Source organism: Varanus komodoensis, unplaced genomic scaffold (genome assembly GCF_004798865.1).
Source record: "Varanus komodoensis strain SLA01 unplaced genomic scaffold, ASM479886v1 scaffold83, whole genome shotgun sequence".
Classification (NCBI taxonomy): Eukaryota; Metazoa; Chordata; class Lepidosauria; order Squamata; family Varanidae; genus Varanus; species Varanus komodoensis.
Genome location: NW_025336520.1, coordinates 788,309 through 931,412, shown reverse-complemented (window position 1 = coordinate 931,412; position 143,104 = coordinate 788,309). Strand labels below are relative to the sequence as shown.

General features: G+C 51.5%; 1 protein-coding gene across 1 annotated transcript; it reads right to left on the bottom strand.

Moving 5' to 3' along the window:
* Window positions 1-28,399: 28,399 nt before the first annotated feature.
* On the bottom strand, window positions 28,400-131,645 carry CADM1 (cell adhesion molecule 1). Its single transcript, XM_044456321.1, has 13 exons — window positions 131,582-131,645; window positions 130,979-131,189; window positions 87,092-87,414; window positions 85,269-85,421; window positions 81,135-81,272; window positions 79,060-79,215; window positions 69,001-69,100; window positions 67,256-67,428; window positions 62,416-62,493; window positions 50,660-50,692; window positions 41,066-41,119; window positions 32,512-32,643; window positions 28,400-31,519 (listed from the first exon to the last, which is right to left on the bottom strand). Exons 1-13 carry the CDS (start codon window positions 131,643-131,645, stop codon window positions 31,401-31,403), a joined length of 1,734 nt encoding a protein of 577 aa, XP_044312256.1. The 3' UTR covers window positions 28,400-31,400.
* Window positions 131,646-143,104: the final 11,459 nt, after the last annotated feature.

Here is a 143,104-nt window from a genome sequence, read left to right as displayed (position 1 = left end):
CAGAGGGGCTGGACCAGGGCTCCCAGCATCCACAGCTCCCAGAATGGGTGTCATGGCCCAACACACTGGGACAGCATCCACTGGGGAAGTCACTTGGCTGCACAGTGGCACTGCCCAACACCCAAATGTGAGCTGAAGGGCACACAAGCCTGAAGAACAAATTTGGGCACACGCGTGCTTGGCCCGCCTGTTCTTTCCCTTCTCCAATCTCTGAAGGCTTCTGCAGTCACCGAGCACTGGAAACCCTGTGGAATTTGGTTTGAAGGGCCATCGGCATGCGCAGTGGGCTCCACGGCCAGCTGGATGTGGGTCCTGTTAGAAATCTGCTGGGGCACTGAAGCTCTGATGAGAGAACCAGCTGCTGCATGAGGGGCCACTGCAGCCAACTCGATTTCAGTAGCCTCCCACCGCAAATTGGAAGCAAATGTCCAAGGAAAGCGTCTCGCTCTTTTTGCCAGATGCATGCCCAATCTTTCCCATATTTTGCACTCCGTTCACCATTTCATTTCATTGGTACCCCAACCTCTACAAGAAAATGGCACTCCATGTGGTTTGCAACCATGGGAGTTACAGCATTTCAAAGCTGCAATTTGATTGCAAAGTGATAAATGTGCTAAAAACACAGTCGGTCAGGCATCCCATTGTCATTTCCCTAAGCACTTTTTCAAAATGTGTTGGAAAGCGCTAAGTCAGAACCTGGGGGGAGCAGATTTAAGGACAGATGGGCAGCAGTGCAAGCCTTGTGGGGGAACAATGGGCCAGACCCCCTACTCTTTCTGCTGGGCTCCCCCTTTGCAAAGGATGATGGGGCATCTTCCACCGCAAACCAGGCCGGAGGAGCTCGCTGCAAACGGAGATGAGCCATAACAGTGACCAACACAGCCTGGGCAGGGGTAGGGGGCCAAACCCAAGTAAAACAGCTACAGCAGATGTCCATACAGGTGAATGGCATTAGCTCTGCCCCAGATTCAAGGGACGGGAGACGCACTGCAGACTCCGTGAGTCCACCGACGTGGGGTACTATTCCAAAAATACAGGCAGAAATCTATAACGCTCTGGTGAAATTCACCAGTGGGCAGCAAGGAGTGTTCCTTTGTACTAACGTTTCTGGGCCAGAGCACTGGAGTATTCCACGTCCCCATGATATTTTGAACCAGCCAGTTTCATCCAGATCTCATTGCCCAAAACGGAGCAGTTGAAATGGCAAATGTTTGCTGCCTAGCCATTCATTTTTCATTTGTTCCGAGGCACAGAAACACAAGTGCGGTGCGTGTGCATGAACTTGGCTGTACTTTTACATTCTCGTGGCGACGGCAGCCCTGATGCAATGTGACAACGTGGGGAAATGCATAGCAGGAAAGGTTGTGGGGCACCCGATGAAACTGTCAGAGGAAACTCTGACCTACCGAAGCTCTGATCAAATCTGGCAAAGGTGGGTTCCTCCAGTGCCCTTTCAGAGCGAAGCCATTGTGCGGGGTTGGGAAAAGAGAAATGGAGTCCATATTGCTCCGTGGCGGATTGCCCGTCCCCAGCGTTACTTGCAATTTCTCTGGAATGGAAGGTTAACACGAACCCCCCTCGGACTAGTCATGTAGAAGTTCTCTGACAGTCCTGAAAGCAAAGGAAGCTCTCTGGGGAGAGAAGTCTCTGTCTTACTGTAACTCTTCTGTCTTCCTTTCTCCTCCACCGCTCGAGTTGATGGCCCTGACAGCTTCCCCCTTCCCTGCAAAACTCAGCTGCTGGTACCAATGATGAACAAGTAATTGCAATGATGACTTCCCATGCAAACCTGCGGGGGTGCCTGGACAAAGCCCAGGCTAATTCAACACATCCTGAAAGGCGATGGTTGGACAGGTCCTGGCAGCTTTCAGCATTCAGCTACTTTGGGTTTTTTTATTTTCAAATCAGACTGATGACAATGGAGAAGTGCTTGTCAAACCAGCGAAAACGTCAGTGTATTAAGGACATTTGCCTGAGATGGGTGGCAACCGAACATGCGATGCTATGTACTGGAGATAAGTTTAGACTTGCACCCCTGGGGTTTTACCTGCACCAGACCCAGCGACAGGTAGAACTGAGTGTACGGGGAGCCAGGTGCTCCAGGGGACTGGCTCATGCCATGCAGCCCAGCCGTCGCTCTGGGGGGCGGTGGCAGTCAGCCCCAACAGTACTAGCCTCGGCCCCCCAGCTAAGATGCAACGGATCCCAAAGGAAAGAGGGAGGCTAAGCAGCTGGACAGGAATAGGTTTGCTGTGAACCGGCTCACTCTCCCCGTGCTGAACACCAGCACACCGGCCCCAGAAAACCAGAGCCTCAGGAGCCCCGCTCAGCAACCACTTGTGTGTGGGTCCCTCAGCCCAAGGGTCACAGCCGAGCGCACCAAGCCGGAAGTGAGCCTGTGCACAGGGAAGATGCCTCTGGGAAGCATGCCACCACCGACGCGGCCCCAGGGCACGCAGCAGCCCCGGGAGTCCGGCAACGGCCCAGTAGGACGCCCAACCGAGCAGCTCTCGGCCGCTCGCTCTTGGCTTTCCGAAGGCCCCACCGCGCCGGGACGGCAGCTCCTGCTGTGAGCTGTCCAGGGTCCTGAAGGCGCTGTGCCCCTGGGTCCGGCCCGGCTGTTTCCGAGACCAGCCCTCGGCACTGGGCACCGCACCAGCTCCCTCCCTGGGATCCGGCTTTCCCGGGCACCTGCTTTCATCCTTGGGACCTTCAGGGAGGATTGGAAAAGCCCCCTGCCTCCATGCAGCCCGGGAAGACCCCTCCCAGCCCACGGCAGCCCCCGAGCGTCCACTGTTGCGTTGCCACCGGCCGCGCTATTCACTCATGCCTCTCCCCCGTTTTGCTTTAAGGCACCACACAAAGTGGTGAATTTTGCATTAAAAATGCCCTTCACACATTGTGCATTTCTGAGTCAGCTACAATCCACTGAACTTTACTGGGCTTTGTTAGGCAAGGCCCACAGGAATATAACCAGAGGGAAACCAAGATATCTCCAGTCAAGTTCACGTATCCTGAACCAAGCCGATTCAGCTCAAGCGCAACCAGATACATGGCCTTCTTCCAGGCTCCAAACCAGGTTCTTGCTTTCAAAATAAAGCTGGCATCAAGACCAGGCCAGGAGATGGGACAACGGCACCTAAGGAAGCAGCAGCACACCCAAGATCAGACTGGAGGTTCATGATGGACAGGTCCCGTGATACCAATACCAGATTTTCCAGAGAGTAAGCCAGAGTAACTCTCACATACAAAGAATCTAACAGTCAAGACAAACTGGTACAAGCAGTTACCACCTATGAGTCTGGAAGTGTGCGTGTAGTAGCCACCTACAGAGGACCCAGAGATTGCTCAACTGCAGAAGTAGGAACAGTCCTGCTTTTTTTAATTACTGCGTCTGCCCCTTGCTCCAGCATGTCGTAATTCCAGAGCTGTTCACACTAAAAGAGTAATAGAATTAAAATAAGGCTTGAAATTTATCAAGTGTCTCTTACTGCAGTAATAACATGGGGCAGTTAGGTTCCATCTGTCCAGAAACCAAAGTGTTCTGATTGGGATGATTAAATTAAATTCATATTTTTAACAAAGCACATTTTCCATTTTAAAAGAGCAGCATCTGTTTGTGAAAATGCTCGGAACAGTTAGAGTCCTGGCTGGTGCAGAGACGGTGGGCCTGGAACTTGCTCATTGCAAGCTTTGCTCCTTGCACATTTAGAGGGGGCTGGATCTTTGCCAGGCTTCCGGTGGCCTCACGGTTTGGAAGTGCTGTGCTCGTGGTAAGAACGGGAGAAGAGCTGAGCTGGGCCAGAGCAGAAGCCAGGCTGGATAAGCCTTCTGTGCACACACTGGTCAGCCGCTGACCCACGAGCAGGACGAGCAACCTCCTGCGCATGTTCCCCAAGACTGGTGTGTGTGGCCACTCCACTCCCTGTTCGGGCAGTAGACCGTGGCCATCGGCTCTGGTAGTCGCCGGAAGCCTGTGCCTCTGTCCGAACCACCCAGCCCCCTTTCCAGCCCATCCCAAGGGTGGCCAAGCCCCGCTCCTCTGGTGCAGCGTTCCGCAGTTTCACAGCACACGGAAGAAGGAGCGCTTTCTTGAATCTGCCCTGAACCTCCCACTAGTACGAGAACTCCTTCGGGTTCCAGTATTATGAGAAGGAGGGGAGAGCCAGTGGGGCGTAGTGGTTAAGAGCGTGGGACTGGGACTCAGGCGACCTCGGTTTGAGTCCCAGCTCAGCCATGGAGCCCACTGGGTGACTTTGGCCCAGTCACAGACTCTCAGCCCAACCCCCTCACAGGGCTGTTGTTGTGGGGATAAGATGGAGGAGGAGAATGATGTAAGCTGCCTTGAGCCCTTTGTAGGAAAAAGGCAGGATATAAATTGAAAAATAAATACATTGAAAAAATAAATAAATGCCCCCCTTTCCACTTCCTCCATGCATCTAGGGGGGCTTGCCTGAGCCATGATGTGTGTCAGCACTCACCTAACCACCCAGCCACAGCCCATGGGCTCCTTCAGGGTGCGTCCCCCGACAGCAAGCTCTGGCGTCCAGGCTCACCCAGCACAACAGCTGTGCCTGGATGGGTACCTAGGCAAAGGGGGCCTAGAAATATAAGCCACGGGAAGCATGTGAATCAGGTCCATGTCGGCTGAATCATCCCATGTACGTGCTGCTAATATTATTATTACCTGGCATGATAGCCCATCCTCTTCCTCTTGCAAGGAACTCCAGGTGGCTTCCTCTCAGTTGTATTCTCACAACAGTCCTGTGAGGTAGGCTAGGCTTTGAGGCAGTGACCAGCCCCAAGTCACTCAGTAAGCGTCATGGCAGACTAGAACCCAACTCTTCTGAAATCCAGGTCAGTCCTCTTAACCGCTTCACCATACTGGCTCTCAGACAACTCTGAAAAGTTGGTGAGACAAGACTTACCTTTGTGGACTCTCCCACACTGGGGACATTCAGAAAGAAACCGGGCAGCCCTCTGAGTAGGAGGGTGTGACGTGGTGCCCTGCAACAGCAGGGGGCTGGACCCGAGAGCCTTCACGGCCCCTTCCTACTCTGCTATTCTATGTTTCTATGTTTTGCCTTTTTCAGCAGACCTTGTTCGCCTATATTCCTACTGATTTTATCTTTAATCATGCTGCAAATCAATATACACAGAACGGGCATTAAGTAAAACTGCCTTATCCTTTCCCAGATCTCTTGGGTTCCTTGCAAAAGGAAGAAAATGTAGATTATACATGCAATATAATAAGAAAAAGAAGAAAAATGCAAGGATGAATTTTGATGTGACTACAGCATTCCACATCAGGGTCACTTTCATAAAGGGGAGAGCAATGTGAGCTGTGAAGAACAGCAAACTACATGTGTGCAGTGGCAGGGCAGCTAATTTTAGAAATTCTCCAAGTTAAACAGAAAGGTGGATCAGAGCAAATGCACAGAATAAACCAACAAGGGAAATGCCACCTTGGGGCAGAGCCACATTTCAGAGTGGCCTGCCTGCTTTGCATACAGAAGGTTCCAGGCGGTCTGGATCCACCTGCTTTGCAATCCCCTCCAGGTGTGGGCAGGAGAGAACCCTGGAAAGGCCCAGGGGGAGGGTTGGTGCCACAGGTGACCTAGATGGACCAAGCACCTGCCTCTGCCAAATCAGCCCCCGCTTGAAATCTCAAAAAATCTTTTACCGTCCAGCAAGCGAGCCACTCCCTTTGCTTGGACCCATGAAGCTCACAGGGTTGCCAATCAGCAATGGCGTCTTCGTGGCTTGCAGACCGTGGTGAGCGAAGCCAAAGAAGATTTCGGATCCTACATAAAAAGGCATAATAAAACTTCCCTAAAGGTGTCATGAAGCAGCATGCTGGGTAAAGATCAGGCAAGCATAAGCGAATAAATTCTGCTCACCTGCTGTAGAAAAGCACGCGGGGGGCTTGGGGGGCCCCTGGAGGTGTTGCAGTACGTAAGAACAGGCTTGGCCATGCCAGGATCCCTTCGTGGTGACCGCTGCGCTGGCCAGGCTGAGCTGCAGGATGGACTCCAGGAACTCCATATGGACAGGCAGGGCGAGGGAGGCAGGTGGCCCTCTGCTCCTTCCCAGGTGATGACAGGTGTTACCTACAAATAAGTTGTGTGGGTAAACATTTGCAGTGGCAGCTCCTCTCCCAGAACTTCTCCTCCTGTACCTGAAGTTCTTTCTTAAATGGCTGCTACGGGTACTGGTTTGTCTCTCTGTTAAGGGATTTTGCATTTCAAGTGTATGAGGCATCTGTGCCCCAAGAGGCACCTTTCAAGAAGAAGAAAGCTGGGGTAGAAATAAGCAAAACCCATTCATGGCATGAGCTGTGGGCCTCGTAACTGTGTCAATTTCGGGGGATTTTGCAAGATATCCTCGCTGTGTTCTGACGGAAATTAGCACATACAGTAACTGAGGGAGGCCAGCAAAAGTGCTTGGAGAATAGTGGTGTTATGGGATTGGAGAGCCATTTGAACTCCATATAGTTAAAAGTATAGGGGCCCAGATGTTTCCCCTTGACACCCATAAAATTTATGATGAAGCAGGAAGACACTGAGCATATATGCTGTGGGAATGCAGAGGTAAATAAACGGTGCGCAGCTCCCTCAGCCTGGCTGGTCCTGCTATTTCCTGCACACCATTGATGGGCAGTCTCGTTTCCTTCAGGTTCGTTAGAAGGTAACATGATTGAAAGCCTCATGAAAACACACAGGCATTTCCTACAGTGCTTGTCCCCTGGGCTACCCTTCCTGGTCCAGAATCCTCAAGTGCTGTTTTTTTAAGAAGAAACACAGGAAAGACACACTTTCATGAAACTCCTGCCTCCATCGCCCACCGTGCCACAGAGTTTGCAACATAAAGCTCTGAAGGCATCTAAGTAAGTCAGAGGGAACAGGTTCCTGTTGTGTGTCGGAACCGTCCAGTTACGGCTGCGGAATGAGATGGCTGGAGACCAAGTCAGGGAGATAAATTCTTTGCCAACTGAAATGGAAGAGGACTAAGAAATTGGGAAAGAACCACAGATTTTATGCACAGATACCCACACTATAAAGCAAAACACTTGATAAACCAATGTGTTTTAGTCCTAAGAAAGCACAAGAAAAGATGCAAGGTTTTGCAGTGCTAATACTTGTGTAAAAATGGCTGGTGGCCAACCATTCCTTGGCTAGGCTAGTAAGTCACCTGGAATGGCCAGCGCATGAGAGATGATGGTTCAAGTGCCATTGGGGACGCTGAGGAAGGGAACACATGAACTACCCCCCTGGAAGCGCAGGATGTGGGGGCATGTGTTTCAGAGCGGGGAGAAGCACAAGTGCGGGTTGGAGTGGAGCGAGGCTGGGGCACACCACTGTGAGTTTGCTCCTTGCAGCAGCATCGCCAGGCGGGATGAAAACGCTCCTCGCCTGCCAATTCGCTCTCCCCCTCTTCAGCCGGCGTCCTGCTGTCACTGCGTGCCCAAACTAGTTTGCAAAACCCATTTAATATCAGAAAGGGACTGCCGGCTGCGGGGAGTGGGGAAAAATGAGGCACCCGCAGCAGTTTCGATCTGCCGAGTGCATTTTCACAGCTCAAATGATAGAAGCAGTTTCCACGAAGAGGAGGCCGTGATGCCAGCTAGGAAGAATCAATGTGGAAAGTGTGAGCTCTCCAGGGAGGGGGTGGGGCTCCCCGGCTTTTGCAGCAATGGGACATGTGCTTGCTCCGGGTGCAGCAAAAGCTGCTTTGCATGGGATTGGCATCAGCTGTGCCAGCAGAGGCAGGAAATATCACCAATTCAGACAGACACGTGCACCACCCCTCAGCCTAAACTGGCAGCAGCTGCTGTAACAGGGATGCTGATGCGGAGTCTGCTCGGGGCTTTGGCACCAGCTCTGTCCCTGCATCCACTCAGTTGGCGCCATTACAAGGCCGAGCAGCGGCCCCCACCAGGGCAGAGGTCCATCCCTGGCTGCTTCCCCACTGCATGCTCCCGTTGCCCGGTGGGTTCTGCACAAGGCAAGCGGGGCAGCCCCTGGGCAAAAACCGAGGTGTCGGAAACAGTAGTGGTTGCAGGAGGAGGCCTCTGGCAGGGCCCGAGGACAGGCAGTACCAAGCAAAGGGACATCAAGGCAGATTCGGAGAAAAGGGGGCAGAGTTGCAGTGGGTCGAGGTGTCTGCAGCCTCCCCTGCAGGATAGATCAGGATAAAGGGTTTTTGAAAAGGCCCTGCATCTTCAGCTGCAAGGGGAACCGGCTCTGCATGCAGCCAACATCGCCTGGGCCTCCAGGGACGGCACTGGATCCCTCATGAGCACCTCCAAATTGGTCACAGGACTTTGGAGCTGGGCTGAGGCGAGTGGGCCTCCACCCAGAACTTGCTAAACAGCCCCTCTCCACTCGGGTGGTCCACCTACAAGCAGAGGGACTTGGATTCAGCCCCAGTGAAGTATTGTGTTGCCCTCCCCCACATTAAAAAAGATCCATAAAAGCAAAAGCAATTTATGCTGTTTTCAAATGCTCCCCTTGCTTTAATAGATTTCATTTTTCCTCCAGTAATTTTGCTAACTCTGCGTCTCACTACCCAAACTTACACAAAAGGCAGAGGTTCTTGGTTTTGCCAAAAAAAGAAATACTTTTAAATGACCATACACTTACATTTAATTAAAAGTATCTGTATCGAAGTGAGATTAATTAATTCTCCATCCACCCTGGAGTCCTCTCTTTGTGTTCACTTAAATGAGGTTTTAAATGTTGTCTCCGTGTTGTATCTCCAGACAACACTCCAGCAGGTACTCCGCAAAGAGGATCCATTTAGCCACAAAATGCAGCTCCCTCCACTGGCTCCAGCCGTGGGTTTGTCTGTGCAGAGGAGAAGAAAGACAATGAAGGCTAAACCAATTCTTCACTTTAGCCTTCTTCACCGCAGAAGATTTTGGAGAGATCTGAACCCTTGCTTCTGTGGAGCTACTTGAAGACTATTATGACAAAATATTGTTTTTAAGAGATCATTGACAAATTAGACATTAAATAATCACTTAGGTCAGATAGCATACAACCCAGAACACAAATACCCCAAATCTGAAACAGTTGCTATGGGGAAAAAACATAGCTTGCCAATAACAGGGCTTGAAAGGTAGATAATGGAACCACATTTGAAAAAGGATCCAGATGGCAGCCAAGGGCTGGACTGTTAATCTAATATAGAAACAGAAACAGAGCGAGTCAGAAGGGGTCTCCCAGGCCATCTAGTCTGACCCGCAGCTCCAGCCGGCTCGGCTCACGACATGCCCACCATGTGGACGTCCAGCCTGTCCTTGAACACCCGCACAGATGGGGCCTCAACCCCCCCGCCCCCCCATGGTTGTACCACCTGTACCAGATCAATCAGCAGAAAGCATGATTGAAGCCAGCATGTCCAAGCTTGCAGAGGCACAAGTCTTGCTGAAGAAGGATGAGCACAGCTTCTGCAACATGGGTTCTGCCTCATCGGTCCTTCAAAACCATTGCAGCGTGCCAATAAGAATGTCAGTGGGAGGCAGATGCTAAGTTCCAGGACGTTCAAAGTCTGTTGACAAAAACCCACATCAGGTTTCCTCAGCCTGAGAAAACTTAACAGCCATTGAATAAGAGGACAGGCAGAAAGCAATGAAGAGGAAGAAACAGGCTGTTTTCACAAGCGAAAAGAAATAGTGTGGCTGTCAAGGAACTAAACTGGTGCAATTTAACACTCTGAAAATGGCTGATAATCAGAGGTGAGCAGTGAGGAGACGACCAACCTGTTCAGGATGCAGAAATCCAGAAATGGCTGTGAGGAGCGCCAAACACTCTCTCAGCAGAGGATTACTGCCTAAGCAAGAAAAAAGGGGGAATGAGAGTCACACACTTAAGTACAAAATGTTGCACACCCGCAGGATAAAGAGGAATCCAAACATTTTTTCTGATGGGGCAAAAAGTACATACACTTTTAAAAACGCACATTTTGGGGAAAGAGCATTTTCACGCTTGAGTCGACGGAGCAAGTATGCATTTGGCTGTACAGCATAAATAGATGCACTGCCAGAGTGTCCTTTTCCAGTTCAAGCAGCAATAAGGCTCACAATTGGCAATGGAAACGAGGCATATCAGACCTTTCGATAGAACCAGGACAAGCTCTTACTGTGCCGATTCTCCTAGGCCTGCTTTGCCCACCTGGACATCCTTCCCACAGTCCAAATGTTCTCCATGGCGTGCTTTGACACAACTCCTCCAGCAAAGCTACGCTTTTGGGGCATGTGGTTGCCAGGTTGTGGGTGCTTGTGGCAGGGCTGACACAAAATGCCACCAGGGCCTTCCTCCGTGTCCGAAAAGGTGCTGGCAGCTTTCTTCTTGCCTCTGCCTTCATTCTGCTCGCAGAACCACCAATTCCTCCATTGCTATGCAAGCATCCGCCTCCTGCAGCAAAAGATTAATTGATAGGGGATCAGGAGATTTCTCCCCCAGAACAATGAGCCTTTTAGCGAGTACTAATAGGATGCCAATTAGGCTATTTACATTTTGAGTCAGAATATAAGGCCTCAAGGAGATGCCCCCAAGGTGGATGATCGGGGCTAATCTTGCTTGCAGAGCTCGGAAGCCCCAGCTGAGCCTCCCGAGCAGCGCCTTCCACGGAGCATTGCCGTGAACGTAGCAAGGGAAGAGGAGAGCTAATGGTGACGCACCCAGCTCCGGGGTGCTGTGAAAGTGCCCAGGCCATGCTCTGAGCCCTGACCGCGGCGCCCGTGGGGGACACCAGCTTGGGGCTGGCTCCCTGGTGGGCTGGCCTCGCGTGTCGCTCACATCCTGGCGTCTCCAGCATGGAAGGCCGGCCAGGAGAAGGCAGATCTCAATGGGGAGCTTGACAGGGGATCCCGGCCAAACGCCGGGCATTTCCAGTTCTAATAAGCATGGCAGCAGGGCTGGGAAGGGCCTTGCAGAAGAGCCACTAGCTGGGCAAGATGAGCTGCTGAACCGACTCGGTGGAAGGCATTGTGCGCGGTCGGGACCTCAAGAAGTCCGGCAGGCATGTGGGCTTCAGGTCCGTGGCAGTGCACGGCCTGCTACCACTTGCGTGGCACAAGACTGCTGGGCCACGAGAAGCACGGGCGCCTGCGCTTCTGCTCTGCTCAGTTAACCTTGCCAAGCAGGGAATTGACTGAGAGGCATTTCAGGAAAGGAGGGAAATTTGGCTGCATTTAAGAAGCACGATAAAAATGCATCAGGCTTATAATAAATGTTGCCGTAAAGGTACAGGCTGGGGAGCTTATGTTTCATTTACTGTGACGCCAGAATGACTCTCCTGAACAAAATGGCTATTTGCTCCCATCTCTGCCTCCGTGGCATGCTAGAAAGGCCCCTTTTCCAGAACTGCTCAGGAGCCAAATGCCTGATAGCCATGGTTTGATTCAGAGTGGGACTGAGTTTTCCTGAGCTGCGAGTAGGCCAATGGTGCTGCCCTGGCCTGGCCGGCCCAAGACCTTAGCAGAGGCCCACAAACACTTCCACCCCTGCGGCTGGTTCCAGGACAGGCCAGCATCTCCTTCAGGCAGCTCGAGACTGGGCCATTCTGCATATGTCCCATTGGAGGGGGCTGTGGGATCGTGGCATGCGGCACTCCAGGCCAGAGATACCCCTCAAGACTCTTTCTCTCTTGGATGCAGTGGATGATCTGGGTCCATTTCACTCAGACCTCAAGCCTGGTTTTGGAAGGGAAACTGCCCCGGCCAGCCCGAGGGTGACCTGGCTGGGTGGGGAGCAGGAGGCGCTGCATTGCAGAAGTCCTGCTCCTGCCTGCCTGCTTCCAAAAGTCGGTGCTGGGGGCCGAATGCTCTGCCATGCCATGGAGTCCCACCGGGCTCTTTCTCGCCCCCTGTGCTGCTTAACATCTACAGGAAGCTGCTGGGGGGAGCTATCCAGCCTCAACACCTGAAGCTCACCCAGCAAAACTGGACCAGGCGATGCTCTGGGTGCTTCTGTCAATGGATGGTATTAGGCAGAAAAAAGGTATTCCATCACCCAAGCAGCCTTGGGGCCCAGCACAACTTTGAAGCTCACCAAACCGGCATTCCTCCCATTCTGCCAGCTTCCCGTTCTTTCCCCAGCCAAGCTGGTACTTTTCCATGCTCCCTGCCTTTGCCACTCTGTGCAAAATTAGCATGCTTCTCCGGACGGTGCCGTGCCGCTTCTCGGGATGACTCAGAAGCTGACCTTTCCCCTCCCTCAGCCCTCCCATCATGCAGCCAGAAGCCTGGAGCACGGCCAGCGCTTCTGCATCGCCTCTGCATCCCAGCTCCCAGTTCTCACCTGCAATTCTTATGACAAATCCTTATCAAAACCGCCCATGGCAAGTCCATGGTGACTTTGCTCAGTGTTATTGGGCTGCGCAGATTAGCTCTCGGCACTGCTTAGCCCGTTTATACAGATTTCTGATAAATGTTTTGACTGATTTTCCCGACTCTGGAAAGACACACAGAGAAACTCCGTTGCTCTTCCAAGGATGTGATTACGTTGAAAAGCATGAAATATTCATTCGCACTCTTGAGCTCTCTCTCTGTGCTGCTCTGCCTCCAAGAATGCACTGCATCCACACTCCTGCCACACAAGAGCTTGGGAAGTACGGGCTGGGAGGATTGCTTTTTTAAAATGATCGTTGTTTCACAAAAATGGCAGGGCGCTTTGCTAATTTTGTGAGTTGTTCCAGCGTGCCAACTCCCCGAAAGGTTTTTGATTGTGTTTGACAGAAAGATGAAAATACAGGTAACATAACACCACACACACACCCCTCTCTAACAACATAGCAAGCTCACTAATGGAAGGAGGAAAGAGAAAAGAAATTCACTGATTGCTTTTGTTAGCTTGCTGGGCGCTTCTGCTAGCACAGGCCAAGGGGACGCTTGCTAACAACTGGGAGAATTTAGAGGTGTAAATTATGCCAGCCCGCTCTGACTGGCAGCTGGTGCCCAAAGCACCACGAGGGCCGGGCAGGTCCTTGTCCAAGGGGGAACCAAAGGGACCCTGAGGAGGGGGAAATGAGGTGAGCAAGTTCTCTTCAGCTCCCAAGAATGCAAAGCAGGGGCCCTCGCGGACACAGACCACCTTCAAGGAAGTTCTCCTTTGGGTGCACCTGGTCCTGCTCCACCCAGAAAGGGCAAACCGGGGCAAGCAAATTAAATTTAAGACCATGAAAGCAAAAGAGAGTGACCTAGCAGACCACAAATGCAGTCTTCTGAGCCCACGTTTCTCTGCTGCCAGCCAGAACCCCATCACACTGAAAGCTCAAAGTGAGGCAGGTGAAGTTAAAGGTCAGGAGGGCAGGGCAAAGGTCTGGTCCAAGATACATGGACTGTGTGTGTTTGTGCCTTCAGAGATACATGAGCTACTTTCATACATGTTTCTGTTGTTTATCTGCTCAAATTTTGCTTTGCTATTAGATTTAGGTATCTTTTAAGCCCTTTGGAGCCAATCTGGATCTGTCCTGACATAGAGGGAATATCAATAAAGGAAGCGAGAAAGCAAGCAAGCAAAGTGTATGGAGAAAGGAATATTTGTTTGTGTGGCGAGAGGCACGGGCTCTCCCATGTTCGGGGTGCAGCTGGACACCCATCTGAGGGGAAGCTTTAACTTGGAGGTTGGGCCCAGGGGCCTTTGTGGCCCCTCCAGCTCTACTATTCTATTCACTTCCTCTGTGAAGAGCACCTTCAAGGGTGAGGATTCTGGTTCAGATGAGACTTGCAGGGCAGCTCACGGCTCTGTTTCCCACAGATGGGTCTTTGCATGCCCACGCCTGCTCCATGGTCCCAAAGCCTTGCTCTGCACTGCTGGGGCTGCTAGGTGCACGGATCCCCTGCTGTCTCGCCCACCGCGCCTCTCTCCAGCGGCAGCAATTCAAGCCTCCACTTTCCAAATTGTCTCCTCATCTCTCCACGACAGGCAAAATTATGCAAATGGAGAATCACTCTTCCTTGACCCCCGCAGCAGCGGATGGCAATCTTCTTGTCCTCTTCAGCTAGGAATGAAAATGGGCCGACATCCCACTCGCGCAGCCATTTAGGGGCTGCCAGATTTATCTCCCCGTATTAGCTTTCAGAGCACTGATTTGTTTAGCTGTCATTTGGACAAATGCTGATGGGCAGAAACAAGCAGAGTTGCCTCCCCTCCCTTGTTGGCGCCCGATCTAGATGCATGGAGAGGGAGGGGATGGGGATGGGGAAGGGGAGGCGGGCGGTGGCCCTCCCAAATTGACCCAATGCATCCTGCTTCTGGTGTGGGTTAAATGCCACAGGAATGCTGACAGATGGATGCAGAACTTGCAGAAGGAACGCCTCGGACAGGCAGAAAACCCCAGAAGTACAGCTGCACACAGAGCACGTGAACAGAGTGGCAGGTGCAGGAACTCTGGGGCAAGAAGCCAAAGTCACGTGTGGCTAGTTAATACCCTGGAAGACAGAGAGAAGATTCAAGGAGATCTTGATAGGTTGGAGTGCTGGGCTGAAAACAATGCACTAAAATTCAGTTGGGACAAGTGCCAAGTTCTACACATGGGGAAAAGAAACCACATGCGTCGTCACAAGATGGGGAATGCTTGGCTCAGCCACACCGCAAGTGAGCGGGATCTGAAACTGTTGTAGATCACAAGCCCAATAGGAGTCAAGAATGTGATGGGGCTGCAAGAAGGGCAAATGCTATTTTAAGCTGCATTAATAGAAGAATCACTTCCCAATCTTGCGAAGTACTAGCTCCCATTCACTGAGCGCTGGAGAGGCCTCATCAGGGGTACCGAGTCCTGTTCTGGGCACCGCAGTTTGAGAAAGATGCAGACCAGTGGGAAGGGGTTCAGAGGAGGGCAGCAAGGATGATCCGGGCACTGGAAACAAAGCCTTAGAGGGGAGGCTGAAAGGGCTGGGAACATTTAGCCTGGACAGGGGAGGCAGGATAGCACTCTTCCAGTTCTTGAATGGTTGTCTTAGATTGCAGGAATCCATAAAAGGGAAGGACAGGATCTCTTCTTGATCATCACAATGTGCAGGACACAGGCTCAAGTTACAGTCAGCCAGATTCCAGCTAGAGACTGGGGGGAAATCCCTGACGATTGCGCAGTATGGCAATGGAACCCAGGACCTAGGGTGGAGGTGGGCTCTCCCACACTGGAGGCTTCAAGACAACCATCAGAGGGGGGCTGTGTAACTGGGAGTCCTGCACTGGGCAGCCAGTGGGACGCAGTGGCCCTCCGGCACCTTCCAACCCTAATTTTCTAGGATTCCAGACTTCACAGTATAGGCCCCATCCTCCACATTCCACAAAAGCCACGACTGCAAACTCATGTACATTAGGAAGCACGTTGGTGGGAGGGTGGCAAGACAGACAGGGACTGCTCAGTCCCACCTGGGGCGCCCTGTTCCCATGGGCTGGGCATCCCCTGGTGCTGCAGGTGTGGGCAAGGGAGGAGGCGGCACCCACTGGCAGGCAAAACCAGCAGCCGCTGCAGCAGCTCCGGAGACAAAGCAAACCTGCTTGCAGCTCCTGACACTCCTAATTCCACAGCCTTGAGAACCAGCCAAACTGTGTTGGGAATGTAATGTATTTACTTCTGCACCACAATCTAAGACGAAGACCTTCAAGCTCATGGACTGCTGATTGACACAGTCTGAGCAAGTAACTTTCCAAGACATGGTGGCCCCGGGAGGGAGAGCAGCTGACCTGGGTAATCAAAACAGAAGATGGGTCTGTTGAATAAGTAAAGAATCGAGTGTCCGTGATTCCCCAGCAGGCGCTTCATTTCCCTCCCTATTATTGTGTAACTGTTTGCTAAGCCACCCCAGCGGCTCTGGCACCTGGAATCTGCACTTGCCAGACGAGTGCTAAGATTTAATTTTTATTTCCCCTACCTGAATATGTTTAGTTTAGGCCCCCTCCGCTCCCCTGCAAAATGTCCTGTCAACTGAAGGAGCCGCCAAGAATCCCCAGCACATACGCACACGCGTGGATCCCCCCGGGCAGATACGGCAAGCAACGCTCTCGTGATGCTGCTTGGAAAGGGGAGGGACCTGGGCTGAGCCCGGCTGGGGACCTCCCTGGACCTGATTGCCGGGCGCAGAATGAGCAAGGCATTTTTACGGGGAAGAGCTGAAAAGGTAGGGAGGGCAAAGGAAAGCTCACTGCTGTGTCTTCAGTCCTGGGAGGGGGCAGTGTGGCACGTGACCCTCTCCCCAGGAAATCGTAGAGTTCCAGAGCTGGAAGTGGCAGAATGAAATGCAGGATAACATATCCAATTTGGATCCCTGCTAACACACAATGGGCCCCAGCACAGCCAGCGAATGCAGGTCAAACTGCAGCCCAGCTCAACAGCTGCAAAGAGGCTTCCAGCCTGGATGAATCCCCAGGGAAGGGACCCCCATCCTGGTGGGGTGAGAGGGGCAGCAGTGGCCAGACATTTGCCTGTGGCTGCCTGGTCTTGACAGCATGGTACACATGATGGTGGAGGTGGCCTGCAGGGACAAAAGCCAAGGGATGCTGCTGAAAGGACTGGTGCTCACCTGGATGGCCACAGCGCCCACTTCAGACCCAGGAGCACGGTGGTCCCGATCCGTTACACAAGGGGGACGGTCAAAGAGTCTGGCGGCGGCTGCTCCGTCGTGAAGGGCAGCTTGGCACAAAGCTCTTGCCAAGGAAGCCAAGTCGAGAGAGACTTGCTAGAAGCCTGTGAAGACAGGAGCAAGGTGGGTGCCCAAGGGGGATGATGCGCACGATGGAGGGGGGGCAGGCGTGCCTGAGTGGCCGCCCCACCTCCCTGCCATTCCTGGCAGGGACACGCTGAGCAGCGCCTTCCGCACAGAGGCAGTTGCCGGATCACGAGGAGAGGGGCATGCCAGCCCTTGCATCTGGGAAGGCGGCATTCCCGGGGGGCTGGCAAGACGAGCATAGAGAGGAGGGTGCACTTGTGATCAAGTATTCCTTTTGCTGTCGGCAGCTTTCATGTCCTCCCTGCACTCGTTTCATGCCTCCCTGGGTCCAGCCTGTGCCAACGCAAGCCCTGGCAGCCGCAGCCGCAGGGCTCAGAGGCCCCGAAGCACGACAGCGAGGTCTGGCGGCAGAGAGAGGCAGGGAGTGGCACCAACGGGACTAGCACCCTGAAGAGGCCCATAGGGAATGCTGAGAGCTGGGGCTGGTGTTCCCGCAGGCACGTGTGCAGAACTGCATTCCAACACCCCGGCCTGGCGAGCCTTGTTTTGAGAACTGATGCTGAAACTCAGCCTGTTCCAGGAAGCCCTGGCTCCATGATCCAGATGTGGAGCATTGTCCTTGGGCAGGTGAGAACTACAGAGGTCCAAAGCATCTGTCTAACTTTGGACCTAACTATAGGGGTCCAGAGTACACAAACGCAAGAGTTCCAATTGAAGATGGTGTCAGTGGTAATATCACACCGTGCCCAGTTTCCTTACGCCAGCCACGGCCTTGAGTTGGCAAGAGCTGAGCAGGGCTGCCAAGGGCAGGGCTTCGTGGAAGGAGCTCATTCAGAGGGTTGCCATAAAATGGGGAGAACTTGCTTGGCATGTAGCCATACAGGTTTGTCCCACTGCTTCGGCAGCTTCGGAGACCCCTGTGCTATCAGGATGACTGACTGAAGCTGAGCAGATATATTGACCCACGATCTGTGTATGAGTACTTGCAATTGATGAATAAATAAGATGCCCAGGGTCTCAGGCAGGAATGGAAGAGGGAACTGGTGTGCTCCATTTCACCCAAGAAATAAATGGCTGCCTTGGCACTTGTGTTTCTCAGCAAAACTCTCCCTTCATACCCATCCAACGCAGCAATGTCTCTTCAACAGGGGTTTCTCCAAGTCAGCTGATTGATGGAGGTATCACACAGCAAATGCCTCTTTTAATCATAAGTTTCAGCAAAGACTCAAGGGGATCCCTTCTGGAGAGGAGGCTGTTATTGGGGGAAAATTTGCATGCGTACGGCTCTCTTTAATATCCACTGATGTACGTGTTGCTTTAAATTATCTCCCTGTTTCCTGGAAGCAAATGCATGGTTGGCACAAGTGGATTCTCCATGCCCTTTGGACAGCTAGAAGACTGATTCTGCAGTATCAGGATAAACTTCAGCTCCCGTAATGTAATGGATGGGGGACCTTGAGGTGCTTTCAACATTTGAACGGATGGATGCGGCCAATACTGCCAATGGACACCTCCTTAGTGGTTATGTCACCCATCTTCAGATGGATTCAGTTTGATACTGTAGGTGCTGGGAGAACCAGGAATCCAAGAACTCGCTGAAATTCTCTAAGTGTTTCTCCTTGTTTGCAATCTGCTTTTCAGTTTCAGAAGTTGTGCCTTCTCAAGGGCACATGCTGCAAACACAAAGCATTTGTCAGAATTTTTGAAGACCATGTTCAGTGCTGCTGAAAGGGCATTTTCACCTGATTTATGAACTGAATGGAAATTCTCGTGTGCCTACAGTCCTGTGCACCTCAAACCTCATTCTAGATGCACTTAGCATCAGGTGGAACCAATTGGTCCTCAGATCATCCAGGGCAGGATGGACTCCATAAGCAGCACTTACCGGAAACCCAAAGGGCATTGGACTCTGGAGTATAAGACAACACGGAGTTTGTTATCCCCTGAATTTGCTTCTGAATGCAGCATCAGAACACTTGACATCCATTGAGCCAGTACCATCTTTTATCATGTTTGCACTGGCCCCGCTTCTGTTTTCCCTTCCACAGACTTTTCATCCATCAACCACAAGAACAATGGTCTACTTGAAGAAAAGAACCAAAAACTGGGGTTGGGCTGGAAGAGATGGAGAAGAATTTGCGCTTTTGGAGGAAAACAGCCCGGTGACAGAACCTGAGGAAATGAGCTTCAAGTTTGGCTGAAGATCAATCAAATCAGACGAGTCTGAGCCAGAATGCTTATCCTACAGTGCAACCTCATGCAAAAGCGTAAATACCTGTGTATAGGACTGACATCTCTGCTTGTTTTTATTTTTTCATTTTTTACCCAGACAAGGGTGCTCTTCCTAACCCATCAGCTCTGAAATTTGTCAGGTATTAAAATATTAACTCAAAGCTTCAAAGATCAGAAGCATTTCTCTGGGTTTTGTTTTGTTGGCTGAGATTCAACCTCCAGAAGGTGGAAGTTTTGTCAGAAGAAGATTAGGAGAGCAGAACATGCAGAAGAGAAGCAATTCTTTTCTTAACTGTGAGTGAACTGGAAACAGCTCACCATCTTGTCCCGATGCTGCACTGTGCTGCACTGAATTGCTTCGCTTACTCCCAAGGTCAAAAGGACAACTCACATGGAGCGGCTGTACCTTAAATACTGCATGTAGGATCAGTCCGTCACCATTTACTCCCATGGTGACCAGCTACCTCTTCTTTCCTGCCACAGCAATGCATGTTTCCTTCTCAGTGGTAGGGAGAAGCGGGTTTGGCAAGACCAGGAGGAGACAGACAGACTGACAGACAGACCAACCGACCAGCCTTCCAGTGTTCAAAATAACAGGACATGTGACAAAGAAACAGAACGTTTCAGAAGCTGAAACACATATTCCATATAAATGTGTTTATATGGAAAAGGCAGAAGATATTGTTGGACAATGAGGAATGGGACAGAAGCAGGAGGTAGTGCTGACACCAGTGGGACCAGATCCAACCCTTATGAATGGTTGTAGGGTCAGAGGTGGAGGAAAACCATTATCCAGCAGTCCTAAAACAAAACAGATCCTTCCAGTTAAAGGATTGCCTTTGGGATCCTTTGGTCAAAGCCAGGCTTGGCATCTAAAAAAATCTTACAGCAAGGGCTGGGGTGGGGAGTGGGGGAGAGAAAAGCCGGCCTCAGAGGATAACCCATTTTATTTATTTTACAGGCTTTTAACTGATTGCTTCCATTTAGAAAGAAAGGAAACAATTTACATCCTTTGAAGGCATGGTGCCCTTGGATAAACTCTTTTATCACATAAAGGGGGCGTGTGTGTGTGTCTTTCTGCACATGCACGTGTGTGTGACAGAGGAATCTGCTGCATTGTATAAATTTATGGATTGCTTTGCTTTTTAAGCAAATTAGAGGTACTGTATTCCTTTATTATACCAAAAGAAGAGAGATTATGTGCTATCTAATTTTTCATATAACAGTGTTAATGCATACATATGAAACGCGCATACATATGCAATACGGCTTTCTCGGAGTTATACATGTCTGTTGGCAGTGTTGGCCATCCGTTCGAATGATGAAAGCACCGCAAGGTCCCCCATCCATTACGTTATGGGAACTGAATGTTTATCCTTCCAGTACCGCAGATTCAGTCTTCTAGCTGTCCAAACGGGACGGAGAATCCACTCGTGCCAACCATGCATTTGCTTCCAGGAAACAGGGAGATAATTCAAAGCAACACGTACATCAGTGGATATTTGAGAGAGCCGTACGCATGCAAAATTTCCCCCAGTAACCTCTCCCCAGAAGGGGTCCCTGGATGGCCCTGCTCCGCTCTTGCAAGCTCAAGGCTGCAGCTTCATTAGGGAGCTGATCCACCTCATGGCTGGCCTTTCTCTTCTCCTGCCTTTGACTTTCCCTAGTACGATTTTCTTCTCCAGGGAGCCTTGCCTTCTTGTGAAGTGCCCAAAGCATGACAGCCTCATTTCGCCATGTTTGCGTGGAGGGAAAGTTCCAGCTTGATTGGATCTAGGGTCCACTTGTTCACCTTTCTGCTGGTCCAGGGTGTTCACAAAGCTCTCCAGCAGCTCCATGGTTCAAACGCATCAGTGTTTTTCCTTTCAGCTTTTTCACTGTCCAGCTTCCGCATCCATAGATGGTGATCCAGGATACAACAAGGTGGATGGTCTTGGACTTGGTCCCCAGCAAAATGTTCCTTCACTCGAAGATCATTTAAATTACTGGTGCATCTTCCATGAGGCCTCACTTCTTCTTCCTCTGATCCTAACCCAGCTTTCCTGGTGCTCTTTGTACACTCTGGACAGATAAGCAGGTTAAACACACCCTTGTCTGACACCATTGCACATAGGAAACCATTCCGTTCCAAACTCTTTGTGGCATTTTGCTTGCACGGGAAATGTTGCTGCGCCCCACTGCATCTCCTTTCCTGGGGATACGTATGTTTACTGAACGTTTCCTGTCAGCCCCAGGGTAGGAATGCCATAAGCTGACAGATGCTGTTCATCCAAAGCTCTGGGCCTGGGCTTCCGGCAGCTCATGCTTCCCAGGCAGTGGCCTCCAGAAGATTCGGTCAGATCAACACTGCCGATCCAGTTGCAGCCTGGATCAGCCACTTTTAAAACAGCCGAGGGTGCCATTCTTTGCCAGTTTGGACAGAAAAAGAACTACAGTTCCCAGCATGCCCCAGTCAAGGCAGCTGGGAGTTATGGGACTTTTCCTGCCCAACACATAGCATTGTGCCTTTAAAGATGCCCAGCGAGATCTTGCATTTAGCTTTTCTACCAGTCTGATCCAGTGATCCAAGGCATTGTTCTGCCACATTCAACAGCAGAAGGCAAGTCAAGAATCATTTTCAGAGGTGAGCTTCTAGTCACTGAAGCTCAAACTACGGCCTTGGAGGAACCGGGCATTATGGCTTTTGTTCGTGACTTCAGAACTGGGTCGAGCAACAAGATGCACATGCGAAACCTAACTGTAAGCGTGCCAGCAAAATATCGGAGGGTTGTGGTGGGCAGAATGTCTCTGCCTCTTGCTGCTAGATTACAGACATATGTGGAGGCGTATACCATTGAGAATCAAAAGAGGTTACCGCACCAAGCATTTCCTGAAATGTTACTGGGGTGGCGGTATAACTCCCATCATGGGCAGCTGCCTGACATCTCTGGGGCAGAGCGAAGCAAGTTGTTCTGCTCTCTGTCCCTCTGCAGTAGAGCGGCTGGGCTAACTTCACAGGCGTCATGTGATACCTAGGAAGGAGTTGCGTCACAAGGTTTGCCTGATGGAGGCTTCTTTCAGCTCGTTGGGTGATCGATGGCAGGATCTGGAAACCTGCTGAATTGCCAGCAACTTTGAGTCCAACAACATCTGGAGGCCAAGATGTTTCTGCATCCTAACCTGCAGGAGAATCACATTGGAAAGAGGACAGAGCGGGAAACAAACCGCTGCAGCTTCCACAGTGTGGGTTGTGTTTTCTGTTGGATGCTTCCTGAAGGCCGGAAGGTGCACAGTGTGTGTGTCGTGGGGGGGGGGGGCAGTGCTGGCTTCTGGAGCAACTCAGGCCAGATGCTGGGAACCGTACCTGGGAAAGCTGGTTTATCTGGCTCTCTCCTTGCTAACTTGATGAATTATCTCAGATCAGAGCTTTGGAAGTGACATTTCTTCTTGACTTCTTTCAATGACATCTCTGACTTGCACATTAAAAATTATGGCCTGCCTTTCTTTTTTTCTCCTCTCCCTTTTTTTGAAACGTGCCACAAGTCAAAGCAACATTTATCACTAATTGCACAATTACTTCATATGGCACCAGAGATGGAAGCCTTGACTTTTAGCAATATCAAGTTTGCAGAAAAGTCAAGGCAGTAATTATGTGAGGCAAAATCATTTAGTAAATTAAAGTCATTCCTCACTAGATGCAGTTAAGATTCCACGGATTCTATTACTAGCATAATAAAATAATTGCACAATTAGGAGCAAATTACTTATTCTTTTAGAAGTGCTCAACTTACTGCAAACAATGCATTTTAAAGCAAAGATCGTATGCTTCCACGTAACGAGGCCTAGAGATATCCTTCTGTGCTCCAGACCTGAGGAAAGAAATCACCAAATACCAGGAAGAGACCCTGGAAATAGGATAGCTGAAAGACGGGTGTTCTCTTTTGTTCCTACAGTGATTCTCGGCTATGAATTTCTCCATCTAATGTGATTGACCCATGGCTGAAATGGTGAACACTCGGTTTAGCACACCTATTGCAAGATTGTCCCGATGCTTGGGTTTCACGTTGAAACACACAGAGAGAGCGAGAGCGAGAGCGTGTGTGCACTGGCCTTAAACAGCAGTCATTTTTCAAAATGGTGCTGCCGGACCTCTCCTCGAGTCTTCCACACAGCCTCCTTGCCGCCTGCACAGTCGTTCTTGTGGCAAACTCTTTGGGTTCTCCCTCCAAACAGCACAAAACAGATGGCGCCAAGGACAGAAGTGCCAGGAATAAAGGTTCAGAGACGTTCATCTGGGAAGCCAGGCCAACATCCTGGCCACGATTCAAGGCCCAGCATTTCCAGAAAGGTAAGCCAGCCTGTAATTTATCCTCAGCAAGAAAGGCTGGCAAAGGGGAAGGGACGGCGCAGCTTGAGCACCCAAGCGAAGTCCATAAATAGATCGCCAATGCGCCGCTGTGCTTTTGGTTCCCCCCCGCAAGAGCCATGCTCAACAGAGTCGTTAATGCGAACTCCGGGGCAGCGACCACGCCAACTCCGGCTTTGCGCAGTGGATAGTGAGAGGTGGCTTAGGAGCGGAAAGCTGTTCTGCGCGCACTTTCCTCACTAGATACCTGGCTTGTCTTTCGAGGAGGAAGCCACGGCCTGCGGCTGCTTCGCCGGGCGCCAAGTCAGGAAGCCGGGGTGGCTGAAAAGCACCAGGACAATGGCTGGAAGCAAAGCTGCTGTATGAACCGAAGCTCAGAGCTCTGGCAGGCGGGCGGCGGTTTTGGTACGGCATGCAATCTGAGCCGCGGGGGTCAAGTTTGTGGGGAGGGGGAGCAGCAGGAAGCAGAGAACGCCTCCGGCACAGTACAGCACATGCCGTGGTGCCTTCGTGGAAGACACAGCGAAGTGCATGAAGCAGCAGGCTGTTCATGCACAAGGTCCCTGGGCTGGACTGCGTGGGGGGGGGGAGGCAGGCCAGCCTCCAGCCGCTGCCAGGTCCGTCCAAACAGAGGGTGTGAGCAGCCCAGCCGAGGCGGGTGGAACTCCCACCGGGGGCATTTGTGTCTTCGCAGCCTCCGGCCTGCAAATTCAGCCTGGACCAGACGAGTGAGTCCTCCTTTTCTTCTGAGTGGCAGAAGAGGCACGTTGGTTCGCTCTTGCAACAACTCCCCCCCCCCCCGCACGCCCCTCTGCGGTCTGCCAGCCCCCTTTGCCCCACAGCCCCCAGGATGCAGGGCAAGGAACGGCCCTTTTCCACAGGCGGCCACCAGGCCCCCTTCCCCTGATGGACCCAGGCATCCTGGAATGATGGATTTAAGCTTCTTGGACAATCGCTTTTGAAATGCAAGTGGCGGGAGTCTCGCCAGAGGGTGGAGCCAGCCGTGCTGACCCCGAAGGGACCCTGGGGCTGCGGAGGGCAGCTCGATGCAAGCCTGCTAGACCCCCTCAACAGGTTCACCCCGTGAAGCTGATGTCCTGGTGACCGCCAAGTGGGAGAGCTTTGAAAGGAGATGGGCTAGATCCTTGGGGAAGGCTTCCAGGACTGTGTAGTCCCCGGGGCTCCCCGTTGCCTCTGGGACTGAGGCTGCCAGGACACCAGTTCCTGAGAAGTGCGGGTTGGGGGGGGTGCTGCAGACCTGCCCGACAAGTGGGTTTCCCAGTGGGGCATCTGGCTAGCCAGCGTGGACAGAATGCTGGACTAGATGGGTGCTCGTCGTACGTTCCAAGAAAAGGAGAAGATTCTCTCTCTCTCTCTGTGTGTGTGTGTGTGTGTGTGTGTGTGTGTGTGTGCAATCTGTGGGGATGCTTTAATGGAATTACACAGCCCTGCTGGGGATCATCCAAAGAAGATACTTTGCAGGCAGATTAGGTTACAGTTCTGTTTGTTCTGCTCTGGCAGCCGCATAAACTTCAGGTGTTTCTTGGAAACGAGAATCGGAGTGAAAATACTGCACGGTTCTGCCAAAGAACAACATGGTCTGGATTTGAGTGGTATCAACAGAATACACTTGGGCACGTTGCGGGTTTGGGGAAGGGAAGATGTTCCATGGAAGCCGTTCTGCCAAGCAGTGCAGAACATCCGGATGAGAGGCAATTTGTATCCAGCCAATTTTCCCAACCTCCTTATTGTTCCTTCTGGGGATGTGAAAGTTCTTGCTCATTTCATCTCAGAGAGAGCGCTACAGCTGTCACTGCCATCCATCTTCTGGAGGTGCGATCCGACTTTTTAGGTGTAGCACAGGAACACTGGTCTTGCACCCCTTTCAGCGATGCAGATCAGGAAAGATGAGCAATGGCAGTGGAAAAAGCTGGAACGCTGGAAGCCACCTTGCTGGATCAGATCCAAAGGTCCTTTCAGCCGTGTGTCCTGCTTCACAGACAGGCCAATCAGATGGCCCTGGAACTCTACAACCAGGACACGAACGTGCTGGACCTTTTCCCACCGACTGTCATTCCGTGGCATGCAGATCTTGGAGCACAGCAACTCAGATACCCCTCCGGACATATTAGCTGTGTCCAAGCACTCTCCCTCTTCTAAGAACAAGTCTAAACCTTTCCAGCCACACAGAACCAACACAAAGCAAACCCTCCCCAAAGCTTATTCTGCAGCTTGTGAGGGCAGGCGAAGGGGGAGAACACACAAGCGAGTATTCCCTGCCTGAATCCTGGATTTGAAAGTTCTGCCTCCTCCTGAAGGCTGCTTTTAAGCCTTCCCCAACGTCAGCTCTGGAAGATTGAAATATCAATTACAGATCAATTTTCTCCTTAAGTAAACACTAATGCAGGATAAACAGTATTAGGAGATGCAATCGTAACATCACTGACTTTGGGACAGACTGCCTGCTGCTCACAGCAAGTTTCAGCCTGGAGATTAATTAACCTGAGAAGATATCACTTAAGGAAGATTTAAGGCTATCAGGTTGGGAATATGAGGCAGGGAGGCGCTGTGCATGTTAAGGAGGCGGCAGACAAGTTCTAGCGAGCGGCAGCTGGCTCTGATCCCCTGCCCCGCCAATCGCGACGCTCTTGCTTTCCCAGTGGCAACCCCACGACTTTGAGGATTAGGTACGGACATGGGGCGAATTGTCCTTTCATAGCTAAGCCCATGAAAAACAACCAGCCATCAAAATGATGTTGGTCCCTGGTTAGAAGCCGTGAAGATCTTGCACATGCAGCTCCCACACGAGGACACGCCACCCTCATTTCCAGCTCCTGGCTTGGTCTAACGAACTTGAGCTGGAGAATGTAACTGATATGGTGAGCTGGATCCAAAGCTAGCTTGTCCACCGTGATCCCAGCAGGAGCGTAATCTTGATCAGGACGCAGTCACAATTCACAGCCTACCATCACCTGGAGACGCTTCCCCATAAGGTCACTCGGATTGTTGCACTTTCTCCAGGGAACTGCCAGGGAAATCCAAGGACACGGAATGCAACCGATGAATCCATGCTGTGCTTTTTTCCTCCCCTTGCACACCTGTGTGCTTCACGGAGTACACCCCCCCCCCCCAAACAACACGCTACTCCCCTTGCTGGCATGTGGGGCCAATGGAATAAGCAGCGAATGGGGAGCTGTTTCCACAGGGAGGGCGTCCAGAGTGCTGATGTAATGACCCTGTACTAGATTGTTCTGAACAGGAGACAATATCCTGCTTACTCAGACCACCACGCCTGCCTTATTTCCACGGTTCTATCTGTCATTTGCAAATGTGAAATTCAGTGAGCTTTGTTCAGCTGGAGAAAGCCGACACTCGAGCGTGTGATGAGCTACCCAGTTCCATGCAGGGGGCACCAATGCTAGGGAAAGGCTCTCCCAGTTTGCCTGAAGGAGTCATGCCTTCTGACAGGGGCGGTCTAACAGGTCCAAGGAGGCAGACTCTAGTCTTAAAATGGCCCTAGCGCACACCCAGGGGCAGCGGAGAGGAACTGAGCAGCTGATATGGAGCCGGCTACTTCCAAGACCTTGATCTGGGATCTAGCATAGATGGGACGCTGGGATGGGAGGACCCAAGAGGGCTGTTCTTACACTGCCCATCCTCGAGCGCAACTGGAAGTGCTCCAAGCAATAGGGTTAGCCGGAACACCGGCCATTTTTGTAGGAATGGTCCAGGGGACAGGCCGAGTTGGCTCTGCTCTCAATTTTATCTAGATCTGGGAAAGAAGTCAGACCGGGTTTGGTGCCGGACCAACCTGCCCTGCCCCTGCAGGCAAAACGATGAAGAAGGGGACGCCATGAGGGAAGAGGCTTAGCAGAAACACAGGGCCAAAAGCAGCCCAGGAAATCACTCGGGTTGCTTCAGGAGAAGGACATCTGCCAGCCAGCAAACCAGCACCCTTTCCCTGCTCCTCTTTGCAGAGGCCATGGGTCAACCAAAAGAGGGCAGTGTCAGGTTTTGGCCAGCTGGGAGGCAAACTCCTGATGGGCAGGCAGGGCCGTCTTGGCCCCTTCCTCTTCCACTTGCAACGTGACAGTAAAAGTATTTACGGGGACTTGGCTTTTAAAGAGGCTGAGAAGAACAGCTGTGTTGTGTCGGAGGTGTTCCAGAGGAAAGTGCGAGTGCAAGGTCTCTCCAAGGAAATGAACCTCTTCTGCCGAGCCTCTTCCAACAGCCGGTGAACAATGGCATCAATTAGAGACCACACAGCACCTTAGGGCCACCTGCCAATGTACGGGGAAATGTCAGCAGCCAAAAACAAAAGTGAAAAACTAACAACTCCGTTGCCTGCCCATGAGGAAACGGGGCTCTTTTTATCTTCTTTCCAAATAAGGCAAGGCAGCCACGAGGACTTCAGGGGGAAATCTCCCCTAACAGCCACAATGAAGAGCGATTCTTCACAAATAATTCAGCAGGAAGAGAGGAAGCTTTAAAAATACTACACACTCAACCAAGGAAGAACAAACAAAACACCGTTCAGCAAGCCCGTCAGTTAGAGGCATTTCCCTTCTGGCCAGACTCCTCGTGTTGACCTAAACGATAGAACTGGCGGGCAAGAGTCACGGCCGTGAACGAGCAACCCTGTGGGAGAGAGAACCCATTCGGCCACTGGGGTTAAGGGCCCCCCAGCTAGCCTGAAGCAATTGCTGGAAAGAGGGGTCATGGAGAAGCTTGGCCTGTGTGCGGTCTGGGGGCCCAAGCCGGCGTGTCGACCATGGTTTCTCATCTCTCTGCTGAACGGCAGCACCCACAGCGACTGCTGAAGGCCAGGCGGGGACACATCCGAATGGGCAGTGCTGGGCCTTCCAGGTTGCCTGGTGGGCCTGCAGGACAAGGAACCCCTGTGTGGGCACATGGTGGACCTCAGAGGACCGGAAGAGCCACCTCCAGGCAGCCCGAGGCACTGTCAGTCCAGCAGGGCCTTCTGGACCACCCACGGCTGCTCTGGGGCCCACAGGGGCCAGGACCCCCAAGAAAGACCACACCTGGGACCCAAGGTGTCCCTCCACAACCAGCCTCACCTCGCCCTCGCCCTCTCCCAAGGACACCCCCGGGGCAAAGGAGCGCAATGTGAGACCGCAAAGTAGTTTTGTAACATTAATTTGTTTTTATTAAGAAGACAGATACTTTATAGTACTTCTTTTTCTTTGTAAAAATGGTATACATGAACCAATACAAAATGTGAATGGAAAGGTATGGATATGCATTTCTTACACTGCAACATCGTCCGTGGACACCTTGAACAGAACCGGCCTAAGGGGGCAAACGTAAAAAGGTCTGAAGGTGAGTCAAGAACAAGCTCATTTGGCGTCAACGACGCTCCTTCCTTTTCCTCGTCAACCTTCCTCTCTTGTTTTGTAAAAAACCGAACCGAACCGAAAAAACCACAAAGCCCCAAGAAACAAGTTTGTTCTTTCTGCACTCTTAACAAAACCCTTGTGATCTAAACCTGTACAAATCAATACCTAACAATACATTTCAAACAGTGCACTGTTTACTTGCAGGAACAAAAATCCTTTAAACTCGGTATACAACTAAAACCCATAATTTCCTGTAGTTGCCCGTTGTGTTCTCTGCCAATGCGTGGGGCCAAAAGATTTGCAATCTACCTGAGACGGAAAACACCAGTCAAAACACATGAACCTGAGACATGTCAACATTATTAAGTCAAAATTACATTGGGAACACTGCACTACTGCACACTTTTCAAAACAAAGATGAGCTGCTCAGGAAACAGGATGCCGTTTTTGTGATCCATGTGTAGAAAAAGCCCCCTTCCCCGCACTCCTTTCATAACCGTCCTCGCCCAACAGGTGTGGTTGGTTTGTTGTCTCACGTCAAAAAGAAGGCTTAGAAACAAGATGCGCGTGTTACAAAACTTTGCTGGAGCAGGAAAAGGGCAACTGCGTTTTTGTGGTCGCATGGGAGAAGAACAGGGGGGAAAACTGTACAAGGATGTGTTGTAACTTTGTGGGCCAGATCCATCACCAGAAAGTAGCATCTAAATGGTTCTGCCAATAATTTAAAAATAAATATTTTTTTTAAAAAAGAAACAAACGAGATGCTGACATTTAGCAATGATCATTCTCCTCACCTGCACAATAAATTTTTGCAAGTAATAGGACAGCCAGAAAAAATAAAAAATCATTCAAAATCCTTATTTATTCTGTAAGTGCTTTCCAGTGAGTCAGCCCGTCTTCCCAATGAGAATGCCTGTCTTGAGCTTTATCATAATTCCAATTCACATTATGCATCTTTCTCCTTTCCAAATGCTTTGGAAATGTCCGATCCTTCCCACTTCCCACTGAACCTTCAAAGAATGAAATGGCCATGTTTCCCTCCCCAGGAGAGAAAAGGACACGACAGACAATCCACCTGCATGTTGGCTCTCTTTCCGCCAAGCCTTCAGATATGTAACTTTCATAAAGTAGATTTATTTTTAGCTATCGCTTTAGCATGGCACCATCATGCAAGGATCAGTAATTTATTGGCAGATGGCTCTTAAGGCTGAGGAAGGAGGCCAACAATTGTTCGGAAGGTAAAGAGCCAAGGAAAGGAGGAAATAAACACGAATACCACGAGCTCACGCACACTCAGCATTAAGAGTTCGGATTAAGGAACTGAAAAACCTCCACGCTGAGTCTTCCACCTCTGCTCTGACCTTCCCAGAACAGAGATGCGGAGCAGTCCAGCATGGAAACGAGGCCCGCTTCTCTTCTGTCCCCTCCTGCCTTTCGTCAAGTCAAATCCGAACGAATGAAACGTTTCACGCCGTCTCTGGCGGGAGAGCTCAGCAGGACGAGTGCCTGCGCGGCGCAGCTCGCGTGCGCTGCTATCACAGTGCTGCTCTTGGTGCCCTCCTCAACAAAGTACCAGAGAGAAGAAGGGGACCGACCAAGACAGAAATAATAATATTAAGAAGTGGGTGGGGGGACCATGTCAGCCGATTCACATTCCTTCCACATCACAAAGATTTTTCAGTTTCCAGCAAACTACAGCGATGTGAAGCCAATTGGGAGCAGCTGATGGGATCACTTGGAACAGAAATGATCAGAGCAGACCTTCCTCTTTCCTCCCGCCCTGCCTTCCCTCCTGTGACAACCCGAATTTGCCACTTGCCCAAGAGGACAAGGGCCATTTGGGGAGAGAGCCAGGCCGAGGCCTTCCCTGCCCAACTATTGCCCAGAGAGGTACGAGGGTGTCCTGCGCGGAGGAGTCTCTAAGACACAACGTCACAGCAGACTGGGCTATCTGTCTTGTTCACAGATACCTCACCATGCTTCTGCGTCTCAGCGAGAAGCAGGGCATGTTTTCAACATTTCAGCCTCCTTGCTAGTCTTCACTGCTTTGGAAACCAGGGCAGCTGCAAACCATTCCCCTAAAAAGTTTGTTCTTCCAAGCTTTCATGACAAGGGAGTAGAATGGATTATGAATACACTGAATTTCAAACAATGAAGTCTAAGGTGTGCTGGTTCTCCTCTGATGACACAGTTTCAAACAACAACAACAAAAAACAACCCGGGAGTTTTCAGAAAATAAAAATAAAATGCTTAAAAGAAAAAGAAATCTATTTTCAAGGGATCCCAGCAGGCAATTCCAAGAGAGGCTAGGAAAAAAGAGTAAAACAAAACAAAACCAAACCATATACTCTCCATCCCGCCCTCCCTCCATCCCGCCCTCCAATGAAACAAGAAAGAAAACAAGGCACAGAATTTTCTGCAAATGATGGAACTAAACTAAATCCAAGTTGGACTTGGCCAGAGAATTATAAACCCAAAGAAACTGAGGTGTCGAACAGCAGAGTGTCCTTGACAAAGAACGCTGTCACAAAAGGGACTCCTTGACTCTCCCACACGCTTCGTCAACTGTTCATTTGAAACAAGAAGGAAAGTAAATAGCACTGGAAGAAAAAAGAAAGAAGGGAAGAAAGAAGGAAAGAAAGAAGAAGGAAAGAAAGAACGAGCCAGAAAGGGACAAATTAAGAACGCCATAAGCTGGTAGCGACTTCCGGCATCACCGTCTTTTTCTTCTACGCAGGGCGAGTAACCATCCGCGGTTGGACACCTCATGGGAACCAAGAGCGATCTAGATGAAGTATTCTTTCTTCTCTTCGGAGTTGTTCTGTCCTCCCTCTGCGTTGATGATAGCGGTGTCTGCGTCAGCCGCATCGTCGGCTCCTTTGGCTTCGTGAGTGAAGTATGTGCCTAGAACGAGAGCGGGGTGACCTCATGTGTGGGCCCTGTGGCGGGACCCACAGCATGAGGCCTTGGGTGGGGTGGGGTGGGGTGGGGTGGGCAGCCAGCATTGTGGGGCCGAGATGGGGCGGGATGCACTCCGAGCAATTCTTGGGCCATTCGGAGGATAACAGAAGACCGTGCCCAAAGAAAACCTCTCCTTGCAGCTCGTCTGGCCAGCCCCGTACCGTCACCTGGTGCTTTTAACCGGCAGGTGCCAGGGATGGAGGCGCGGGCATGCGGCATGGCATGGGGGCCCTTGGGGCTCGGATAGCCCATCTGCAAAGAATCGGCAGGCCAGGAGGAGGAGGAAGGCAAAGCAGGCTCATCCGCTGAAATCCTGATTTCCAAGCCCACACGCTTCCCAATCGAGTGCAGCCCTATCTCAGCGCCTTTAAGGCAGGCCTGCATCTGCTGGGAAGGCCACACAGGCGCTTCTCTTCCGCGTGCAACCATCCTGCCGAGGGCCTGGAAATCAGGATTTCAGCTCTGAGAAATGCACGGGGAGCCCCTCGCCACTCCCTGCCCTGCCCTGCCCTGCCCAGGATGATGCCTCAGCAAGGAGTGGGGCCCCTCGTTCTGGGGAAAGGAGGCAGCACAGATGCTCTGGCCACACGTGCTGCCCTTCCACAGAAGAGGCATCCTAGGGGGGACCTCTCTCGAGCTCGCTGAGGATATCATAGAGCACGAGAGCCCCGATTCCCGTCCCCACATGCCTTCCTTTGTGCTACCGTCAAGCAGCCCGCTCCAGCTGGCCGAGGAACGGCGGAATGCAGGCCCGCTGCCTCAGCGGCTCTTGACCGGCAGGAATGCCTCTGGATGGACCCCAGGTGGGAAATGGTGTCAGCGGGAAAGACGGAGCACACAGCGGCTCAGCAGGATGGGGTGGGGGGACGGGGTCTGCGCGAACCCCTCCTGCTCCTGCTCGGTCTGTCTTGATGCCCCTCGTCCTGCCCATTTACCTTTGTGTCTTGCAAAGTATCGTCCCAGAATGATAAGGAGACAGAGCATCGCAAAGACCACGACGGCCACCACCCCACCAATCACGGCGTGGTCCACCGCGGTGATGACGCTTTCCTCGCCCGCTCGAGAATCTGCCGGGATCAGAAAACAGGAGGCATTAGGACCCGGGGGGCTCGTGCCACTGCGTCCCGGGCAGCCCGCCGGCTCGGGGCCACGAGCAGCCTCCCTGGCCGAATCCGTTCAGGCAGCGGGAGCAGGCAAGCCTCGGCCAACACTGAACCGACCCGCTGCCGGTCAGTTCCCGTTACGAGTGGCCACGAAGGCGCTACCGAATGCGGTGGGGCGAGTCGGGGGGTTGCACGGGCGTTAGCGAAGCACGCGGAAGCGGGAATGCAGCATCCCTGAACACCAGGCACCTTCCATGTCCCCATACATGTGCAACCCCGAGGTGAGACCCCGCCCACCCCACGCTCCTCAAGGACCTGCCTGGCCAAGCACGGGCCACGGCGCACGCGAAGGGGCGGAGGGATGCTGCGCGCAAACCCCAAGCACTCAGCTCCACTAGCCTCTCCACCTCCCCTGACACAGCAGGGAACAGAACCCACCCGCCCCCGTCCCAGCCACAGGCCCTTTCAGAGGGGAGGCCGCAAGCTGCCCCTGCTGCGGCCTGCTTGCTTTAGTTAACAACTGCCGTGCAATTAATTTGCTTTCATGGGCCGCTCCTCCCCTTCCTCCCCCTCATGGGGAGCCTTCCTTCGAGAGAAGAATAACTTCCTTCCAGGGGAGAAACTCCAGAATGAACCCAGAATGAGCTACGGCTGTGTAAAATTAATATATAGCAATGTAAACAATTTTAATTTAAGAATGTGGCCACCGCAGCCCTCTTTGCAGTTCTAATGGCAACTAAGATTTATAATGTAGTAAAAAACAATTATTCTCTCGTTGATTAATACATTAACATTTTGGAATGGAAGCTAAACCATTGTCACCGAGCTCTTTTTTATTGAGTTCCACCCTGACACCTCCATTAAAATGATTTACTGGCCATCCCTTACAATTTAAGCACAGCAGCAACAGAAATGGTAAAATTCCTTTAACTTTACATGATTTGTGAAGTCATATGTGAAGGATTTACCATTTAAATCTTTCACTACAAGAAGCACACAGCCAATAAATCCGTCCTGCTCCCCCACCCCTACAGCTGCCCGGCCTCCTAAGAGAAATGTTTTTCACCAGGAAGAGCGAGTGTGCAAATTCCAGTCCATTTTTAAGAAAGATTTATCTCAATCTCTCTCCAAAGAACAGAGCCAATCTCTGAAGTCTGCACTTCTAATAATATTTGAAGTTTATCGATCAAGTGTACAGATCCGTGACAGCTAAAGGTAATGGTGCTTTTTGGAGGTAAGACTTGATACAATGCTTTCAGCAGGAGCTTGGAATTTATGCCTTCTATTGATATTTCCAATTCTGCTCTGAGATTAAGCACCAAAGGATGCAAATAAATAACTCGTGACCGAGCCTGCTGTAAAAAGCAGTTTAATTAAAAGCAGCTTCCATTAAGAGAAGAGCCCTTCAGACCTGCACCCCCGCCCTTCCACCACCACCCTCCCAAACCATCTTTTAAGCCCAGGAAGAGTAGCATCTGGGTTCATGTCAGGGCACAGAGAAATGGGTCACAGTGAGCGGCGGCAGCAAGCCACTGAGCTCGGGCGCTTCGCAACTCGAGCGGCCTCCACAACATCCACCGGGCACGTGCGACACCCTCCCCGCAGGCGTGGCTGATGCAAGACGACCGCGAGCGTTGCGCCGGCGTGTCGCAGAGAGGCCACCACATCCGCGTCGTACCTGCAGGAGCCAGGCTCTGCATCCCGATTTCCCCTGGAGCTAAATGAGCCCATCACTGCACAGCTCCCACGCAATTGGTGGACGAGATGTTTGAGCTGCTCAAACAGCACACCTTGGGGAATGGTGCTGGCCTGCGAGACATTGCACATGACGAATCTCAAACGGTCACCACGAGCAAACCAACCAACCAACCATCGACCCTCCTGCCGAGGAATCCTTCCATCATCTCTGGCTGTGGAGCAGGAAGCTGGGTACTGGCTTCCAACACGGAAACAGTGATTCCCTCAACTAGGAAGACAATCTTGCTCCTTGTGATAAATGGCCTCAAACGGCTGAGGACTGGCAATCCCAGAGTGAGTGTCCAAAAAGTCACCTCCACCTACGCTTCCTCCCCTCCCGCTGGATCCAGCACACACCAGACCTTGCTCAGGAAGCACTGAAGCGCATTCTTCCCGGCCAAGGGAGCCCTCTGCAGAAGCAGCAGCGGAACCTCAGTGGATGCACGCCTGGCAGAGCAGAAGCCGAGCTCGCTGGTGTCGAACGGGTTCCTGCCAGCCAAGCATCTGGGCTGCCATGTACCGAAGGAAATACTGTGTCCACGGCTCTCCACGACCAGGTCCTCATGGCTGCTGCTCAACTCGCAATTAAACCCACAGCAGTGGCTCTGCTCGGAGCCAGCTCTTCCCAAAGGCGCCCTCTACGATTTGCCATGCACTTTTGGCCGGGAAAGCTTATTAAATTTAGCCCTTCCACGGGGATCCGCACTCCCATTTTTCTTAATTATTGCTCTGAAAACAGCAGCTTTGCAGAGTGCACGCTCTTGAGTTGATTTTATTTTGTGCATGGCTAAGTATCCCATCTTTGTGTGTACATGTTAATTAAAAATTAACGGCTGTGTGCAAGGACCCCCGGTGCTCACAAACCAAGGAGCACTGCCCTGGGGAGCCCACCAAGGCTGCCCTTTTGCCTCTGAGGGTAACAGGCCCGTGTTTCTGTTTAGGTCGTCAGAGGATGGGAGCTACAACCTGCCTGCATGCGGGCGGCCGAGTCATTCCACCGAAAGGGTCACGTTAATCAACTTCAATAGCCTCTCAAGGCAACATTCAGGTCTTCTGCGCACTCCTGTCCTTTTGCCACGGCTGGTGAGGCAGCGGTGGGTCCGTGCCACATCCACCACGTGTGCAGGAAAATTCAAAATCCCCAAAAGCACTTCCTGACCAGAGCTGGTGTTGCAAATTTGGCACACCCTCCGAGCCAGTGTGGTTTCTCCAGGCCAGCTGCGGCTCGGAGGTTGCAATTCTGGAGCCAGTGGGGAGGGAGGGCATTCTGGGGAGGGGGGAACGACACAAGCAAACCCCCCCCGTGCCTCAGCCCCTCCCCCTTGTGGGCACTTTGGGGGGCAGCCCCATGTGTGAGGGGCGAGAACAGCTCCGGGGAAATTGCATGCGGTTTCTCCTGCAGCTCCGAAACAGAAAATGCCATGAAGAGACTCGACTTTTCATACTCAAGTGAGTTCAGAAAAGGAGGAGAAACGAAACAAGCCAACAACCTCGTGCTGCAATCTTGTGGGGCTGCCACACAAAAACACTCTTGATGGTGTGTGCTCTGCATAAAAATAGGTGTGCTGCAGCTTTTCTGCGGGGAGCATGTGCTCCCAGGTTGTGGAAATCCTGTATGAAAACATTATAGTTGATTAAAATGAGCCCCCAACAGACTTCTTTTCCTTTATTTTATAACTTTTCTTTTATAACTTCTTTTATATTGTTTATATTTTTTATTTATTTTATATTATTAATTTTAATTTTATATTGTTATTTTTATATTGTATTGTATTTTATTGTGTTGTAAGCCGCCCCGAGGCTTCGGCAAGGGGCGGCATAGAAATGTTCTAATAATAATAATAATAATAATAATTATTATTATTATTATTATTATTATTATTATTATTATTTCATGGCCACACCTCTTTGGTTCAGCACAGGGACGCTGTACGAATAGGACTGACACGGACCAGCCGGCAGGCAAACTCCCGAGAGAATGACGCCCGAGAAGTGGCAGGTGTGCATGGGCGTGTGTGGACCCATCACTGTTTGCTTTCAAAACAAATATTTGACCCTAAAAATAGATGTCAGCGGAAAACTGCCGTCCTGGTTAATGCCTCTTTAGCGAGAAGGGAGGGGGTGGAAGTCGCCGGTGGGGTATGGGGGGCAGCCTCGGCGGCCCTGACAAAGCACCACATTATTTGCTAATCCTGATGCGTTATTCTTCCTTAAGATTTGCTTTTCTCAGCACCAATTCAATTACAGATGCTACAAATCCTTCTGACATTTAATTCCCTCTTGTCAGACAGAGCCGTAAACGTATATACACGCACGGCTTTTCCATTAAGATGTTAATATACATTGGAGCACACCGGCATCTCCTCCGAGGAGCCTTCCGGGGGTGGCCACGGTGGGCGAGGACCCTGCCGAGAGCTGCTGCAGAGGCCCGTGGGGTCAGGCAGTGCTCGAGCTCCAGGTGCCGGGGGGCAGCCCACGCACAGCTGTCCCCGAGGGGGGCATTTTGCGGCACAGTGCCCAAACACATCCATCCGTAGTACAGGTGCATTTGTTGCAGGTGGTTTGCTCCAGTTTCGTGTCAGAAAACGGTTACCGCTTTAACAGATGTTTCTTGTTTTACTTTAGTTGGGTTTCGTGTTCCAAAACTTGGCGTCCCTCCCACCTTTTCTCCTGCAACATCAGAGCAGACCGGGAATATCAGTGGTCGCAATTGCAGTAGTCGTAGTGGCCGAGTGGCCTTCTCAACAAGGAGTCCCCCAGAGGCTTTGGACTTCAACTCCTATCAGCTCACACCAATAGGGTCAACCTCGCCCTTCACGGGGGAAAGGTCTGGAGCAACTGTTACAAAAGGCAGGGATTGTGACTGAGTCAATCTGGTGTTCTCCATGGTGAAAACTGTGTCCTCAGTGCAGAGGTCGCCTTTAAAATCCTCTGGCTCTCGGGACAGAGGACTGTTGTCCTCCGAAGCAGCTGTGTCCTCAGAGTCTCCTGTGTTTCGCTGCAGTAGGAGCCAGGGGAACGCTCCTTCTCTCGGTGAGGGGTCTGGCCGAGAAGCACCCGGGGCGCGCAGCGTGCTCGTCTGGCCTGCTCCTGTGGCAGCCGAGTGGGCGCTCAATGGGTCCGGTGAACGCAATCCCAGCCAGCCTTGCAGGGGTGAGATGTGGGGCAGGCGCGGTGACGCGTCTGTCAAGCGCAGCCAGAGAGGAGCCCTTCCTCGCAGCAAGAAGAGCCTTCCCGCCTGTTCTTCCACACGGTCTGGCACAGATCCGCGGCACGTGCTTGATGCGTTACTGCTTAGATTCCTAATACCTGGGGCACAATATCAGCAAAGTACTTAAGGAGCGGCAGACACAGGTTGCTTTATTGCGATGATTTACCACATTCGCTCCAGAGGGCCTTGTTTTCCTCCTCAGTTAACTATTTTCTCTAAGTTATGTAGACAAGGTATTAAGCACTCTATTTGGGGGAGGGGGGGCGTGCTACTCCAACAGGACTCAACTTGCTCTCCCCTGCACATTTGCGCTATAAAAGAAATGGTCTGATTGATTTCTTCTGAGCAGGCTCAGCATGGCTGTTAATTTTGGCACATTTAGATTTAAGGCTCCCTCCTACAGAAGTTCTAACAGCGCCTCCATTTCTAAGGGGAAATGAATTTTTAAAACCAGGTTGATTTTGCCACGCACGCAGACACTTCCGCACGCATCTATAAACGCTTCGCTTTATGTCGCCAAAGCCACTGGGAGTCTCTAGGGGCCTTGCGAAAGAAACGCTGTTTTGATTTTGAAATCTGGGAGATCTGGAGAGGAAGTCAGAGCCTTGGTGCAGGGCCCGTTTCTTCACAGCAGCAGTCCCCCGTCTTGCCACGCTGGAAAAGGGTCCGGTTGCCTCGCTCAAGGCCGGGCAAGGAAGGCAGTGCGCCTGGCAGCCCCCCGTCCTCTAGGAGCAGCTCATTGTGCCGCTGTACGTTAATCCCGAGGGCGCCCCGCCACAAGTCCCCTCTCCTGCAGACGTCTTGCAAAGCCTTGCCGGCACAACTCTGTGGAGCACCCAGCCTCACTGGTCTGCTTGGCATGGAGGGCCACCTAGCCAAGCTGCCGCCACGAGCCGGTCGGCACCATGTGCCTCGTGCGAAGGAGCACGGCGGATGTCCAAATGCCACTGGCTGAGGCACCATGAGGAAGCTCCGGGCACAGGCCTAGACATCCAAGCACCTGGACTGCCCTTCTCGTTCCCGGTTGTGTAAGACGAAAGAGCTGGCCGAGCGCCCCGGGTGCTCGACCCTCCCGCAGGCTTCCGAGGGGCCAGCAGAAGTCGCTCTGCAGACACAACGCAGCAGCCGCTTCAGGCCAATGCTGGGATGGCATCGATATCCCCATGAAGGGAAGGGGCATGTGGAGCCCATTTGCTGGCCCGGCGTTAAGTGCTACGGGAATTCGTCAACCTTTAGTCCCTTCCCATGAAATTCAGAGGAAGGCTTAATGGAACAGCAGCCATGGGGGCTCCGACAGAAAGTCAGCGTGAGAGCGCCACGGATGGCATTTAGAACCGGGCACGTGACTCTGATTGCTGGTAACAGGGACGTAAGTGAAGGAGGCATGTGGGTTTCTAAGGGCTGCCAGCATTTCAGGGAAACTACGGGGAGGGTGGCATCCCTGGCAGGCCAGAAAGGCTGAAAAAGACACCCAGGAGCACTGGAAGCAGATAATATTATTCATTATCCCAGCTTAGCATTAAGTGTACTGCACCTATTCTAATTTATTGATGGGCTATTTAAAGCCGGCGTTAACCTGTTTGTCTTGCATTATAATTGAATTCAGTCTCTAATTTAAGTGAGAGAAATTCAAGGAGTTCATCCCCCTCAATCAATATGTTCTCCTTCAGTGACCCATCTCAGGATAGCTTCATAAAAAATAATGTATTTTGTTTTAATAAATTTAATCATTGTGACAGGTGCTCAATTTTTATTGGCTGCTTCTCCAGTCATCTCTTTGCCACAGAAGAGAGCCACGCTCACAATCAATAGCAATTGATTAATCAGCTTCCCCCATGAACAAAGGTGCTAATCAGTTTTTGATTAGTTAATCAAAGTACACGGAAGAGCTACACGGGTCTCTTTTGATTGTGTTGTGATCTACAACGTGCGTATCTGGAGGAAAATCTTAATCGGGGGATGCACCTAGCTGAAGCGTGGAGAATGCGATGAGACCACTTCCCTTGTGCAAGCGGGATTGGCTTTGTCAGGTTGCCAGATTAATGCCGGCCGGGAAGGAGGCATGAATTTAACGCCCTTCTCTCTACCTCTCCACCCGAACTGGGACAGAAATTTCAGAATAGGAAAGCCGTGGAAAACATGCATCTACCAGAGGCCTCCACCAGTGTGGACATGGAACAGGAAAGCCAAACCAGCAGCAACCCGACTTCTCCTTGCTAGTGGAGGGGACCGAAATCGGGGAAGGAATCTTCTGAACAACCTTCATGGACTGGGAATGCATTTCCTGAGCAAAATCATCAAGCCAATAAAGCTGGATGGGCAACCAGCTGTTACAAAACAGGGGTAGATCCGTCCTGTTTGATGCTGCGTGTGACTCAACTGTACCGTCCAAGCAGATCCAGCTTGGTGTGGGTTCAGGCTGTGTATATTTGCAGGTCATTGTATGATTAAAGAGCATGAACTCCCTACCTTCCCTTCACTCAACAACAAGATTTCCCGCTTAGCACACTTCTCTTATGCTGAAATGGAAACACATTTTGTTCAGTATAAGAGTGGGGCTGTACCAGTAGCAGCATTTGTGCTCTGCAGAAATCAACACATCAAGAAAAAAAAATCCACATTGCCCATACCTTGATGTTCAGGCAGAAAAGGGCTCGATTCTGAACCTAGATTGCTCAAATTCCCACTAGGAAATAAACTCAGAACCACTGCGGGACACTGGATAGTGCGCCAGGCCTGGGGTCAACTCCCGCCCCTGCTCCACAGCACCCAGTCAACCTCAGAGAGCTGTTGTGGGTGCGAAATAGCCAGCCCCACGTCACCAAGGGGCCAGGAGACGACGAGGTCAAATGGGAAGATCTGTATCTCCGCCTGGCCAATGCTCAACCTTCTGCGATAAAGTACTAAGGATGGAGCATAATCCATGTACAGACTGGTGCCCAGTGAAGTACTTGCCGTCGCCTCCTCTCCCCACGCAGGCAACCCAGCTGCATCAATCCGCCGGCAACCCACACTCAGCGCTGCGCTGCCTGGGAGACGCCCCCTTTCCCCACCCCAGCCTGGCACCCCGGAGGGTTTTACCACATAGCAGCCGACCCGTCTGCTAACTGGGCTTCCAAAAACCGTCGCCAGCAACAGAGCTCGGGGCGGCTACTGGGCCCCCTGAACGGAAGGCCAGAGAACTGTCGCCCCATCCTCCCGCCACCCCAGATCTCGAGTACGGGCATGCGCGGGGGGAACCCATGTTGCTCTCCCAGCGAGGGGGAAGGGGGAAGGGACAGCCACCCTCCGGGATGGGCCTCCGTCTCGGGTCAGCGGTGCTGCTGCCCCACCAGAGCTGCCAGATGTTTTAAAGAAGCAGCCAGGATGCAAACGAGGTGGAGAGCAAACACACAGACTGGAAAACCACATGGGCTTAACCTGGAAACTAGCCCTTACCTGATAGGTCCCCATAGTCCAGCTCTTCCGCGGAATTTGGCAACTGAGTAAAGCCTTACAAGTAAAAACAAACTCATTTTTCTTTGTGTTCCTCAAGGGATGAAAACAAAACACTTAAGAACAGAGGATGAAATTCTCAGGAAAAGAAAAACAAAAGGAACAATCTCTTCCCCTCTGGCAAAAGCTTTCGCTCAGATTAACTTGCAAATGAGACTTTCCAATCACTTAATATATTTTGCTTTTTGGCCTCTTGTAAACCAACCCATAACTGTCGGAAAGATTTCTACGTCTATACCATTGAAAACACACGAAACATGAAGGTGAACATTCAAAACCACTCATTCAGAACAGCATGCAAAAATAATAATTTAAAAACCCCTCCTCCCACGTAATTGATTGTTGAAATTGCCAAGATAGGGCAATGTATCCCTTCAGCCGACAATTCTATTTTTTAACATACATCGAAGCTGCATATTGTTTCCCAGGTTCCAGTGGAAATCTAAATCCCGAGGCAACATTGGTGAAGAGCCCAGCGTTTTCCTCGGGCTCCCTTGGACTGCACTTTTCAAAACTACAGCAAGAATATGTGGAGATGCAATTTGCCTTCTCTTTTTTGGGGTGGAGGAGGGAAACCTGACAGGGAATACTTTAGAAAAATCCCAAACGGTCTGTTTCTAGGAAAGTCATCTCAAAGCTGACAAGGCAGTGAGGCAGCAAAGCCTTTCAGAAAATTTAGCTTGCAGAAACCTGTTGGCAAAACACACGGTTGTTTGGTTCTCACAGCGATCCCTTCCCCGTTTGTTTTAAAAAATATTATTCTGTGGAAATGCAGTTCAGGGGGACTTCTCCTTGCCAAGTGCTGTGAGGCAATGCAGCAGGTTTGGAGGTGATGGGGGGCTTGTCGTGTGATGCTCACCTCTCTCTCTCTTGGAGGCAAGTCGTTTTATGCAGGGAGCCGCACCAAAGGCTGCAACGGAGAGCGCGGCAGCAGGAATCTTGGGGTGCTCAGCCCCTCTCCCCTCCTGTGCGTCGCCATCTCAGAAATGCAGCCTCCGAGGGACCGTCTTGCGCATCCTTGCCCTTTCTCAGCATGAGAAAAGCAACTCTGGGGGGCACAGTTTGAGCAGGAGAAAGTCTGGAGGTAAGTGGACCCTTCTGAGCAATGCTAAGCTCCGTTTGTCCACAGAGAATATTGCCCGGTTCGGTGTGACCGGCCTTGTCTCCCCGACCTTGCCAATGCACCACGGCACCGAGCTCTTAAAAAGCCGGCATTTAGACATGGTGCTGCCAACTGGCCCGTGCGGGGGCCTAAGGGGGCCCTTTGCCGGACGCGTAGGCCGCAGCTGCCAAGTCACTCAGTTGCTAAGACTACAAAATGCTCCTGTAAACCAGGCAAGGTGGACCAGCCATTGGAATGCGGCCCCTGTGAGCCCAGAGCAGACGCACATGGGTGGGCGCCACCACTTCAAAATGGTGTGTGCCGCCCGAGCCAATGAAGGGTCCTTCGTTGCCACAGGCAGCCCCGCGACTCCTCGTGGGCCCTGAAATCTGAAGGACTGCAGCTCCAAAGGCTGGGAAAGATTCCGCTCACTGCTTGAGATCTCGGAGAGCCACTGCCGAAGGGAGCAGATGATACCAGGCTAACAGCCAGCGTAAAACGGTGCCCGGGAAGCTTTTGTCTTAGGAGAGCTGCACGGAGGGCCTGTGTGTCCAAGCAGGTTCCGAATTCCTTTAAATTACTGCAGAATTCCTCAGCCAAAGGGGGGGAAGCGTCCGCTTGCCTCTTTGCACGTGGGGAGGCCCGTGCCGGCCTCGCTCGGCAAGTGGCCTTGGGCACATGTCTCTTCTGCCCATCTACATCCACTTGCGAGACCTTAGCAACTGACGGCTGCGAACACCTTGGCAGCTGCCAACTCATTAGTGGGAGCTGCTGCTGCCCATCTCCTAGGAGCCGTTGCAACCTGGCGACATGAGCACCTGAAGACTGCTCACCACAGGAAGATAAATGGGCCCCATTACTGGAGTGATGACAGAAATATGGATATTTTGGTACAGTACTGCAATTCTCTGCCTCAGCATAACCTGGAAAGCACCTTATGCTTAGAAAGCCTAAATGCAAGACTCAGCAAACAGGCAGTCAATGCAATGGCTAATAAAAGTGAAAAGCATTAGACATTCTGCACTGGGACACTCAGTGGAAAAGGTCAAAATTGCTCAGAGGTCCAGTGCTCCGCTCCATCGGAAGCAAGTCTGCAGTAGTTTTCCCGGCGCAGATGGTAAATGGAGGTGTTCCTGGCGGACTGTGCCGAGTGGAGAGCTGAGACAAGCAGGTTCACGGACCATCCTGCAGCTTCTGCTGGGGTTGACAGGAAGCCGGAGCCGGGCAATCCCAGCTCCCTCGCAGCCTGCGGCAGGGCGAGAGTGCCGTCGTGTCTCCGGCCCTGCTCTTCGGCTGCCCCATTTTGTGCAACGGGTCTGGCTTGTCTCTAGAATCTAAGTTTATCTCCAGGCCAGCATCAAGAGAGCCAGAGAGAATCCACCGATTACTTCTGAGCTGAAGAAAGAAACTGTTGGATTAGTGACAATAACTGCACTGTCCAAGCCACATCGGCAGTTCCAAACTCTGCATCTCTGGGCCTGAAGATCACATTTGTGGGGCAATGTGAGAGCTTCTTGGATAGATCCTCTGGAAAGTGTGTTTGTTTTTTGTCTTTGTCTCCTGAAAACGGCATCTTTTCAGAGGATTTTCATTTTTTCACGTACAGCATTTCCGTTTTATTATTGTGCTTTTTTAATGAAGGGTCTGTTATTAACACCCACCCTTGCGAAGGAAATAGGACTGCTCAGCTGTTCCATTTCTATTAGCACCTGGTAGTCTTAAGATGGCAGTGAACGGCGTAAGAAATAACCAAGAGGCCTCTAAAAGATGTCACAAATTATGCCTTGGTTTTCTCATTACATTTTTCAATTTGACTATTAAAAGATATTCTTCTTCTTTTTATTAGAAAGCAGTCACAATTTCCAGCACTTCTTTCGGAATAAATGAGAATTAAGTTTCCAGCTGCATACAATTGTTTTGTCACTTGGAATTAAAGAAGTTACGATCAGTTGAAATAGCAAGTTTGCCAGGGCACGTGTCCAGGTGAGCAAGCCACTTCTCTTCTCGGGGCATGAGTCTTGCATGCCACCATTCTGCACCGGTTCCTACGTGGATTTGCCTCGCCGCAGCTGATTATACTCCCCTTAAAATCAGAACGAAGCTCAGAAAACGCTATTCTGAAGGGCGGGTAGCTTCCCGCTCCTACCTAGGACCCTCCAGGTGCGCCGGGGGTGCCAGTGCTGTCCAACCCCACCAGCACAAGCATCCATGCTGGCACTGCAGTCCGACACACCTGGAGGGTGCCGGGTCAGGAAAGGCCTGTCTGGTGCGCAGGTCCAAAGTACAGTTGGTCGTGCAAGTTGATTCAGACGGCCTCGAGGGGTCCATGAAGTGCCAGAAACAGAGTTTACCTTGCCTTTCAAGAGGCTTCTACTTAAGTTCTGCAACTAAGACCCCGGAGCAAATTTAGCCGTATGGAGCAAGAAAAGAAGGTCCTCTCAGGTGTAGGTCAAAGAACAAAGCAGAGAGTGTCGGTGGAGGGCAGGAGAGCCTGGAGGAGTGTTGTCCGGGGATCGTGATGTGTCGGGCACGACTTCGCGACTAACAGCAGCAACGGGACCCATGGGCATGCCTCCCAACCGAGGGACAGAAGCAGTGGGGTGCTCAAAGGGTTTTTACTGGACGTGGCACTTTTGAAGGAGTTCTTTTAAGGTGCAAAGCTTGCTGACAACCACACGGCATTTAACACGTAGTTAAAACAATGCGGGTGCCACAACGATGCTGTCCCAAGGGAGCTCTCCAAGCAGGGGAAACGGGAACTCAGACGGGAACTGCAGGTCAGCAGAAGCAAATATGGAGAGATGCATTCTGGGGCAAAACGTGCGAGCCACACGGACGGGGTCTCAGCAGAGGCAGCGGCTGAGGAAGGCATGGATTCGGGGAAGGCAGACGCTCGGTTGTGGGCCATTACAGAGCGGGCTGCAAGCGAAACCGCCAATATGAGGCTCACTTGCAGCGTTTGGGACTATTTAGGTCAGAAAGGGGGAAGGGGAGAGGTTTAAAAGTGCCACCTGCTGTGGAGAACACGGGCAAGGAGCAATCCTGATCTTCCCTCACTGCCAGACTCCAGCAGTGTCATCCCGGGAGGCCGAATGTGGGGGAGATGCAGGGCAAACAGAAGGAAGGGTGGCGAATGCACCAGTGGGGGGCTCTGTGGCCAAGCTGGAGTGATGACTGCAGCCGGGGTGGCTTTCGAAGGGGGCGCCACCGACTCAGAGAGGCGCTGCTGGCGAGCCCTGCAGCTTCACAGGCTGCACCGTAGCACGGAGCGCGCTCCTGCGGGCCAGTCCTGCACACGGGCCCCCCACGGCCTCCGGCTGACGCCTGGTGGGACATCCAGCTCAAGACAGATTTTGTTTTGCATTTTTTAGGGACTGACCCAATGCTGAATTGCAAGATTTCCCCATGGTCAATAGTCCTTCCTTGCATAGTCTCAGCAAATATATTCTTATGTTTACAGATCTTTCCTAGCTACCAGTGATGTTTTGTTCCTGGAATGCTTTTTTTTAAAAATGGCCATAATCATTGCACATTTTAATGTTCCCGTTAGTCATAGGCTGCTATGGTGTGTTTTATCTGTTAAAATTCAAGGGTTTGGTAGCAAGTATACCAAGTCGCTTGTTCTTCAAGAAGCCCAAGAACGTTGTTGTTGTTGTTGCTAGTCGCAAAGTCGTGTCCGACCCATCGCGACCCCATGGACAACACTCCTCCAGGCCTTCCTGTCCTCCACCATCCTGGAGTCCACCCAAGCTCACACCCACTGCTTCAGTGACTCCATCCAGCCACCTCATCCTCTGCCGTCCCCTTCTCCTTTTGCCGTCAATCCTTCCCAGCATCAGGCTCTTCTCCAGGGAGTCCTTCCTTCTCATTAGGTGGCCAAAGTATTTGGGCTTCATCCTCAGTATCTGGTCTTCTAAAGAGCAGTTGGGGTTGGTCTCCTTCAGGACTGACTGGTTTGATTGCCTTGCGGTCCAAGGGACTTGCAGGAATCTCCTCCAGCACCACAATTCAAAGGCCTCAATCCTTTGCCGCTCAGCCTTCCTGATGGTCCAGCTTTCACATTTAAATATATTGTTTTGTTTTGTGTTTTGGGGTTATCTACTCCACTCCCTGGATCCTACCACCCGCCCCCCCCCTTACTCCTGACCTGCTTTATCAGCTTTGAGGATGACGGAGGTTTCTTTGACGGAGGTCTCCCTCCCTTGTGCAGATGGACGGTGTGGCTACAAATAACCTTTGTCCCCAGCTAATGTGTGCTGGCAGAGCGAGGGCCACTGAAACAGCGCTTGGTCAGGGGTGCTCCTGGAGTGGTCAATTGTGTTCCTGCACTGGAAGAATGGTGTGTGGGGGCAACATGAGGCAGTTCAAGCACATCCGCTTGCACTCTGATATCCCGCAACGCCACAGTTAAACGCGTAGGGTTTAAACTGCTATGCAGCTTTTGCTTTACACCAGAGGAAGAGGAAGGAGAAAACGGGGGGATCCAAACAGTGCAGAGTTCCCAAGATTTTCTGCATGTTTAAACAGACACTGCATTTGCGCCACACGCTACTGGAGAACGTCTCCTGGCATCATGCACAAGCCTCACGTGTGGCATCAAACCAGGAAGTCTTTGGGAACAGCGTGTTGGTTTATTCAGTAGTGCTACTGAAACGCACATTGGATTTTAAACTATCTCTTTGCTTCTCTTGGTCAAAGACATGGCATATTAGGCTAAGGGCAGTGTTGGCACCATGCACAAAACAGGGCCTCAGAGAGGGCGGCCGATTTCTTGGGGAGCTTATTTCTGCTAGAAAGAACAGATCCAAGCTCCCCAAACAGCACGGGCTGGCTCGCAGAAATCATTCGGTCTGCCTCGCCAGCCCGAGACCTCCCCCACTGGTCCTCCTCATCTGGGAATAGAAGTTTTCCAACAGGGACCTGCACCATGAAGGGAGAGTTAAAAGGGGCAACGGGACCCTGGAAAAGGCACGGGAAGTGCAGCCAAGCCACTACCATGAACATGCTGTTATTGGGACTCTGCCAATGAAGGCAGAAGGGGGGCAAAGCGCAGGTGGAAGCGCAGGTTTTAAGTTCACGGGTCTGTGCCACTGGAGAGTTAACTCTTCGTGCTTTAAACTTGACCATGCAGAAGCCCCTGTGCTGTGAGAAAAGGGAGGGTGGCCGTTGCTATAGTTTTGCATGCACGCAAGCTCCTTTTTCCAGTCCTCAAGTTAGGACACACTCGAAAACTTTCCTCGAGTGCACCTCTCGGGTCAGAGCCTTCTGGCATGGGGGCTCCATTCAGGTTCTTTTGGAATGGCTTTGGGAGGAGCTCCACCTGGTTTCACAGGTCACCATGCGCTTCATGCATTTCTCACCATCCACAGACATGCTTACTCTCAGTTGGACATTGTTCAGAACAAACTGGCCAATGCACAAGAAATACCCAGTCAACGTCACACACACTCTGGCAATGCAAGCTTGGGAAGAAATCCTGGGGGTTGCAAACAGGGAAAGCCCCTCTTGACAAAGAGGGGCTCTTGGTGGGCAAGGATGGAGAAATTTATTTCCAGGCGGAGAGCGTGCCATGGACGGATCTACTGAGCCCTCCCAGCTGCCGTTTTGTTGCTCCCGTTGTGGCCTAAATCTCTCTAAATGTGGCTCAGTTTCCAGACCCCCGGAAAAGATGAGCACTGAGGCTGCAACAGGTCTGAGGCCCCAGGAAAGCCTGCCAAGGTGTCGCGTCCTCTCATATATATGCTGAGACGTTTGACTGAAATCAGCAGGTTCTTGCTGCCAAATGAGTCTCTTAATCTGAAGTGTTTAGGAGCAGAATGTCTTCAAAATCTATTGGGTTTATGTATTTTAATTATTGGAGCTAATGTTTCAACAAGCATCTATCTATTCCATTAGAACAAGGCAAAAGACAGAAACTCGGGGTGAGTTGCAGAAACCCCGAGTCGTTCTGCCCGGCAGCAAGAGCCGAATATTGAATTCACCTCTCTGGGGGGCTGAGGCTTTGCCCACGGAGCTTTGCCTGCTTTCTCGCTCCAGAATCCCTTGCACTGCGGGGTTTCCTTGTGTCGTTTTGGCTGTCCCTGCCATCAGGGGCGGTCTCAGTGGAACCACAGTCCGGTTAACAAGGGGAGCCAGAACAAGCTGGGGAAGTTTTGCATATCTGTGGTTTATAAAGGGCTGGCAGTCTTGGCAAGCGGGCACAGAGCGATGTTTCACAGTGGCTCACCGGGGATGCTGTGGAGCAAAGTCCAGCCCACTGGTGCATTTCAGCTCCCGCTGTCTTTCTGGATTGGTCCCGAGTCCAGCCTGAAGCATGGTGCCACATCTGCAATGTGTGGAATTAACAGCTGAGCTATGGCATCATTTGTCCAGCACTGGCAGACGTTAGCCAGGGATCTGGGCCTCACCACTCCTTTCCACTCGCTGCTGATCATGTTTATCATTTTGGCAACTTCAGATCCCTTTGCACAAGTGGGAGCACTACAACACTTCAACGTTTGAACAACGCTTAAGAACCCATGAGAAACCCAACAGTTATGCCAAAATTCCCAGGAGCTTGACAGTTAGGAATGCAGGAAAGGCGCCGCCCAACTTTCATCTCCAAGGCAATTCCACACGCTGGGAAGCCAGCAAGCGCGGGGCCGTTCCTCGGCTCATCCCTGGACATTACACAAAGGCCGCGGAAAGGGACCGCCCTGCTCGTCCGCCAGGAGCATCGGCTCCATTTGCGTTTCAGGACTTGGTGTTTCTGGAACAGGCTTCATGGTGAAATCTTACTGATTTCCACTGGGCTTCCAGGGCTCCAGCAAGGGTTCAATATGCTCCCATTTTTGTCAAATAGGATCAAAAAAGGAAAATATGCCTTGCAGAACACCAAGCACACAATAGATATGGCGGGCCCAGAGCGCTTGCTGAACTTGCCTGCCACGTCCTCTCCCCTCCATCTTACCCAGGGCATTTGTTGGAAATAGAGGCCTGGATAAGAAAGAGGGTGAAGATTGGAGGACTGCCCCCATACACAAAGAGCACGGAGAGACAAGAGAGCTGGGCAGCGGGTCGGGGGGCCGAATGCCCACACTCTCCTTCACATCCCACTGCTCTCTTGCACATGTCTGTTGGTGGCTGCCCTTTGGAGCATGCTCTGTGCGGCCGCTGGCCACGCCAAGTGAGTTCCGAGAGGAAGAGCAGGGACCCTCCAGATGGTTAAATAACTGGGTGACAGATTAAAATATGGAGAGGTCCTAAGAAAGCCAGACAATTCAGGTTCTTGTGGAATTTGACTTTTCTGCTGCAGCATCAAGGCGAACCCCTGGACATTCTATGGACTGCTTTATCACACATGAAGGGCACTGTCCTAAGGGGAAGATATTTGGCAAGGACACCACCCCAGAGGCTGAGGAAGTGCAATTTGAGAGAAAGGACTTGCTCATGAGCAAGAGCACGTGCTCAGAGGGCCTGGATTTGAAAAAGGCTCTCCGCTAGCTGGAAGGAGCCCCGGAGGCCACCCACAGGGTCAGGTGGGCCCAGGGCCTGAAAGCGACGCCGACTGTGAAACATTCCGCTGGATCCGCTTGCCAGTGAAAGGGCCTGACTGAGCCCACCCTGCACGGCTGCCTTAGAAACGGGGGCTCCCTTTCAGTCTTGGCAATCCTCCCAGAAAGGTCTTTCTTGCATCTCCTAAGGCAGGAAGGGTGCCTTTTAGCAATAAAAATATGGAGCTATATTTTAATTCATACATCGCCAGGTGTCCGACATTTGTGTTTCAAAGTTGTTTCCCCAATATTTTAACCACCTGGTCGTGAGCACAAGGTACTGGATCACCCAAAGCTGGCGAGGGAAAGGCTGCCAGGCTGCTTCCTGCAGCGACACAAGCAGAAGCAGGTGAATGGGGTTGCTTGCTGCCTGCCTGCCCACCCACCCTGGCCAAGGGCAAGGAAAGGGTGTCACTTCTAGTGTGTGTTCTGCAGGCTGCCGATAAGAGGCTTACTCGCGCCCTCCTCTGCTGGAGGTGACGCCCTGCGACTACCTCAGAACGTGAAAAGCCCCCTTCCTCTCTTGCACAGTTTAGGGCCTCCCTGGGAACCGCAGTCACGGCATTCAGAGCAGATGGGAAACTGAGCCCCGATTTGCAACGCCTTTGGCACGTCTGTTCCGACGGCTGAACCAAGCCATTCCGCTCACCCTGCGCTGACACGCCTGCCTTTCCCGCTGAGGCTGGGAATGGCAGGGCTGCTAAGCATGAGCACTAATGTGCCGAGAGAAGGGGGAAGGCTAGTGCCCTTCCGGCCCCGAGACCTGCAGCCTCTTCGCGGGGACCACCTGCCTGGAGCACGGCCTTCCGAGGACGCGCCACCGGCCCCTCCCCACTTTCTCCCCAGGCTTGCCTGCCGCTCAGCGCTGCTGAGAGAGAAGATAAACAGGAATGCAATACCAACCGTGAACTGCCGGTTCTGTCGTCGCCGTTGTGTCTACACACGGGAACAGAGGTTTGAGGAAGGGAAGAAACAGGAGGAACGGCATGCAAAAAAAGGGAAATGGAAAAAATGGAACAGGTAATATATGAGCAAGCTGTCAAAGAACATTGCGTGACAAGCAATAATAAAATGAAAGGCAAAAAGCATTTGAAGTGAGTTGCACTGTTTTCAAGAGACATGCCTGGAGTCTAAAAGCTGTGAGCCTGAGGGGGAACAGGGAAAGGTTTGTTCGCTTTGGTTCTGGAGCTTCACCAGCGGTTCGCTCTGATGGTCAAGAGTTGTGGGGACATGCAAAGTGGAGGGAAGCCCGAGCCACCAGCTCCACCGGGAAGTGCTCAGAGGAACATGAAAGGCCCGCGTGGCTTTCATACACCCAAACATTGCCTTTGCAAACCTCGCTTCGCTCGATGCTTGACTGCAGAGAAGTCAACGCATCGCCCGGCTCCCCCGGCCTCCGTCCCGCCAGCGTGCGCAGGACCCCTGCGGATGCCAGGCCGCCTTCCACATCCACTCCATTCCAGGGGATGCCGGTGGCAGGAAGGCCCCCAGGAATGAATGTGCGCCGCTTCCTCACATTCACGCAGCCACAGCGGCCTTGGGTGGGGGAGGCCCTGCCCCCAGCAAGCCATGCATGGTTCCGCCTGGACCAGGACAACCGTGAGGTCTCCATCTTTGCAGAAGTGTCGGCAAAGATCCCCACCGCCACCAAGGGCTGCGTGAGGGGATGCAAGAGCACGGGGGCTTCTCACACATTTCCTGTCACAGGCAGTGCGAGCCGCAACATGGAGGGGGGGGGCAGCACGCGGCCATTTTTACGCTCCTCCTGCCCCAGCAGTGCCCTCCGGAGCCCACGGCCTGAGGCAGGTCGCCCAGCCCTCTCCCCGCCAGGGCTGTGACTTGGGGGGCAAGGGTGGGGCGGCACAGCCTGGGCTCTCCTCGGGCAGACTCGCCACAGGAGGTTCTGCGAAGGAAGTGCAAGCAGATGCTGGACTTTGCTTTGGGTGCAGAGCAGCCTTCCCCAGCTGCAGCTGGGGATGACGGGGCTTGCCATCCCAACATACCTGCGGGACTCCCGGAGTCTGGCGCCGGGGCAGCAGTCTAGTCCTCATGGCCAGCCCCGTCCTCAGCACCATGCACCTTCCTGGAGCGGAAAACACGCGTTTCCACTTTCCCAAACTGTGGTGCACAGAGTTCAGCCGTCACTGCAGGAGCCGAACACTCAGGAACTGAAATTCGACACACTGCTTCTGCCTCACCCGGCCTACCGTTTGGCCGCGGCACCAGCATCCACCGCAGGAGCCTGCCTGGTCCTCCAGCTCAGCAAGCCATGCCGGGGCGCTGGGCGGCTGGGCACCCCTGTGGGAGCCAGCCCTAACCTCCCCGCCCACCGTTCGGTTTCAACGCTCCGTGGCCTCGCAGATCTTCAGCTGAGGGCTCGCTGGGTGGGGCTGGCGGTGCTAATTCTGGAGGCGGTTTGCCAAGAGAGCGCGCCCAGTCTCTGCCATAAGGGAGGCTTGGGAGAACACCGCTTGGTTCTGCACAGGCAATGTTTAAATGGACAAAAGCGTGCTTTGCACAGGGCCCGGCAGCAGAGAGCTGAGCTCACAAACTACCCTAAAATGGAGGCCTTCTCTTGCTGAAGACCAGTCCTGCGGGGCCAACATGTGGCCCTCAGGATCCAGAAAGGGCCAAACACCTCACTTTCTGGAAAGGAAGGGGCGTCTTTTTTTTCTTTTGCATTCAAGCAGAGGATAAACTTTCCAGAGCACTGGGCAAGATAGATAAATCGGCATGTACATCATCCACATGGGAAAAATAGACCATACTTACAGATTTGGCACACTTTAACATACTGAAGGAAAAAAGAGACCCTTCCCCTTACACAGCTAGAGTGAGCGCTTTAGCATGATCTGCTTGGCAGCCATTCACCTATGCCTGGTCCGATCCTCCTTCCAACACAGAAGCTTCCATTCTTGCAATCACGTCAGTTCAACTGCATCAGGCTTTGTTCTCATGCAGCTAATTTTGGCAAGGCGAGAGCACAACTGCCCAGAACGAGGCAGGAAGCGGCCCGCGTCATCCTCAGTGGCACACCCGGCAAGCAAGGTCCCAATTTAGCAGGGTCCCGGCTAGGTGGGAGGGACAAGGCCGAGGGGGGGGCACAGGGAAGCAGACTCTGTGCCGACTCCCAAAATCGTGCCGTCCCCCGGGATCAATTGAGCAGCTTCCCGGGAGGGTGGGAGGGAAGCCGTGCGAACTTCCAGTTTAGACTAAAACTGCTGGAATCGGAAGTTCTGCTCCTGCCCTGGAAAAAGAGGATTAGTCAAGGGACCTCGTTCCGTAGGCACAGTGCAGCTCGCTTTTCCCATCCAGGGACAGAGAATCAGCAGGGAACGAACGAACAGAAACGAAACACAAAGTTCTCAAGCAGTTAAGGCGAACAAATATCCAAAGTCAAACAACATCATGTAGGCTGCAGCTGGAATGGCAAAGTTATGATTAGCAGATGCGCTGGATGATCACAGTGGGGAACAAAGCAGTTACGGGGGAAGGGGCACTGCCTCCGGTCCCTCTCAGCCCAGCGGCCATCTTCCCAAGGACTTCTGGTTTAGCCACGGCGTTCGGGCGCGAGAGGGTGGCGGTCGGCTTTTTCTCGGCAGAGAACACTCTTAAGGCACTTTACAGCGATGGCCTGGAATGAAGGGGTCGTTTTCGAGTGCAGCAGCATTACGCATGCCTAGAGCAAGGCCCGTTCCCGCACAGCTCTGCAAATAATAGATTAGAGGAGAAGCGTGCCCACCCAGTCTCTCTGGCGAGGACTCGGGGCACCCTCCTGCGCATGCTCGGGCCAGGGAAGGCCCTGCGGCCCCTCCCTGGCGAAGGACTCCTGCGAGCGTCTTCCACCTGCACGTGCACAGCGCGGCCCTAAAAAGTGCCCGAATTATCCCCCCCCCCCCCGGTGTAAATGGAGGTGGGGAGGCCTGCCCCCGAAACGGCCCGTTGGCCAGCGCTGGAACCTTCTCTCTTGTGCCCAGCTGCACGTGCCCAGCTGCCAAAGGAGCAGAGGGACTCATCCTGCCCTGCCCAAGTCAGCACAGCTGAGCAACACTGCGAGGCAGAGCCAGGGTCGTCTGCACCCCTGCCCGCTCATCCCTCCGGGCACCAGTTACCGCGTAGGAGCACAGCCCCAAGGGAAGGGCAGCCGGCAGCCCCCATGCGATGGCATTTCCCGCTCAATCAAGCTTTGGGGCTCACTGATCTTTCCTGGAGGACCCCCGGGACAGATGCTGAAGGCACAGGCTCACCGACATGTGGGCGAGAGAGGGAGCTGGTGCCACCGCTTTTAACCCATGCAGATGGCTCCTCTTCAGTCTGAAACGGCTTACTGAGCATGACCATCTGGGGCAGGAGCAGGGCTTAAAACCTAACCCATAAAATTAGCCCCCGGTCACTAAAAGGATGGGCTCCATAAACAAAACTGAGAATCCAAGACCAATTAAAAGTTTTCTAATTTAGCCCTCTGCAGCTGGCCACATACAAGCCAAGGGAGTGATTGCTACTGCTCCGGAAACTGCTTTGCCCTCGGTAAAACTTCTCCCAGTGGAGTTGCCCACCTACCTGAGAGGGGATGCGGCAGTCCTGAGCATAGCCTCGGCTGCAACCTTAAGGAAAAGAAACCAACACCAAACAGGACATCTCTAGCCACTAAAGAGCGGGTGCCCGGGGTGTGAGTATCTCACCTGGCACCCTAAGTGCCAGCCGGACCCACCGTGATGTTCCTAAGCCAATGCATCACAGAGACAGGTTGCATTTTAACCTAAATGATTACAAAAAGCAGACTATGGTCAAAGCTTCTCTTTGCTTCCATGGTCTCCCTCTCTTTCGCTTTGTCTTGCATTTGAATCAAACTCAACTGGCACATGAGTTGCGGGCCTAAAAGAACATGGAAGCAGAGCCATAACAGGCTGAGATACGGAGAGCGGTGACTCAAACCCGCCCCAAAAGGGAGCTGGCACGAGACCGGGATTTTGTGCTAAAGCTGGAGCAAGTGCGCACTTTGCCGAACACACTTCTGAAAGCGCGCTGTGGAACGCCCAGCCTGTGCTGCACCCGGGAGAGAGCTTCATTTGCAGACCAGATGTTTCACGAAAATAATCAGGATCCATTTAGTAGTTCTGTGTAGCATGGAAAATTATTTTTGAAGCGTGGCTCTGCATACTGGGCTGAGATGTAATGCTTCGTGCCTCGCCGCTCTCTCCGCCCAGGCCTCTCGCCCAGGCTGCCCGGCTAGCAAACCAGAGCTTTCCTGCACAGCGCACGGGCCAGGAAAGCCCCCTCGTGTTGGCGTGAGATGAAACAGAAACTGCTTTTAAACCGAGGTCATGTGGAGCTGCCCACAATGCCTCCCAGGCAAGCACCCATGGGACAACAAAGCTGTCCTGCGGGGGTTGCAAGAAGATGAGTGTGCCCGGCATCGCTAATGCAGTGACCTGGGTGCTGCCGGGCTGCCAGAGCTGCGTAAATGGGGCATCCTCTTTGCCGCTGGATGAACTCCCAGCTATGGCAGTCACAAAGGGGGAGAGCAGGCAGCAGACAAAAGGAAGTCCCCGGAGCACCTAACGGGTAGCTGAGCCTTCTCAATCACCTCTCTCCGATCCAAGAGCTCCTTTCTCCAAGGCACAAGAAATGTGGCTCTCCAGCACACATACACGCCAAGATGCTCTTGGTGCATCTTGACCAAGCGCAGAGGCTGACGCTCCTCTTAATTATTTCTTTCCCAGAGTGGGGGCCCTTCCCCCTCTGCCCCCTTTTAATGTGGTCACACAGTTCAGTGATGAAAATGTCAGTAGATCACAACATCAACTCTAAATTCACTTGACATTTTACCAGGGGCACAAGGAAGCCTCCATAGAAAGCCGAGATGATACGATAAATAATTTGCGGCAACTGAAGGTTACGCTAGGTAAATCCTTTGCGCCAGCCTGTGAAATGCTGCTGGCAACTCAAGGCATGCCTGGAGAGGTGCATGCGCCACAGCCCAGCACTTGGAGGACAGACCACGCGCCTCATTGCCAGAATCAGAGTGCCCGCTCGGTAGCAGTTGTTTCTACGCGTGGAAAATGGCGGTGGGGACTCGCTTTCCTGAGGGAGAATCCAGGATGCGTCAGTTCAGTTAGCGTTCGTCCTGCAGACCAGGGATGTGCAAGATGGCAGCACCTGAGCATTCTGAGGTTCTCCAAATTCCCATCTCAAGGCGTGTTTCAATTCAGGCCTGGCGCAGATTGTGAGCTCCCCTTTTACTGTGCATGAAATCCATGCCTATTTTCACGCATGCTTCCGTATGTAGGCATTGCTTGAACTCATCTTTAAAAGGCAGGAATTTTTCTCCCACTGATTAAAGCATACATGTGTGCATTTTTCAGAAGTACACACTCTTCCCATGCGCATTTTTCAAACTTTTGCCTACTGTCACTTGCAAGCTTGGCTCTGTATGGGTCCCAACTCCAGATTGCCTCAGCGTCCACGTTCAGGAGGTGGGAGCTGGATAAATCCTGGACAAAAACGAACTGAAAGGGATTCCTCACACATTCCAGTTGCAGAGAAGCACAAACAGACTCACAGACATATTTATCCTCCTCTCACCAAAACCCGCAACTTGAATCGGCACCTCTGACAGAGGCATGCACTGCAGCGGACGTGGTTCTTCTCTTACTGACTGTGATGACTGAAAGGGCAAGTGCCGAGTCCACCAACGAGGGGGGCGGCAGGCCTGGGGAGGCCCAGAGCGCCCCAGCCCCAGACAAGCCCGCAGCCACCGTGGCGATCGCGCACTGAGCGACTTCTCCTCCTCCAGACATCCAAGCCACGCATGCATCCATTTCTTGCCTTTCTACTCTGCCCTTTTTCCTTCCAAGGAGCTCGGTCCTCCTCCTCCTCCTCCTCCTCCTCCTCCTCCTCCTCTCAGTCTTGCCCTCACAGTGAGCACCCTGTGAGTTAGGTGAGGCCGAGCACCCACGACGGGCCCAAAGTTCATCGCTGAGTGGGGACCAGCACCTTGAGCTCCTGAGTCCACCCAGCGCCCCAGCTGCTGCGCCACACCGGCTCTCCCCTGCATGGACCGGACGCGGGCTGAACGACCCCTCGGTCTGCTCAGGCAGGGCTGTCCTCTGGCCTGAATGCCACCCACCAATTCCATGGGATCTCTGCGCTACACGAAGCCCTACCAGCCCTATCTTCTTCCTGCCCTTCCTCACCCTGAAAGCCTGCATTATAGACTGGCATCTTTTTAGAAAAAGGAGCCCTGGAAAAGGGAGGAGAGCATGTTCAGGCCGCGTTGGAGCGAGGCCTGGGGCCATCACGAGGCTGGTGTCTGCACCGACAGCACAATGCGAGCTCCAACCCGGCAAGATCCAACACATCCGCCCCAGCACGAGGGGCTCCTTGGAAAGCAGCTCGGGGTGCCCTTCGTTTGGTTTGCGTGGACACCGTGGGGCAGGCGAGGTGCTGCTGTGGAGAGGCCATGGGGAACATGCGCCATGACTGCTGATGTGCCGGGGCAGAAGAACAATCGGTCCGTGCAGCGTGGGGTGGATAGGGAGGGAAGACCAACTGAATACATGCAGAAGGATGTGCCGTGCCTAACGAAGAGGGTTATTTTTAAGAACTTTTTAATTATCTCACAGGAAATAACAGCTGTCCAAATGGAGTGTTTCAAGGGAAGACTCCAGGGGCAATTTAAATTATGCAGCTTGCAATGCCATATCATATTGTACATCTTAATGAATAAAGCCACAAGGACATTTTGAAGTGGCAGAAAACAATGCGTGTGTGTTTTGCGGGGGCAGCTTGCCAATGATACCGCTGGAACGGAAAAGGGTGAGTGAAACTTCTGGGCTGTTGACGGGCAGGATTCCTGAGACGAGCCGTTCCACGACAGGTGGGATTGTGGGCTGGGGGACCCCCCACCAAGAGATTTCACGAAGGCCAGCAGAAAAATCGCTCTGCCCTACAGAGTGGAAAAGCAACAGGGTGCCTTTGCTTTGGTCCAAGATTCAGGACGGGTTTGGGGATGGACCACCCTGGGGTCAAGTCCTGGGTGAAGACCTTCAGGGACGTCCAGTTTCTGCTGCAAGTCTATGGCAGCCTTCTGCCCCCAGAACTGTTGGGATTTGACTTTTCAGAGCCAGAGCAGAAGTCTCATTAAAGCTTTTTCAGGCCGCCATTCTAGTAATTAACTCCAGGCCTTTACAACCCCAGTCAAGATCCAGATAACAGATAGCGGTGCAATTGCTAGACAGGAATCAGTGCATGAGCATTGCGACCAAACGGCCCTGAGAGGCCCCATGTCCCGAGGGAAGCAGAAGCCTGCCCAGTCCCCAGCGTGCTCTTTCTGGAAAAGGCTGCCATGGCTTGCGCAGGCTGAAATACAGGGAGGGGCAGAGGTGGCCACTGAAGGTCACTGCTGGGCATCCAAGCCTGGCTTGCAGGTGGTCATGTCCCTCCCTGGAGGCCTCTGGCCACCCTCTTTTGCGAACCATGGACCAAACGAGACACCCACAAACTCCTGTTCCAACTCTGCTCCCATGAAAGATGCCCCTACAAAGAGGCATCGGGCAGGGGCGGGTCTCCAGTCCTGGAAGATGGGCTACCTTAGTGCCCCAAACCTCCTTCCCGCACGGCTGCTCAGTCCCGGGAGCCCTGGGAGAACGGGCCTCCCGGAGCTGGCCCTGGCTCTCCAGCACCCTGCTCGGGCTCAGTTCCCCCGCCTGCCCCAGACTGGCTAAATTCCTGCAGGGGCCAAGACCAGGGGCAGCAGCGGAGGGAAAGGGACTTCCCTCAAGCCCCTCGGGACCACCTGCCCAGTGAAGGCAATGGGCCAAAGGCCTCATCAGGGTCAGCGCGGCGCTGGAGGCTGTGCCTACACCGGAATCGGAGCTCGGCTCCGGATTTCCACTCTGGATTTCCACTCCCTGGGCCTTGCAAGCCTCAGGGTGAAAAAGGGAAATAATAATGATGATGATGATAAAAAGGCAGCTGGCAACATGGGAAGGGGTAAGAGCAACAGCAGAAATGATCTGTTGCCCCTGGAGGCTTTTAGGAAAGCATTTTTCCCTGTGACTACTGCATAAAATGTTGGTAATTATGCTAATTTCATTTGGAGAATGGTTTTCAGTTACACAAACCTTTAGCGTGGAAGGAACAAAATACATTCCTGGAGTTTTATACCGGCATTTAATCACTGGTGTTTGGCTGCTGAAGCTTTTAAGGCTAATGGGTGGCTCTAAAGCACTACAGAAAGCAGAGCGGGGACGGAAAGTCATTCCGGTATCCATTTGTCAGGAATAATATACCAGGCAAATTTAAGCAGGAGGCCCACTCGCTGGCAGAATGGAGACACTCCGTTCTCTAACCTTTCATCTGTTTGAAGAGAGAGAGCCCAAGTTAAATTCCACACGGGCAGATATCAAGCCTTCAGGATAAGATAAATACATACGCAGCTTGTCTGCTAAGACACAGCCACTCCGCGAGATCCCATCCATCAAAAACGGGGATTTGACAAAGTTGTTCTAGTAGCAATCTCGGCTTAACTATGCCTCAGTGCCAGGCCGTTTGTTACAACAAGGGCATTTTGATCCAAGGGGAGCAGCAGCCAAGAAGCCGCATGCGGAGCGCAAGATGGGCAGTGCAGGTATCAAAGCATGGGAATTGGGGCCACTCTCTCGAGAGCCATGGAGGAAAGACAGCTACACAAAAGCAAAGTGCATGCGGGATCGCGCTGTGCATTATTGGTCCAAAGCCTCGACTGGCCCCACACCCCCGTAAGATCTTCTGCCACAATGCCCAAACCAAATTCAAGCATCTTGGGCCGACAGACCCTTGGCCAACATCACAACTGTAAGCCTTGTGGAGTAAGCAAATTGTCCGCAGCCTCCGTCTCGCTCGTACATAAGGACTGTCGCAATTTACTAGCTGAACAGCATTAACAACATCCTTAATGAACTAAGAGGTGCCCTCAATTAACTGGGCATCATATATTTCTAAAAATCAGTGCAAGAGCTTACAGAAGCTGCAGAAGGGAAGGAGCATGTTTAAAAGAGGCATTCTCTATTCTCTCCTTACACAGGAGAAATGCCTCTTGTAAAACAACACTTAAAGATGTTTTCTAAAGACAGAAATATGGTTCTCACTTTGCTTTTGCAACCTGACATTCATTTATGCAAGAGCAATTGACTAAGACTCCCAGGTTTAAAGAACTAACTTTCCCTGGCTGCATGTGAGCACCCGCACGTTCCATTCATCCACACACCTAGGCCTTGCTTGCACGTGGACAACTGACACATAATCCTAGCTGTGCTAACAAACCACGGTTTGCCACCCATGGACAACCCAGAAAGAGAGCTCATGTTTGTTAAGTTCTTGAGTCGCTTAAACTACGATCCTGTTCAGATGTAACGGTGGTGTCTGAACAGAGTCTATGTGTAGTTGTTCTGTGCAAACACAGAAGCGTAGTTTGTTTCCCCAGCTACAAAAGTGGAAGATTTTTCTAAGAATCCCTGCTGTGCCCCCTTCATTGCTACAGCACCGCAAAGACAGTGGGGTTCAGGAAGAGAGTGGATGAAGGGAGAGGGAAAGAACAACACAGGCACTGAGAAACGCATCGTGATTTGTTCAGCTGTCTGCTGTAGAAACCCCAGGAGGGAAACAACTATGGGTTAAATAAACCATGGGTTAACATGTATGAACCAGGTCAAAGGCATGGGGAAGGAAATTCGTGCGGATGAGACTGGTTTCCATGGAGTTACAGAGGACTTCAAATTCATCTTAAGCACCTTACAAGACAAGAGACCTGTTGGACTCCTGTCTGTGGCCGCAGGTGATCTACCAAGTGATGCAGGAGAAAAGGAGACAGGCATATGACTGACTCTACGGAAGATTACTGCTTATCAGCAACATTTTCTGCAACAAAATTAAGCTACATGTCAACTGAGGGGGAATCAGACTGTTGTGCTTAAAAATAGGAAAGATCTTTCTTAAAAGAAATGCTCCAGTAAACTAAGTTAGAGGCACCCTGATGGCAACAAAATGAAATTAAAATCCACAGAATCAGCGTGAAGGAGGCATAAAGAAGAAGCATGGCTGCATTTTCCCACTGACGTTGCGCTGAGCTTTTGATGCGTGGGAAAAAGAAAGCCAGACGTCCCCAGGGAAAGCACACCACCGCCCCTGGAAGGCAGGTCTCCTCCTGCATGCATGCCGCCTCACCTGGGGGTCCCGGCAGAGCATTTCATGCCAGCGGAAGCGCAAGGAGTCACCGTGGGGCAAAGCAGTCGCTCTGCACATCGGCTGGGGATTCCGGAGCAACGCCGCTGGCACGTCCAAGCTCCTCTTCCTTTGGGCGGGAATGACCATCCCAAGGTACTTCAAACTTCATTAGCAAATTAACATGCCCAACGCATGAAAATGGCAGTGACACCAAAGACCTTATTCGCAAGATAAGCTGCCGAAGTCCTCCGGCTGACCTTTCACCCTCCAAGTTTTATTTCTTGGCAACCTTCAGCTGCTCCTTGCAGGGGTTAAGGTTCATGTGGAAGCTAACCCAGGTACCACCACAGCAAAGCGGAAGAAGGAGGGACATGCAGAAGGAGGTACAAGGCAGAAGAGACCCATCCCATAATACTCATGCTGAAGTAAAGCACACCCAGGGACCTAAAGATGTTCTAACTTCTCACAATCCTGGAAGAAGAAAAATGTAACAAGGCAAAAAGCTAAACACGGCAGAGGTGATGGTTAAGGCACACTGGAAGGAAAGGTTTTTGTTACTTGCACAGGTCTTTTAAGTCGGAATAGCGGAGGAAGCCAAGTGTGTGTCCTGCGCCGGGAATGTGCAGGGAGGAAGGCACGGGGCAAGTCAAGGAGGCGATGCTGGCCGTCGTGCCCAGTGAGGGGAGGTCATTACAGGATCGAGCAGCGTGGTCTCACTTCCCACGCTGCGCTTGCTTTGGCACCTCTTCGCATTGAGGGAGAGACAGGGAGAGACGGAGAGAGAGGGAGAGAAAAGGTGGTGATGACGACACCCAGTGGGTGGCGATGCCATGGCGGATGGATGGATGGACGGACGGATGGCAATGAGCGCGCCGGACAAGGTGGGCGGCACGAGCGGCTGCCGGCGGGGCTGGCCGCGTGGGAGTCCCTCGGGGCTCGGAAGGCTGGATGGGTGGGGATTTAAGATGCGCAGGGCACTAGTTTGGAGCGCCTGGTGAAGGAACCGCGTGTGTGTGCAAGACACTCACAATGGCTGGACAGAGAGCTAGATTATGGTAACTGGCGGTCGAATCCACTGCTTGGTATGCAGAAAGGTGCCTGCAGGTATGCTCTTGAATCCAAAGGAGTACCAATGCTTCATGTTTTTAGTAGTAGTAATAATAATAGCAGCAGCAGCAGCAACAACAACATCTCAAACCGTAACGGGCTTCTAGAGAGTGAAGGGTTATCTCACAGGACTGGGACCAGAACCCTCAGCCCCCTCTGGTCTCATCCTGCTGGTCAAATGAAAATAAAGCAACTCAGAGGTAAGTACATGGCACAGCTGGGGGGAGAACGCCCCTCTCGCCCCCCCTCCGCTCTCTCCTCTCCCTGCCACCCGCCTCCGCTCGTCCGCTATACATACAAGCGACACACACTTGGCCCTCAGCCCATGGTTCGTGAAGGTACCGTACCTGCCGTGGAGATGGTGGAAGGGATGGTGGTGGTGGTGGTGGTGGTTGTTGTGGGTGGAGGGAGAGTTGTGGGGGGATCTAGATAAAATATAAAAAAGGAAACAGAAAAAAGCAAATTAAAAGGAATGAGCAGAATACAAAACTGGTCAATAAAGTAACCAAGAAGCAAACAAAAGATGGATGCTACACTGCCCGCTCACCCCTGCTGAGATGGCCCTAGATATCAGAGCTGGGGGGGGGGGGGGGCTGGGGCACAGGGGCCAGGCATGAGTGTGGGGCAGCCGCCCTGGCTCGGGCAGATGGAAGCGAGGCACTGGGTCCCATTCCCCCCCACCCCCACCCCCAGCATCTGGGCAAGAGCAGGGGCAGCAACACAGAGCACAAAATTAGTTGTAGATGCACACAGGTGAGATGGTACGGGAAGAGCCTGGGGGGGGGGGGGGGGGGAGGGGAGAGAAAAGAGACCTGCGTCAAGCAAAGGAGGAGCGCGTTTCCCGTGGCAAGGAGGACCATTTGCAATGCAGGAGAACAACAATGCCGTTTTGTCTTGTGGCTTTTTTCCACATCTGAAAAATTAGGGGCTGGGTAAAGGGAGGGCAGAGGAGACCCCGCTGCGCTTAACAGACTAAATATCAGCAGCGGAGCCGTGCGGCCGTCTTGCTCACTCGCCTGCCTTTCTCCAGAGCAGTTAACTTCATTATTCTCCCTCCATCAATACATCCCAGCAGGGTATAAAACGACTTCTAAGCCAGTAATAAATACAAAAGGGAACGAGAATGTCACGACTAAATATCAAGTTGGATGCATGGAAGATTTTAGTGAGATTTCTTTTAAAATAAAGTCAATGTCTTTGTGACTTATAAATATTAATGCTCTGCCAGGGCTCACACATTCTTCTCCTGTTTAATACATCACGTCCTCTAATGGACCCAACAGATAAAGATGAAGGGGATTTCTCCTGCCTCCATGTTTCTTTTCTTTTTTTTTTTTAATGAATAAGGAAAATAAGCACCATGGTCTAGGAGATGCTTGACCTGCAAAAGCCAACAACAAACAATCTTAAGGAGCATCAAACATTTACGAGGAACAGAGAGCATTGTGACTTCATAAAAAGTTACTGGGGTGGAGGGGAGGGGGAGGGAGGGGAGGGGGGAGAACCCACCACAAATCAGTGCCCAAATGATCAAACTGAATGTGTTAACTAGAGCACCAGACTTTGAACTCAGGAATGAATCTCCAATAATGGAGCATGAAACGGTTCGGAAGCTTTTGATTTGAAATTTTATCTCGAGCATGTCAAACTTCTCATCACTGACACATCTGCTACTCTTTTATCTCTGAGTTAGCGCTCAGATTTTCTAATTAATACATTCAAACTTTAATTATGCGCTTCACCTTTATTGCGTTTGGCGCACTTTCCTCGGGAGACGGGAGGCATCACCTGGCGCAGCCGAGCGCGGCGCTGAGTGGACTGGGCCGCTGCCATTGCCGGTGGGGCCGGGCCTCCCTTGGGGGCACCGCGAGGAGCTCGCTCCAGCAGGGGCTTCACCGGCTGCAGCAAAGGTGCGGCGCTTTGCAAGGAAGTGCCGGGCGCTCAGGACCAGGCTCTGTCTGCCCGCCGGCCCGAGGTCCAAGGCTGGCCACTGGGAGGCTGCCTGCCCGGAGAGGGACCAGGGCACGGGGAGGCGTCCCCGTGCCAGCTGCCCCACACATCAGGCAGAGGAGGAGCTGCTGCGGCAGAAGGCTCGCTTGGACCCCCCCACCAGAAACAGCGCCGAGCAGGGCTGGGCTGGGCTGGGGCCGAGAGGGCCTCTGTCCACCTCCCTGCCAGGTCCCTTCCTCTTCTGCCACGGCTTTTCGGGTGTGAGCCACGGAAAGGGCTCTCTCGCTCATCTTTGCAAGCTGCCTCGGGAGCCTTTGGGGGCTGACCAGCGGGGCAAGCTTCTGCCGGCAAATAAAGACACGCACAGTTTTGCCCGCAGAGTCCGGTGCCCGATGGACCTGGCCGTGCTCCGCCGGAGCTGAGCTCCTACTCGTCTGCTGTGCGCGTCCGTCCGGGAGCGGTGGTGTCCACACTGCCTCCAGCTCCTGCTCGTTTCCTTGCGGCACGTGCAAGAGCATTAGGGCCCACGGATCAGGCTCGGTGGCCGGAATCGCTAGGAAGGCCACCTACCACTGGAGACAGTGCGGGTGTGACTCTGCCCACTCCTAGCCTGCCGGGGAGCATGGGACTCACTTTGTCCGATGGGTCTGCTTTCATCCCATCAGATGCCTTTGGGAGAGTGATGGGTCGCCAGAGCCACAGCTTTCCCCGTTTGGAGCTGAAGGCTGATGAAACGCCCTCGGGTCATGGCGCCCCATGGCTTCCGTACTGCAGAGCAAGGAGCCCCACCTGGGGGCCAGGACCCCAGTCACGGCCAGTCTAGGAAGGATTCCAGGCAAACATCCTCAGGGACATGACCGATGCCCCCTTCTCAATGAGTGGGCTACACCCAGGATTAATTCTCCTTCAAGGTTCGCGTGGGCGATGGGTCTGCTCTAAGGAAGATGGGCCTTGGATTCATCTTGTTATCCGCAAAGGCAGCGTCTGCCACAACATACCAGGAGCCTGCCTGTTTCCCACCCGGACTCCAGGGAAGAATGTGAAATCCACTGCCCGAGGCCCAGGTCTTCTATGGCCAGGCCGGCTGGTTGCATCAAAACAGGCCTTGAACTGAGGAAATGGGGAAGCACAGCCACGTGCGTTGTCTTTGAACCCATGTCTGCCACTTGGCCCATGCTGCTTTCTCGCAGATGGCCGACCACCACCCGCAGGTCACGAGACGAGCCGTCCCGGGACAAGCACGCCTTAGGCTCGCGCTGGGGTGCCACCTCCCGGGCTGCACAGCGGCAGCTTCCCCGGCCTTTTGCTTTCTTGCATCACCTACACTTGCATGCCAGGTCTCGCTGGCTGGCTCTCCCCACTGGGAATGCCCTCTGGAAATCGGTGGGTGCTTGGGCACATTGTCTCTGGCCAAGGAGAAAACGCACCAACGCACTGCTTCGCTGGCCCGATCGTGGCCAATTCTTTACCTGCTCCCCTTAAAATGAGAACCTTCAATGACTCCGGGGGCAGGAGAGCTTCCAAGCCAAAGTGCTGCATGCCTCCAGCAGCCCAAAGAGTCTTCACTCATGGAGACACACCCGCCTTGTTGGGTCGTGTCCGGCTGATGCGATACCTCTGCCATTTGTTTAACTTGGGAGGTCTGGTGTTTATGGGGGTCTAGTAAAGCCCCAAAGCACCCAAAGCACACGGACATTTTTATACCTTCTTCAGCACAACCACAAAGAAGTGGCTGCTGAGAGCAAGGAAGAAAGTCTGGAACCGAAGTTCTGAACTGGGGTTTCGGCAGGGCGTCCGTGCGACCGAGAGAAGACTCACACAGCCACCGGTCTGTAGTGGCTCCCTGTGTCCAGGGGATCTTCGACAAACACTACCCTGATGCTGATTCAAGATAATTTTAGCTCACCTCCTTCAAGGGTTTGGACCTGCCCAGGCAAAGACACAATCTGGGCCGAACGGCAGGCGACAAAAAGCTGTGCAGTCGGCTGATGTGGATGAGCACATACGGGACCTGTGCGTGCAATCGGCCCAAACACGGGAGGTGGAACTCAGCACCTCCTGAGCCGGAGAGAGGACACGCCGCCGTGGCAAAACCATTTGGGACACGGCACTGGGCTGGGCACAGGCTGGGCTGCCACATCGCCCACCCCGTGCAGAGCAACGTGGACTCTCTGCAGAAGGAACAGCGGGAGGCGGTGGGTGGGGCGGGCGGGCAAAGAGCTGGGTGGGAGAGGAGACTTACCTGCTCCACATCCGGGGCCTTAACACTGGCTGCAGAGCCCGGGAGAGAAAGCAATCCCCCGCACTGTACAGCGGCATTTCGTGGGGTGGGGCTGGGACCAACCTCTCCCCCACCCCCACCCCCGCACCTCCCCAAACCACGTCTTCCGGAACGGAGGAGATTCAGGAAGATACCGTTCCACTGGCGGATGGCTTTCTGTTTCGCATGTCTGAATTCTGTCCACGCCACAGACTGGCACAGTTTCGTGCCGCGCAAAACCCACCAGTGCCTTCCCAAGGCTGGAAGTGCCCGCACAGCGGACTGAGAAAAAGTTTCGTTTTTCTTTGAGCAGGCTGTGCTTACTTTTTCCTCTGACAACATTCGAAGGAATGAATAGCAAAAACCCGGGGAAACAAGAATGCTGCAGCAGATATTTTAAAAGCTCTGGCAAGCAAAGTTCGGTAGAAAAAGGGTTGCATTTGCAGATTATATATGGTTGCATGACTGGCATGCCATAGGTTATTGAACTTGCTAGAAAGGGGCTGGTAAAAAGCCTGCACAGTTTCTCCTGGTGCTGCTTGGTTAGAATACAAATGGGAATGTGACCGATGCGGTCCGGGACTGTGAAGTGAAATGAAGCTTGATGACTCGGGGGTGTTTCTGCCCCACCTCTGGCCAGAGAATGTGGCCCCACCCTGCACCTGACAACACTTCCTGTTCTCCCAGCAAGCGCTTAAGAACCAGATGGGCAGGAGCTGCCCACCTGAGGTGGGAAGAAAACAGACTCTGAACCAGATGGAAGGAAGAAGAGAGAAGTAAACAGGTTTGCTTTTCTTGCATTATTTCCTTGAGCAATCCATGCAAGGTGTAAGTCGCCCTGGCGCCATCAGAGGTCTTTTCCCCCAACAAAGAAGTTCCTCTTTCAACCCTCCCCTCCCCCCTGCCCCCCTCCAAAAAGCCCAGAGAACAGTCCTGCACAAACACATCTGGAAGGAGTGTGTGCTCGCTCCACGTACCGTATACATAAAGCGTGTAATCGGAAAAGGACGTCCCCACGTCGTTGGAGGCCTTGCAGCGGTACGTGCCGTTGTCGCTCTTGTTCAGGCTGTCGATGTGCAGGTTCGAGCCTGACACGACGACGTGGTGGGGCATCTCGTCGTCCACTTTCAGCCACGTCACGTCTCGAGGCCTGCGGGGAGGACAAAGAGAGGGGCTGCTCACCCACCGGTGTGCCGAGACTCTGCCCCGCACGGCACTGTGAGGGGCAACATAACCGATGGTGGCAGCAAAATATCGTTCCCGGTGCGGATCAGGGGCGGGGGAGAGGAGGAGTGGAAACAGCAGGGAAGCCCCACGTTTTCCACATGGGAAGTATCACTTGCGGACATGCAGAGAAGCACGTTCTGAGATTATTTTTCCTCCCACGATCAGCCAGAACCCGAGCGTTTTCTACAAGCAGTGCAAGTCCTTTAAAGACAGACACTGCACACCCGAGCAAGGCGGTCAGTCTGAGATGCCCGAGGTTCCTCTGGCATTCTGAGTTGCACTGGACACCGGGACAAGGATTTCGACGTGAGCGATCATTCTTGTTTCTCTTTAGAGAAGAGGTGAAATGGCGGTTTCAGCCACAATTTAGAGCTCTCCGTTCACATCAAGTGAAGGGGATACACTACACAGGGGAGGAACGATGCTTGCAAGATGGAGGAGTTCATGGGGAAGAACCCCGGCCTGCCTCCGCCTCAGGGGACGCGTCGGGAGTCCAGCCTGTGCGCTCTTGCTCGGAACAAGCCCAACCAGTACAAGGAGAATTACTGTCAGCCGTGCGTTAGGACGGCAGCCTGTGGGTCGAATTCACAGTGAAAGATGGAGAATAAAAAGGTGGTGGGAGGAGGAAAGGAGAACCTTCCGTAGCTGAAAAGGTCAACATCGGAGCTTATTGATCAGCTGCGCTCGACTCAGGAAAAGCAAGACTGAGAAAGGGCAGCTTGGGAGCAAAGGGGAAGTGTCTGGGAGAACAGCCAGATCCAGGCCTGCTCGCACGGCGAACAGGCCACAAAAGCGACAGAGGATGCTCTCCTCGCACGGACCGCGTGCGTCTCTTCCCAGGCGGATGCTTTGGGAAGCAACTTCCAGCAAACTCTCAAGGGGGCAGATTCGGAAAAGACCTGGTCGCACCCTGAAAAGCACGGGCTGCGCCCCGTCGTGCAAGCACCGACCCTGGGCAATGCCACCTCGGGGGTAAAGCATGAAGCGTTTGCCACAGAAAACCTCTTTGCACTCGTCGGTCAGGATTCTTGGAGCCAGGAAAGAGTAGCAGCATAATGCCCCTTAATTAGCACGGGTGGGCAGGGTACCCGCTTCCCCAGAATCCCCGCTCCAGCATTTTAAAATGGCAACATTGATCAGCGTTCGAGAATTCTATCTATAATCCAGTTGTAATCAAATTTCCTTTGGGCACTTCATCCCGCTGCAGACACACTACTTTCCCTGCTCTTCAAAGAATGCAGGCTGATTCCCTAAATTGAGGGATTAGATGGCAAACACACAGAAGCGCATGTTTCCATGGCAGCACCAGGCCACGGGGGACCGGAGCCGGGGTACGGGAGCTGCCGAGAGCAGCGCCTGCTCCGGGAAGGGGCCGCCTCAGCACGCCAGGCCAGAAGCTGGACGGGGCAGTGGGCGGGTGAGTGGCAGCCACGCTCTTCCAGAGAGGGCCCGCTCCGGCTCCACGGTGCACGCGCGGCCCAGGCCAAAGACTTACTCTGGCTTCCCCTTCACGTGGCACAGCAGCTCCAGGAGGTCGCCCTCTCGTGTCAGCGGCTGCCCTGGCGAATTCTGCAGCACCTGAACCTCGGGCTTATCTGCACATTGGACACGGGGCAGAGGGAGAGAAAGAGGGCAGGGGGAGAGAACGAGAGCACGTTAAACATACGACCGACCCGTGCACTGTTTTTGTTTTCCGATAGCAACCAACGGCTCGGCGCTGCTTCCGCATCACCTTTGCCGCCCTCTCTGCTGCACCCATCTAATCAGTAAATTATCCTGGCATTCCCCCAAATTAAGCTGACTAATAGCCTCCAAACCTTAACATGCTGATAAGGAATCCGCACACTGAGGGTGGTGGCGGGAGCCCCCCCACCGGTACATGCAAAATGAAATTTTGCTAAATTGAAGTTTATCTCTGAACTCACTCAAGCTGGAGGAAAACTCATTTGCCTTCATGCTGAGGTGAAACGGCAGATTTGCGGTGTTCAGAATTGATACATTTTATCATGTATCATGTTTTATGGGCTGACAATTCTTTGCGCCGCGGCATATTAATACATCGGGCTCTGACGGGCGGCTTTGCGCCAGAACGGCTTGGCGGGAGGAATGGTGGAGCGCTGCCTTTTGTTCGAACAAAAGCAAAGATTTCTGCCAGGGCAGATGAATATTGCAAATCCCCAAACGCAAACACACCAAGGGATTAGAGAGCTTCACACTCGGGGCGGGAGCTCGGGAAATGTATGGAAAGATCCCGGGAGAACAAGGGCGGAAGCTCGCCGCTGCCAAGTCCATCCGCTTTCAACCGCGGCGCACGCAGAGTCGCAAATTCGCTTGCCTTGACGCTTCCAGACCAAGGCACCCACTGCGTACAGGGTCCGCTTTCGTTTCCCCCCAGACCCTCTCTTAACCTGGAAAGCCACTTTCCAGTAGCTAATAATGAGCCCGGAGGTGTTATTGCCTTGCTTTTAAAGGCCATCCTGGTATGGAAACAATGCCTGGAGCACCACGGGTACAGACATGGAATGCTCCAGAACGAAGGGCAATGGAGAATCACAGGCCATCTCCAGAACCTCCCCGAGAGGGTGTCTTCTACATCACTGGGAACCAAACCAATTCAATCACTCCTGAGGCCCTGGAGCAACACAAGTTATGCGGGACAACTAAGCAACTCATCCACGTGGATGAGAAGAAAGCAACGCAACTTGGACTTTCTGCCTTGGAAGCCATGTGAATGGATTCCACCACGCACGGGAAGGGAAAACACAGGTCCGTATGTCCAGGCGATGGCTAACTGCACCACTTGACATGGATTTTTAATATAATGCACACCAGGGTCTGCGGCAGGAAATCCAAGTCGCCCTGGATTTTCACTTGAAATTTGGTTTGCGTCTTCCCTTTGCATTTTTAGATGCCAACTGAACATGTTCCTTCTCCGCAAGTATTTTGATGGCTGAATGGTTTGGTTTTAATGGTTAATGGCTTTTATTGTCAATAGCTGCTGCTTTATTGTGATTTTAATGCCAGATATTTTATCTTGTTTAATTATGCTGATTACACTGTATTTTTTCTTAAGTTTTAATTGGCTTTATATATTGAATATCAATTTTAGGTCTGCCTCTCATCTTGTTTTACCTTATTTTATTTTAGCTTGTTATTTATGTCATTGCTTATTTTATTACTGATTTTTATTGCCATTGTTGGTTACATGAGTTGTTCTTTGGTTTTAATTACCATGCATATGTTGTGAGCCACCCAGAGAGTCTGATGGCTAATGGGGCGGCAAACAAATTGAAAGAAAGAAAGAAAGAAAGAAAGAAAGAAAGAAAGAAAGAAAGAAAGAAAGACAGACAGACAGACAGACAGAAAAGGAGGTCTGCTCGTTTCCCACAGTTTGGTGATAACAGCAAGTATCAGGTTGTGCTGGCTTGGTTGTGTAAAACCTTGCAGGATCTTCATGTTAGAATAGGAGATGATGAATGCCGCTTCTCCCCGGAACCTGTATTTAAATTTCACGAACAGAAAGTCAGCCCGTTCTCTTCCCTCCTCCCTCTGCAGCAGGTCTCAATGCCAGTCCTTGCGTGCAATCGCAAATGGTGTGGAAAGGAAGGGCGGAGGACCAGAAAATATCATTTGGAAGTGTTCGAGCTTTGTAGCCTCTTCGACATGCACAAAAAATCAGGCACGAATTCAAATACATCCAAATTCAGGGAGAGATGAAACAAAAAGCAAGCACCCCTGCCCCCGTCTCCCTGAAAAAGGAAGCTGCACAGAAGGCCAAGTGCAATTAAAAATTAGGAAGTATTTAGGCATTTGTTAAGGAGAAGAAAAGAATCAGTCCAGCGAATATCAGCTAGGAAAGAGCTTGATAGATAAGGAAAAGATCCACCGAGGGGTGAAAGGGGGGAAGAGACATGGGGCTTAATGAGCAACAAAGACCCCAGAGAACACAGACTTAGGATGAGACTATGGAGAAAGCAGAAATGAAAGGAGCCTGGGAGAAGGAATAGAATCTTAAACTGAGTATAAAAAGGGAAAGGGTGCCGGTGAAAAGAAAGCAAACACAGAGAAAATTGATCATATCTACTTGTATTATTCAAATCTGGAAACAAGAACCTGAAGATGGAAAGACTAAGAACTTTATCATCATACAATCTGGGCAGGAAAAAAAATGGTGGAACACTGAATTTTAGTAAGATTTGATTACTGAAAAAAGACAAGACTTAGCTAATGATGTAATGTGAGAAGGGAAAAATGAGCGCAGATCAAGAGACAGACACAACATCAACAGGCCAAAACGTAAGGGAGGGAGGGAAGAGGGCAGAGGGAAAACAAGAATTTTTGTCCTTGAAAGATTTGGCTTAAAGGAATGAGCAGACAGCTGTGAGAAACTAGCAAGAGAAGATCAAAGATTTAGAAAAACAGCATAGCTTAGAGATAGCAAAGAATAACTGACTGTCATCAGCACAGACGTGACCATTTATACTAAAGGACTGAATAGGAGAATATGCGGGAAGCAAATGGCCTCTAATGTAGAAACCTCCAAGCAGGTTTCCCAATAAGGCAAGGAGGAGGAGAAGCTACTAATCCATGTACGAAAACTAAGAAGAAAATCAAGGCAGACCCAAATTATGGAAGCCACGGCCATGGGAAGAAGAAAATGAGCAACAGAAGCAGAAGGGACATTGAGAACTGAATACTGACACTGCTTTTTTGAAAATTATTTGAGATAAATATTGATTAGTTCCTTTGATGCATTTGATTTATAGAACCACATACTACAGACCCAGTATTCCTTCACAGAAAGGAGCAGAGTCAATGTGTTTCCTTACCCAGGGATCTCCAGAGCTTCCCTAGATACCATATGGGAACCATCATCCTCGGCCCTCGTGCCTGAAGCCTCGTACCTTTCCAATGGCTTTGCTGTTATTCCTGAGGGCCGAGCCCAGTGAGGGGCCAATGGAACATGCCATGGAAATGGTTCCTCAGCTCCTCTGCCAGTTTCTGCTCTTCTCACCCGATGACCTTCAGCCCTTCTAATGTAGCCCATGTACTATCCTAAAGAAAAATGGCAGACCCGACTGATGTGCTGAACTTGCTGGCGGCATGTCAGATGGCTGGTTGCTTTTGGCCCTGGAGACACTTGGAAACTCAACAAGGATGTTTCTTTCACTGGGTCTACAGCAGCCTCCCCCAACCTGGTGGCCTTCGGAGGCATTTGGACCACAACTCCCAGAATTCCCATCCAGCAGGTCCATTGACTGGGAATTCTGGGTGTTGCAGTCCAAATGTGTCTGGGAGGCACAAGGTTGGGGAAGGCTCGTCTACAGGCATCTTGCTTGCATCAGGATGTGGTGCCAAAGCTTTGATGTGCTCAAGTTATGCCAAAGAGTCACTTGGCAAGGAGAGGTCCATGACACACATCCAATCTGTCCACTCCAGGGCTGCAACCCGTGGAAGGAAGAAATGCCGACATTTGTCTACTCAAAAGCACCTTCTAAAACTCAACAGACCGAACGTTTCGCCCAGAGCTTTGAGCATGGGTTGTGATAACCTCGCAGAGCCTCACAGGGACCCCCAAACCACATATGCAACTAAAACTGGTCCCATCATGCTCTGGCTGCACCAAGCGAGCAGGACATTGTGTCTGAACATCCTTTTGCAGTCAAAGGATGCTGGGGTCGTTTTCGGAATCACACGCGGCAGCCCCTCCAGCCCCCAGGTGCACTTGGGAGCGCCTGCTGCAACAGACCCCTGGGAAGAACATGCGCTTAAGCCCGGTCCTAGTGCTCAAATAAGGCGGGGAACCCATAACAGGAGAAGGAAGCGTCAACCGGCCACCCAGCCGTGCCAGTTTCCAGCCTCTTGCAGAAAGATCCAGCAGCAAAACCTGGACCGGTTACTCCCCACCAAGCGTTTATTCCTTCTCCCTTTGTTGGCCACATCCTGCATTCCTCTTGTTAACACAGCCTGTTCAGGGGCTGTAAGCCCCGCAGCCTTTGCCACCAATTACGTGCAGCGCTGCTGCTCAGCGTCACGAGGCAGGGAAAAGCAGCCGGCAAGAGGAGGCAGGAGGCCGTCGGGACCAAATGGCCACACAAAGATGCGCCTTCCTCTTTTCCTGCGAAGCCCGGCTTTTAGTCACACTGAGGAGCGGAGGCCTCTGGGCTGAGGTCTGGGTGTAATTATTTCCCATTTTAAACCATTTATGTGCACGCTCGCTGTGACTGGGAGTCATGCTCGGAGGGCCAGGATCTGCTATACTATACTGTTCTTCATTTTCAGCAACATTCCTCAGAGAAAGCCTTATTAATGAGCTCACAAACGAGCACCCAACTGGGAAATGTCACAAACAAGAGAGGCTAATGCTCCAGAAAATCAAATAACTGAACACTCGGCTGATTGTGGTGCCTTTCATATTTACAATAATGGTAATAATATTATAACCCCCACTTTAAATCACATATTCTGAAAGGGTCAACACCTCACTGAACAAAACAACTCATTTACTTATGTTCAGAAATCTCCAGATGATAAATTATATTGATGTTAATCACTTCACTGCATACTATTGCAATTAATATTTGCACTCACCAGAAAGATGCAGATTATTAAAGCACAAGGCGCCCGCATATGGCAGCCTTGCTTCCTTGCCTTCCCCTCCTTTCTTTCTTTTTTGTTAAACATAATTGGGCACGGGGAATTCTCTTGGTATAAACAACAAACAGAGGTTATGGCAGCTTCCCTGGGTATAGGTTTTTATAAACATGCATGTAGACATTATACATCTCTGTGTTCCATTAATTATGACTTAACTCTGCATTACTTCTCCTGCGCCTGAAGCCTCACTGCTGTTTGCCTGCTTCCCCTCGCCCCCGCCTCCAGCATCACATGCTCGGCAGAGGAAGAGGAGGAAAATACTTCAAAGGCATGGGATGGGGTTTTAGGATGAACCATGCAGGGCTACGTTCCCTCCCTCCTCTGCAATTGTTTAGCGCAGGTCGTTAACGACGCCTTAATGTATTCTGATGCTCCATTTCCTTCTTTCTTTATATGTGCGCTCGGCCTTCTTCTCAACCAACCGGGCAAGGTGTTAACCTACAGTGGGGCAGCTACTGATGGGTGTCCGTCACCCCTCGAGGTCCGGACAAGTCCGGTTCCATGGAGAGACCGCCTGGCTGGGCCACTGCCCCGTGGAACACCAGCCACTGCTGGGTGCCCCTCCAAGAGACATTGCCAACGAAAGCTTTGCTCCAAAGTCCTTCTGCTCGTTTACTGAGTGTCATACTATGGATCTTCCATGTTGGCAGCATGCACTTCAACAAATCCGGAAAGACAGACGTCAACGGGCTCTTTTGCTGCAGGAAACTGGTGCAGAACCTTGGCAAGACGGTTGTTTATGGCACGAGGAGGAGGGTTTGGCTCCGGAGCGCCAGGAATCAGCAGCAAAAAGGTAGCGAGGGCCTTGTACGTGTGGAGTTAGCCGATTTTTAGCTTTTCGTGCTCCTTCTATGCTTCTGCTGGGCAGATGCGGCGAAAGTACTACTCAACAGACAAGTTCTCAAAGTTCTCATAGTAAAGTTGATACAAATAATAAAGCAAAACCCAAATCCATAATTTCATTTGAGCTGCAGCACAAAAAGCAAGTTTAAATGAAATGTTCACAAAACCTTGGTTAAATAGGTCAAACTTGTCAGCCGGAGATCTCGCATGCTGGCTCCAACAAAGCGAATTTGTGCAGCAGGAGGCCCGCTTCTAACGGAATTACTGACAGGCCCAGAAGAATAGCTGCAGCAGGTATTTGGCCAAAATCTCTCCTTACAAGCTCCGTGATTACCATATTCGAGGGGCTCCATCAGAGGCGAAGCTCAGTCATCGAGATGAAGGGTTAGCGTAGCAATTTACGGCCCCTTCCCCTCCCCTCCGACTCCAAAATGCATGTACAAGTTAGAGACTTCCTTAATGACTTGCCAAGACAGAAGCTCTCCAAGCTGCGTGGAAGGAGAAACACCACCTCTCCGCTTAGTCGGAAACTCCCTTCCCTTTGGCAGCCTGTTCTGTCTGGCCCGTGCCCTCCAGCAGATGCTCTCCCGATGCCCGGCGTCTGCACTGCACCCACGTGTTCATCCGTGGCTAAACCCCTCGACCCCTCGGTGTTCCAGGCGTCCTTGCAAGGGTGCAGAGGTCCAGACCAAGCGCCACACCCACTCATGCTCCTTCTGTGGTCCTCCCAAGTTGTGGGATGCAAAGGAGACCACGCTTTGGGGCCTGATAGTGAACCCCCCAAACCACGGGCAGAACGCATCTGGAATAGCCAGTCCTGTGTGAGCCAGGAGGGACGACCCGCGGCCCAGCACATGGGCCCGTGTTCCGAGAACGAGCAGGCCCGAGCTTCACAGCAGCTGCCTTTCCCACGCCACGGCAGGAGGCTGGGAGTTTCCGCCTGACGTATGCAAGAGGCCATTTTATCCCGGTTTGCTGCACTGTGGGAATGGGGCAGCTCCTGCCCTGTGTCTCCCCCTCCAACGCACGAAGAAGCCGTGAGCCCAAGGTTGCCTTTGCTCATTCACATAACAAACATGTTTTGCCCTTTTACCTGAGCACGCTTCGCCTCAGCTACAGGTGGAGAGAGATGGCCTCAGACACGTGTGCCTAATCTTCCATGTTGCCATCCAAAGCCCTCTTCCCCATTTCGCTCTCTTCCCTCCGCTTCGTACAAATGTTAACATGCGCCTACATATTCAGGGTTTTGAGCAAACAATAATTAGCTCACCGCCTTGAAAAAGCTCCATAGATAATTTGAATTTTGCCTGCTAATACCTTCTCTTTTATTACAAGCCACTTCCTGCTGAATTCCATCTTGCACTAAGTACACCAAAGTGAGAAAACCGCCCGCTGTGACGGCGCATTCATTGGTGTGGCGCTCTTGATCGCGGAGGCCGGTGTCAGGAAGCGAGAGGTGGGCCCGGGGCAGGCGTGGGCATGTGGCGGTGCCTGGTGTCCCGACGCTTCCGTGCCCCCTTCCTGAAGGACCACTTCTCTTACCCTCCTCCCTTAATGAGGGCAAATTTGGGGAGCTGGCCTTTGGCAGAGGGCGGCCAATCTCCGGGCACTCTGTGCTTGCCGTTTCGGCTCGCTCCTCGCCTGATGGAGGCGGCCCCGCCGGAGTGCGTGTGCAGAGCAGTAATTGGGAGCACGGTGCTCGGCTCTGATTGCAAGTCTCGAGGTCCAGGAAGGGACAAAGAAGGTGTGACAATTAGGCCTGATTTTAGAAGTGGCGTTTTTCTGAAAGGGCTGGAATGGAATCAAAGGCTCCCGCAATCGGGGCATCAGGCAGCAATGAGTGGTGCCTCCGTGGGGGCGGCAGAGGAGGCGGAACCCACGGCTCTGAGTGAAGGACATCGACTGCTGGGAGGCGAAGGGGAGAGGCCCCCTTGGGCTCCTGTGTCGCCCTCCTTGTGGCGACAGGGCTGGTCCAAGGCATCTGAGTCCCTCGGGCAGAAACACAGCGGAGGAACCGCCTGCTGCTAATTAACTTTGGGCACCGCCCACTTGCAATAAGATGTGATTCTATCACAACGACTGACAAGACACGGACTGGAAGGCGCACATCTTTCCGGAATAAACGGGGAGAATGTTCTCTTGCACCGCCTGCCCATTCACTGCAGTCGGGCTGGCACAGAGGAGCTTCCAGCTGGACTGAGCCACTCCGTATTTTGGGCATGCGCAGGCCTGGGAGTCAGAACAAACGGGTGACGCCGGCAGCCAGGAAGGTAGGCAGGGGATGGTTCTAAATCACGGGGGGTCCTTCCTGAGCCGCAGCCTGAGCCTGTTCCTAGCGGATATGCTTCATCCTGCAAATTTTGCTCCCTACCTGAGCAGGCCCGCCTGCTGGCCAACAGGTGGCCTTGCAACCTTGAAAGCAACGTGCTCTTGCTCCCGAGTCGATCCTCCTTTGAGGCCATGTGTGCGCAAGAGTGTGACTCTGTGCATGTGGTTAAGCCTTTCTGATCAGACCTAACAAAGGTGCTAATATATTATTAAAGCTAATGGAGCTCTACAAGAAATGTTAATGGACATTAAGTTTGCATAAATGAATTACACATTAGCACACTGGCAAGAGAACTACAATCTGCCAATTTAGGTAATATCTGATGGTTTTTGTTTTCCCATTATAGGGACGTTAGTTCTCCAATATTTTCAGGCAATATGAAATTTGTAAGCGGAGTGCTTATAATGGAACAACATAATGAAGTAGAAGAAATAAATTAATGCAGGGAGGGGGGACTCTTTGTGTAATGCTATGGTTGAGCTGCATCGACAAAAGACATTCTGAATCATTCCCCAATAGTTTTGCTGCATTTCTGCCCCGTTGCGGAAGGTGAGGGGTGTATGAGAGCGGCCCCGTTCCTCTTCCTTGCGTCAAAATGCCACGACATCTGAGTGACGCAGCACCGGACTGATCCCGCCCCGTCCCTGCGGGTGCCGGGCTTCCCCACTTCGGCTCTGCTCAGCCTCGCGGAGTCGGCAGCAGGAAATAATATTCACACACTGCGCCTTGATGCCCAGCCCGTTATTTACTCGGCAGGATCTGCAATAAGTTATCCTGTGATAATAATATTTATCATATAGCAAGATTATAGCACTTCTGAGGGTCCGGAAGGGCTTCGCATGTGCTATTAGCAATCTAATACACCGGCCCTGTAAGGTAGGTCAATGGCGATTGCCACAAGCCAAGGGAAGGGGTGTGTGAGCTGCTTCGGAGGCAAGGATCCTGGAGCACTGGCGGCTGCTCCCCCCAGCGGAACTTGGCGCTGAGTAATCCCGAGCGGCTGAGCACAGCCTGCCTGGGCCACTGAATTGGGGCTGGGGGCTTTTTGAGCTGCGAGTGTCTTCCTTCCCAGCCCACCACATCGTGGCTGGGAGAGAAGGAAGCGGGCTGAACGGAGCTTTGGCTGGTATGGCCTGTCAGCCTTTAGGGCTGATTTGAGATCCCGGGGCTTTGCGAAAGCACGCGTAAAGTCTCGTCCATTAAGGCAACACTTCTGAAGGGATCTCGAGAGACTTGATTCACACATAACTCCAACCCGGTGTTTAACCATGGGCTGTCAGGATGTGCAAACCCACCCACACCAACAAACCATGGGTGCACCATGTACTAGAGCAGGGTATGAACCAGGTGCATGTTAGGCTAAGACTAGAGGAGGGGAACTTGCTCATTGGCCAGGATCGGGGCCACAGGGGCAGGTGGGGGCTCCCGCCCACTCCATTCCACTGAGCTTTGGAAGTTTTCTCCCCGATCCAGGCCTTGTGCTGGGCGGCCAGCCCACCCATGTGATTGCACAGAGACCACCAAGAAGAACTAGCTCATTGGCCAGGATCGGGGCCAAATGCGTAGGAAAAGCCTGAAACCACCACTGAGTACTTTGAATCACCCACTGAATGACAGCACGAGTATGCGAACAGTTTTAGAAGTATCTGCCTCGTTGACAGCTTCGGACTTCTTCCTACCCAAACTGCTTTTAGATGGGAGGTGGATTGTGCTTCTGGTACTCACACATTACGTCTAGGTAGTACTTGGTCTGCAGGTCCTTGACGGCAGGATGGTCCACCTGACAGACGACAGGCACTCCGTCATCCTCCCGCTTGACCTTCAGCGAAAGCTGGCTGGTCACTGTGTACATGTCCGACCACTGCTCCGTTTCTATTTTGCCTGCAGAGCAGAGAAGAAGAGGGAGGCGAGAGAGCAGGTTAGCGGCTAACCTGCACTGCGGCACCCAGGTACGATTCACACCTGAAACATCACCTGTGCCTCGTCTGCTGCTGCTTCTCTCCACTTCTGGATCAGAACCAGGAAAAAACAGCCATGCACACAGCCACCTGCTCAGGCCTACTTGACTCGTGTGTGGCTTGAATGGAGGAGGGAGGACCGACTCCTGGTTTGCTGGAGGTTTCCGCGCCTGGTGGCGCAGCATCTTGGTCACCAGAGTGGCCAGGCTCAGGACGGGAACCTTGCGGAGTGGCAGGGAGGGAAGTGGCCCTGGGCGGGTGCGGGACTGAGCGTGCCAAACAGAGCCGTGCGCGGAGACACCTATTCCGAGCCGGCTGAATTCAGTCTCCGTTGGCTTCCGGAGTCAAAGGGATGGGGGACAAAGGCAGGCCCATCTCCGCTTCGTGCTCTTAAGCGTAAAAAGCCCGTGCGCACTCAGCAAAGAGGATCAGGAATTCCAGGATGCCTTCCAAGCACTCGAATCACCAGAGCCAGAAGCCCTCCACCTTCTCCCTCCAATGCCACTGCCAAAAGTCATCATCAATAATTAAGAGGGAAAGTGACTCCATGGATTTACATAATTAAAAGGAGCAATTAAAATATTTAACCAGTGTAACTGCTGAAGACCAGCAAAACACAGTGGCAGCAAGTTTGTTTATCCATTGGATTTATATCTATTTATTGGATTTATAAACTGCACCGCACAGTCCCCACAGGACTCCTGGAGCGGTTTGGAAATCCCCAGGCTGAACTAGATGCTCCCGGGAGAGCGGCTGGGTCTGGAAGAATCAGTTGGCGGCAAGGGCTCTGTTTTGCCAGCCACGCGGCTTCATTGTCGACGTGAAGTGGCCCGATGAGGGAATCTGGAGGCCTGGAATGCGGAGGCATTGCTTCTCCTACCCCTCAACTTCAGATGAAGCTGTGGAAGCGCTGAACCAGATGTGGAGATCCTGGAGGAACGCCAGGGGAGAAGCCCCGATTCGGCCCTGCCTCGGAGGGAACTTCGCCCTGCGATGGAGCACACTGGGCAGGCAGGAGAAGCCATGCTCTGCCCCGGAAGCTCCTGCTGAAAGGATCTGGTGCAGAGAGACATCAGCCTCCTCTCAGCCTGGGATCAGGGGAACTGCTGCCTGCTGGAGTGAAGGCAGCACCGATCCTCATGGAAAATATTCTGGCAGCTCACAGTGTTTATACTATATACTTGCATCAACATCTAAACCTAAGCTGAACTTCTGTTCTGCCTCTCTCCCAAAAACGGTGCTTGGTCTACCTTGGCAGGTCCTGCGTGCCTGTTCTGGGCAGGGCAACCTCACCCAAAAGGGCTGAGAACCTGGAGGTGCTTCTCCATATGGCCAGTGGGGAAGCAGCCAGGCGGCACTAAATGGCAGAAGGCATCCCACCCACCTCAGCCAATGATGCTGGCTCCCCTTCCATCTCCAGGCATATTTCAAAAGGCCGTTTTAGACTTTAAAACCGGGGAGAGGGAACGCCTCCGCACTCCCCTTCGCCAGCATCTGTCGGCTTGGAGGAGACTTTGGACTCCCCGCCGTCAGAGGCAGGGTGAGTGCGGACAACACGCAGGGTGCCTTCGAAGTTTTCTGGGGTGCCTGGAAGGCTGACATGGCCCCGGTGAACCTGCTTTTCGTTGCCCAGGATTCTGATTAGGTGCTGGCGGGGGTGACTCTGGCTGTCACTGCCCCAGAGAGCCGGAATCACAACAAACGGTGCCAGCAGAAGGAACTCAAGCCCTAGAATCCATCATCCAGCGGTCTCCTTGCAACATCGCCAGGTTGGCCGGCTTCCCGGCGAGGTGGCCGCAAGGGGCAACCGCATCGGCATGCCGGCTCGGGGTGTGACTTTACCGGGTAGCTCCTTGCTGCCTTTGAACCATCTGATCGTCGTGGCGGGTCTGCTGGCCATGGCCGTGCAGTTCAGCTCGATCTCTTCTCCTTCCACTGCCGTGTCCTTCTGCGACTCGATCCTCAAGTTGCGAGGCGGGACTGGAACGAAAGACGGTAAGAATGGATCGTGAGTTTTGCATCGCTTCTAAGGAACGGGCCACGCAAGAGAGCGGCTGAGCCGAGGGAGGCCTTCCCACAAGTCCTGCTCTCCGCCAAGCAGGAGCCTCATGGTGCCTTCCCATCACACGCGCAACACTTCCACCTGCGCCTTTGCCGGGACCCCCAGCCCTCTCCTCCGCAGGAGCGCAAATCCCCCACTGCGCTACTCCGTCCTTGGGACAGAAGAAGGGACCCTGCCTGCCCAGGGAGGCCGGGCACGAACGGCAGGCGCCTGCCCTGGAGGGACCAAGGCAGAGAGGGTGGCTTTCTGCCCGCTCGCACCCGTTTCCTGGCAGGCCCGAGGGCTGCACAGAGTGATGCGACAGTTGCGCCCGGGGCAGGAGAGGCCTCGGCTCCGGCGGAGCATCAAGAGGAGCCGCTGCAGCCGCCCTTCCATTCTCCCTCGCCCCGAAAGAAAAAGGGGAGGACGCTGGCACTGCTGCTCAATTTCTGTCTGATAACCAGTGGTGGGGATCACATCAAGATTTAAAATACAATATTCTTGTTTGGACAGGATTGTTTCTGTGTTGTGTTGTGTTTTGTTCTGTTGTTGCTCCTGTGATTGTTCTGACGCACTGGCTGGGTGGCCTGCGTGTTAATAATATGCAGGGCTTTTATCCAGCAGATGAACAAGGAATCCTGCAGATGAGGAAGGGAACTTGCCGCTGTCTGTCGAGAAATAAAATAGGCGCAGCACCTCCGCAGGTCTGGAGAAGGGCGAATGCCAGGGAGGCTGGCAAGATCTTCCTGCCCCCCACTTCCTAGTGCTGACCCACACCCTCAGGGATCTGAGGACTATCCGCTGGGATGCTACGTGGCCACCCGGAGGGGGAGACAGGCCAAGTGTGGGCACTGCCATGTCGCCCGCTCCTGGCTGAGCCCCCCGCTTGGCGGGAGAAGCGGCGCACGGCCACTGCCGTCGCTCGGAGGGCGGGCGAGCCCCTGTACGGTGCCCGCCCGGGCAACACGGCGACCTCAGAGCCACGGCGCGAGGAGCAGCTCCCGGGGGTGAGGCCGCTGGACTCGGAATTCAAACGAGGGGCTCATTTTAAATACTTCTCAGTGCATAAGAGATGAGCTCCATTAAATGGTGGGAGGAGGAGGATCAGGGAGGGAAACCCGAGCAAGTAATCAGCAAGTGTGATCGCACTTTGTGATTGCCTGTTGAAATCCGGGCTCTCTCGTCACTGGAATCTTGGGAGGCAGCATTAATCTGGGGCCGTGGCTGTTGCAGCATTAGCAGCTATTATCCGTGGATACCCTAATCAAACAGTCACATCTGCTGCACCTCCCCGGACTCGAGAGGAGGAGGAAAGCTGGCCTTCGCAGGTTCACCAGGTGCCAGGGTGTGGGGCCGGGAGCCATGTCAGCCCATGGGTCCTGCCCAGTCCAGATCCACCTCCACACCCCCAGGATCCTGCGGCTGAGCGCCCCCTGCTGAATCCCCCAGGAGCTCCTGGCAATGGGGCTGGACCGGGGCTACGGGCCAACACTACACTTTCTACAGTTCTGTAGCTCAAGCAACCTCATTTATTTTAAGTATTTACTTCATTTTGAATAGCTAAGGCTCTCTGGGTGGTTAACAGCAGCTATTTTTTTAAAAAAAAAGTTTTAAAAAACCCGCAGAGAGAAAAAACAGCAGGGGGTTGGACCTGAGGGCTTTCATGGCCCCTTCGAACTCTATTCTATGATTCATTTAAAAGAATGAAACCATCTTTGCAATGGGAATGGCTGTGATTCAGCGGAGAAGCACAGCAGCAGTACAGAATAAAGGGCGATATTAAAAATGAAGCTGAAGTTTTCACTGTTAAAATGTGCTGAAAGAACACAAAGTAGGTGCCAGGCCCACCTCTCTGTGGAGCTCAACCCACAGCTGGGGAGCCACAACCAAGAAGGCCCCGCTCCTGGTAGCCACTCCCCCACTTCCTCTGGAAGGAGCTCCTGGAGAAGGACCCGAAGATGCCCTCTGGGCCAGGCAGGGCCACACAGGAGGAGGTGGTCCTTCAGCAAACCTGGCCCACTTAAGGTCATGCTGGCTAAGGGAAATTCCCTATCCTGTTGCAGAACCACAATCTTCACCACAATTCCCACGCTTCCATGCTAGAAGGATGTGATTTTTGTGGCCTATTGCTAATAAACACTCCAGATCGGTTGCTATAAAGGTGCCAAATCCCAACCATGCCAGAATCTGGCTTCTTAACAGCAAGACTGGTATTAAGCTAAAGTGGTCTGTGCTGAGAAACTGCTTTTCCCTGCACACCCAGCCAGCACAGCCAAAATCTTGCCTTTCTTTCCATCGGAAATACAAGCTTTAGTGCAAAGCCACTCTAAGGAGAAAAACGGGATGTAAGATGTAGTATGGTGGTGTATGTGTTCGCATGCACACACACACACACGTATGCACAATCATGGAGCCTATTACAAAAGCACTAACCAGGAACAGGATGCAAATCACACATTATTTAATACTGCGAAAATTGTCAAGGCTTTGTTGATTGCAATTAAGCATGCAGAGATTCTCAGAAGCATCATCAAGGTGTCAAAAGGCATAATGACCCGCACATCAGACTTGATTTTCACATAGCATCACAAACTGCAACAATTTATTTAGTTAGTTCATTATATTTTTATACTGCTCAATACCCCAAAGTCTCTGGGTGGCTCACAAAACTTAAAACACTCGGACAAACATGGTAAGATAAAGCCTTTAAAGGTTCAAAACAGGATGAAATCAGAGTAAAATCCACCAGCAGCATAAACTAAAGCAAAGCTACACATTTAAAGCAGAACTGAGGAACTAAAATCCCGGGAAAGCCAAATGGGCTTCATAGGGTTTCAATGTACCCACAATTTAGACGGCTGGTGGGACTGGACCGCGAGTTCCATTTAGATTTTTTAACCACTGATGGAACTAGCACAAGTAGGCACTGGAAACCACACAAGCTGTAGGAGGGTTTGTACGAATTCAGCCGATTTGTGTAGCTGATTCTGCATAAACTCTCTGGACCCACATGGCTTTCAGGTGCTTTTATGCCCAAATTTCATGAGCAGCTTTAAAAATGCACAAATGGCAGTCTGTTGTAGCTACAGAAGTTTGCAAGCTGGCGTGATTTGCCCCAAAGTGCACAGGCATCGGCACAGTGCTGACAGACTGGAATCAGACGCAGGGGTGAATGCTGAAAAACCATCACATTTCACCCCAGCAGATTCCTGAAACAGAGATGCTCCACAAGGGAGTGAAGATGACAATCGGGGCAGGTATACACTAACAGGCTGAGCAGCTCGCCCCCTTTTGGGTGGGACTGTGAAGCTTTTGCGAGAAAGAGGAAACAGGGAAAATGCAGAGTGCTTTTTGTTGCTGGGAAACCCAAAGCCGACACCAAAGACAGCCGCTTCCAGGAAAGAGGCAGGATTAGTTGGAGACGCCCCCTCCCACACTCCCCCACCCATATTTTGGAAGTGCAACACAGTCAGCTAGTTGGAAGCAGAGTCCTGTAATGAGATCAGGATGGAGATATATATGCATGGTAAAAACACTGCTTCAGAGGAAAGCTTGAAAAGTAGCGTGAAGCAGTGCATCTTTCCCTTTGGGGACACAGTTAAGAAACTCTGCTGTCTCTGTGTGTGCAGAATGCCCTGCATTTGGGGCATCCGCTCCCTTTAAAACATCCTGAGGATTTGGGGGAGGGGGGTGGTTTCTGCCAATATCTGCATGTGCCCTAAGCCGTGAACGACCCAGGCTGCAGCCGATGGGCCCCAACACATCTGCTGGCAGCAGGAGAGGCCGAGCCACCCAGGACCGCTCCATCCCTGGGACGCACAGCTTGACTTCCAAGCCCGGGCAGCACGCTGCTCAGAGGGAGCGTAGCCGAGGATGTGCCTCGCCTTGCCTCGCGCCCAAGCAAACGGAAGAGCGAATCGGTGGCCGATCCTTACCGAGCACGGTGATGGTCATGAAATACTCCTGCGGGGGATCCGTGTAGAGCTGGCAGAAGTATCTTCCTTCATCCGAAATGGAGACGTTTGTGAGGGACACTCTGAGCTCACTGCTAGAGAAATTCACTAACTGAAACCTGCTGTCCTTCAAAGCTGTGGAACAAAGAGACACTCAGACACGGCAGTGGACCAGGCAGTCAGCACGCCCTCCCAGAACAGCAGGAAAAACCGGACGCTTGGGGAGGCGGCAGCAGCTCGGCCGTGCCTCAGCGGCACCCTCCCCTTTCCCCATCCCGCAATTTGGGCTTGTTTCGTTACAATTTGGATTTAAACAGAGCTCTTACTTGCCAAGCCATACAAATCATCCAGATGCATGTCCTTAGCAAGGACTAACAATCACACCCCCGCATTCCGCTCACTACCCCTTTGTTTTAATAACAACAACAAAGTCAACAACCAAAAAAGAGAAGGGAAGGAACAGGGAAAAAAGCTCTACGAACATGCTAATGACTTGCCTGCCTCCTCATGCAAGGAGCCTGCTTGGAAAATCCATTAAGAGGGATTTAGTGGGGGAGAATTGTGTGGGCATTTAAGTAATCAACTCTAGCAGAATTAATAAGCTATTTGGTTGCACTGATTTACCGAGAACGTTTGGTCAAGGCACCCTGGCCTCTGAGGTTCAGAGGTTTATCATGAGCGTTTTCTTTCATTTCTCTTTTTTCACAGATCACTTTAAAAGCTCAGAACTTTTCAGGTACAAATGCAAAATACAAGCCCACTCAGCCCCAGCGGCCTGTGCTCCAGCCCTAGCCATCGTTTCAGACGGAGTGGCACTCCAGCTTCGACTCACCCATGCGGGGCAAAGCAGCAACTCCCATGCCTCCTTGGCTTTCCCCAAAAGAGGAACAGGGGAGGGGGAGGAGCGGGAGCAGGGGGAGAGAGCATATATTTTCATTAAAGATGAAGGTCTCTTAGCTCATCGTTCCAAGGAACAATTATTAACTGATATGACTTCTAATTCGAATGTTGCCATCGCTCGGCAATGCCGGATCCTCCCACAAGCCTTTTCATCATTAAGATTAGTCCTCAAATAATGACACAATTATACCACATCACTTTGAATTTCCCTGGGCTGCCCAGCCCAGCTCAGGGCATGTGGTTGTGTGTTCCTTGGATGAGAATTATCTCTGTCCCAAAGTTCCTGACCCGACTTCCGACTCTTCAGAATCATTCTCCCCACTACTGGGAGCAGTCACGGGAACCAGTCAGATCCTAACTAAAGATACCCTTCCGCAGAAAAAGAGCTACAGGTCAGTCCCAGGTAAAGGTGGCATCAGCCTGCTAATCTTGGATTATAATTGCGGGCATGCCCTGGACAGCTCTTTGGTACTTCTGGCTAGGCAGAAATTCAAGGAGCACTCAGTCCAGGTCAGGAAGCCTGGCAGGTTCTTGAGCAAGGTTTTCATCACTGCCATCAGGCTTGCTGGAGAGAGTAGGCTGTGCTGAGAAATTAAGGAACAGTTGCCTACAAGTTTTGACCCCCCCAGCCAGGGTCTTTATTCACTGCAGTTGTCACCTTTGTTGTTTCCTATTCAACTGAATATTTTGGTACTTCATTTTGATGTTGCTAGACTCAATTCCGATTATACTGCAAGGCTGTCCACATGGTCAGTGGGACCATACCAGGGTTGTCCTTTAGGGCAAGCAGCTACGGTGGCCCATCTCTACCCACTGACTAACTCTTCAAAAAGTCTAGCATTAAATTTAAAAGGAAGCTGCAGCAACTTCTTATCAAGATTTGCTACCAATGACGCAGAACTCACGCCTGAAGTCTCTGAAATAAATTGTCTGTCTGTTGGGATTTAAGAGTTGAATCACGGAGTCGTCACTGTTTTTGACTCTGCAACTGATGGTGGCAACTTCTCCCTCTACGACGGTCACGTCTTCTGTCACCAAGTTCTGTCCATCACCTTGAGAGGTTGAAGAGAAAGAACAAGAGGAACAAACACAAGATGGGTGAGCTTGCGTCCACCCTTTGTAATTCGCCACAGAGGTCCAGTCAAGATGGAAGCCGGGGCCAGAAAAACAAGAGGGTGCATGACAAATGAGGCCCAGTACATATAGCCCATGTGCACAGTTGTTCGGACTCACACGGGTTTATCAGTGGCATTTCCCACTTGTGCGCGCACGCATGCGCTCGCTCGCTCTCTCTGTGTCTCTCTGTGTGTCTCTCTCTGTCTCTTGGATGATTGGGACCTGCTCTTTGTTTCTGCAGCCTCATCCTGCTGCCTTCCCCAAGGTTACACGCTTCCTGAGGACATGCTGAGGGACCACGCATCTCAGCCGCTCCCTTGGCCAAAGCGCCTGAGAGCTGACCAGAAGCCAAGGACAGCAAAAGTCTGCAATCCGATTGCATTTCGCCACATCACTCACACCATCGTAGGAAATCTCGCTGGCAGCACTGTGGGACGGTGCCCAGCTAAACGATTCCAGCCACTTGCTCTTGGAAAGGAGCGAGCCTAAGCTGTGTGCCGCATCCATGCAGAACAGCAGACAGAAGAGCTGAATTTCCCACTAATTCGGGTTACATTAAAATTTAATGCACACATCGCTTTCCCACACTGAAGTTACACTCAGAGTGGCTCCTTGTATGGACATGGTTAATTATCAGGAAGTGTGACTTGCACAAGTGCACACAGCCTCACCCCTGACACGCACGGCACTCGCACAACAGGGGCAGGGCAAGGCAACCGCTCTGCTTGAAAGATGGTGGACGCACTGGGAGGCCACCGTTTCATATGCCAGCTGGTCGCATGAAGAGAGCTACCTCCGGCTTGGCCCACCCCCACCCGAGCAAGGCTAATGCTGAGCAGAAGCGCACCTGGTGGATTGATGCCCAGCATGTTGAAATGGTGGCCATGCATGCATGGGCCTTCCTATAAAACCATGTCCCTGGAAACAGAATTATTAACTGCTCTGGGCATGGCTGACAGAGCTGCAAAAGCTGCATGAGAAAAGAAAAAGAAAAACACGAATGCCACAATTATTTTGCTAAAAATAGAAGATGCTGTTTTGCAGGCCAATTAACTGCATAAGCAATGGAACAGTAATTCCACCTAGCTAGAAAAACACAATTCCCAGGAAAGAGACGGGGCCAGGGTGGAAAAGGGAGAAAATTCCCCCTTGACCTTAGTGGTTAAAACACACGTGCACACACTGGGTAGAAAGACCTTCACCAAACGGCTGCTCAGAAAGGATTCCAGCTGGACAAACATCAAACTTCACAGTAAACCAGTTACTGGGCTTGTAGCAAAGCACAGATCCACACCAGGAGAAGAGGGAGGGGAGAAGTTACAAAAGAGCAGAGCCCCCATGTCCAGGGTACAACATCTTTTCACAACATTCCCCACAAGGCATTCTTCAGCTGTTTGGCCACTAAAGGGTGTGCCTGAGATTCCAGCAGCTTCCTGAGAACCCCATTTATGTACTTCCAGACCTAGAAGAAGCGGCTCCAGCTACCCACAGCCCCTCGCTTCCAGCTCCTTTCTTCCCCGAAAGCTCAACACCTTGTTCTGCAGAAGCTTTGTGTCCACAGGAGGCATTTGCCAAGCCAACAAGCTCAGGGACACTGCCTGCCCAGCAAAGGGTGTTTAAAGAGACGCTTTCCCTCCCTACGGAACATGCACGAGAACCTAACGAGATGCAAGCCCCTGTGAGACGATCCACTTAACCCCTGCCGTCAAACAGAGAAGCTGCATGTTGGCTGCACACACTCTGCTTCAGGGGTTCAAGAGGAATGGCGCTCTGCAACTCTACAGCAGCCACTGGAGGGTTGGCAGCTCTTTATCAGCATCTGCTGCAAACCCGTGTTTGTCTTCCGTGTGGGCGACACCCATGGCAACAGACCCAAATATGAGCCCACCACGGATGCCCATAGGGGACTGGGGAGGGGGGGGGTTCCCAGGTTAAGACTGGCAGACATTTGAAACCTACACCAAAAGATGTCATCTCGTCAGTCTGCCTCCCAGTCAAACAGAGGGATCTCGCTTGCAATACGCCGAGGGATCATGGCATTTTATGCAAAGCTTGCTCCAATGCGCAGCTGCCCAAGGGTGGACCTGGCACCATCCGCACACCTGCAGATGAGACGGGGTGAGGCCAATGCTGTGCTGTCCGTGCCTGGCTTGCCCTCCAGCATGGAGCCCTCCAGCACGGAGACGTGGCTCCCCACGGCCCCTCGCTCAGCCCATTTCACAGCACGTGGCTGGGGAACCGTGGCCAGGCACGCAGCTGTTTCACTGTGCACGAGGGCTGGAATGTGGTTCCTACTGGGTCTGTCCGCTACTCCAAAGCCAGCCGGCTTTGCAAATCAAAGCCACCAAAATTAACTTCATGCTTTGCTGGCAGTGGCGGATGCTGTGAACCAGTGTGCAAAATATTTGCGGGAAAACTTTGCACAAGATGCTTGTCTGAAAGAGAGCCCTCCAACGCTGCACGGGAACCTCATCCGGCTGCACTTGTTTCTGGAGTCTGGTTTCCACTTACTATATTTAAATCAGCAGGTGATGCTGCAAACAGTCCAAAGACACCGAACAAAATAAATTCTTGCATTCATTTACTCTCAGTGAGCTGGGTAATATGTTACTGTTGGAGCTCTGACTTGCCCCCTCCTGCTCCTTTTAATGAACTGACGCCAGCGGTTGGCAGCAATATCTAGGTTACAGCATTAAAGAACAGAGGTGTGTGGCGGGGGGGGGGGGGCTCTACTTCCACTTTCTGCAACCTGGGCAACTTCTGAGCCAGCCCGGAGGTGCTGCGACTGTTCTGGCACTTTGCGGCCTCGCGGCAGGCAAGCAGCAACAATACGAAGCCAGGAGGCCAGGTGAGAAAGAGTTAGCGAGCGGCTGACTACTGATTGTGTCCAGTGCTGGTCCAGGTCAGAGGAGGCCTACCGGCACAAGTGGGAATTAAGCTGGACTAACCCGGGTACACCCCGGCTCTGGGATGGGGCTCGGAGAAAGCCCATCAAAGGACTCAAAAGGCCAAAGTAGCAGAAGGCCATCCTTCCGTGTTCCCACATGAAGAGAAAGCCATTTCTTCCCAGCTGCCCTCTTTTTTATGGGACAAACAGCAGGTTTTAAAAGCAGGAAAACCACACGGGGGGGGGGGGAAGATGCTCACACGCCCAGGTGCTTGAGTCGCCGCCCTCCCCTAATTCCCTCCTGCTCTGGGCACTTAAGCACGCAGATGTGAGTCCCGTGCCTGCATTTCGTCAAGCACGCAGATGTGAGTCCTGTGCCTGCATTTCGTCAAGCTGGGCCACGAGGTGCCCATGAGGGACGGAGGGGGCCAAGCCTGTCCCGGCTTGTTGCTTCTGGCTGCACCTGCCACACCTTGCTTCAGTTAAAAAAGGCCATGCGCAGAGGCGACGGCAGTGGAAGCTCTGCAGCGGAGAATGACAGACGCAGAACTGCATGCGTGCATTCGGCCTCTGCGGCAGGATCAGCTCCCCACCCCGCCTGTCTCATAACCCTTGGCAGGAGCAACCGGGAAGGGCTTACCTCCCCGGAAGGCACACGCCCTGGTTAAATCCTGCTGCTGTTGCTATCGGCTGTCAAGTTGTCCCGGAGGCACGGCAGCCTGATGGGAGAAAGCCCCCCACATGTCCTCTTTGTGACAGCTCCATTCAGATTTTGCAAACGCAAGGCGGGGGCTCCCTTACTGGATTCGAGCCACCTCGTGTTTGGTCTCCCCTTTGTCTTCCTTTCCCCAGCACAGCTGCCTTCCCCTGATGTCCCGAAGTATGACAGCCTCAGCTTTGCCCGTTTGTATTCCAGGGAATGCTCTGGCCTGAGTTGGACCCCCTTGCTGGTTCAGACTATTTGCAAAGCTCTCCCCTCCAGCACCACGTTTCAACGACTTCTTTTCCCATCAGCTTTCTTCGCTGTCCAGCTTTCACACCTATATGCTGTGAAATCGTGCACAATTTCTATTTCTTCATCATTAACAGCAAAGTTTTATATTTCTTCCTGAGGAGGGTTTCTGTTCTCAGCCAGGTGCTCTGCAGTAAGTGCTTTGGACTACAATGCCAAGAATTCCTGATCATGAGCTGTACAGACTGGGGCTGATAGGAAATGAAGTGCAAACGCTCAGGAAGGATGATTACAGGCCTTGGTGAAGCTCAGCAGTATAAGTTTTGGAGAAAAGACGAGCGTTCCACACACGTGTTTAGAACAGGCCTTGGTATCGCATCCCTCTTAGCCAAAATTAGCATCGCTAACGTGGAAGTCAGCATCCCCGGCCTCCCACAGGGCTCTCAAGGTCACGTACAGCACACAGGTCAAGGGAGTCTAGGGCTCACCCCACGTCGTCGGGCCTGCAAACCAGATCATTGCCAACGCGCAGCAAATCTCAAGCTTTTGTTGTCCACAAAATGAAGAGAAATCGATTTCTTCAATGCAGTGCTACAGAACCTCTAGCCAAATCTTTGAGAAGAAGCGTTATCAAACGGAAAATAATGACTAGTGCAGGGGAGGCGGGAAGTCTTCAGGAAACATTCTTTGTCGTTTTTTTTTAATAAACACAGAGCTCCTGACAAATTAAAGTCATTAAGATTTGATTTCCATCTCAGCAATTATCAGCATATTCTTTTAAACATTTACTTTAAGACAATCCTATCTTTCAATTCATTAAGCTCGTTCTCCCATTTACCAAGTTTTATATCAAATCAAAATCCTATTTGAATTAATAAGAATTATGGGGGAAAGTAATTTAGAAATAAATGATCTGAGGTTCAGACTACTGAAGCTTTTGATTATGAAATACTGTATGAATAAAACTAGCCAAAGCATTTCTTTAGGACCTGGCAACGGAAAATGCGGATCAATGCAAAGATTTCCTGGACTTGCTGTTTACAGATTCTACTGTGCATTAACGTTCACGTTTTGCAGATCCCCACCTTTCCATATACTGGAATATTACAGGTCGAAGGATGGATGGCTTCCATGGAAGACATTGCCCCTAATCCCCCAGAAGCACAGCATTAGTACCTAGTTATTTTGTGTCTGAAATTAAAATGATTATTAAATTACATTAGACGGATCAGAGTTGGAAACAACATTTGATTCAACAGCACTTACCTACAGTTCTTCCTCCATAAGAAAAATGCTACATGATTAAACAGACGATTCCATTACAGTAAATTATATTGTTTGGGAAGTCAAATTTTCATTTAACTTTGCTAACACTTTCAGAGGGGCCGACGGACCCTCGAACCTGCATCTGGCCCGCCAGCTCCGTTCCGTAGACTCTGTGCCTCTCATGCTATGCTAAACATCGTACCTAGGTCAACATATCTATATTTCTATTTATCTTTATATAACCGATCAGCAGCAGCTGCACAATGAGCAAAGGACCCTTCGCCACAAGACTGCAGGGAAAAGCTCTTATTTCTGCTAAGCTGCTGTCCAGAGATAAGAGCTTTTCCTCACACAGTGGTGCCCGTGAGGGGTCTGGAGAGGGAGCCGTTCAGCACTACTTCTGAGGCTTGTCCGGCTTACTTGCGAGGGGGCCTGCTGTTCATGCAGACTTTTGAGAAGAAACGCTTCCGACCATGCATTTTCTGCAAACATTTGTACACTGTCCCCTTAGCCTACCAGCTATCTGGACGGTTTGCAACATTTGAACTACAAACAACCAGACAACCTATCCACAATAAAAACAAGAGCAAAATTACAACAATTATCAATAAAAAGCTAACTATACCTACGGTGCTGCTGATGCACTGAAAACCCCAGAGAATCATGTCTCCCAGCTCCCCCATTCAGGTCTCAAGTAACGCAAATGTATTCATTTCTCATTACTTTCTTATAAAAAGTAAGAATAATCAGGATAAAAAGGGAGAGAGGAGAAGGCGAGGTGGCGAGAGGGGAGAAACACTATTTCTGAGCAGCCACCAAACGGGCATCGACGAACACTCTTTGCTCCCGATTTAGTGGCCAATTTTGGGTCCACCTAGTGGTGCCTCCATCTGGTCCACTCTCTGCTAATTTGCTTATCAGAATGTCGTGCGGCAATACGCCTGTATGTTCTGTATGGATGGATTTGTTGCATTTGCATGCTGCCCCATAGCCAGAAGGCTCTTTGGGTGGCTCACATCGCAATCATAGCAACCATACAGATAAAAATTGATGACAATAATAGCTAAAACCACAATTCATAATACAACAATAAGCACCGTATAATCAACAAGATAATAAAGCAGTAAACCAGTGGCAAGACCAATGAACCATCCTCTAAAAACAGATACTAAATAAAAAACTCTTGGCGCAGAAAGCAAGATAAAGGGGGTGCCAGTCGCACTTCCTTGGAAGAGAATGCCAGGGGTGACAGAGAAGGCCCTTTTCCTCACCAGCCCCCCCCAACTCATTTGGGGAGTTCACGAAGGAGGCCCTCCATGGATGGCCTGAGTGGCCTGGTAGGGAGAGAAGGAAGCAGGTGTTCCTTTAGCTATCCCTGCGCTGAGCCCGGGCAATGCCGGGCAGACTGGCACGGCATGTTCCTTAGGGCTGGTCTTTGCAAGCAACCGTGCTGCTCTGTTTTGGATCAACTGAAGTACAGGTCGAAAGCTTTGCTAAAGTCAAGGTCGACTATGTCGACGGAGTTCCCTCTGTCCATTTGGGAGGTTACCCAGTCAAAAAATGGGATTAAATTAACCAGGCAGTATTGTATCCTCACCTCTGGATATTCTACACCAGGGCTTTCAATGGCCAATTCCATTTACCATCCTGGTGGCTTCCCTGCAGTGCTGACCTAGTTCTTCGGAAGTCATTTGCATTTACCCAACTTCGCATTGTTTGCATTCTCACATGAGGGCAGCTCTTCCTAATTTGACTACAGTATAGGAAACACAAGCCATTCGTTTAAACACATCCCATGTCTGTAGTTCACAAACCACCAACAGGAAATCTCTGTTTCCAAGCCTCTACCTGACACAGCACTCTGGAACAAAACGGATAGATTAGCCAAGGCACTAGGGATATGCCCAAAAGATACAGCCACACCAGATGTTATAGTTTCTCAGTAATGCTGCAACTTCTGGTTCCGTGTCTAATCTATTTCTTATTTATTTACTTCATTCCATTTCTATGCCGCTCAATAACCCAAAGATTCTCTGGGTGGCTTACAAATACTAAAACAGCATAGAATACCAAAACAACAACAACAGATAAAATAGATAAAACAATAAAATAGATAAACATCTCACCACACAATACAGCCAATAAATTAAACAAACATTAAATTAAGTAACCCATAACAAAATAAAAATGTAACCTAAATTAAATTAACCTAAAGCTTGCTTAAATTAAAAAATGCTTTCACCTGGCACCTAAAAGCAAGAAGAGTGGGCGCCAGCTGTACGGCCCCGGGGAGTGAATCCCATTGCCTGGGAGTGGCTGCGAGAACGCCCCGCCCCACCCCCCCGGCCCTCGCACCCCTGGATCCCACCTTGTGCGGTGATTAGAGGAGCACTTCTCTAAGCGGGTGGGCAGGAGTACACGGAGGATGGCGCCCCCTCAGGTACGCTGGCCCCGAGCCATTTGGGGCTTCATACGCCAAAGGCACCACTCCGAACTGGGGCCGGAGTGGAACGGGGTCCAGCGCAGTGGCGGGCAGAGTGGTGTGATGCACCAGGGTTGTGTAACAGGCAGTAGACAAAAGGGTGTAATGAGCAAAGGAGGAAAAGGCAGAACAGGACAGGAGCAAGGAAGAAAATTCCTCCGCGAACTTCCTCCGGAGAATTACAAACAACTTGTAAGAGCAAAAAATTGGGGAGAGGAAGAACTAAAACATTACTGATTGATATTCATGATGCACAGATTTTTCCTCAATTAAAGTTAATTATGCACAAATGGAACACATAATAATCTGTGTGCTTTCTTCTTCTTTTTTATTAATCTGCTATTGTGATTTTTAATGTTAAGTTAGAATCCTATCTTCCAAGCCTAGATATTCACTATACGGGTTTTCTGATTAGTTTTAAATTCCAAAAGCTTTTTAACTATGCAGTTTAAACATGTAAGCTCCATAATAGACCATAATGGCTCCTTTGGAATCATTAGAACACATAGTAAATACAATACAGCATGACAATAGTTTAAATACACACTCAGATGATGGCTTTGTAACAAGTGGATACTTTGCATTCTCTCAGCCAAATGGGCACTCGCATATATATCATCTTAATATCTCCTTGACAACAATTAAGTTCTATTGTCTCAGTTTATTGGCTCAGAGATCCTCTTGGTTGGTTTGGCACTAGAAACAAAGAAACAGAAGGATGCAAAACAAGGAATGCTCAAATAAATGCAGGAGGCCACCAACCAAATTCAAGATGACTCAGGGCCTCCGAGTAGCGGAAATGCCCTTTTGCATTCATGGCCTCCAGAGCTGCTGAAAAGAAGCGACTGGGAGGGCTCTTTCCCACACAATCCTTGTTCATAGCGACTGATTTCAATTGCAAATGTTCCCAGTTTTACTCAAATTAAAGCGAAGAAAATAAAGTTCTTGAACTATACTAACAGCTTCAACATGACTGGTGTTTACACTTAGACTCACTACTTAACATTGACCATGACCCTGAGGTATGTACCCGAGACAAAATTGAGGTGACTTCAAAACAACCAGAGCAATTTCAGAATGCGTGATTTCTAAAATCAGTGTGGAAGTCATGTTCTAAGGCTCCAGACTGCCACTGCAGACATGGGCCAGGACTGGACCTGCTGAACCGCAACTGCGTTCTCTCCAGAAGTTATTAGAAACCACAATATTTTGTCAAAATACTAGTTGCAACTCTTACCAGGCTCAGTCCATGGCATAACTTTCTGCAGCCTTCAAGATGTCTTGGAAAGGACAAGGCCTGGTCAACACAGCCAATGGCCATGGCCAATGGCAGCTGCAGGTCCCATCTGAATGGCTATGAGTTGTCCATCCCTGACCAAGAAGATGCCAGGCAGAACTCGAGAACCTTTTGGGGCGCTGCTACCAGCCAGCCAGTAAATGCACACACAGCTCTCATCTCAGCATGAAGCAATGCAAGAACTCTTACAATCAGGGCTTTTTCCGGCACCTTTTTTTAACGGATTTTCCCAAATGATTGTGAATCGCCCTGTTGGGCGTGGCAGATCAGTGGCAAAAATCATTAACATACTGCCTGCGGGCTGCTTGTGTGTCAGTGCTGATTGTCGGCTCTGATTGTGAGGGCACTGCTCGGCTTGGGATGCTGCTCAGCTTGGGATCAGTCGTGTGGTCGCGCGCTGAGTGCTTACTGCCAGTGGCAACCATTGTGTAAAAGTGTGACCCCAAGACGTGAGTTCCAGCACCCTTTTTTTTTTTTTTTTTACAAAAAAAGCACTGCTTATAATGGTCCTCTAATTGGGAAGGAGGGTTGGATGCACTTCCCGTTTCTTCTCTGCACCGCCTTCAGTCCCTCAAAGACGTTTTAGGAGAAAGCAGCTTCATTTCCTGCAATGCCCTGTGTGTGAGGCTGCCTTTGAAGAACCTGGACGCGGCAGTTGGTTAGAACCCGGCAGCTTCATTACTAAAAAGAGGACACAACTGTGTAAGTGACTTGCCAAGCATTTGTCGGTGGACAAGGATAGATACAAACGTAGAAATTGTTGCTATCATTTGATCAGGATGTGTCTCACCAGACGTCAAGGTACTCTTTGGGTTGTTCTAGTCTTCCCACGTTCAGACGTGAGGTGGTGGTGACCCAGGATGAGCAATTTCTGCAAAGTTGCCCTCTGTGAAACATTCTCTTCAGGCACATCGAAGGAACCCACTCTGGCATCTTCTCAGATCCATTTGCCCTACTGGTCTTCTAAGTAGGCCTTCCCCAACCTGGTGGCCCTCAGAGGCACCTGGACTGCAACTCCCAGAACTGCCCTCTGGCAGGGCCATTGACTGGGCATTCCGGGTGTTGCCACCCAAGGTTGGGGAAGCCTGCTCTAAGTATTGTTTTCAGGGCCGCGGGCTTCGCTCTTCGTGACAGCCGTTGTTTTAAAGCCACGCTCTGCTGTTTTGGCATATAACATTACTGCCTTTTAATGGCCACTGAACAGGTCTATTTTGCTGCTCTTGAACTCCATGTTCACACATACAAAGCACACACAAAGAAAACACATTTTATTCGGCAGATGGTTCGCACAGTTAAATCTATTTTATGCAATTTTAGTGAGAGACGTTTCAGTCTCAACATAAAAAGGTATTTTTAGAACCAAGAAAAATGGCAAAGACACATTGAGATGCTTAATTACTCCATCCAATACTGAATTGTATGGTACTAAGCACTTCGTAAGTATTCACTCTATGTCCTTCGAGCTGCAAGAATTCCATTTTCATCTAATCCCATTAGCTTCAGAAGAACAGTCCTATGTATTCCTAACTGCTATTCGGTGAGAAGTTGCAGTTTATATTCCAGAAAGCTTTAATCACTAAATGAAATAAATTAATGTAAATTCCTGTCAAATGTAATAAAGTTGCCACAGTCCAGAAAAGCCCATGCGTTTATCTTCTCTGGCATATTATGGCTGAGATGGGCCATGAAGTTAACTAGCTGGAGAAATGGGAGGTGTTGTTTATATAGCAGAGCTAAAAACGGATTCCTCGGCTGTTTACTATCCCTAGTTTTTGGCTGCTGGAAGGGGTGGGAAAGCTGCATAAAGTATTTTAAGCTTTACGAGAGGTTACAGTGGTTAAGATGCTGCGCTTAACGATTCAGACAGAGGGGCGTCGTGAGCAACCTTGGCATGACTCACAGAGGATGGCATGGACCCCCAAGTCGATGGCATCCTTGAAAGCAACAAGATCTGTTCTGGATACTTTTCCTCTTCCATCCCCATTAAAATCCTAAAGCAAAATCACATCTCTTCATGCTCCAGCAAGACGCAGAAATACCACTCACGTGACTTCAGGGAAAAGAAGAAGGAAATCACTCCTGGAAATTACTGAGCCCCAGTTCATAAATTGTTCAGCTCGCTCGCTTGTGACAAAGAAGAACCTTGTGTATGAAGCAGTTTTGCTATATGAAACCGCTCGTCCCTTTCGGTCAAACAGCTTGACCTAGTGCTTGCATGGAGGGTGGCGGGACTGGTGGAGGAGAGCTTTGCAAATACCCTGGACTGACAGAAAGACGGAGAAGTGGGCCCGAGATCAAATCAAGCCAGAGCTTTCCCTCGACGCAAACATGACAAAGCGGAGGCTGTCATGCTTTGGGCACATCAGGAGAAGGCAAGGCTCCCTGGAGGCGGCAAATCATGCCAGGGAAAGTCGGAGGCAGAAGGAGAAAAGGAAGACCTACTATGAGATGGATGGTCTCCATCAAGGAAGCCACAGTAGACGAGCTGAGCAGGGCTGCGAAGGGCAGGACATTCAGAGGGCGCCTGAAGTTGGAAACTGTTTGGTGGCATACAACAACACAACAAATTGACACATAGGCAAGAAACAGGAGGCCTTGCCCCTGCGTGTGCTGTCCATGCTAGACAAAAGCAACAACCCCCCTGCAAAGTGGCTGCACGCTCCTTTCTCAGAGTTGCCAGGGGGTCAAGGGAGAGCTGGCAGGCTTCGTCCCACCGGAAGCACCTACCGCCAGCGCTGGCATGCCAGTTCACCGATCGAAGGGACCGATGGAGGCCTTCCTCGGGAGCGGAAAGGGTGGGCAACTAGCTGCCCTCCAGATGCTTTGGCCTACAAGCCCTCATCCTTCACCACTGGCTATGCTGGGTGCAGCTGCTCTGACTCACAGGTCAGAGGCCACAAGCTGCCCAGCCCTGATCCTCAGCATGCGTGAGCGCACTGTTTCCTTTCCCCCACCAATGCTTTTAAAGACGGAGTCCAGCTGTTCCAGTCTTTAGTAAATCTGTGCCATTCCAGGCTCTTATAAGCATCCTCTCTCAAGCAGGTTTCTTCTGAAGACTTTGACCACAACCTGATAAGATGGGCCTGATTTATTAGCCAGCACAGAGCAAGGGCACAGGGATCTGGGAGAGGATCGCTTCCAGAGCAGAAGATGACAGGCGTGATTTTAATATCTTTCAAATTTTGATCAAGACTATCATCACGAGAAGCTGGAACTCGCCACATCTGGATAGAAAATTGTCAGACTATTTTAAAAAGATGCTCAATTAAACAAGAAAAAAGAGAAACTTTTGAGAAGAATGGACAATGTATGCTAATTGTGCTGACAATATGAGACATTTACTTTCAATGGAGTTAATTTAGTGACATCTGCTCATGGCCAAGGGAATAAAAGGGACTATTTAAGACGAGGCTGTCAGCAAGAAAACACCAACACCGCATGGCTTCGATTAGCCTCTTCCGGCCAGATTCACTGCAAGAGTAAGAAAATTGGAACAAGCCCGCCTTTCTCACTGCAGCCTTTTCAAACATATAATAATAGTAGTAATAAAATGACACGGGATGATTTAGGGACCAAAACATGGTGCTGGTTTTCATGCTCTGTAGGACTATTAAACTTTGCGTAAAGACACTCAGAAAGATTACACATGCTCACAGTTTAGAATTTAGTAAGTAACTGGAACGATGCAACTGAAAGAAGGGTGTGGCATATGTGGGTTAATGTGGAAGAAAAGAGGAGTTGAAAGTGGGTGGGGAATCCTTCTCCTTCCCTTCTCCTCCAAAAAGGGTTGGATCCTCCTTCAGGGAGGTTCATGCTGTTTGTGGGCCAGATGGCTGGCTCCTTGTTTGCCTTGACAATGAACTCACACCCTCCTACTCTGCCCCTCCTTGTTCTGCTCTGTCTGGAAGTCTGGTTCTCATCAGCTGCTTGGCTAATCTTACCCTTTATTTATTTATTTATTTATTTGATATATAGTCCACTTTTTTCCAATGAACCCAAAGCAGCTTGCATCATTCTCCTCCTCCTGCTCTCTTATCCCCAGGAGAACAACCCTGTGAGGTGGGGTGGGCTGAGAGTCTGAGGCTGGTCCAATGTCACCCAGTTGGCTCCACAGTTGAGTGGGGACTAGAACCGAGATGTCCCCAGTCCCAGTCCTGTGCTCTTCACCACTACACCATTAACCTTGGCATTTCAGTAATGCCTTCCATCCCTCCACCTTCAAGCTCACCTTCGGAGGGTGGTTTTCTACCCTGAGATGCTGTATTTGGTGAGAAGAGAAATCCTCACTCCCAGAAGTGCCCTAAAATTAGGCCCTTGGCAGGCCATATGTGTTACGCACAGACACCACAAAGTACGTGGGGAGAGAGCTGCTGCTTCCCTGCCCTGCTTGTCAGCTTTGAGGAGCACCTATCAAACCAGGGTTGAAACAACAGGGCAGATCAGGGGAACCTTTATTCTGATACAGTAGGGTCCTTCTATGTTCTAAGTGCAGAAACTCTATCCACCCAACCTCTTGAAAAGTCCAAGCCTCCTTAGGACTCTATTTACTGCAACACAGTTTTGAAAAGAAAACCACCACTTGGTTCCACACAAGGAAGCAGGATCCTGCCCTTTCTAGGCACTCAGACGAACCTTAGAGGAAGCACTGAATTAAACAAGGAGTCGCTGCAGATGTGCTGTGGCGTCGTTTTCACAAAGCGTATTTTCATTCTAAAATATGCAGATGAGGACCCTCGCGGTACAAAAAGACTCGGTGTGCTTTACAAAAGCTCTCTTCCCTCCATTATCTAGGCAAGGCATTCTCTCTCCCATCTTGAAGCTGCATGTTCTAAACACTGGAAAAGGTCACAGAAGATAAACTATTACTATTCTCTCAAGGGAAACTTCATTTATTTTGCTCACGGCTCCCAAAGAAATTAGCTACTTTGGTTTCATTTAAACGTAAAGCAAATGAATATTTCAATTAGAAAAGCACCATATCAAATATCATCACAAACATACCTGCAAGGTAAGATCACATCAGACTGACCATCTTCAGAGGGCCGTATGCAGCTGTGCTTTAGACCAGGGATCCTCAAACTTTTTCAACAGAGGTCCAGTGGAAAGGCAGCGGCTACATGCGCGGGCCAGTGAGGGGGGAGGCTGGGCACACGGGCCGGTGAGGCGTTGTCCGGGGCGCGCGAGGTGGTGTTGGGCGCATGTGGCGGCAGCTCGCTTGCTCAGAGATCTCCCAGCGAGTTCGAAACCATCTCCGAGCAAGCAAGCCACCGCCTGCAGCCCGAGCTGTGAGGCAGCGACGAGCGCGCGTGCGTCGGGGAGGCAGGCAGCTTGCTCGCTCAGAGATGGTTTTGAACTCGCTGGGAGATCTCCCAACGAGTCCAACACCATCTCCGAGCGAGCAAGCACACGTGCGGGCAGCAACACAGGCCAGATGAATGGGCATGGCGGGGAGGATCCGTCCCGCGGGCCGTAGTTTGAGGACCCCTGCTTTAGACATTCCCTGCTGGCAACATGGACTTTGCCACCAGCGCTAGTGACTTCGGCACATTTTCATTGGCTGGAAAGAGGCCTGGAACAGACACCCTTGAAAACAAGGATCGCTCACAATGCCTGGAAGGATAAGCAGAGGCCGTGCTGTAGCTCAGTGTTGCCCTCGCTTTCCCAGGAGGACATTCTGTGGATGCGATCCGTTTCCCAGTGCTGGAATACAGACACTTGGCGTTGGCCTGGTTCCCAGCCACAGGCAGCGACAACTAATTATGGCCAAGTATTCTTGAATTAAGAGTCTTGGAGAAGCAGCGAACACACCCACGGTGATGTCACAGGTCTGCACGCACACCTGTCCGCACAGGTGTCTGTGGAACGCCCTCCCGAGAGAGGTCCTGGCTTGCATCACCTCGGTGTCTTCTCTGCACACACTTATTTATCCAAGCTGTGCCCCTGCTCGGTGTCTTCTCCTATTCTTCAATGGTTGTGTGGCTTTGGCGTTACATTCTCTAGAGTTACAGTTTATTCACTTCGTTCTTTTCATTCATGATACTGGGAATATCCTTGAAGGGCAGCATAAAAACCCTTCTTTCGACTAGAGCCCGTGGCCAGGTAGTGCCGTCGGCGATCCCTCTGGCAGGCTCCCTCCGAACGTCGCCGTGCCCCACCCGCCGGTGGGCCGCCAAGAGGACCAGCCCGCTGCAGGCAGAGTTCCAGGAGTGCCGTCAGCGCCACCCTGTCCAGTGGCTTAAGAGACGGCGTTCCCTTCGCTTGCTCTGCCGCTGGATTCTGAGCCACCCCTGCCAAACGCTATCAGGACGGGCGAGGGCAGCCAGGTGACGCTGACAGTCGCTCCTGCAAGCCTTGCTCGATATCCAGACATCATCTTCATGGGCTGGGGATTTCTGCTGAGTATGAACCTGGAATTTGCGTCAAACCGTTCTGACATTGCACAGCTGTGCATTACGGATGCTTTCGAAACTGTAGCTGGGAAATGTGATGTCGGAAGGGCATCAGTGCACGGAAGGAGGCAGCTAAGAAGGGCCGGGCTTCTTTGACCGAGTGCAATAAAGAAGGACGCAGCAGCTGCTTTTACCACAGGCCTCCGAAGGCTCTCGGGTTGTTGACATCCATCAACCTGCTAATAAGCAAGTGTGACAAACCGGGGTGTGCGTGTTCCGATGTTTTCAAGAGAGCTGGCAGCCGCCACATCCAGCTCAGTGACTCTGCCTGCTCACGCCAGCCTCAGACGCTTACCATACCTGCGCTTGAAGGACTTTCATTAGGGCCGACAGCCTGCGTGACTGAAATTTGGCGGGGAGAGGAGCCTCCCCACATCTCCCAATTCATTTCTCCTGCCAACGAGAGATGCTGAAAGCCTTCCAAATTAAAGCTTAGATCCGACATGATGAGCAGGAAGGTTCTGTGTTGGAACACATCAGATACGCTCTTGCAGAGAATGTCGGCATCCAGTGACATTGCTGGGGGAGGGCGGAAACGCCAGGCGGGGGGCGCGCGTGTGCAGGAGGGGCTGAGGGGGTGGGGAGGAACACATTTTGCTCACGAGACAGTTGTAAACAGACGATGATAATCATGTTGAATAATAACGCCAGGTGAAAATTACTCGCTTTCTCACCACGAAGCCAAGTGGGCCTGGGTTATTATGTGACGGGGCCATTTCCCACCTGAAAATTAGGTTTCTGTGACTCAGACTGCAAGCCTATTATGATGGGTTACTCATTCTGTCAGCCACTGCCATTCAAACATTCAGAAGCTGCTAACAGTAAGGTCAAGTCCTACAACTTTCTTTGCAAGGCTGACCTCAGACTGTTGGCTAAACATAGGCAAAGAAGCCAGCGGCTGGGAGCACCGCGAGGCCCCGGGCACCAAAGGATGGTTCGGCTGGTGCACCAGCCTCTGCGCACGGACTCCGATTCTCCTTCGGCGAGTGTGGGCAAGCGCCACCTCTCCCAAGCAGTTCCATCCAACCAGTCTGGGTGCTCTGATTTGGGCACCCAAGAAGATGCAACGCCAGAGGTGCCACGACCCGCCCTAGACAGCAGTACAGGGGCAGGCGCTGCCGCTCCAATTTCTATTTTAAAAACTGTTGTATGCTCTTGCCCTCATTGGCCAGCCTGCAAAATACCGTGAACCAAGCTGAGCACCTGATGAAGTGAACTCTAGTCCATGAAAGCCTGTGCCATCTTCCCTCTTTCGGTCACTCTATAAATATGCATCTGGAAAAGAATCCAGGTCTGCATCGTGGACATCAAATCTGAATATACCAGCAACTTGGGAAAAAGAACTGAGGTGGTGAATTAGATGCAATCCTGCTCAGACCTGGTGTTCCACTGATTGCTAGACCAGCTGCAAAAGTTTGCATGCACAGGTGCGTACAATGGCAGCAGTATTCCAGATCTCCAGCACTGCTTTTGGAGTAGTCTTAGATTTTTTTTCCTAGCTTTCAATTCAGAATCTTGCAGTTTCAAGATTTCAGTACCAGCAAGCAGGCAATGAAAATGGAAGATTTTTGCGAGCAAAGTGGGCAGAAGCTTGCGGAACAAAGGTCCTTCCTTCGGGAACAAATCTCTCTACATGCACTGCTTTTTCTTAGCAACAATACATTAGAGGAAAGGGAAGGCTCCCAAAAGACCGAACGCAAGTTCCTCAGCTGGACCACCTGCCTCTATGCCATTTGCTTGCTGTTTGCAGAACTGCAGATTGTAGCCTCAAAGCTCCTATAAAGCATAGATTCAACAGCAATGAAAAGGGTGAAGTGGGTGGGGGACCAAAACAACCAGGATAAGTTCTGTATTTCTGCCAGCCTAAGAATGGATGCCTATATGCAAAGCCAATCTCTCCCAGTTCATCTTGTGCTTGCAATTGTACTTTCAGCTTTAATGGGTACTACTCATCCCAAACTCCCCCACAATGATCTAATTTTAAAGGAAATTAATGTGACAAAAGGGCAGTATTTCCTTGTCAGTTCTCTTGCTTCCAAATGCATCTCAGCTCTGCTAAATTCCCACTAAAAGCAAGTTCACATTTACAGCTTTGCTCACTTTAATCACAGACTCCCCAAGAACATTTCTTTCAGCTGCCTAGCCCGCTTTTGCACCCCGCTGCTGCTCCTTGGGAGGAGCGGTGCCGGCTCCCGGTGCCAGCTGAGAACTAGCCTGTTGCCTGCATGAGATCCGAGACAGCCAGACCTGGTCAGGGTGCTCCGGCCGTGACACACACGCGGTCCAGGGAAAAGGCAGGCCTGGCTCTCTTTATCCAAGGATTTATGTCATCCCAGGACAGCTTAAAAATCCTCAGGGGAGCTTACAAAACATAAAATCAATAAGAGATCATTTCCATAAAATCCAACATATTAAACGATAACAGCAGCATCATAAAAGTCGTCATCACCGAAACCAGAGGTCTTAAAATGCACAGCTCTGCATTCACCTGCCGGTGAGTTCAGTGTGACTTTCACCCGGCAACCTTCTCCCAGGCTGCGCTCATCATTTCTAATCACCTCTGCAGGCTCGTTATATTGCTGCATCTGTAGCAAGCGAAGCCCACACCGAAGGACAGCTGGAGAAGGAGACCGGGGCGCCCTGGACGGCTCCATTGAGTGCCAGTGCCACCCCAAAACTCTGCCCCACTCGCTTCGTTTCCCTCTGCCCTGTCCACCTGGGGCAGCCCTGCCAGGCTGAAGTGACCATCTCGGGTGCCGACACGCCAAGACGGGGACGGATGACGGCAGACATGGGTCTCCGGATGGCACTGGTGCTCACAAGGTCAGTGAGGCATGCGTGCAGGGGCTGCTCCGAGTGGAAAGGTACCGCAAGCTGCAGCTGGCCCTTCTGGCCGGGCAAGTCTGGTCAGGACAAAAAAGACCACCAGCAGCCTGGTAAACACACATTCATCCTCCATCCCAGGCCTGGAGAAGCTCCCCCGTCTCTGGAGCTCCCCGAAACAGATGCTGCTCTGTTCCACCTGGAGGACCCATGAACTGGAGGAACTGGGCAGAACGGCTCACTCAAGGACTCTGCAACTCCCACTGGCCTGCCCCGGGAGCAAGTGCTTCTGTGTGGATTCAGCTTCTTTGGGGGCCACGAGTTTCCCTCTGTGCTACTCAGGACGCCCTGACAGCACTGGATACTGCCCCACGCGTCTGCCATGGTTCTCCCACACACCCCACGGTCTCCCAGGTGGGGCCCTCTGGTGAGTGCATCAGGTTCAGACTGCGTGAAGCCCCGCTAAACCAGCTCAGAAGCGCCTGCTGCCATCTTTTGATTGTTCATAATAAAGCATTTGTCATGTTGCACTCGGGGATGGAAGGAGGAGCTGCTCAGCTCTCCAGGGGATCTTTCACTCTTTCGCCCCCTACATTAGTAAAAATAAGCAAGCTTGAAGGGGTCTACAGTGCGAGTCTCTCCTGGTAAATCGGCCAGCACCGCACCAGACTTGCAGGCTGAGCTCTTGCTCGTTCTAAGGGCGGCTGAAGGTGCGAACGCCAGCGTGGGATTCCTGGTTCCGGCGACTGGATGTTCAGAGCGCTGTGTGGACACCGGCTGCGGCCTGCGTCTTCCTGAAGGGCCAGCAAGAGCATGACGGTCCTGGATCCCTCCTGGAGAGCTGTGGTCCTTCAACTGCAGCTTTGCTCACAGAGTTGAACACAAGACGACGTGAAGTGGCAGAGATTAGATGCAACTAAGGCTGAACTGAAGTGTCAGGCAGAGCAGATCCAAGGGACACAAGCCCCACGAACATGAGCCAGAGCTGGGCCTCTATGTGCTGGCGCTTCTGTCCGGACCCCATGCTCAAGCCACAGGGCCCTCGAGGAGACGGAGCCCACATCCATTAACGGGCGGTGCGGCTTGGACTTTCTGCCTCTCCGACCCCCCAGCCCACCTGCAGGCTTCTCTCTGCCCAAGGCTTCCCCCCAGCTCCACCATGGCCCCCGTGCTGCTGAGGCATTTCCCAGGTGCGTTGGCACGAATCCACACACCTCTCTCTGCTACAGTTGCCCATGACCAGTATCAAACCCCATCAAGTTCAGATTTATGACCCGTCAGTTGTGTTGTGATTAGGTGTCATCCCTGTCTTTTTATTCCTCTGATATTGATAGATAATATTCTACGGCAGAGCATCGTCTGCCCTTTCAAAGGTTACAGTCAGTAGATATTCCAAAATCAATATGGATCTTATCTGTCAAAGCACAAGAAAAACATAGCAAACGAGGCTCACCACAGCGCATATAAACGGACCAAACGGAAGCAATCAGCATGGGACGGGAGAGCCACAACTTTGTGCAAACCCACTTCTGCTCCGCAAGTCTGACTGCCTGTTACTTTATTTTATTTTCTAGTTGGAAGATGAGAAGGATGTTTTATAGTAGCTGACAAGTTTGTGTCCTTCAATAACATTAAAAAAATATGCGGGTGGGTTTTAACCTGCAGTTCATAACCACTACAACAATCTATCCTGGGTTAGGAGAGGTATGAAAGGAATTTATGCTTGCGCTGACTTGGGGGCAGGGGGAACCAATGTGAATCTCTACTATATTCTCTTCCAAAAATCCCTTTTCCAGTCCATTTTACAAGAGTGAAAAAAGAGGAGGAGAAGATAAAGGGAAAGCTGCTTTCTGGAAGGCAGCTTTCCCTGCCACAGTGCCCAGAAATACTGCCACAAAACTGAGTTCAGTGGGAGACAAAATGGAGCCTTTGGAATCAATTCTGCTGCTGCTGTACAGTGGATGGCACAAGAGCAGAACAGACAAGCTGCAACTCCTGTTTTCAGAAATGCCCAGTCTCTGGGCCAAGCAAGTCCCGCGCATCAAGCAGGAATTGTGAGCAGCGATGCCAAGCTCAGCAAACAGCACCTGCGGAGCATTGGCCAGCGCCGACGTCAGCTGGACACCAAAGCCATGTGCAGATGGAGAAAACTGCTCCTTCAGTTTGACAAAACCAGCCCCTGTCCTGTTCTCCGTCGAAAGGGGGCTAAAAAGGAGGAGGGGAAGCAGAGCACGATTCCCCCTCAAAGAGAAGCACAAGCTCTGCACCTGAACTGCTCGTGTGAACCTGCCCAGAGGGGGGACCTGCTCCGTCACGCTCGTCTCTGCGCTGCTGCATTCACCATTCCTCTTGTTCCACACCCCCAAGAAGGCAAAGGAAATAACCTTCCCATGGTGTTGTTAAACACAAGCCGCCCTATGCAGGGCAACTTCCTCGAACATCAAACCAAGCTGCTGGGTGCCAAAAAGACCACAGCAAAATAGGGGCCCTGGGAAAGAAGGGCATGTGTCAGTACCCTTGGGAGCCTTCAGATGTGCAAGAATACAACCCCCCCCAAAACATTTACAGAGCCAAGACACACACCCCCAACACACACACACACATCAAGAAGGAGGTCTAAGTGGGCAGTTCCAGAACACCGCGTGGACGTGCAGCATTCTGGGCCTGATGGGCCGGCATCCAAAGCTGGCACACTCCACAGCACAACATCTCCTGGCAGGTTCCTCTGTGCGGAACACAGAAAAAGCGTGCATAGCATAAAGGCCTCGTCCTCACAAGCAACATAAAAGAACTTCAGAGGACCATCAACCTTAAAGCACCAAACCTGGTCACAGCGGCCAAAACACGATGCCAGAGCAGAGCAGAGCAGAGCCTGGAGAACATCAGCTGCCTTGACCAGCTGACCACCATCCCCACCACAACACCAACACATCTTTCTTCCTTTAATGCAACACTCCTTGGAATCAAGGTCTTCCTATTAATGCTCTCCCTTCTTAGCTCACTTATCTGCATTTTATCTTTGAGCGACGGAGCTGGAATGATCTGTGCTGTCAGAGTGGATCTCAACACAGGAGAACGTGACTGAGTGGGCGTTTCGACACAGGCAAACATGCACTGGATCTGTCAGTCACACTGGGTTTTTTATTAGCGGCAAAGGCTGCTTCGTTGCTCTGGCAGGTGAGGAGAGGCGGAACAGCTGACATCTTCCATTTCCGTGGACAATAAGAGCATTCGGCGTGTTTACGTTATGCGGACAAATGTGCGCAACAGCTCTGTATTCATTCCCAAACACGGCAGCAGAGAGCTCTTTCTTGCGTTCCTTCTTTCAGGTCAACGTAACGTGGGAAGGGACCGCACAGTAGCGGGTGACAAAGCAAGGAGAACAGGGGTCCATCTTTGCAGGTCTGTGGTTCCTGCAAATCAGCGCGGAAAAGGAGGGCTGTCATCCATGCAAGTGGGAGCCGGAGGGCAGAAGCAGGGAGTGGATTCCTGGAATCAAGGGACTGGTACCGCCAATGCGAGGTCAGCCTTCTCTGGCGGGAGAAGCACCTGGTGGTTTAGAAGTCCCAGAAGGCTTCAAAGTGTTGGATCTGAGGGGTTTGGAGCAGGTAAGACTTGAAAAGGCCGGACAGTCACCACCTTAGTGGTGTCAGAGAAACTAAGGGCAATGCTGCCAGGAGGGCCACGTTCTCTCACTGGGCTGCTCTCCGAGCAGGATCACTGACAATGCATCCAAAGTGCAGAAACGGGGCAACCGGAATGCTGAGATACCAGGCATTACCCAAGGCGGGAAGGAGGAGAGGCGTGAACTGCTTGGCCCACTTTCCCCCACACACCTTGGAAGGCTTTTAGGGGGCTGAGCCAGTGCACAAGCCTCCTTGTTTGAGCTGAGTACTGCTTATATCTTAATTCTACTTAAGCATTTTAATTCATTTGCTCCAACCCCTCCATTACAACTTTGTATTTCACCTTGTGTTTTACTGTGAGTTGCCTTGAGAAAGATTCAGAGTGGAAGGTTGGGAGAAATTATACAAGACTAAAAAAATATATACATTGCGACGCGAATGTCTGCAGACTGGTTTCTTGGAAGCATACCTTCCAGCGTTAAGAGGAAAGCTCCCCACAGCAGTCCGGGTGCCCAAAGACTCCGTGCACATCTCAAAATCACGGAGGTCCCCGGTCTAGTTAGGATACAGCGAGTCCTCACTAGCGTAGCGCTGGTACAGGAAAAGAATGAGCATGCCAGTCAAACAGATCCATGATTAAAACCTACCCATTTTAATTTCTAATGAACCAAACACCAAGCACACAAGAGAACCTCTTGCACTAGATTAACGGAAAAGCATTAGCATTCCACTGACTCATTTGGCAACGTGACCCAAGTACCTTTCCTGGAATACAGATGGAGCCTGCTTCAGATCCGAGGCTCCGCACACCGGGCCACGTCGTCAGCACCCTCGCTTTGCAAGCGAATGCCCCTCACGACTCCCGCAGCGATCCGAACCAGGCACCCCTAACAAAGCGACCCCCCTTTTGATTTCTCATGGATGGATTGATCAGCAAATACGAATGCCAGGCAGGCTCACAGGATACTAAATGCTGGCGGAAAAGCTCCTCCTGTTGCTCCTCAAGCCGCGTTCTCTGCACAGGGGCTGTAGGAAAAGCAGAAAGCGGCTGGCTGGAAGCTCTGGGCATAGCCTGCAATGGCGTGAACAGGGGGTCCACACAGGTGGCGGCGGGAGAAACGCTTCCTTCCAAGAACTCTCCTCTTCCCCCTCCCAGCTTCGGCAAGGTTTCCGCTTCGCTTGGCAGGGTGGGAGAGCAAGACTCTCCCAGGCAAGTTGGGCTGCGCTGCGCTCCCTGCCGCAGTTCCCGCAGACACAAAAGCCCATTGGGGCCCACGCCAGCTGTTCAATTGACCCCCATGGGGCCGCGCAGGCGCCCAGCGGCCCCCAATGCTCTCCCGAGGGACAGAGCGCTCTCCACTCTGCACGTGCCCACGGGGCCCACGCCGGCGCAAACTGGCTTCCTGCCGGATCCCGTATCAGGCTCAGCAGTGATGAACAGCGGCAAAAGGGCAGCCCATTCATTAGTTTTAGCAGCTGTTGCGACACAAACTGTCCTGATTTATCCCTACGATAAAGGCTACATAAAGCTACTTGGCCACATTTATTATTTTAGAGAGGAAGGGGAAATGTTGATTTAGACTCCCATCTGCCACCGCTGGAGTTATAAATGTAGGTAAGAGATCGATGGAAGCACCTTTACATATTAATCTATTCACTGTGCGTGGCGGCATTCCTTTCTCGGCTTCACGCTCACGGTGCTCGGGGAGGCATCAAATGGAAACGGCCTCCAAGGAGTGGGAGCATCCGCTCCTCGGCCCCGTCAGCGAGTGGGTGAAGGAACGGGATTTGGCCGAGCCCTGCAGGTCGGCTCCTGCTCAAATGGAGGTCTGTGTGCGCACGATGACCCTGATAAGACATGGGAAAACACAGGATGGGGCGCATGCAGGTGCATACATTTCACCGGCAGCATCTCAAAAGTTTGCTGGAGACCTGGCTGCTTTGCATTTCACAGGCCTTTGTCCTGCTCTTGCTATTTTCCCTGGAACGCACATCGCCATCTCAAGCATCTCTCTCTGAAGCTGAGAACAGCACTTTATAGATTTGATGAAAGGCGTCGCGTTCACAAAAGGTTACAGCTCAGTAATTGGCCGGTGTTTATGCTACTCCTGTTTGCGTTTTCAGTAGGAGACTAATGCAGGCAGCCCTCCAAACCGCAGCACTACTTCTGGAGATGAGACTATCCAAACTAAAATAAAGAAGAGGCATTTCTGGCAGCTCTGTGGGTACTCATGTCATCCGAGGCTGGGATCCAGAACTGGCTGAACTGATGCATCACCGAGGGCAGAACAATCCCAAAATGGTACCCTGCCCTTTGCTGTTCCCACCCTCTTCCTCCCCAACACACAGTAGCATCCATTCAACTGCCACAACAGCAGCATCTGTTTCCTGTCCCAGTTAGAGAGCGGATCTTGTTCTATACACCCAGAAAGGAACCAGGGACCATCTCGCTGGAGGGGGAAAAAGACGAAGGAGCAGCGGAAGGTCCCAGTTCAATTCCAGTGCTTCCCAGTAAGGCAAGGAAAGCATCTTGTGTGAAGCGCAGGAGAGCGTTTGCCAGCGGAGCCAGTAAAAATGAGCTGGAAGGAACCCTGGGCTTGCTCAAGAGAAGGTGGCTTCCTGGGTTTGGATCAAAGGCCCCCACGGATCACAGCCCTGCATTATTTGTGCGGACTCCAAAGTGCACCAAAGGATGGCCTGCGCGGGACGGGAACCCTTGGAGGAGGAAGCGTCTGTGCTACAACCATCGCCAGGCAAGCGGCCCAGCGGTTACTGGCCCGTATCCACCGGCCGCCCACCTTCCCAGACGCGCAGGCTCCGCTCCCGCACACGCTGCAGCTCCCCAGCCGCAGCAGCCGACAAAGCGGGGCGGCTCTCGACACAAAGGCCCAGGAGACGGCAGCATTGCCGCCTCTCCTCTGCCCGGGCTGCAAAAGGGCTCTGCGTCAGCATGGAAGACCCGGCAGAACCCCCCAAATGGAGGGGGACCGACCCCCGTGCCTCAAAATCCTGCAGCCCCCCACCCTTAGATGAGGTGGCAAGGGTGGCTGTGCCCCCCAGCCTTCTCCCCCAGAAGGGCTGCTGGGGCCACAAGGGACCCCGGCTGGGCAGACTATTCCCCCCGCCCTTTGCTTTCTCCTCGTGAACCAAGCGTGGGGCAGAGGTGCTGGGGGGCCCCAAGGGGGGCTTCCCAAGGCTGCTCCCATTCGGCATCCTCCCAGGTCTTGGGAGCGAGGAAAGGTGAGGGGTGGATGAAGAAAGCAGGACAGTAGCTTGTTGGCGGCCCCCTCCCCTATTCGGGGAATGTGCCCTTCCGTGGCCAGCAAGCAGCGCACAGGGTGTTTCTCGGGGGAATGCAGCCCCACGGCCTACGGCGCCACCTTCCTTGTCCCCCTGGGCTGGGCCACGAACCGCCTTCCCTCCCCCACTGCCTGATGCAGACCAAAAATGCAAGGCAGGCGCCTGAGCATTTCTGTGGCATTTCAAGCTCCCCCACAGAACAGGCAGGACGTGGCTCCCACAGCCACGGAAATGCACTCCTCCCTCGTCCCACCCGTTTAAAGCTGGAACCACAGAGCCCCCGTCCCGTGGCCGTTGGGTTGGAATCCGACTCCCCTTTGGACTTTTGCCGCAAAATAAAACAAAACAGTGGTTACCTTTTGTAAACCTGATACACCGAACTGTATTTAGTTTTTAATTAAGCCTTTACGTTCCTATTGTAAGAAGTGTACAGGCCCGGAGGTTTAAATGGCTGCTTTAAGCCAAAGTATATGTTAAATGCCTTTTTGCATGCACCACCATTAAATATAATTATGCAATGGTAAAACATGTGCTACACTAGAAATGTCATTTGGTTTTACAGTTATAAACTCATCAACATTTATCAAAACACTGCCTCGAGAAAAAAAAAGGAAAGGAACGGCTCCAGCGAGAGACTCGAGTTCGTGGCTGTCTTTGGGAGAGCATGCTAGAAGGCGAAACACCACAGCAAGAAGGGGGAAAAAAGCCCTCACATTTCATTTCCTCATCTCCTTGACTGAAATGTTAATTTCCTCTTACAGGTCTGAATGCTGCAAAGGAAGGGAATATTTAACTGACGACACCCTGGGAAGATGGAGGAATTTGTCGCTGGGAGAACAGAAAGGAGACGCCAAGCGAGGAGGACCAAAGCCGGCTGCAAGGTTTAAAACCTGCAGTAATTGGTTCCCACAAGCCACCAGAGGTTTTCCCGCGTGCCAGGAACCGCAAGGCGTGGCTCGCCGTGCCGCTGAGTATTTTTCACCTACTGCAAACTCTGCTTAATCCTCCTGCCCGAGGTTATAGCAATTGCTAGGCTGTTTCACAGCCGAGGTGAAAACGAAAACAAGAGCCTGGCGTTCTCTGGGGACACCTCTGCTTCCTTTTAAGCATCGGAGGATTACAGAGATCACTTGTGCAAAGAAATCCAAGGCGCTGATGGTGCGGTTCCCACGAGTTGCAAACCTGGGTGGCTGGGTGCCAGTTAGCTTAGAAGCAAGACGGGGCCACGCAAAACACAGGAGCCCTTTCGACCCGTTCAAGGGACTCCCTGAGCAAGAGGCAAACCTGTAAACTAAAGCCGAATGAACAAACACGGTGCAAGATGGAGCGCTGATGGCCGAGGGAGGCAAAAGGGGGTGTTCTGGAAGCGCACGCCAGTGAGCAGTTAAGATACAGGCCAGAATGGGCACCCCGGCTATCCGGGCCTGTTTGAACCGCGGGCAGTTGGGGCTGAGTGGGCGTGAGAGGCTACGATGCCTCCAAGCCCCTGGGTCACCTCTGCCCTTTCCACGACCCAGAAACTGGGTGGCACTTCATGAAACTACAACACTGGTGGCTCTGGGAGGAGCAACCCAGGGTTTCAAGCATGGGTTCAGAGCCTCGGACTTTCCGGCCTCAGCAGCCCAGGGTTCCGCTTTGCACATCGAGGACCTTCCCAGGTTCTTTCGCAATCAAAGGCAGAGCAGAAGCAGCGGCAGCCTGGAGGCAGAAGAGCACAAGCTCAGCCTGCCTACCTAAGATTTAAACAGACACCCGCCAAACAAACAAGACTCGATGTACGAACCAGCTCACCGAACACCCAGACTGGCAGTTCGAGGGCCGAGGCGAAAAGGAACATGGGAGGCAGCTGGTGCCAGGCCTGCTCCAGCCCCGAAATGCCTGGGATGCAGGGATGCTTTGAAGGGACTGACATCCCCCCGGCCTCACCATATAAAATGCCCTGGCTTGGGGCTGAAAGTCCTTCCCTGTGGCACAGCACGGCCAGGAGAAACTGAGCCGCAGTCTCGGTGCAAGTCCCTCTCCCCAGAAACCGCCTTGCCCACAAGCCCCGAGCAAGACTACGAGCTCGTTGCCGTCGGCTCCTGGTGGCCCAGAGCGCCTCTCATGTCTGGGGCAGAGGGAAAGAGCACAATGTTTCCTCGGGGGTCCCACTTCGGGGAGATAATATTGGGCGAACTGATAGCAAAAGGCACAGACAGGGCTACAAAGAGCAGCGCATCCCCATGCTATGCCTCCTGCAGCCGTGAAGGGGTGCCACCACGAAGCAAGCCCCGTGGGCAAACTGGCCTGTGATGTCCACCGCCCTGAGGCAGCGGAGGCAGTTTGGCACTGCCAAAGGAAAGAGGGAAAAGCACTTCCTGCACCTGGAATAATATCGCCACTTTTTCTTCCTTGACTTCCATCCCACCCGGTAGCCGAAGTTCTCTGGGCAATTTACAGCAATCCATGGTCTGCTGGATGAGGATGTCTGAACTGGAGAATGTTCCCCATCAAGGAGCGCATCACCCAAATGCTGTTTCCAACACGTGCTGAGCGGGCAAAGGTGCTGAAATGGCAATAAGCCTCATTATGTAGATGCAGAATGTGGTGTGCCCTCTACACGGTGCATTGTGCGCAACACCACAAAGAGGCTGCTTCTAGAGGAACATGGAAGTCCCCCATTTGGATTTCCCATCTGTGCATTTCATCCACGGAGAGTCTCTCCTGTGTCACATGCAGACTCCAGAAACCAAGAAAGTATAACGGCCTCATGTTGCTCCTTCTGGTTGCAGTTGCTCCACTTTTAAAATAAGAATAGAGAAGCACGCAGCGCGGACTCCGATTGTGCTGGCCAGGAGCAGGGGGGTGTTTAGCAACTGTCTTGTTTCAGTCTTTACCTGTTCCGAAGCAAGAACCCAGGGCTACGCCAGTGGTACTTAAAACATAAGCCTTTAAGCATCTGCCTCCTACTGCGTCACATCCTCCTTTTCAGAGCTTTGTCTCTCTAACCCTGACACTCTGATAGTTATCTCCGAGGGAGGCTTGTCCCTTCAAGAACAAAACAGCTGGGGTGGAGAGACATTATTTACTTCTTGCCCTGGACTCTTTGTGCAACTTCTTAATAATAATAAAAAGCCACGATGGCCCTGGAGCAGCATCTCCATCAACAATGTTTCCGGCCGATTAACACCTGCCATGTTCTTTGCTGCAGCTGCTGCAAATAGAAATGGGGAGAAGGGGCGACAAGAAGAAATTATCTGTTTGCTGGACTTTGAGTGGGTTCAGGGAAGTGTCAGTGGAAATCAATATATTGTTGCTTTTGTCATCCCAGTTTCACTCCAACACCCTTTTGCTACCAGATCTTTTCTTCCATGCAAGAGATGTCTATCTGGGGTCACCTAGTCAGTCAGCGGTGGTGAGAGACACAATTAAGCAAAGCCTTGATTTTTATGCCACAAAATGGGTTATAACATTGTCCATTTAACCTCACTGTACAAACCAATAAAAGGAGGAAAATTGGAACCGGAGGGAGAATGGCGGGTGTGCACACATGTCTGTCCATGGCTAATGTCTCCCGACTGTGTGGCTGACAAGGCCTGTTCAGGTCACAGAATCCTAGAGCAGCAGGGGATCCCATCGGCTGCCCAGATCCCTCACGGATGGCTTCCCCATCTCTGCTTGAAGGTCCCACCTTCCATTGTCAAACTGCTGCTCCTGGTGACTGTAAATTCAGATGTGCTTTTGCATTCTCTTGTGTTCTGCACAGGTGTTAGATCATCCACTGTTCCTTCCGTCCCGTGTTTCTGTGGCCCGCGGGCCCTTCTGTTACTGCAAGAATCCCATCTTCTCCACCCAGAGCCTCAGTTCCCCCTTCTTCCTCCCCTGCAAGCCTGGGGAACGCAGGGGGTCGCCGGGATTCCGTCTGTCTGAACAGGCACGGATTGTGCTGGAGGAGTGCGCCTTTCAGGGCAGGAACCCTCTCCATGCCAGCAGGAACAGGAAAACAGCCTCATCCAATTCCGTAAGAACGACCAGCTAAACCCCAAGGGCATGTGCGCACACAAAACGAGAAGCCAGCGTGAACAAGCCGGACTTCAGAGCCTTCCTAAACGTCTGCAGTGTTGGCACCTGACACATCTCGGCTGGAGGCTCATGCCAGGAGGTTCGGGCTAGGACAGAACAAGCCCTGCCTTGCCCACCCCTCTGCCTCCAGAGGTATCCCAATGAGAATGGCCTCTGATGCCGCTCCTCAAGCGAAAGCAGTCACAGAGGGGTGCAGGCCAACTGGTCCCACATCGCTGAGCATTCAAAGGACAAAGCCAGCACTTGGAAAGGTGCTGGGAACCCGTGAGGCCAATGCAGAAAGGGCCTTGGGGTCGGACTGCCTGGCAACAGCAGCGCCCTGGTGGCTGCCTCCCACACTGGCGAAACTCCCCACACATCCTCAAAGGCAGTTCCACCGGGATGCCATCAGTGCTAGAAATGGACTGATACAGGTGGCAGGACTTCAGAATTGTTTTGAACGGGAGGGCTGCAAAGTAGAGCACAGACCATCATTTCCACAATAACAAATATAGCTAATGAGAATGGCTTTTCTCTGGGTGCTTTTTGGTTACATCTGAGTCATTCGAACAGAAAAACAAGACTGGCAGTCTGTGCATTAGAAGATAATGGCAACTCCTCTATTTAAAGTTCAATATTTCTTGTTTTTATCCATCTGAGAGCTATAAAAAAATCCCTCACTGAGCTTATTAGCGGCAATTTTCAATCTATGCCCAATCCCCCACTACACAGCATTCAAGAAACACAGACAGTTATCCATTTCATGAACAAGAGTGGTAAAAGATTTACTTATCTGCATTAACTGTATTTAATTTCAAGCTCTCTGACTCACAGCTTTAAAAAGAAAAAGGGGAAAATAGATATAAAACTGATGTGTTTTATCTTTTCTTCAGTGCACTGCACAGAGTGAATACATAATGTGTCTAAAAGTGTTTATTAATTCTCCCTCTTACGGGTTAAGGGATGGCTATTGTAAAATTATGGAGACATTCTCTCTCAATCCATGTGACATTTAGTGTGCCGCGTACAGCCGTTGTACGTGCACTTAAAATATCTCCAGTGCCTACAAAGGTAGAGGAATTAGGAGAGAGGAGGAATCAGCCCCACACTCCAGATAAGAGGGAGAAAAAGAACCATGGCCCCACAGAATGGGACGTATGCCAGCACTGCGGGCGAAGTGACCCCTTCATCCGAGAGCACAGGGTATTGCGCCTCGCTGCTCCCTGGGTGCAAATAAAAGAAGATCTTAGTGCAGTATGAAATGCCTTTTCGGCACGTCTCCCAATGACATGGAAGCACCTTTCAAGGCTGGTGGTCCTGCAGGTTGCGGCCTTCCTGGACTTCGTGATCTCACTCGTTTTGAAAATGATGAAATGCATCAGATTAGATCATTACCATAAAGTTTGGAAATTGCACAATACTTCGATACCAGAAAAAACATGAAATAGGAAATGGAAGGTGATGTGGCAAGAGAGACCCATTGAAACAGGAAAGTAAACCAAGGCACAGGTGGAAATGCTGATATTTTTCACTGAGCAGGTTTGGATATCCTATAAACCGCGGTTCGCATTCATGAGCAAGAGCCTGGGAGTGGGGCAGGCCTACAGGCAACTCGCCCTGGGGAACCATTGCGCATGTCAGCCACGGGTCCTCAGGAAGAATATTAGAGTCGGAAAAGGAGGACTGAAATGATCACAGGGTGGGGCAATTCTCTAGGAGGAAAAGTTCTCGCATCGGGGCTTTCCAGTTCCTGAAGCACAGTTGCCCTTTTCCTTGAGGACGGCTCATGTCTCAACAAAACCAGACTTTCCTCCCAGGAGTCTGCGGCTGCTTCCCCTTTCTTCTGCAGGTATGAGCAACATGAATGGCAACCATGAGATGTTACATCTGGATCTGACAGGGATCTCCAGGACATCTTGGACCAGCCTGTCAGCGGTGTGTACGCACCCAGCACTCGAGCTGCAGGCAAGCCACTTCCTTCTCCATCAACAGCCCTCAAAGGCCACATCTGCAGGCTGCTTTTGTTCCGTCTGAACAGGGGCACTGGACGTGGGGCCGAGAGCCATCTTCTGATCTTCTGCACCACACGAATGCAAAGCGGAGTGAGGCTGGGCAAATGACACAACCCCGGCCGGTTTTCCAATGTCCTGCAAGACTGGCAGGCCTTCAGCAAGACTACATGGATGTGCATGCGCAGAGACACACTCTAATGGGCCAGGACTCGTTAGTGTCTCAGCAATACAAAGCAGGATGGTTATACTTGCAAAAGGAACACAATCCAAATTTGCTGGCAGCTTTTCTCTGTGCACTGGCAAAATACATGCTCATCTGCAGTGGGATCAATCCTAAACACAAAGGCTAATTTTTCCCTTCTCTTTTGGGTTTGGGGTGTGTTATCTTGGGACCCTGCAACAGTCCATGAATGGCTTTTACAGCTGTGATGAATGGCTTCTTAGTTTAGGCTGCGTCATTAAAACAAAGAGAATCAGGAAGCGTAAGATTTTATGGGCCTGCTGTTGTTATAACTTCTTAACAGAGAAAGGGATTATACTCTGCTCATTACAAAATTAGCCACAGAACTTGGGTATCTCGAGAAAAAGCAGTCACACAAGAGGGAAAGGGTTACTGAGGATAATACGATCAGTCAAATATACCCAGGGATCTATAGGGAGGAGGATCAGTACAAAAGGGAAGGCGCTGCAACGCAATGTACAGAATTAAAGTTGTCACTCATCGCATCTGCGAACTGCCAGGAGCCACTTAATATAATCAAGTTCCAGACTGGAGCAACAAATCAGTACAGGCTCACTTTCAATAAAGAGACAGGGAAAGCAAATTGGTCTTTGCTATAATGCAGTTATGGAAACGCTCCTTTGCATGATGAGGCAGTTGGGTGGAGAGGCGTTGGGGATACGACGCTACCATGGAGCTAAAAGCAAGGCAGAACCACCAAACCGGTTTGAATCCCCCGTCTGATGTCACGCCCCACTTCTTGCTGTGAGCGAAGAGTGCTACGCAGTTGTCGCAAGTTCGGGACAAAAGTGGATTTTCGTTTCTGGGACTCGGCACCGAGCTGAGCCTGAAGCAAGGGACGAGAGCTCAGCCTCCAACACGCTCACCCTGCCAGGGACAAACCTCGGGCCAGCAAGACACGGTAGCAACGCAACTGCGGGCCGACGAACCGGGGAGGAAGCAGGTCGGAGCGAGGGGCTCAGCAGCTCCTCTGCCCATTGCCCCCTCTCCAGGCATGCGCTTTAAACGAAGCCCTGAAGCAACGCTAAGATCACTGGGGTGGGAAGGCAGCACATCGAAATTTCCCAGCCAGCTGGAAACCAACTTCATGGCTCTGACCCAAGGCCCGCCGACTTGACGTGGAACCCCTGCCCCCCCATCTTTGCCACACCTTCCCCATGCCGACGTCTCATCTCACTTGCCTGCAGAATGACCAAGGCCCTCGTACCTGCACACCAGAAGACCAAAGCGGACTTCCAAGGGGCCCTCAGAAGCACTGGCTGTGGGATTGATGAGGGAAACAAGGGCACGCGACGCGGAACGAGGACTCGGAGGCGACTCCACCAGAACTCGCAGAGCACCAGTGATTAAGATGCCACTAAAAAGATTATCGAAACCAAGGCGTATATAGGATGAACAACGGAAGGTTTCAATCACAGCTCAGTTCACTTAATTGAAAAGCTACTTGAACAGCTTTTGCCAACACCAAATAATGCTGAATCATTCCTCAATCTCCATCACAAAATCAATAAAGAAACGCGGAGCAGCTTCTCCATCATTTTCTGCACTGTGACAATTCCATTTACGATTGTTGCTGAAGGTCCTGAGCAAGCCAGCCTGCAACAAGAGGAAGCCTTCTGAGTGGGCGCTGGAGCTGAGTTACAGAAATTGGGCCATAAACGACTTGGTTATAGTGGACCACAGTTTCTGCGCGTTCGTTAAGTAGCGCAAAAGTATGGTCCGAAGACACGTAAGGCACCCCCCCCATGCTGAAGCTTAGCAGGCCTAAGACCCCCAGGAGGCCCCCAGGAACCACATACAGCCCCCTTGGGTTCCACAGTGGGAGAAAGGTGGGACAGAGAAGCAGTAAAGGAAGAATAGATACCAAGAATGGCATGTGATGCTCTTGATCAACGTGGCTACAATTATAGGGTGACAATCCCCGAAACGCTGGCACAGGGCTCTTTTGCCAGCACCTTTTTATTACCAGCACAACCCATCATGTTGGTAGCTACTGTCCTCGTCCAGCCCCCAGTGCGACTGCGTGCAAGCATGCAGTAAGAGGAAAGCACAGTGCTGGGACTGGGGCACAGGCCGCGACTGTCGCACAGCTTGGATGGCGTGCGGTTGCACCGGAATTCGGCCTTGTGGTTCGGATGGCCCTGCATGAACCTTGCAGCTCTAACCAAAACCTTCCCACCGTATTCTTGGCGGACATTGATTAAGGGACAGAGGCAGGCGCTGTGTTTGGCATCCATCAAAGTATCTGGTCCAGAAGATTTGGCTAAATCCACTGGAAAGCACGCCTTCCATTGGGCCAACAGGACAAAAGCTAGAGAAAACAACTAGCAAACACCCAGAGAGCTTTTCCTGGTGAAAGGTTGATAAAGAAAAGATTAGCAGGATGCATATTTTTCACACTCTTAATTTAGCTTAAAGTAACTCCAAATTTTCTTTTTGTGCAACAGATAAGATATAATCATTCTATTCTTTCCTCCAGAGTTTTTACAGAGGGAAAAAAAATCTTTTGTGGAAGCAATATCAGTTTGGTTGAAAGATACAAAAAAGGCTAATATAAGAAACAAATTTTGGATTGGGTTACCAAAAGCACCAACCTGCTTATCAATCTAAAAGCGGCATCTTGAAAGGTCACGAGTGAAAGAAAATCAGATATATTCATTCTAATTCCCAGCAAACAGGAGCTCACTGCTCGGAAAGCCTCCCCAAAGCGCCCAGGACGTGACCTTTCACTTACAAAGAGAACAACAGACCTCGCTCGCCGCCACCCCCTCCCCGCCTTCCATAAATTAAACGCCATCTGATACCATCACAGTGGACTTGACAAAGACCATCCACTGCAAAATACTTCTGTGCATCTTCCAGAGGGGACCGTGCCTCAACCCGCTGCAGCAAACCCAACCCAGCCTTGCGGCATCTCAAAAGCCACCTTTCCCCTGCTATGAAGGATGCTGCCGTCACAGCAAGGACTGCACCAGTTCGGTGCAAAGAAGGCCGTCCAGGCCACGAACCGGAAGGACATGGTTCTCTCTAAGCGAGCAGGGCGCAGGGTCCACCACCAAGAGGCCCTTAGGTGCTTGGCTGTTCTCTGCTTCTTCCTCCCTTCCCAGAGCAACGTCAGGCTCCCCAACCTCCTCCCCAGCCCTGGCAGCCCTGCCATCAGTGGGCGTGGAATCCAGGGCAGAGCTGGACTGCCAGGCCTCGGGACACCCAACAGAGGTGGCCTGCGCAGCGCGCGGAGGGCATGGCGTTGGACTGACAAGGATCTCTCTCTGCGGGTCCAAGCGCATGCCCATTCTTCATCACGGCGCCTCTTCTTGAGGTCGTGTCCCCGGCCCCAAACTGTGGTAGGGAGGAGCAACCAAGAAAGCAGCAGCAGAATGGGGGGAGGGCTAAGAAAGAAGCACAGTTGCCCGCTCTTCCATTTTGTGGGGTGGGATGAGTGTCTGAAGAGGGAGGGGTGGATTGGGGTGGGGGTGGGGCGGGCAGGGGGTGTGTGGAACTTCAGCTCCCCTGAACGGGCAGCAGCAAGCCATCCCAAGCTGCGAGAGACTGTATTTATTTGTTTATTTTTCTATTTATAAGATGCCAAGCAGTTCGCATGGACTCGGTACCTACCTTTGCCCGATCCGTGCTCAGAGTTACTGTGTGGCCCAGAGAACAAAGCGGGCAAAGAGCGCTGCCAGACAGGTGCGTGGACTCAGCTAGCCTCACCTGCCCCTCAGCATGACGTGGGGCTTCCTCGCACCTGCACATCGTCTGGCGCCTCACAACGTATGAAAATGCCGGGCAGCTCGCAGAGCCTGTGGCCGATCCCCCGAAAAAGGGAAGGGTTACTGGAAACCAGCAAGAGCAGTGAAACCAGAGGCCAGTCACCTAGGCAGGGGTTGAGAGATCCCTCACGGAGCTCCGAGCTCCAGCCTCCCAGGTAAGAGCGGCGACCACCAGAATGCAAGTGAACTAGTCGGCATCCAAGTGGGATTTCAAACCCATGAACCTTGCAGCAAAGGTATAAGAAGGGAGGGAGGGAGCCGACGCTGTGGCTCAATCACTCTTTTGCTTGTGACTGAACTATTCTGGAGAGCAGAGGTGCGTATTTCCGCCTCTCCTCCTTTTCATGCTCGACTGGGCCAGCACACCAGCCCCAGGCCCCGGTCTCCTTCAAAAGAAACCTGCACATCTTACACAAGGTTCCTCTGAGACCTATTTCCTGATTTCAGGACTATTTCCTGCCCAAATCATCCTGATGTGGAGCCCTGACTGGGGTCATGAAACCCCAGGAGGATCCGTCCAGGCTGCCGGAGAGAAGAGGATGATGACGGGTGCAGGGCCAGCACGGGGGGCGTGTGTGCCGGGCATGCATCCCATTCCCCCGCCCCGTCTTCTCTGCTCTTGAAGAAGGGCAGCGGGACCGCGAGCCTCCTCGCCAACAAAATCCCCCTCGCTGGTTTGGGCAAAAGGTGATTGTCTGGCTTAATTGCTGTTCCAGAGACAGATGGACCACTCCTGCTCGGAAAACTTTCCTTCTGGAGTCAACAAGTCGCCTCATCTTGTGAGCAAATTTAGCTCCATATGTTCATGAATAATTGATTGCGGCGGCGGTGGCGGCGGCGGCGGCCTGGCACACGGGATGCCCTTCCACGCCGATTTGCAGGAGGCGTCCCGACAAACCCGAGCCCCGCGAAGCGCCTTCGCTGGTCTGCAGGCACTCTCTGCCTTGGAGCCTCGCGGCTCTGCGAGCTACCAATATTATCATGAATTTATCACCTCCCGGTAGGTGCATGTTGCTTTTCAAAGCCCTCCGTGCATCCGTCAGCCCCACGCCCTGCAGCAGGAGGGATCTGCCAGCTCCCCTGGCCATGTGGCACATGCATAACGTGGATGGGTGTAGCTGTCACTTTGGGTGATAGCATCTATTCCTGGAATGGATTTACATGGCCAGCCTACTGCACAGCGCTTTAAATCTTCATATTTTAGAGGGAGGCGGGGGGAGCCCAGATCCTAGCCAGATTCCTGTCAGGTCAGACGACATCGGAATGCTAAAAGCAACGGAAAACACCGTCAGGGCAAACACCATTTCCATCTAAAGAGAGCTGATGAGAAAGTGCCGCCTCCCCACCCCCCAATTTAATTAGTTCAGAGTCTTTGTAGTGCTGGAGCTTTTAAGAAAAAAGGAACGTTCTCTTCTGAACAACTAAGAGAGCCCACATGCTCGAGTGGCAGAGAACCGCTAACATCACAGGGACCTGACAGGAACTCAGAGGCTCGCGTCTCTGCACTGTTTGTCCTGAATTTTCTCCCACACCCCCCAGGCGTCCCTCCACCCGGGGAAACTTCCCCTAAGACAAGCCGGTCTGTCACTGCCCTGCTTCAGAGGCCGTGAAACCGCTGCCATCGTCGCTCTCTGCAGATGTGCTCAACCGGGCTTCTCTGCCTACTTCAGCCTTCGGTTCAGTCCTCGCACGTGCCCAATTCCCGTATTTCAGTTCGCCCCGTTCTCCCACCACGCACGGTCTGCTTGAACAGAGCGTGCAGCATTCAGCACGGTCCAGCACAAAGCCAGGCGGTACAGAAGAAAGCCAGGCGGCCCCCTCACCAGCGGCCCTGTCCTGTTCGTCAGTCCACCTGGTGAGTCCGAAGCAAAGCAAAACAGCAAAACAGCTTCTAATGGTGCAGCCCAGTTCTCGGTAAGTTCGTTTGTTGAAAAAAAGGCCAGGGACAGTAAATCTGCAAATCTGCAGAACCCACAATTAATGGTGTTTGCAAACATGTCCACAAAGAGCATTTTCGCCAGCCATCCAAAACCTTGGTGTGACGCCAAGAGGCGCACAGCATTCGTTCATGTCGCCATGTTTGCAGAGTCCGTCCCTCCAGAGGGCTGCCAAGGTCCGTGGCTTGTTCCGCTGAAGAAAAGCAGATTAGCTGCCTCTTTGGGGAAACTTGCAGATTCTAGATGGATGCTGGGCCTCGACTTGCTTGGCAGCTCAGACCTAGACTGGTCTATGCTTATGACTGTTTGGTTTATTGTAACTGCTGCTGGGGCTGATGGGTAAAAAGCAGGATACAACGCCATGATAAAATGCTGCCTGTGTCTGTATTTTATAAGACGCTGCTGAAAAGTTACCAAGACACATCTCCCATCCACTTCAACCATGTGTTGTTTTCATCTGTTGGTCCCAAACATTTGTATTCAGAATTGTACTTACAATATTTTCACTAAAACTGCTGAGAAGCCAAACATTAAGAGAGAGGAAGTCTCTGAAAATAACAACGAGGCCTGGACTCAGTAAGGCAACGTATTCTGAATAATCAGATCACGGAGTCTCCTAAATGCCAAAACTGGGTAATCTCTGCTTATGCTTTGTGGACGGAAATGCACCTGTCCACACGCCTTACCTAAGGACTCTATTATTTTGCAAATTTGGCATCACAGCCTTGCATGCTTTCGCAGCTTGACCTATTTTTCCTTGGGGTGGACTGCTTTATACAGCCTCACTGAGCAGAAACACAGCCGAAAAGCATCATCAGCAAGGCAATCGGTCCCCCTGATAGAGGTGAGATGGAGCTCGGAAAGGGTAGCTGACAATTTTCCTTAAGTCTGGATTCTCATCCATATGGAAAGGAGAGTTGAAATACTCCCTCTGCTTTGGTTGGGAAATGTTTTGCCAACCATGGAAGGAAATAACATTTGGCTTAATCTTTAAACACTTACGGAGTGCAGCTAAGCAGACTGAACCAGACAAAAACGAGGCATGTTTAGGACTGCTCTGTTCTATAAACCCATCATAATTCCCTTCTGATTGAAAATGGGGATTTCAGATTAGCTAGTTTGAGTGCAGTTCTGCTGGCAAATGTAACAGTTTTCATTTTATCCAAGTTAAAATTAAGCTATAAATAGGAAGAGAGAAACATTCCAGATGATTTAAATGGGCAAAAATAACTTGCTGTTCATAATGTGTGAATATTTCTAGAGTGAGTTACTGCTGCCTGAGCCTCTGGCTCCCCGGGATCCTGGAAACAAACCAAGGTGCAGGCCATCTTTTGCTCACCTAAGAGGGGCAGGAGTGGATGGGACCCCTTGGACCCCCTTGGACCCCCTCTAGCCTGCCTATGTTAACAAAGCAGACCCATTTCCTTCGGCAGCTACCGCTTCACAGAACTGGAGACCATTCAACAAGCTGCATCAAACAATGTAAACCTAACAGCACTTGTTTTTGGGGAACAGAATGACTTCTGGAGGAGCTTCCCCTGTGTTGCTTAGCCCAGCCGGCACAAAGGACAGAATTTTGCAAGGAGAAAAAGCTTTTCATTGTCCTCTAATCCCAGGGCAGGATGGGCCATGTGCAAAGGTCTAGGGGCCATTTCTGCCCCCTGGATTGGCCGTGTGGCCAACAGCCTGTGAGGGAACGGGAAGTGTGTGTGTGTGGGGGGGGATTAATAGCTTATCAACAAAATTTGGGGGCAAACCACTCCATGGCACTACAGAGCTTTCCAATGCTTGAGTGAGCTCATTTCCAAGCTAAAGTCCACCATCCTGTTTTCAGCACTGTAGCTGCTAAATTGTTGTAGTTGTGGGTGTGGTTGTTGTTGTTTGACGGGGGGGCAATGGGAAGCCATGGAGGGCATGTAGCGACCCACTTTGCAAATGTTCACAAGATACTATAGTAGTTAATTTAAAATCTTTTCTCACTTACTTTTGCTGCAGGTAAATGAGTGAAAAGTCTTGGTATAACCAGAAAAAAACATTTTAAATGAGAAACTGCTCAGGAAGACTCCTCGCAAAAGAGCAGCCTCGCAACATTTTGTGCTGCAGAAATGTTGTTGCCACAACCAGCGTGTTGCAACTGCAAATGTTATAAATATTGCAAATATTGCAAATGTTATAATGCTGCAGTGGCAAATGTTGTCTGAGAAGGAAACAACTGCACACTTTTCTTTGAGACGCAAGCCATCACACAGAGGTGCCAACGGCCACCGCTATCTGAGCTCCCAGAAAGGGGATTGGGATCTAGGTCTTGCAGTCTTAAATTCCAGAAGGGCTGCTAAAATCCAGCTGATCAGTAGAGTCCATTACATAGCACGACGTACACACCACAGAGATCCTGAAACCCGATGCCTTTGTCTGCAGTGCTGGAATATGATCTTTACGTTCACTAATTTTAAGTTCAGAGAGATACGAGCTTGAGCTTGCTGCCCCCAACTGTGCCTTCTCGGGGAACAGAAGCCAAATGCCACACAAGCCCAGCCTATCATGTGCCATGCACAAATAATCCGATGAGAACATCTCCTCTTTCTGCTCGCATAAAACTCGCAGACTCTGGCAAGGACCAGCAGCTGCCGCAAAATGGCCTCGCGGACGCCGCTCCCAGCCCCTCGCCTCCCACTCCCCCTGCGATGGGTGGGATGCCGCCATTATGCAGCGCCGAGGCACATTACAAAAGCTTTCACGTTGGATTTGGAAGATGAAGCTGTTGGCTTCTTTAGAATAGTGACCAAATCTGCAGGGATATTATGTACAAATTGCCTGGTTAGAATAATAAATACAGGGTTCACCTAATGTCAAACATGTCCAACTCAGCGATCCACATCCCAATTTGAAGCAAAGAAAAGGATCTGTGCCTGCCAGGAGATAAACTTAAGTAAATAATGTTTGCCATCAACTCTAAATGAAGAATGACAGTTAAATTTTATAATCATCTTCCCTGCTTCAGGACTCACTTCATTTTCTCAGGCTCATGACCCATGGGTTACCATAGCAACTAGGAAATCCTACCTTATCAGACTTTTACATTTACATTCCTTGCGGCTGCTTCCCTTTATGAATTAAATCCATCATGGTCTTCTATTCTCAAAGTAAGAACTTCTTAGGATTATCTTGCAGAAACAAGGATCAAAATGCTTTGATTGAACCACGCAATGTAAACGCTAATTCTACAGTGAGTTTCTTCCACAGAAGTGCTCACTATTGGGCAAAGATACGGCCTGCCTTGGCGCTGGCAGAGGTTCACAGTGCTTCCACCAAAGGGGCCCCGCGGAACGGAGTCATGCCAATTTCTTCCTCCAAAGGAGCAGTGCGTGGGAGCCGTGATCAGGATGGAGGCCGCCCGGAAGCACAGGCGGCAAAGGGGGGAGGACCCGGAATGGAGGAGAGGGTAACTCTGGGGTGCCCTTGTGCATTTTCCCCTCCCCAGCCAAGGCGGCATAATTCTGAGTTACAGAGAGGGCCCTTTGGTCAATGGATGTACCCTGGCAGAAAGGCCAGCCAAGGACTCTGTCGTCGTTCAAAGCTGCCATCTAAGTGGGACACTGACTAAGTTTCAGAACGCTGCAGAGCGTATTTGCCTCCCCAGAAGAACCTGGGGACTAAAGACCAGTCAGTCTGACATCAATCCCTGGGAACATTCTGGAGCAAATTATAAAGCAGTCGGTCTGCAAACACTGAAAGCAATGCCGTGACGACTAGAAGCCAACATGGATTTTTCAAAAACAAATCTTGTCAGACTAATCTGATTTCGTTTCTTGACCAGGTAGCCTCCCTGAGGGACTGTGGGGATGCTGTAGACATAATCTATCTTGACTTTAGCAATGCCTTTGACAAGGTGCCCCATGGTCTCCTGATCAGCAAACTAGCTAAAGGCGGGCTGGGTGGAACACAGATCAGGTGGACCCACAGTTGGCAACGGAATCGGGCTTGAAGCGTGCTCAGCAACGGCGGCTTCTCAAACTGGGGAGAGGTCACAACCCCTTCCAGCTCCATCGTGCTGAGTTTGCATGATTCTGCACAACAGCCCAGGGCTTGCTGCCCTGCTGCATACACCGGCCCACCAAAACGCACCACTCCTTGTTGCCACTCGGACTGGCTTTTTACAGACAAGTGCATATAAAACTACATGAAGTGAGCTGGGATCTGGAAAGAAATTTATTTTTCTGTTCCCAGAAGCTGTGCATTCTAGCATGTTTGCTGAAGTTACCTATGTATGCCATGACATGCAGGACTTGAGGAAGGGTAGGGGTGAAATCAAAGCAGTGAACTAGGCTTGTGCTGAAGTTCTGGAACCTAGATAGTGCTCTCCTGTTTCCTTTTGTGGTGGCGGGCACACGAAAAGGCCCTCTGTGCCTGCAACTGCAGGTTCATCGGATTTCTTCATGGTCACGTCAAAGGCCAAGACCAGGCATGGCTTGAGCGCCTCAATCAGCCTTCCAAATATTTATATCCTCTCCAGCAAAGAACTTCAGCTGGAGCAGCAGCAGCTGCTGAAATCCACGGACAGTTCCAACTGGAACCTTTGATTAACAGAACCCAACTCCCCTGTAATGAAATTCATAAAAGCCGAGCCCATCGTTAGGGAGCTGGAGGCATGCAAGAGTTTAATTTGGTTAATGCACTTTTTATTCATTATTGGTTCTTTATGAAAGACACACAGCCTCCAACTTGCAGAGTGCATTGCTTAATTACCCATGCTTCACTTGAAAAAAAAATGAGAAGTATTTAAGTTGTCCATCAATACTCCATGCAGGGCAGAGCTATGATCGATTGATGTAGTGAGTAATGCACAGTTAGAATGTCAAAGGAAGTTAGCATCATGCTGTTGCATTAGAAAGGCTTAAAGAGTATATATTAAGTGAGACAATCAAACTCATTTCAACACACTCTGCGTTCTCTCTGCTCCTATTGATTTGTGCACACACAGAAGGAAAGTAGACGTCATTTGCTACCACCAACCTGTTTGTTGCGTACATAAAAAGACTTTCAGACACCATGTCTCAACCACTTTGATACCCAACAGAGAAAAACAAACACAAACAAAAGTAGACACGCAGCCCAATGGAAAAGCTCTTATCTCAGGTGCTTGCAACACACTGGCGAGTGCAGTTGCCACGGCTGCCTTCCTGGCCTCTCTCCTGCTTTGCTGAGGAGACAAACCCGTTCAGGAGTGGAGCCCCAACCCAAAGAGGCTGCCAGTGAAGTGAAGGCGTCTGGGGATACTGTGAAGTCCTCCTGCGCGCGGCTTCATCATCCCAACCAACGGTGGCTTACGCTCCGGCTTGTTTGGGGACTTTTTGTTCTGGTGTCCCAATAAGGAAGCCAGGGCTGGGGGCCTGCAGGTTGTCCAGCCACCCTCATTTGCAAGAGGAGCCAAAGAAAGGCCATCAGGCTGCCTGCCCCACTGGAAAGGGTTAACTCGGGACTCTGCAGAAATGGGGCTTGTCGCTGCATCCAAACATGGCCTCTCTCTCTCTCGTTTTGCTTCCTCGGTCTCCACGCAGAAGTCGCTTGTCGCTCCCTCTTTGAGTTCAGACTTGGTTTTAGGATAATCGTTCCAGCAGCTGAAAACTCCTTTCTTGCCACAATGGCACTGGGTTTAAGTTCCAATGCAGCAACATTTTTTGGCATTCGGGAACTTCCCACCCCTTCCTAAAGCAGGTTGAGCACATTATTTTTAACCAAAATGGCTCTGGCTTACAAACAAAGGGTTAAATGGCCACTACGGAATCCATAAAATCTTGAGATTCTGCTCATCTGGGGTAAGGGGAAGAGGCGCCCATCACACACTTAAGAAAAAAGCCAGGGGAAAGAAACCAGCCGAGAACTCCTGTTGCTTTGGGGACGGGCAAGCTGATCTGTGTAAGAAAGATCAGAGGGGGTGTCCTGGATCAGGCCCAGGTATCCCCTAGCCTGGCATTCTACTCACACAGTGACTGACCAGTTGCCCGCAGGGAATCCGCAGGCAACAGTCCCCTGCCCCACCTTCCCCAGCAACTGGTGTACAAAGTCAAACTCCTGGTGGCAGCATAGCACCATAAGGACTAGTGACCTGGGAGAGCCTAATCTTCTGTGAACTTATCCAGTCCCCTTTAGAAGCCACCTGGAGTGGCAGCCAACCCTACATCTTGTGGAAATGAAGTCCGTCATTTGCGTGCAAGCTGTGTGAAGACATCCTTCCTTGAACCGGTCCTGACTCGCCCGATGATCAACTCCACGGCATCATCCGGATTCCAGCATTACGGAAGGAAGGGGAGAACCTCTCCTTTCCCCACTTCTGCGCGGCCTCCCCTCCTTGCCTGCTTTTAAGCTGAACAGTCCCATATATTGCAGCCGGTCCTCAGGGGGAAGTTAGTCCAGCCTCGGATCATTTGGGCCCGCACTCCGGCGGTTCTCCCAGCTCTCCTGTGTCCTGAGAAAGGAGCCCAGCTGCTGTGCGGGGCAGTCTGCCCCAAAAGAGTCGCCTGATCCCTGGACCGGCCCTCGACATTCCCTTCCTTCGATGCCAGAGCCTCACGCAGGACTGCAAGTAGCCTCACCACACATTCGTGTAAGTATTGGCTGTTTCACTTTCAGTTCCTTTACTGTGCCTGATAGAATTTGCCCTTTTCGGGGCAACTGCACCCCAGGCAGGCACCCCAAGGCCCCCTTCTTGGTCAGTCACTGCCAGCTCAGATCCCTTGAAGTCGGCGTGTTTTGCCCTGACAGACATCTGAGGCACATTTGCCATTTGACGCCCATCCTTCTGGCCTGGAGGGATTCAAACAGGTCCGAAACCCTGGAGAGCTGCTTTCTCTTGGTGCAAGAGTGGGTAGAATTCTGTCCATTCGCTGGAGGAATCTCTGCGGTGCTCTTGAAATCCGTTCAGACAACAGGAGCTCTCCAAACGGCCGTGGCAAGGTTATTGACAGAAAGCCGGCAAGATGGGGGGAACGCCGCTTCTTAAGAAACTGTAAAGGTCACCAGAACATTCCCCGGTGCACGCGAAGCACTGGCACTCCTCTTTAAATCCCCCACCAGTCTAAGTCCTGGACAGGACAAACACCCTCGTGCGCTTGCATAAGCACGGCTCCCCCGCTCTGCCCCGCCTTGGAGGGTCCACTCGGGGACGCTGCTGGGCTCGGGCATCAGTTTGCACTCACCGTCGCAGGCGGCCTCCTCCGAGCCGGTGCCCTCCGCACGAGCAGCTTCTGCAGCTTCCGCCATTCTCCCGTGGACCTGCCTGTGGAATGAGTCATGCAGAAGCGGCTCCTCCCAGTGTTAGGGGCAGCAGAACCCCCAAACGCACAGGGACAAAGCTAAGCGTGCCACGGAACGCGCGCAGAATGCTCAGTGCAAGCGAGCTGCAGCCACAATAAGTATTAAGTGATGTGCTGCATTCGAGGACATTTCGAGAGTTTTATTATAATAGAAATTAGGATGTGGCATGCTATTTGCTTTACTGAATAGATTTAATGGCACAATTTCCATTTTCTCTGTGTAATTCTGCTGGTTTATTTTTGTTGACAACTTGCCCTTAGCCGTCCCAATGCTGTAAACGAATTTCTAGTATTAGTGTGAACCCCTCTGTTTGCTTTTAACATTTCAGCTAATTAACATATTTATGCGGAAGTGACAGATAATGTGGGCATACATATTTAATTAATTTGTGTTAGTTTTTTAACGTCTGTATTTTTAATTACCCATTTCGATTTGATTTTTTTTCCTGCCGCTCTCCCAGCCCAGAACCAGAGCTGACCAGACTCTGCGCTGGTTCGAGAGCCGCATCCGCCCGGGACCAACAGAAGTCCACCTGGGCAAAGTTGCCCCCTCTGAGTAAGGCATGCAAGAAAGCCCTCCGAGGGAGGGGGAGAAGGAAGGGCACTTTAAAAGCCCCCGGAAAGTCCAGCCAGCCCCTTCGCTAGCCACCCAAATCAAACATGAAGGATTCATTGTCTCTGTATTCAGCCCTGAATTGCATTTACATGATCAGGTGGAAATGCTGCATTATTAACATGCGCTTATTTCCCCCCTGCAGCGGCAACATAATCTGCAAAAGAAACCCTTTCTTGCTCTTTCCATGAACAGCCCCTTCACTCCTAGCCGAGCCCTTATTAGAGGGAATTAAAAAGATGTTGCTATTCAAACACGAGGCTTACGCAGGGATGGTGCGTTGCGAGGCGGCAGGGATGCCGAATTAGGAAGCGGCTGCTAAAGCCCCCATCTGCATTCCGTTCACCTCGGATGCTGTTTCTGCAAAGTTCATTTGGAGCAGGATTAAGTCGTCGGTTTATGGAACACCAGGCACTGCGAGGGGGGGGGCGCATGGGGAGGAAGAGTAAGGAGTAGATTCATTTCATAGACAAACACTCCATAAAACCAAGCCTGTTTTGACAGATAGCATCGGAACGTGCTCTGAATGCCCAGAAAGGCCCTAGTAAAGCAGCCACAAAGGGGAGACCTTTGCTCAGTCGATGCGAAAAAGCGTATACGGCGAGGAAAAATAAAACGCCCCTGACCTGGAAAGCTGTTCTCCTCCTCCCCAAGCTGACTGAGTACCCCAGTTTAGACATCGTTCGCCGAGCAGCTGCAGGACAAGCCTGTGTCTCAAATCAGTTCGGCGCGTGCCAATGTCCAAGGCTTCCTTCGCGACACCAGAATCCATTCGCTGCCTCTTCACTAAGCACTGATCTTCCCCAGAGTAAGAGGAGGAAGCTGCATCCAGCGCTCTCCGGTCCAGAGGGGTCCAGGAAGGCACCAAATGTGTTTTATAACAAGGCACAATCAGAAAGAAGGTGACAGGAAGCGAGGAAAATAATGCCTTTAATTAGTGATAGCTCGACAGAGTGAATGGCATGGAGACAAGTCCCAGTCAGTCTTCAGCGCTGCCATCTATAAACCCCTGGAACAGAAGCGAGTCGTCTCCTGCCTCAAGTGCCTCTGGCAGTTTTGTTTCAGCGAGAGTCTGACATCCAAACACTCGGAAAATGGCACTCACGGCAAAGACCTCTCGCTTCCTCACTTTCCTGCCCAAAGCATCTTTCTGCCAGAACACCGCCGTCATTCCAAGAAATCCACTGTGCTCATGTAAGCACCCCAGCAAATCAAACGGGTTCGATTGGTTTGGCAAATGGATTAAAGCAAAGGAAAAGCCAAGGGAGTACAAGAAGACTTACTCGAATTTCAGACGAACTCACCACGTTGTCTGAAAAGCGGTCCGAAGGAGCCGAAGACGACTGAGATTATGTTTGGTGCGACTTTCTCCCCCTTCCTCACCCCAAATAGGGCCCCTTGCTTTGCATACTTCAGTAAAGCAAAATACAGAGATGGAGAAGCAGAAGAAATATGAATGGCAACTGGATGAACCAAAAACCTGGAAGCTGCCATTTATAGTGCTGGCCCGTGGCCACCGATCTGCTTGGCCCTTGAGCACAGGCCTGCGTGTTCTTGCACCAACAGTCTAGTGTGTTTCCCTGGGGTTAAAACTGTTTCCATTCGGAAAGGAAAGGAAAGGAAAGGAAAGGAAAGGAAAGGAAAGGAAAGGAAAGGAAAGGAAAGGAAAGGAAAGGAAAGGAAAAACAGAACAGCTCAATTATCTGTCCTCTTGTGCTGTCCTTTTCCATTATTGGCAGCATGGTGTGTCTGTTTTTCCCCTCTAGGTTTTTGCATTTGTCTTTAAATCCCACCCCCAACCAGCAGAAGGGGAAGGTGTGGGGTCAGCATCCTCCTCCTGCAAACGGAGCTTCTCTCCAGCTGCCCACCCGGGGGTGCAGCGCTTACACGCTGGGGAAACGCATTTAACAATGGCCAAGGAAGGTTCTCATCCAGCACCACAGTTACTTCCACCATGTTCCCCTCCTCCAGAAAGAGCTTGGGATGCTCCAGCAAAAGCTCCATCCTGAATGAGGGTGAGATACATATAACCAAACACAAGCGCCAAAATATAGAGGCTACTTATGTTGTGGTACAGTTTGACACAAGTCATCTACGCAAGTGCTCATCACAGTTGGGAGACAGATCCAAAGCAACAGTTACAGGGTCTCTGACCAAAATCTTTATATTTGTATTGATTGCATGTCAATTGTATACCACTCTCCAATAAAATTATCTAGGAGGTTAGCAAAATAATAGTATAACAGTAAAATATAACGAGCCAATCAGTGATCAATAACAAAACCGTAATTATACTAACTGGGTCCCAACTCAAGGGGAGGCTTCATACAGAGGTAAGTCTTAAGCAGACATCTCAACGACAAAAAATGGAGGTGCCCAACTCAAGTTGGCCTGGGGGACCACACGATGCATTTAGGGGTCCGGGCTAGCACACCCACCTCGTGCCAAAGCTTGGCATCTAAGAGTGCGGTTGCTCCCTGCCTCCAAGGCCAGCCCAGACCACATTCAGAAGCCACCCCAAAATGCAGGAAATGGAAATTACTGACTGGCATCCTGCTGCCATATTGCCAACAGGTCAAAGAGGTACGTTGAGATGAAGTGCTACAAAGAGCCGTTAGAGCACAGTGTTTGGCACAACCTGGGCAGGTGCTCACAGGTGCGGTACTAAGGCTCGGCTCTGCGGGTTAAGGGTTACTTCCTAGGAATCCCTTTAGCATTTCGTAATCTTTGCAAAACACTCTTACCGCCCCGGGGAAACATTAAAACGCCTGAAGTCACCAACCATTTAAGTCGGCTTTAAACTTGAACACAGGTTAACAAAACTTATCGGCAGCTTGTCAAATGCGATCTATACTCCTTTGAATGGCAGAATTCTCACTGACTACCACTGTCCGATAGGCGAAAAAGCTTGAGGGTAGAATCGAAAATGTGCTAAGTGTCCATATTTCTTACCTGAAAATGAAAAAGAAAAAAAAATAGTAAGCCGATTTTTCTACTGAACAACATGGATTTTTTTCTGGGAAAAATAAGCAGTTAATAATGTGAAAGGCATGATCAAGAAAAAAGCCTCTTTTATAAAGCTGAAGAAGGAGACAGATATAAAATTAGAAATCTATGTGATATTGCCTTCTAATGGGCACAGCTCAGCCAAGACACATTATTAGCTATAATCTCTCAGCATTCAAAATTTAAATACTTGTTTTGCCCATCTTAGATGCTCATCCTTTTTCCAACATACTAGTACCAGTTCCTATTTTCTAAAGCCAGAATAGTTAGAAAAATAAGAGAATACAATTCCAACTCTTCAGCTGCTGATGTCCTTTATCTAGTGCAATTTGCCTGTTGCTCTATTTACCTGTGTTTACTTGAATTTGTCCTACCCTTCTCTTTACACATCAAAAACTCGTGGTTCTGCCACTTGTAGATGGGTGTCTATGTTGTTTTAAAGCCAGAATTATTCAAAATTGTCTGGCAGATCCGCCACGGCTTCCTTACGCTTTTGCACACAAAGCTAAAGCAGCAGACGTATTTTGGCGTGGCTTCATGGCTCACGGTAATAAGGAACCTTTGGGTCAGATCAAGCAGAAGCAAAGATGAAAATGCGCCTGTGAACCTCCCAGATCAGGGCCTGGCTTGGCGTGGACTCGTTACGTGTTTGGTTCGAGAGCCACACGCACCAGCTCCCGCGGTTGCGTGCTATGCTTGCTTCTCTGGCCAGTCCCGCAGGGGAGGAAGCTAATGGCGGCTCTCCATCAGAACCAGCCCCCCAGATCTGCATCCGGTGACAGCTGTGCCACTAACTCCCCAGCCACTCCCAACACACAAGCCAATCACTCTGCAGGAAACCGCAAGATGGAGAGCCCTACAGTCATTATTCACCAAGCACTTTCATAAACAGACTGCCCTTAATTACAGAGGTAATTACAAAATTATTTCATAGCAGCAATTACTTTCCTCAGCCCAGTCCAAGCTCTTTCAAGTAGGATGCGGCCTACAAAACCGGCATCGAGCCAAGGCACCTATGACCGGAGTCAAGGACAGCGCCCACAAGAGACACAGGCGATGCCCCCGCGTGGTCGCAGGTTTCGGGCCGAGGCTGCTCCTTCTGCTCGCTCTTTATTCTCTGCCGGCCGTAAAGGTGAATTTCAAGCAGCCTCCGCCACTCACAAGAACAGCCTTTCCTTTGGCGCTAATCGACACAGTTCCACTTGTGGGCAGACCGAACTACTGCTCATCTTTGTGTCGCTCGATGCCAAAATGTGTATTTTGCCCGATGCCAAAATAAGCAACGGCAGTCGTGCCGTGCCCTTTCCACAGGGTCAGAGCTTAGGGAGAAGGCAGCCTTAGACAGAATCCCTGGGCCCCAGCTTTTCTGCCCACGAAAAAGCATCATGGAAAACTGTGCTCAAGCATCCCGGACGAAAATGGGATGAGATGTAGGAGAACAGAAACTAACGGCTGGTGACAGAGATGCCACAGTTGCCTTCTGCCTCCCGATACAGAACTGCAAAAGTAACACTCAAAAATCCAGTGGATCCACCAAAGAGGGGCTGCACAGCAGCATTTTTTTTAATGCTCCTTCCGCTCCGCCATTTAGCGGCTCAGGCTTGACCCAAAGAGATACTTTCCCCACATTTTTATTTTACTAGAAAAACCGTCTTCAGGCTGCCCTGACAGAAGACCACTAAGTCATTCTTCCAGTATTTCAAGGATAATTTTAGCTAAGCTCCTTATTTTAAAGAAATGCATAGGGTTTATTTTTAAATTATGATTAATGCTGCGGTGCAGGTTGCAATATTGCTGCTGCTGGTGTTGTTCTATTAGCACTATATCACTACCATTATTGCTATCATCATTATCATCCTGGCCACTGCCACCATTTTTTATCCACCCTCACGGCAGTTACTCTTCTGTCTTTGAAGCCTTGTTTTCTAGGATTTTGTTTGTTCTGCTTTCCCCAGGGACTCCAACGGTCTCCTCCACAGAAGCGTGTACTCGACCTGAGTAAATATATACATAGCGTGATATAGCGAAAAGGGAAACAAGCTCTACTCTCCAAGCAAGCGGCACCTCGCAGGATGCCCACAGCCAACCAAAGGGCACGGCAACCATTCCCATTCCAAGAAGGCATCACGCCGTTTCCCTCCTTAGTACAGGGAAACAACATTGAGAGCTGCAGGTGATCCCTGAAACGACGTTGGTGCAGCTATTTCATCCAAAATTCCGGCATAATCTCGGCCTGCCGAACTCACCACATGCTCAAGACCAAGACAAATTAGGTCCTTTTATGCAAAGAAGCTACAGCTAGATTAAAAACTGCTCATAGATCAACCTTCAAGCCAGTAAATGAATATATTTCATTTTGATGAATCCCAATGCTGCAGTGATGGGAAAAAAACTGAGGCAGATCCATCGGCGATCCAACTGATGTGGCCAGTGCATCCGAATACATTCTCGGATCACTTCGAAGAAACACAAGAGCAGCAAACAAACCCCTCTGACGGTTGCGGGGGAGTGGCCACGCTCTTGGGCGAGCCCCCCCACCCGCTCCCACTGCTAGCGGGGACCTGCTCAATCCTCTGCCAGGGCATTCTTCGCGTTCTTCAGAGCAAACAGGTTGGCTGCCTTACGTGTCACTATTATGAAAAACACCTGTTGTGAGAACTCACGGGGCTCTGTGCAGGCAGAGGAAGCAAACAGCCCAAGACAGCTTGCCACAATTTTGGTGTTTCTTCTTTACTGGCTGACCTTCTCCTAAAACATTGAAGCCCTGCTCTAAAGTCTCTCTAATACCCAGCCATGAATGCAAAAGAAGATTCCAAAAAACAGAACAAAGGATTTCTAAAACAATCAGAGAAGGAAAACATATGCAGATAGGAGATAAAGGGTTATTAGGGCTGTGTCTGAGAGCTTTTGCTAGCTGATTAGATATGGCTTCTGTCACACCCCTACACTGCCAACACGGAGTGCAGGAGGGCCTGCTAGATCAGACCGAGGGCCTAGAACGAGCCAGGCACATGTTGCTTCCCACCGAAGCCAACCTGAGGAAGCTCTCAAGCCCAGCCCTGTGACGAAAGGTCTCCCCCAGGTGGTTCCTCAGGATCCCAGAGGGAGGATGCCCTTGATCCCCTGTGACTAGGAGCTATTGGTAGCCACTGGCCTCCTCCTTGGATGCATCCAATCCCCCTAAGAAGCAGTGGCTGGCTACCGTGCTCTGTGGTAGCAAACCCAATATTAAAGTACCCTGCAGGATGAAAACAAACTTTCTTTTGCCTGTGTCAAACCTGGAACCACCCAGAGTCATAGAGTGGTAGAGGTGGAAGGGGCCACGAAGGCCATCGAAGCCACCCCGCTGCTGTTGCAGGACACCAAGTCACAACATCCCACTCAAGTGGCTGTCCAGTTTCACCTTGAATGTCTCCAGTGTGGGAGAGCCCACCACTTCTCCGCCAGTTCCACTGTTGTATTGCTCTGACCGTGAGGAAGCTTTTCCTGATGTCCAGCCTGCATCTGGGTTATCGCAACTTGAATGGATTATTCTGTATCCTACACTCCGGCATCAGCAAGGAGAGATCTCGACCTTCCTCTTGGGACAGCCTGTGAGGTCCTTCTAGAGGGATATCAGGTCCGCCCCAGTCTTCTCTTCTCAAGGCTGACCATGCCCAGTTCTCTCAGCCTGTGCCGCAACACCACCTTCTCTCTGCCTGTCCATCACTGCCTGCTCCGTGGTTCCCCCCAGCACAAATAGGAAGTTCCGACCTTGGGCCCCAGTGTGCCTCATTAACCCTTTGTGAGCCAGCTTTGGTGTTTGCTGCCCGTTCACAGAGATCCTTTTGGAGCATCACCTGCCCCATTCAGAGTAGGGCAAACTGGTGCATCACTGGCTTTTTTGTCACTCTTCATTTCAGCCCCACCTAGAACCACGCCAGGGGCGCGCGCTGCTTCGGAGAAGCGGCCCAAAGGGTGACCTGCTGCTGAGAGGAAAGGAGAGCGATGGGGTGCTGCACCTGGCTCATCTGCACTCAAGAAACCAGCCCCCCCACCAAAGAGCCCAGCGACAGGCAGAAGGCCAGAGCGTAAAGCACGGTGACCACTGATACAGGTTACAATTATAACACTCCTTTATGTGTGAATTTACGATCTCCCCATAAACCTTACGCATCACTTTGGAAAGCAGATGAATCTGCATCAGTGCTGGAATCCTATCATGAGGAGGCAGGCTGCATGATGCACTACACTGCATCTCATAAGCAGGCTGAAGTAGATTTATTTCCTCTCCTCCCTTCCTCTCCTCGTATGGGGTATTCAAGCAGTGTCCCAGCATTACAATGCACCCTAAAACTATACTAAGGCAGCTGTGCAGCTTGCAATAATTGAAATATCGGGGAAAGAAGGTGGATGTGGCCAGTTTCCAAGAGGGTCACCATGGTGCCATGCATTTTAATGCATCCACTTCGTTATTGCTTTGATCAGCTACTGCTCATGGCCGTAAACCACCCGAAGCACAATTGTCCTTGACAGAAAGGTGGAGCAGAAAGCAAACAAACCAACTGCTCCTCCCCACAGGAGAAGGGAGGCACCCCCATGCAGAAGCCCCCCCCCCACGGGCCACCTAACATTTGGCTATTCAGAGAAGTACTGCAGACGATGATCTCCATGACAGGCAGGCAGTATTTTAGGAGCCGGTGCTTCTTCGGATATTTTAGTCCCAGACCGCTTGGAACAGGGGTTGGCAACCCCAGGGGCCAATTTTAACTCCCTCCTCGGTGTTGCGCTGCCCTGTCAAATTTCAGCAGTGCCAACAGCAAAGCCATTTTCAGTCCGCCAGCCATCTTTGTGCTGCCAACCCTGCTTCGCACACCTTGTCTAGGGCGACGCTTCGTCTTTTTCAGGCAGCGGCACCGTTTGCCTCGATGAGAGCCAGTGGGACGCTGCCAATCACTTCCCGCTGTTCCCACCGCTGCCCAAAACCTGCGAGTCCGCGCTTAAGGTCACAGGGCTTGTGCTGCCAGGTTTGGCGCTTCGGAGACCAACACTTTAAATAGTGCCTGGAAACAAGCTAGAAGAAGCGCAGGAGTGGGAGCAACAGGTACCCTGAAGCCACTGTCTTCTGAACCAACAAAAGCTGCCAAACGTCTCCAGTGACCGCCTCGTGCAATCATGCCAGAGTTTTGCATCACAAATACAACCAAATAATATTCCATCCAGTTTTATGATCGTTGCTTTTCCAAAGCTGGCAACAGGTCTTTGTCTTGGATACGTTGCTGCTCTGAAGAACAGCTTTGCGCTTGATAACTTCTGCCGCACAAGGGTTAGCAGGAAACGGCATCAAATCCAAGGACCGCCATTTTTGCATAGGTAAGAAGCAGCTGTTTGCATGAGAAATGGATTTATGCAAATACTGGACTCCAACACACCAACTAAAACTGACATCCCGTTTTACCACATTCTCTAGGTAAACTAAAACATGTCGTGACAGTCCAGAAATGCACCAACCACGGCTGAAGATTGTACTGACTGATCAGCCTCAGGAATGTGTGTTCCAAGTCGTCTCTGATGCGGAATGCTGCCGACAGAGATGTGTGGTTGTTCTCCATGCATCACTGCAAACATTTATGGCCATGGATGCCCCGTTTCCTCACACAACTAGCCTGTTGCATAGACTGCTTTCTGAAACTTTCACTGCGCTTCCTCTGCACGACAGTTTTCCAGCAAAGGGGGCCGCAGCCAAAGCGAGAAAAACAAAAGCTTTACTCCCGATCCTTCACGGAACTACTCTCTCCTTTTGCATGCATGCGGATTTGTCGCATGGGAGGCACGCGGAAAGGAAAGACGGCGGCTGAAGGGCAACAGGTCTTTGGAGTGTCCGCACATTCCAGCGCAGCCTGCCCGCCCTGGTCTGCCAGCTGGGAATTGCCGTGGTGCTTTGCCAAGACGAGGCTGCCGCCAGCAGAGAGCGCCTCGCCTTTGCCTCCTGCTTCCTGCAGGTGGAAGCAAACGCTTTGCTGAAACGAGGACGCACTGGAAGCCAACCACTGCGCTGGCTCAGAGCACTAGACCAGCCGTCCCTTCTTTGTCGTGCAGAGGAAAACACCAAGCAGCTCTCCCCGCACAGAAAGGGGGAGCTCACCAGGATGGCGTATCCTCAAAAGGGGCGATCGCTTTATCAGTCACGTGAACAGGAGAGTCAGCTCTGGGCACACATTCTGACCCATTGCGAGAAATCACTATGCAGGCGTTTGCCATGCTGCAGTACCGGAATGATTTAATTCCTTTTCTGAGCCAGAGTCTATATTGTTTTGTCTTATACTGTCTTATTGTTAAACCGTCCCGAGATCACAGTACGGGTCGTTCTAGAAAATTTTTAAATAAATAAAATAATATTGTTTGTGAAAATGAGTTCTCTCGCCTCTTGCCAACAAACGGGCATGAAGTTCGCAGCTCATGTCACCTCTGGGCCACATCCTGCGGCTAGCTAAAGGGGACTTCAGCGACAAATGCAACAGGACAGCACTCGCTCCAGGAGCCTCACAGCCGGCACACGTCACGAGGCAGCCTGTGAGAACCCGGGAGCTGCAGGGGGCCGCCCCACGAGCTACCCAGTCCTGGTCCTGTGCAGAAGACCCAGAGCTGGCCCCTGCCTGCCGAAGGAGCGGCAGCCCCGCTTCTGGGCGCTGCAGAGACGGCCTCGCCGTTGCCACGTTTCCCCCATGCTCAACCAAAAGGGACCGCAGCTCACCTTTCCCAGATTCTCCTGGGCCGCAGGATGTGTGCCAGGCCAGGGCTGAAAATCAGAAGGGCGAGCTAAGCTGAGGCAGTCGCCCATCACTCCATTCCTCCCAAAACTGTCCACCTGGAGCAGGAAGGAGGGAGCCTCAGGCGAGAGGATGTCTGCGACGGGGCCCAAGCAGCCTCCTTTTAAAAAACGGAGGAGTGAAAATGATCCTTTCCATTCCCCATGGGACAAAACACCCTGAACCTCAGCATTAGTGAAGCTTCGCTTCATAGAGTAGAGCTCAGGAAAGCATAGCTGCCCACACTGAAGACATTCAGGCAGAAACTGGCGGCCAGCCGAGCGGGATGGTGCCACGTGGAGTCCCTGCCACAGCAGGGCTTGGGCCCGATGGCCCTCCTGGCCCCTTTCCACTCGACTCTTCCATGATTCTGTGATAAACCTCCCGATACACTTTCAGTATAGGCTACCTGTCCATTCCCTTCTACATTTGCTCTTCCCTCCCTCACAGGTTCCAGAGGCTCACACAGACAATGTAAGGATTACTTGGTGGGGAGTACCTTCTGTGGATAAAAGGCCCTAAATAGAAAAGCTGTGAATTGGGAGGCGGCCACGGTAGGGTTGGGAAGCACTTGGGGGGCAGATAAAGGGCATTGGTCATAATACCTTCCCCTTGAAGTTGCCGGGACCGGGATAGTGGTCAGACAGCAGGAAAAAACCCACTTGCCTTTTTAAGAATTTCTTTGGAAGGAGAAGGGAAATTTAAATCTTCACTCTGTCTGGATCAATGTGGTCCAACCTATACAGGTTTTAAAGAGGGAAATCCAAAGACTCTCCGCCTGATGCCATTTAATCCACCCTCCCTGCCCCCACACACTCCACAACAACACACCGTCCTCCTCTGAAGGCTTACACGCCTCGCATCCCATCTTCACAAGGGCAAAACGCTCACGATCCAGCTTGCATCCCACTCTCAGCCATCCCTGAAAAGGCCAGGGCCGTTTTTCCTCTTTTTAAAAAACAAGCTGAAACACTTAGTTGCAGGTACTCGACAGCTTCT

Excerpts from the sequence above, each read along its gene's own strand:
- CADM1 (XM_044456321.1), bottom strand. The coding sequence starts at position 131,645 with ATGGCGGAAGCTGCAGAAGCTGCTCGTGCGGAGGGCACCGGCTCGGAG. Across the intron at positions 85,422-87,091 it reads TTATTTCAGAGACTTCAGGC|CTTTGAAGGACAGCAGGTTT; the intron begins GTGAGTTCTGCG and ends TTTGTTCCACAG. Across the intron at positions 41,120-50,659 it reads GACAGAACCGGCAGTTCACG|GCTTTACTCAGTTGCCAAAT; the intron begins GTTGGTATTGCA and ends TTTACTTGTAAG.